The following is a 144,179-nucleotide window of genomic DNA, read 5'->3' on the forward strand; positions in this document are numbered from 1 at the left end:
TCACAAATGAAAATATTATGAGTTTGTGGCTGAGCAACTTCGGCTGGTAGACCTCCAAGCTGCCAGGAGGCAACTCGCCAGTCATTGCTGCCTAATGTGGCTGTTTTTATTGTTATCACCATTGGAAATTGTTATTGTTTGTTCTGTTCTCTCTCTCTTCCCTCACGCCAACCATACCAGACAGATGGCCGCCCACCTCAGTCTGTCTCTGTTATAAAGGTTTCTCATCTCCGCTGCATCTTGAACGGTTGTATTTCTTTTTGTTTTGTTGACCATCATCTATATGTACTGTGGAGATTGTTCAGTTATATATATATATATATATATATAGGTTTTAGAGTATATATACTCTAAAAACAAACTCAAATGAGAGGGTAGTCACAGGTTGTGTCCGTGAATCACTTGACTTTGAATCGATTTTGGAAAATTCCCCATCAGCATGTTTCCTTTTGTCAGCAGATTCACAGCATTCTGTATGTTGTACCTGCAGCTGGGGTAGCTAGATTGGCTTTTGAAGCCATTTTGCCATTTACCCAAGAGATTGTATAAGTCTTTAGTACAACAATTTTTTTTTTTTTTTAACGATAAGAATTGCATGTAACTTTTAAGCTGGGCTCTGTATCCTTTACATCCTGTCAGGGTTTAGCTGCCGTTTAAAATTCACCCGTTTCAGCTGGAGCGCCTTTCTCTGCATTTCAAGATAACAAAGACTTTGTCCTTACAGAGGTTTGATACCTTTGCGCTCACTTGTCAAGCTTCTCATAAATAAAGCGCCACACACACACACACACACACACACACACAGACCTTAAAGTTCTCTCCCCCAGCAAAAACACAGACATGATAAGGTCCGCACCTTTTCAAACACTCTGTGTATGAAATATTCCTATCCAAGGGTGCAGAGAGACTGAAATGTCAACAGCTTGGAGAAAATGCCTGTCTCTGTGTCCTGTCATTAAAGCCACCCCCACCCCATGCTGTTATTCCTTTTCATTTCTTCCACTGTAAACCGGCCCTTATCTGTGTTTCCCAAACACAATTCAAATGACCAAACCACTGAGGGAATTGGATGAATATAAATTGAGAATTCTCTTTCTCCTGGTCAGGGGTCAAAAGCAGAACACAAGCCTGCAGTTGGACCAGTTTCATTGTCCTGTTAAGGACACTTGAGCAGAAAAGGAACTTGAACTCCTCTCCTTTGAATGAGATCTCTTTGTAGAGAGAATCGCTGGGCTAATATCATGAAAAGCTGCTTGGCCTTTAATTGAAACCAAATAGACCAGAAATTTAAAAAAAGAAAGACCAAAAATAAAAAAAAAACATCCCACTCTTTACACAAGCGCACACAAATGAACTGCACAAATGCCGGGGTGGACGAATATTATACATAATTGCAAAATGTTTCATTTCCCATTGGGCAAATGGACAAATCTGTTTGATGGTGTATTGAGTAGAGATGCAGAATAATGGAATAGTGAAATGAAATGACAATTCCTGGATGTTTGAAGGAAAGAAAAAAAAAAAACAATGTCACTTTGTTGGGGAATTTATCTGCACTGAAAACTAAAGCAAAAATAAGTGAGAAACTGCTCATCAAGGCAACTTTGAGGCCCTGTTTACAAAGTTATCAAGTGAAAACAGAAGTCTTAGATTGCATTTTGAGTGTCCCGTGTATACGACAACAGTGCTTTTTGAAAATGTCTTCTGAGGTGGAACTTTTCAAAGACCATACGACTACGACTCCGTGGGTTTCCTTACAAAAATAAACAATGCCGCCAACTCATTGGAATTTTATTTCAACTTTGGACTTTAAAGACCTGTTGTCAGGCTTAGACAGACAAATTAGTGGCAGACATATTGTCCATGATATAATCTCCTCCTTATGTATGTATTTTGTTTTGGGTTTTTTTTTTTTAAGAGTATTTTGCTTTTTAAAATCATACATTCCTTGCCTTTCTTGATGGGAGCACCACCTCATCCTGGTGAAAAAATGGCACTGCCTCTCATGCTTGCACCATTTATGTTTGAATATTACATTCTTTTTAAGGTCACCCATGTCTGACGTATAGAGCTCTAATGCAAGGTGATACCCTGGCCCTTTAGGTTTGCGACTGGGCATTGGGTTCATAACCAGCACCCATAAAGACATGCTGATTACAAAAAAAAATGAAATTATCAATGTAATTACACCATATGGTGGGCTCAAAAAAATGAGAAATGTACTTAAATGGTTTCATTTTACTGCTTCAGCAGTCCAACATGTCATGAATGATCAGTTGCATTCACCCTCTCGGGACACAAAATCATCCATGCACGAATGGCGATGGCTGCCATACAAGGTCCTAGCACACCGTTGGGAGCAACTTGAGATTCATTGTCTTGCTCAAGGACACTTTGAAACATGGTGAAGGCAAGATGGGGGACCAAACCCATAATCTTGGTGGAGAACCAACTCCAGCAACTGAGCCACAGACACCCCAAACTAATACAGAACCAATGTTACAACAAGAACAAAGAGGAATTGGTAAACTGTCATGTAAAAGTAACATTACAGATTATCATGACTATAAAATTGACAGGAATGTGCCACATTGTAGTTCATAAAAATAAGTTCTACTTTTTTTTTCTTTTAACATCCAAATAATTCCGTATTTGTTGACATCACTTTCATTATGTTGTAAACTCAAAACTTTTCTGAAACGATATCCTCGACTTTTTTTGGCATTGAAAAAAAAGTGTTCTTTAAAAAAAGTTGACAAAGAGCTCCCTGCTTACATTTAGTTTCAGCATACGTGCATACTTCATTATATAATCACAGATAATGCTTCATGGCAATATTTACCTACTGCTGTGCGATGACTGTATGAGCGCATACCACAGTGTTAATGCTGAAATGACTCACTGACAATAACAGGAATTAAACCTGTGTCTTCCACAAAGACTACTGTAATGAGTAAAATCAGATGTGTAAAATTACAGATTACCAAAGACATCATGAACACCCAAAGATGAAGCAAATTACACTAATTATCTAATAAGAGTATGTTAAAGGCAGGGAGCTAGCAAGTCAACAGACAATACAGGCAATTAGGTTGTGGTCCATTTTTCAGTCCATGAAAAATGACGAATGGAGAATTTTGGGTTAATCACTACACTGAATAAATGTAGGTACACGCCAGCAATTTCAGTCCTGCTCATATAATTACTGTCGTTGAAGGATCACTGATCATTTTGGCGGAACAAAGGCTGATCATTCTCTCATTCTCTGCTCCAACCCCCTGCTTCATAGCTCTTCTTTCTTATGTTCAGTCCTCAGTTTCCAACCGATGCACTCTTGTATCTCCTGTCAAGCCCACTGAGGAAATGGACAGTGGGGAAATCAGGTGTGTGCTGCTTCGAGAACATTATGGCTTTGGTGTGTGTGTGTGTGTGTGTGTGTGTGTGTGTGTGTGTGTGTGTGTGTGTGTGTGTGTGTGTGTGTGTGTGTGTGTGTGTGTGTGTGTGTGTGTGTGTGTGTGTGTGTGTGTGTGTGTGTGTGTGTGTGTGTGTGTGTGTGTGTGTGTGCAGATGGGGAGGAGTGGGGAGGGTATAAAAGTTGAAATGAGGCCCATTTCTCAGCAGAGGCCGTAGGCTCTTTGTACAGGATGTAATTTAAGCTGCTTCACTCTCGTCGATCCTGTTTTCTGTCTTGCTTGTCTGCACAGTTCTGTCAGGACACTAGGACTGTGATCGGGACCTGATTACACTCCTCTGATTTGGATGTTTGACATTTTGCTGAAACTATCGCTCCACATCAAGTCTGTGCCAGCCTTGTGGTAGAAGGTCTCACACACAGGAGGCTGTATACACTCATCACATCTATTAACTGGAGTGTATAAAGGCAATCCAGTTCTGTTTGTTTGGGTCTGTGCAATTCACATCTTCAGTCAACACTGCAGGAATTAATAGATGATCAGTGTTGGGAGCACCCGCTTTAAATCAATCCGTTTGTCTATCCCATTTCCAGCAATACTACTCGCTGGTTGCATGTCATTGCATTACTCAAACTTAGCGCACTGGCTGACAGGTCTCTGGTGACCAAGAAGCAGACTGGATCTGTTTTAGCAATCATATAAACATCAGGATTTCCCATCAAGAAACACTTGGGAATGTTGTACAAAGTTGGCCATAATTTCCATCTACAAGACAGCACTGAGTAGAAAACATACTGAGATCATTGAAAAGAAGTCATATGAGTAGAAGAGTTGGATACACTCCAATGCAGCTTATTTTTAAAACCATCATCTGTAGGTAAAAGCTGGCGCTACATCGAAGCCAAAGAGTTCGTCCATCCCTGTTCAGATTATTTCTTACCAATATAGGTGCCCAACTCCTTTGAAATTAACGTTTCAGGTTTGCCGTAAATACGTACAGTTCAAGACGTCACCAAAAACATGTCTTATGTCGACATATCACCTGGAGCTACACTCAATCAACACACAAACAGTTACAAGGAGGAGATACAAACACACTGGACTCGCTTCAAAGAGTCACTACTAACTTCAGCTTCATGTTTTCATTGTGAGACAAATCAAACCCACCAAAACTTAGATTTTAAACCACACTGAGCTCCTAAATATGTATATCAGGCAACACAGGCTGTGATGCACAATTTGCATATGAACAATGGGCATAGTCAAGCAAACCTTCTCTATGATGAGCAGGTCACAGCCAAAGCAAAACAAATAGAGGGTCATTTTACACAAGAATCGTGCTTAAAGCCACTGCAAATGGAACCTTTTGAAAACACTCTGACTCAGTGTCCATGTATCCAGGAGAAAACGCAACTTTTCTGAATGTTTTATTCTGCTTCTTTTGTGGTAAATACTTCCACACGTGCAAGTAGATGGATGATGACAACAATGGTAGCCTCCAGAATGTCATGACTCTCAGTCCATATTGTCCTGGGACATGGTAGTTTTATTTTTGAGAGTGACCTGGAATAGAAATCCAACTTAGTCATCTGTCCATAGAAATGCCTGTGTAGTCATCATTGTTAATGTTTATAGCGTAAAAACAGCCAACAGCGCCAACACGTAGCCTGGTATGCCAATTAAATAATTTTCAGCATTTCTGCCATTTCCATGCAGATGTTGTTTATGACTTGTGCAGGAACATTATTTCCAAAGCATTGCATGGAATTTTGTCATTTAAATGGTGCCTCAGTAACAATGTTAGTAAAACAGTCGAATCATACTCCAACTACGAACGATAGAGGCCAATTCAACTTAATTCTTAAGCAATATAAACAAAAATGTTGTAAATTTCCAACTGATTGTATTATATTTAAATAACAGACAATTATTTTTTAAAGAAATTACTATAAATTAACAACAAAAGTGAAAATATAACCAAGTCTTGGAATGTCGTTTAAATACACCATCAAGCTAAGGGATTTATAAACTGCACAGTAAGTCAGGAGTTTAGGAGGTAAAAACCTTTGACATGCCTCCAAATCTCATTCACTTCACATGATGACTGAGAAACATACAGTTGCATTTAATGTCTATAGCACACAAAAGTCAGATAATACACTGAGTCACTTTACCATTCCAATAAAATACATGAGGAAGTGTCAGTGATGGAAAGTCCTTTCATATGACACAATCCTTTTTGTGACAGGACCAGTCACTTTAGATCAATTACAGGCTTTTCATCCAAATCTGAAGGACTGGCCTGGTTGGCTGGCCCTATTCCAGGCACAGTAGTAAAACAGGGGGAAAAGGGTGGAAAAAAGCTTAATTCTGTGTGTTTGTGTGTGTGTCTGCGAGTGCATCTGTGTGTGTGTTGTCCAGAGGCAGCAACAGCCATGTAGAGAAAGAGCAGAATCCAACAATAGGTAATTACCGTTATCAGAGCCTCGCCACGCCGAAGTCACATCTTTACTCCCTTGAGCCTGGTTAAAGCTGCACCCGGGTCTCATCACACACATACACACATACACACACTGGAGTAATCCATCACACCTGTAGTGATGTACTACAGCAGCAGTAAACCCCATGCTGCTCCAGTCCGTGGAGGAGGAGGAGGAGGACACACTAAGGAGAGATGCAGTGATGCAAGGCGGCTGAAAGCTGAGACAACTAGCAGCAGGCCTTTTGGCATCAACCGAGTCCCTGCTTAACAATCCCACATGCACTCACACACACGCATGCCCACACGGAGGGAAATGGCAGGTCTTAGGGAGTGCAAGCAACAAGCTCCTGGTCACAAGCCTCTGATCTCTTGGGCAGCCGCTGTCCCACATGATCACATCCAAAGTGAAAAGAAAGGACATCACAGCCTTCGGGCTACACAGCCACCGCGGCAGGTTGCAAGGCTGCACAGATTTATGACTCACTCAAAGTACTCCCAAAAGCTCCAAACAACCACTTTCTTCAGGAAAATATAAGCAAGTGTGAAGTCCCAAAAAGGAAAGACGAAAAAGGCAGAGTGAACGTTGAGTGAACTTCGATCTGCAGATAGAATGACAATACAGAGCTTTCAGCAAACTGATGAGCCACAACGTGTAATTTTAGCAGAAAACCTTATGATAAAAGGAGGGATAGAGATCGTAGCAAAAAAAAGACAATTTAAAGCCATTTTTGTAAAAACCATGCCCAGGGTTAACTTGTAATTATGTCGAGGTAATATCCAGGGTGCTGTTGACTAAGAGGGATGGGAGTATAAATTGTCTCAATAGTAAATTCTACTGCTGGTAGGGATAACATCCACTAGTGTGTCTTTCCTGCCTCATGGCCAGAGCTGCTTTACCAGTACAAACACCAAATAAATGTCTTTAAAACCTAAACAAAGCAGAGATTGTCCTCTACAACACACCCAATAATTTGTTTGGCATATGGCATTTCAAACACTTGTGCATTCACATACAGTATGTAACTCACATCCATATAGTACATGTACATATACATATACACACACATATATATTATGATAATATAAATAAATAAATAAATTATAGCTTAAGAAAATATAGTGAGACAAAACAGATAATCTATATTTAAATATACCGACACATGCATTGTATGTATGTGCAAAAACATGCACATACATACAAACTCAAGACACTCAAATAAGAAATCTTTAGTCCAGATGTTGAGTTTCAGGAGCCTTGGAACCTTCATGGCAAAGACGCAAATGTTTGACAAAAACTTTCAAACAGTGAGACATCAAAATGTGGAGAACTAAAGCGTCTATGGTCCTACACTGACAATGTATTTAATTTTATATTTCTTAAGCCACAATTGTATAAATAAGCTCTGCCCCTTTTCAAAATCCATCATATCAACATCATTAGCACTCAAGATCGCGAGGCCTCGACTGACTCCAAATAAAATGATCCAGTTAAGCCGGTATCTGTGTGTTTTCCCTGGGATGGACCGGTGTGACCAGCGTGTATCCTGCCCTCGCTCATAGTAAGCTGGGGTTTGCCGAAGCACCGTGCAACCTCGCACAGGACAAAGCGGTATAAGAGATTGATGGTAAAACGGACGTATGATCCAGTTATGATGGTTAGAGAAGATGGAGACGTCAAAAAAAACAACATCTGTGCACTGCTTTCACCAAAACTTGTATCATTTCAGACACCAATAATCATATAGTCTCAAGAATACACATCTCACTTTGGCTGAATAGAGGTTTTACTAAATTTCATTACATGTGTCTGTGTTCTTTTTCACAAGTTTTGATTCTCTTGCCTACAAAATGCTACGAAGCAGGAACAATAAAATGCACAAAAACAGTCAATATTGCATAAAAGGAAGACGCACAAAATCGAAACTCAATCAAAAAGAGAACAAAGTCAAATCACTGGAGGACAATAACCTGGGAAAAGTCGAATAATACAAAAGGAGCATGGAAAAGGCAGTCAGATTCTTTAGAGAAACAAAGAATTAAAATCAAACCCAACATGCAGAACTGAGGCTATGAGTATAATTGAGCCAAATAAGAACAGTGTTTGAGAAGGATGGGAGCAGCTATAAAACAATAGCAATGAGTTTGAGGTGGAAGCAGAGAGAGAAGCGGAGCTACAAAGAAGTTTCAGAAAAGATAAGAAGCAGGCAAGGTGACGGCCAGACACTGTCAGCCCAGCAGGTAATCAAGGCGGTCGGCTGTCAAGGAAAAGGCTGTGGTACTTCCATTACGGTCAGTTAACATGTATGTTCACACAATGAAATATTAGAGGACTGTGTCAGATAATCTTTTAAATCTCAGATTAGGAAAATTTCAAATAGTCACCAAAAGTTATTCTGAGAACTGTAAAAAACAGCTCCTCAAAACAAAATATTCCCTCCGTCTAATAAAAAAGACATTCTAATAACCTGTCAGGGGGAATTTTTGAGTGCTGAGCACTGACAAGTGACCCAGCTCGTTTCACGGATTTACTCAAGACTTTAAATAGAATTTTAGCCCTTCTGCTGATGTTTATTTCTGTTCATTCTCAATAAATAAGACGAGCTCAAGCTGAGCGCGAACCTCATTGTCTAAGCAATCATTATAATGAAGTAGAATAACAACACAGTTATTTCTCATTGTAATGCAGATGTCTCACCTTCCTCCTCCCTTGCATTCCCCTCCTCCTGTGTGCGTTCTCCAACCAATTCCAGGTAGATAAAATGTGCTCAGAGATGAACAAAACACGTCAAAGCAATCTCCAGTTTCAATTTGATTTTGATTTATTTATTTTATTTATCAACAAAGCTGAAACCTTAAACAGAACGATGCGAGGAGGATTTTCTCTCCTGTGACAGCCTGTGCAGTGATCAGTCACAAAATTTAAACATCCTCCATCTCTACCTCTGATAAGCATCCAAAATCCGGGAATATTGATTGCTCAGACTGGTGAGCTGTCACACTGAAACAGTTTATTTGCTCTCCTCAGTCCTGGGCTTCCACTATTCTGCTCAGTATTGGGTAAACTTGCCTCCATATCACTAATAATTGAATGCATCTAGGGCTGTGCATATAAAAACACATGGAAGCTGATCTACTAAAGCCAAATTTATACTCCATACACAAACAATATGTTAAGGCGATGTATTGCTGCAAATTATTTCCCCTCAGATGCTACGTGCACCTCCAACAGCAGCGACTGGAAAACAAACACTACCAACGAGTTTCACGCAATGAGTTTCTATCGCACAGAATACTATGAAGAATTTATGCCAAGGCATTATTATACAATATGCACTGAGATAGATTTACAACATCAGAAAAAACATTTCTGTTCTTTATGATTGTGTTTGTTCTAACAAGCTTGACATGGAGGTGCAAGTCAGCCCAGTATGTCTCAGAGATGCTGTTATAGTGACTAGAGTTCTTTCTTCAGCGTAACTTCTATTTATCGACTTTATTATAAGATATAATCTCTGTTGTACCACTTCTTGCAGTCTTCTGAATCCCACAGCTTTTGACTGTGTGACCAATCATAACATCCTCCACCAACTCATCCAACCCTACAAAATCATAGATTATTTCTGCTCATAGGGGGGGATCAGCACTCCACAGCAAACACAAGCAAATCAGCATAGAAACGGTACCGTTTCAAGCAGATCATTCTCTCGTAAAACCCGGAATACTCTCATTTGTGCATGAAGTCACTGATGATATTATTCTCAGTTGATCAATCAAACAAACATCCACCAACTGAAAGCACAGTATATTTGCAATTTAGCAAGTCTCATGAAGGATCTTCGTCAATCTGGATTTATATAAACTGTGTCCGTCTATATGTGCAGCTGAGATGCAGATAAGATCACAGTTTATGTTCAAGTCAAACAGAAAACCTGGAAATTTCAAAGGATGCAGATGAAGTTTCTTCCAAATGTTCTTTTACACAGACACAGTCTCTAAAAAAAAAAACAGTTAGGGATGATGTGTGGACCACTGCACACTGCTTACAGACACTTGGTTCAAGACATTAGTCATGATAGACTGCAAGCTCTTCTCACATCACACACTAGTGTAGACAGACCTTGAGCAAATTTAAGTCAGTTCACGAGGCAATTTCTGCTCTCAAGTTAAAGTCGCTGCCTCCTACTGCCTGTCTACACAAACAAATTATCTATTTGGCCATCTTCTGAAGATGGCAAACAATAAATGAAGCGACACCTGTTCCCACAGCCATTTCTTTCTGATTCTGTCAAGCAGCAAAAGGGAGAAGCAGTGACAGAGTTTATATCTCAGTTCATAGCTGAGTGACCTTCCGCACCAGAGCTCATCAAATACTCCCTTAATGAGCTATCGATCCCCAAATTGCCACTGTGGCTTCTGCTTTAAACGCAGAATTTTTTTCACATTTCCTGTCAACAAGGTCCCTCACTCCAAACAACAAACATCTATCAAAAGCGGGCCGGGATCAGACCACTGCGGCGGCCGGCCAATTGGTGAACACCTTCAGCGACAAATCAGGAATTGATTGAGAGGTTGGTGCTGACAAGCAGCTCCGCTAAGAAGAAAAAGAGGCCGAGTCACAAGCGTTTCGGCCGGCACTGCATCACAGAGTCGACCCACGACGGCCACACACTCCATGTGTTAAAAGTCAGCACCTCTGTGGCGAAAAGGGAAAAATGTTGACTCTCAGAGGAGGCAGAGTTATGAAGACCTCTCGGAGTATTTCTTCTCAGCAGGCGCCTCTCTTTCTCTGTTTTCATGCATCACAATGACTGGGTGATGAGAGCCTCAGCTCGCCAGTAAATGATGCCACACGGAGACTTACTCCACTGAGACGCAGCTGTTTCTTCTGGACTTTTTCATTCCGCAGGCCTATCTGCATAATTTCAGACTACAGCGCACCATTGAGCAGCCAAACTTATTACGGGAGCGCATTTTTTTCAAATAATGGGAAAAGGCTAAGGGCACTTTTTTTTTTTTTTTTCAACTGCAAAAGAAATTCAGCTGAAGTTTGGAGAGGCCATCTGTAAGCGAGCCCGGCTACTGTTGTGTAACAGGCAGGGTCAGGATGAGATTTCCTCCAGACAAAGAGTAAGTTGATCCACTAAACTACATGTTTAAAGCTGCCCTCTGCAGCTGTGGTGCGCATTTCTACTAAACATGCTGATTTGAGGCACACACTTTAAAGTCAATGTTTTTAACTAAAGGCTATATATGTTAAACTCAATATCTCGATCATCGATTTGCATCAACCGAGATTCTCAAGATTCCGTCCTTGTGCCCCTTTGACTTCATATCTACATGCTCCCTCTGGCTCAGCTCATGGAACATTACATCTCTTCTCACAATTATGCAGATGACATGCAGCCATAAATGAAATTAATGAGTGGACGTGTCAGAACCTGTCACAATCCGAAAATTGAGGTACTTGTTTTTGGCCTCAAAAAAGAAAAGTTAATAGTCAGCGCTCATCTTCACTCCATGACAACAAATCAGGCCAGAATTCTTGAAAACACCTCAGATTAATAACTTGTCAAATTGGACAAAAAAAATGCAAATCTTGTATTTACACCATATCTTCATTTGCTGCTTAATTTACAGCTACCTCCTCTACTTGTACTGAAATGGAATTACTTGTGGAGGGTATGTGCTTGTGATGAACTGCTTTATATTTCAGAATAGTTTTTTTTTTTTCATACTTCATTCTGCCTACAGAAGCCAGAGCCAAAATGGAAAACATGAAAGATGCTTTGTGGGTACAAGCAGCCAAAATGGCATATTCAGCAGTACGCTACAAGCCAGATGGATGAGGGCTGTGGTGCACTTCACCACCACCAGTTACAAAAAATTAGAACACCAAATCTAATTAAAAAAAAAAAAAAGGAGAGCTCCACATGGTGGGAAAATGAATTATCTACTCAGTGCTTTTTCAGTCTCAGAGACCATACACGGGTTTTATAGATACAAATATCCCCCATCAGTATCCATCAAAGTTGTCATTACCATATTTTTCCATTGGTGCACAGTAACTAAGTCAATAAGTGATTAACTCGTGAACTCTCTTAATGTTAAAATCTCTGGACACACTAGATTTATTCATTTCAATTGATCTTTAAGCAATTGTATTCTCTCGTATTGATCGAGCCCTATCTGTTCACCACTGTTTGCTTTTATTATGCTCATTTCATACAGATTTCAACAGACTGTGCATGTATTGTAAATGCAGTGGCACCATTTAAGAGCTAAAGTAGCTCCATGGACAAACACCAAACTCAAAGAACCCGAAAAGACAATGTAGAGTAGCTGAATGTAAAGGGCTTAAATCAAAACTCAAAATCCTATGTAATATTTTCACAGGAGCACTCAAGATGTGCGATAAAGTAGGAAAAACTTCAAGACAAATGTATTTCTCTCACCTCGTGAATATCAGCATCCACAATTGCTCAGCACTTTTCACTCCAATGGACTCCAGTGAACACTCCAACAAACAACAAAACTGACAGTTTCGGTTCAAGATGTGAAGAGATTGTGTGTTAGTTCAAGAAGGAAGACAAACTGAATAGATCTGGACTGGACCAGCCTACACGCATCATGTCATTTCAAATAAATTGTACACAGCAAGTGAAGTGTGTCCTTTAATGTGTCCTCTTGACGCCCACTCTATCTTTACTTTTAAAATAACTCTTTAGGTGACAAGATTTTAAGGAAAAACTATTAAAGCTAGGCATTTTCCAACTTCTTTTAAAACTGATTTAAGAAACCCATTTCAAAGAAAGTGTTGGCGTTTGTTTGTATTTTATTAGATTTTCTTCAATGCGTGTTTTCTCTCCACAGTATTGTCAGGAGGGAAGGCTTAGGCTGATGACACCCTGCTCTATGTGGCAGTGTTCTGTGAAAATGTAAGACCAATAAATATTTTAGTTGATTTTTAGAAACAGATAAATGCAGGACACAATTGTTTACAGCTCAAACAGGACAAGATTGGAGTACTGATTATTAATTCCAAGGTTAAGGCAGTGAAATTGCCCCCCCTCCCAAACTAAGCATAGGAGAACTGAACCCGAGCAAAGAGGCAAGTCATTTTTGAATAACCGTTTATTCTAAGATTGAGTGCAGCAATTTCTCTCTCTGAACACGCCTTTGTAACTAGAAGGTCTCCTTTCTCACCTACCAGACACAATTCATTAAATGCAGTTGATGTTTTACAGTATGTTGTACACATTTATACATGGGAACATTCAGTTTGTTTTTCAATTATTGATATACGTCTTATTCTCCTTTTAATTTTAGTCATTTTCTTATACCCGATTACATTTTACCGCCCTTTGTTGGCTTATTTAAAGTTGTCTCAATCAGCGGTGAACCAGTTTGATCTGTGTTTTATTGTCTGCCAGGTGTTAGGTACATAAAAATTGACTGACTGAAACTGTAAATGAAAGAAAAAAAAACAGCAATGATAGCATATTTCATGTCCTGCTGGTGTTGACTGGCACCTCTGGCCTGTAGCTCTGAGAGCATGCCAACACTAACCCGCCACGCATGGGATCAATACCCATCTGCTCTGGCAGTACCGAGTGCCAGCCTGCCAGGCACACATGGCAGGCAGAGGAGAGCATGTCGGGGCACCAGAGACGTCTCCGCCTGTGTGCACACAACACTCTGCAGTCCACCTCGGCGTCTAACATCACCGGAGATGAACTTTAATGGTCTGTTGCAAATGTAACGCAATTTAGAAAAGACAAGAAGAAAGCAGACAAATGGAGCGAATCCAGCATTGTTGAATTAGAAGGGGTGTAAAAGTTAAAGATCAGGGATGTAAAAGCATAACGCGGGTCGAGTCAAGAGTGCTTCACTTAACAGCTCGACTCTGCTTTCCTTTAGAATAGGGACACATGGCACCTCGTTCTCGACTCGAGATTTTCAGCCCAATTAGACACAGCTTCAGGTCAGTTACGCAGTCTTTTAAACGTCCTTTCGCTGGACTCCCGTGCACATCAGTCAAGTAGAACACGAGCCGTGCCCGCAGACGTGTGGAGCTCCGCTTGCATGTTAGGGAGTATGACTGGTGGGTAGAAGAGCAGACTCTGAACATGCCTGCTTAAATGATGATTCTCCAGTTATATTAGCAGAAGTACAATTACTCACCAGTAATGACTTGTGTCAGCAGTCGCTGTGGCTTGAGGGGGGGGCAATAGGAATGTTTAATTGATGTTTTCTGCGCACACTGGCAAGAACTTCATCGCTCCTTCGGCACACGGGTACGTGGAGAAAAGGGACTCCTGGCACTGTGTCAGCTAAATCTGACACAGTAAATGAATAGCGGTGGACATGATTTAACATGACAAAGAGCTTACTGTGAATTATTCTGCTGGCTGATTAGACAGCTGCCGCGGAAAGCGGGTTCCTTTTGAGGGGCCGCTGCGGTAATTAATTTGAACCTGTTGCATTCAAAGCTCTGTTTTGCCAATTTTGGCTTGTGGTCAGGTGAGTCCTGGGGAGAGACGCATGGTCCAGGTGACAGAAACCCAAGAAAACATGCAGGACAAAGAAAATGATTCAGGGAAAGTCAACGAAAGATTCGGAAGAAGATATAAAAGAAAAAGAAAATAGCTGGAAGTGAACAGGCGCAATAGTCCACGGCCTATGCTGGTGATTAACGGCTTTGTTGCGAGTACATCTCGTCGACATCTCAAAGGTTTTATTTTTTTGAATTCTCACTTTGAAGAGTGCCTACAAGTGAGACGTGCGATGACACTTCAGACACCTGGAATGAGTGTTACTTACAGGCACAGATTACATCACCTGACAGGCTGCCTAATTGGCTTCCAGTCACCCCGTAACAGGTTGAAAAAGACGAGCGTACACCAGCGCATCCGAGGTCACACCTGCATGTGGCAAAAACACAGCACCTGACAGTGTTATTGCTGATATATTTGTCACTCGCACTGTGCTCACACTTGCTGTCAGCAAACGGCTGAGTCTGTATCAAATGAAAGTGAAAATAAAGTGAGAGAAACTGAGCCAGCGTGAAAGAGTTTTCGGAACAATCGGGGGTCACAAAAGGAGGGTGCATGCAACAGCTGTGATTAACCTTCCACCAGTGGTTTGCTCTGTGTCTGCAAATAGGCCTTAAACAAATGGAGAGCACTTGAATTTCAAATGGCAAAGAGAATTGGGCCATCATGAAGTGCTTTGAAAATAAAACTGCCACATTCCGTAAAAAGAAAGTCATTATCGTTTCTCCTGGTGCAATCTGAGCCTCTGATATTTGGAAAACAACCTGATAGCATGAAGGTAATCCGTGAATCTCCAGGAGAGGCGTTCCTCCAAATGGAGTTCAATGTTTATGGGGTAGTCATTCCAACGGAATCCAGCACAATGTGAATGGTTACATGTTGCTTTGAAATCTTTTCAATTTTGTTTATTTCCATTATTTTCAATGGCACTGGGTGGTTTTCGACGTTCTGTAAAAATGAACAAGGTTCGTTGTGGACTGGTCACCACTGAAGCGATAATTTAACTATCTTAACAGCAATCAAACAATCGATCATACCCAAGGTTTTCTAGGTTCTCTTGATGCAATACTTTTACTAAAGAGTGCCTGCCTGTTCAAATCCTTATATTTACACCAAATCAGAAGAATCAGATACATCCAATTTGCAAACCTCATTTATGATTATTAACTTCATTTAAGTGTTTTTTCTTGCAGAAAGTCATGACTCCAACTTTAAGAATGGGAGAAGGAGAGAAACACATCGACCTAGGAGGCAATACAGTGCGTGGCTACCACATAGCAACTAGTAAATCGATGCATTTATGAACCGCTAGAGTACAATATCTATTTGATCAAACTCGACACTCACCTCAAACCCATGTAGGTTTCAGTTAACTAGAAAAAAAAAGGCAACTAGTGAGACAAAAGGGTCACAATTTGAGGTCTAAACCTTTTATCTGGCTAATTATTCCACTAAGGTACAGTGCCTAATGATAACTCACTGTTGATATGAGAAAATGAAGAATGCCTATGTCCAGATTCATATGCAGATCTGGCATCTGATATGGCATCCACAAGAAGTGGGGCACTTGTGAAGTCAATCTCACCTTGACCTTTGACTTTTGCCTGCCGCAGCTGAATCAGGTCAGTCTTGTGTGAGTGGAAGTAAATGTGTGTTCCGAATTAGAAAAATCCCCCCAAGATTACCCTCTATTTTCTTCATAATGCCTCCGGCCTTTGGCTGTTGCCGGCGCGCAGGCATACAAAACAGTCCTGCCAAAAAACAGAGCAATAAATTAAGAATTGAGAGCATAGCCCAAGAACATTGCAATGTACACAGAAGCAATTTTGTCTAAGTCAGTGCAGACACTGGGGAGGTCTGAGCAAATTAAGGAACAGCAAAGGAGCCACAACTCTACAGACAACAGCAGAAGGAGTTTAGTGCATATGATGCAAAGGAGCATCATCCAAACAGACAGTGGAAATAATCCTTGTGAATTTCCCTATATTTGACCTGTTGACACACTCCTCCGTCCTGTATCGTACAGATTCTGATAACACCATCTGGAATCATGATCTGATGGTAATGGTTGAAATGTATACAAGATTGTCATGACTAGTTAATACAAAAAATTATATTGAAAATGAAATGCAGATACTATTTAGGCAAATACATCGTTATCATGAAAGCAACATTTGCTTTATTGCAAAAAAGTGACTGAACCATGATGAAATATATGTTAAATTGTCGAACTTTAAACTCTTAATCGAACGTAGTTACATTAATGCACCAGGACACACATTGAAATGTCCTTCAGTGCATCCTAAGTGGAAAAGTTCAACTCACACATCCATCATGGGAACGACACCAATTCTGACAAACTTTGGTGAGCGGTGCCTGCGTGAGGGATGACGCTTGTGTCGGCATGGCAAGAAAATGTATAAATACCAGCTGTACCGGGTTCGTGATGGAACATCCAAATGTCACCACACATTCTGCATCGTTTGTGACAAGATGTTGTCATTCAAACACTCCAACTAACACTTGGGAAGAAACACTTCAGAGACGAGGCACTCAGAGACGAGGAAAAGCTTCGGGTGTGATGGCGGTTTGGCTCATGACCTGGCAGGCTTTATTCAGTCTCCAAGGTCGGAGCAAAGACCACTGATTGGTCTTTTGGTTGTAGCTCCAGTTGCATCATTTCACAGGCAACATTGCAGACGGATAACTATGTTGTGTAAAAAGTGCAAATGAGCAATGGCATGCATGCTCAAAAGGAGTGCATGACACTCGTCGAGCTGTGGAGAGTATAAAAAAAACTGTGATAGCGGCAGCTGACACTGTCCGTTCCTTCTCACTGCATCCACCTGGGAGAATGGTGCTCCATTTGTGCACACCAGACACAATCACTGAACATTTTTCTTTTATCATAACAATTTCGCCAATTTTTTTCCCCCCCCGCAACGATATAGGTCCCACGTCGACTTCAGAGTAGACACCGACTGATGAAGAGAACAGACTGTTGCACGCACGAGAGCAGTACGGAAAAAAAAAAAAAAAAAAAAAAAGACCGTACACAGATGAAAATGACAAAGACAGACAATACTGCTGTGCATCTGAGCTGACACAACCACCATTCAACAGCATTCCAGCAGAAGCTGAGAACAATAGCAGACCCGTTCACACACACACCAGCCAATTGCACAAACAGTGGGGATGAAGCACTGGTACACAGCAACAGGCAACCCCCAAGCCTGGATGGAGGAGGAGGGGGATCCAAAGAAATCTCCCCCCAACAACTCTCCCTCTCATACAGAGAGAAAGGCAGAGCGAGAGAAGGGAGAAGGGAGGGAAGGGGGGGGGGGGCTGCAGAGTGCTGGCATTTGGCACGAACAGACGCTCACAAAGCCCTCGGGACCCCAGAGATGAAGGAAAAGTGGGGGAGGGTGGAGGAGTAGGAGGGGTTGCAGCGATGCCATTTCCAAGCAGGCAGCCTGTGGAGCAAGCCGCTCGGGGAGAACAAGAACAAAACGAACAGAGAGAGAGAGGGCCTCCATCTCCTCCTTCTCACTCCCTCCCTCTCCTCACCCCATGTGGAGGTCAGCATGCTCAGCACGGAGGTCAGCCACCGCAGGCAGCAGCACTCTGCAGAAATCTTGCGAGCGTGTCGTCGGCAGCGATGCAGCCGCGGTCCAGATATGCAAAAGACCTGACAGGTGAACCAGCAGCATACTGTCCAAATGATCACAGCAAAGCCTCAACCACGCTGGAAGCATATTGATAAATGGATGTTCGCCTGCATGCATACAGCCGGATGAGATGTGAGGTACCCCAACTCTTAGAGGTACAGTTTCTAAAAAAATAAGCAATGATAATATTAAGCATTAGGTAGCAGTAGTGAGCCGTTGTAGCATCCAGTCTGTTCTCATTCCACCGGAAAGAGTTTTTCTACAAGTTAGTTTTTTTTTCCAGTTTCCTTCTGCTATGGCTTTATTCGCTCAATCGGTTATGGGCAGACTGTGACCAGCAACATAATCATGTGGTAAATGTAGTATTATGACACTGGATTAGTGGCCAACTTGTGATATATCCACAGGCTGATGCAGAAGCAGGGGGTTGACAACTATTGACCAAATATTCAAGACATAAAACAATATGCGACTCTGCATTTAATTCAGTCATGTCACAAAGTGATAAATTTAAGTTTTTCCATTAAAAGCGTAAGCAGCGAGAGAGAAAAAGACGGTGGAGCGTCAGGTTAAATCGTCAAAGCAGACAGCGAAAAAATATAAAAGGTTGGCAACCACTGTCTTGAGGTATTTCATGCCACACGACACACAGTGACTCGTTTATGTCCGGTTTTGAAACCATTAGCGTCACTCACACATGATTCCTCTTTTAAAAAATTAGATTGTAGTCTTACAATTGTTTCTGATGTGTTGCAGAAAAACCATCACAAATAATGTTGGTCCACTAAGCTACCAACAAGCTATTTAAGGGCATTTGGACAGAGAATTTCACATTTTATTTTAGGTCTAAATTACAAGTATTTACTGAGTTGGTGAGTCTAATTAGCTACAGATGATAAGACTGCCTTGTCAGCAGAGTTGTTTACCCCTTCTGAAATTAATGTGGACTTCTAACAATTCAAAATAACAGAAATTAGTCTGTTTGCTGGCAGTACAATCCCACTATATAATCCAGGATAGGCAGAGATGCAGCCATTGAGCCAATACCTCTGTGGTATTTCCCAGTAAAGCATGTCACAGCAATGCAGTTAGAAAATCACTACCTATAAATACAACTAAGGGGCTCGTGTGAACATTTCCCATTCTGCTGCACATATTTACGCCTCGGAGGCAAACATAAAACTCTTCTGAGATGCTGCATGTGCACCTGGCAGGTCTTGGCCAAGAAATAGCATTTGGTGCTTACAAATATATTTTTTCTGGAGATAAAACTAACAACTATGTCTGAAGGGAGGAAGAAGAAGGTGTTATTGCTGTTGTTTGGGCGTAAGCACCCTTCAAATGAATGCTGTCGAGGGGCAAAAGGTCTGGGTTCAGATGTGGTCTATTCAAAGCCCAGGCAGTACACAGTATTTCTACGGCTCCACAAAACTCAAAACCAAATCTTCCTTTGCTAGTCATTCAAAGAGCTGCTTGGAAGAAGCAGTATATGTAGCCATGCACATTACCAGGGCTGTCCACAGCCAGCCAGGTGGACGCTGAGCAAGTGACAGAGAGAGAAGCAGGTGACGGAGGAGGCGATGAGAAAGAGGTGGGAGGTGTTGGGGAACGAGGCGATGAGCAGGCGGATGAATGGCCAGCTGTGTGGTTGTGTGGCTCCTGCATGCCTGCTGAAAGGTGAGGAGGAAGGACTCCCCCCCCCCCCCCCCCATACACATACACACACAGAGTATGAGATGTATGTGCATGCGCACATGCATGTGTGTGCCAGTTGTTAAAAGCACAACTGGGACCGTGGTCCTGAATGCCTCCTACACTGTTTCCTTCATCCTGATGGATTCTGCAGATCCCTCCCAGTTTAGGGAAAGAAAAAAAAGAAGAAAAAAGAGACAGCTAATGGAGCTCCACCCTGTAGATCAGCCCTTCACTGACTGCTGGTAACCTTCAAGATGCTGCCTCCCCTTGTGCACACAGACACACACATTTTCACTAAATGCCCATGGGACACCTCAGACCGGTCCCAGTTGTTGCTTCCATCTGTCTGTCTGTACACACACTGCGTTGCCCTCACATCCAGCATGTATGACTTCCACACTACTGTGACAGTAGGACAAAAATTAAAAAAATAAAATAAAAAAGCACCGATGGCGTTTTTCTTCTCAGTGCTCCCAGGCTGATGAAGCAACACACTCATAAGGATGTATTTATTTCACTCCCAGAGCTTTCCAGCTGTGGCGGTGGACGTGCACCACTGTAAGCTGTAGTGTTATGGAGGTGATTACCATAAAGGCGCAGAGGAGGCCCTCTTTTTTTTTTTTTTTCTTTATCCAGCTCAATAATTATTATTCCAGAAGCAGCCACTTGAAGTTGCTGTATGAGATGCATAATCAATAACACAGGGATGCACCTGCCTCCGTGGAGAATGAGCGAGGTGGATGGAGCGAACATGCGCTCCGAGATGGGAAATCCTGCGTGGTCGGGGACGCAAGGAGAATGCGATGACAGCGTTATGCAGGGATGGGGGTCCGGGAGGGGGGCTGCAGGAAGGAAGAGAGAGAGAGAGAGAGACAGGGCAAGGGGGGAGATCGGATTCCCGAGTGTCCCGTTCAAGCTTTGCAGCCGCGCCGCTGCTCAACTGTTTGTCTCCCGGTTGCTGTCGCTCAAGTGAGCGCAGCAGCGGAGCCACACAGCTGCGGCGCTGCACGCACCAACACACACACACTAGTATCATAGCAGAACCTGCACAGGTCGCACGCTGCCTGGTCCCCCCCCCCAAAAAAAAAAAAAAAAAAAAAAAAAGAAGGAGCAAACACATCACCCATACACCGCCACTTCTGCACACTCCAGCTCCCCAGTGCGCAACCGTTTCCCCGCATTCACAACATCCCGCTTCTCCCGCTGCACAGACTCTAACTTTGCCGTTGTGTCTGCGCGGCACTCACCGGGCCATGCTGCTGGACATCCCGCAGGAAGGGGTAGAAAAAGTCCGTCCAAGTCAGTAAAGCATCCACACACCAGCGGAGCCGCTCCGTCCCTGCCCGCTTGCCCGGACTGACTGACTGACTGACTGAATGACTGTGTGCGCTCCGCTCCGCTCCGCTCTGCGCGCTCCCGCTTCCACTACTATAGCCGCTGCTGCAGCACGAGCTGTACGCTCGCGACGGGGCTGTTTCGTGCGCAAGGATGCACGAGCACAGCGCAGCCTACCGGACAATAAAAAGGAAAATAAAAGAGTGGATGAGGACAAATGAAATCAGGGAAAATAATTGAATGACTTCTGCGGAGGAATCCAGGGATGCTTTGTGTGCTCGTGCACGTTTCTGGTTTGGTGCTCATATTTCTGAAGCTGAAAAATTGCACTCAAGTGATCAGTTACACAGGGGCGTGTCGAGAGAATTTATGGATGAGGGTGGATACTTAAGTGATAAGAAATGAAAACTGCCAATCTCATTTTTCTTTAATTTCAAATAAGTTGAGTTAATTTTGTCATTTTTTTACTTCAGCCTATTGACATACATGTGGGTTCACTTCATGATCAAATTACTTTGAGTTTTATTTCCTTCCTATTTTACAATGGTTGTTGATCAGTTTATACAATGAGTGATCTCACTCTGACAGCCAATGGAAAGTCAGACAGCTTGGCCAATCAGATAAGAGAAACTGTGGATCCATGGAAGCTGTGTCCCTGCTGTCACAATCAGTTTTATGGTGTTCAATAACAAGTTAAAGTACTATGGTCAAAAATGGTCATGTAAACAAAGTACATCATCTTTTCACAATATTTAATCACATCAAACATGCATTTCATCAATATCCATAATATATTGAAATTCAAAATCAAATATATGTGTATTTGAAAAAAAGCAGTATTAAATTTGTTAGAAATTCTTATTGGCTTCAAAAATTCAGATCAAAATATTTGGATGTTAAATTCAAATTGTAGTCTGCAGTGATTTTTAAAGTAATGGAGAGAATGGCAAAGTGAATTCTACCTGAGTATTGAAATTAAACACATCTTTGTGTCAATATTTGTAACCTGTTACTTACATCCTGACAAGATGTGTTACACTTCAGACAGTGTGAGTGGAGAAGGGTAATATGGCCAGATCCTGGATTCTTCAGTATTGCTGACAAACCAATAAAATCTTTATTTCACTCAACAAGTTACAACATCGATAGCTGACCTCTCCACACACATCTCTTGCGAAGACCGAAGAAACCTCCTTATATCCACTGCATTAGCCAATCAGGAAGAGCTCAGTGATCGGCTCACAGGTGATTTCAATCTTCCTTCAAATGCAGCTGAGGAAGACTCAACTGTTAAGCAACATACCAGCAGCATCTATTCTTTTGTCAACCAAAATAAACCTGATTGCGTATCCTGTACATGCCTTTAAAAAAATACAAAAATAAAAAATGCTATGCAACAAAGTTGCAAAGCCCTCTTTAAGCAATCTTCAAATATTAACATCGATGTGACGGTAAGGGGATTGTGTACATTTCTCTCACCTCAACAACAACACTGATTTAAACCAAAATGATCTGCTAATGTCGACAATTGGCTGCATGCGAGTATCTTAATCATGTTAATTTTCTAAGTCATCGCTGCATTTGGTGGCGATGTGGCTGCAGAGCCTTCCTCTGGAACAGGAATCCAGCAGGTCTTTTGCTCTGTATCTTGGAGAATTCATCTACTTCTGCAGAGAGCCAGTGTTTCCTGTCTCTTCTTGTAGCCTCACGCCGCACTGTGTTGAGATCAGGACTCTGCGGGGTTCACGCTGTCTAAACTGCAACTCCCCTTGTTCTTCTCCAGAATCTCAAATATCTCTGAGAATCAACTTCTTTGCAGCCGTTGTGGAAGGACTGCAACGATAACGATAAAGACAAACAAAATACCAACAATAAATGTGCACAAGAGACGAGAGCAATTTAATTTGAGTATTTATGTAATGATGAAGGGTGGTTTTATTTAACATAAATGCACAGCTTTTCCACTGTGAACAGCAATGAGCGTCAAAGGTGCGATGAAATTGTTCCTTTCAAAATAAACAATGCAACCACTCTACAGAGATATTTGGTTTGCACCTCATTAAAACCAGACCAATTTATAGATTTTCTTTTATTTTAATTTGAAATAATAAGTACTGTTGCAATGCAATCAAGAGCCACAATCAGAACCAGATGTACCGAGATAAAAAATGCTCATCACATCAACCGGAGCCACATTTTTGGCGGCTAGATCAGTAACGGACATTTCATTCATTTCCAACAGCCACATCTTAGATGCGTGCACCTGTGCAGCTGCACCTGACGTTCAGACCAAGCAGCTGCTTTATAATTTTAATTGACTAAACCACCTTCATCCGTTCAGGCTTGAGGCGAGTTCAGCGGGCCGACAGCATTCTACGGAAAGCGACAGCCGACTTGCGGCCCGGCAGGAACGTGGAGTTTTATTTGAGCAGCTCTGCCATCAGACAGCAGCTGCAGCTCTGTGGACATTTAATTACAGCTCAGTATTATGAATAGCTGGAAGACGTGAAAAATACACCTCGGAGCATTTGCTTTGGCCAGCTTGAATTTACACTAATCTCTGCCAGCATTCAGACTAATGACTCCGTCCATCCGTCCACTCATCCAATGTCTATACCTTGTCTGTCGGACTGCTTTTAGACCAGCGGCCACATAAAGCTCCGTCAGGAAACGCTTACACAATGTTCCATGTGAAAACGTATAGTTGTATTTTAAGCATTTCCATTTCAGAAAAGTTTCCCCATTTCCTTGGAGACAGCATTTTCAAAAAGTTGCATTTTCTTATATTTTCATGGTGACCAGATCGGAGGGTTTTCAAAAATTTCCACCTTGGAAGCTGTTTTCAAAAAGTTGCTTTTCCAGTGGCTCTGAGCACCATTGTTACACCCCATAGTGAGTTTTACTTGAAAACTTTGTTGTGTAAACAGGATTTTAGTTTGGATCAGTGAAATGATAATGTAGTAACCCATGAATGTTAACTACTCCAAAGTACACAACAGCTGGACTTCAAAACTGTTGAATTGTAATTAGAGCTGCATGATAGTAGTTAAACACCCGACATGCAATAATGACATGTGATAAATCAGCAATTTAAGGAGATGATGATGTTTTCTTTTTTCTCATTTGCCACCAGTAAAGTGTCATGAGTGAAGCAGTTTGACTTTGCTTTTGTAATACAATCACAATTAGTTTGAACTATTTTTTGTGCTTTCGTGCTTCCGCCCTGGTGTGATGCTTTGAAGTCATGAAGTGAAATACAATTTGTTGTTCATCAAGTACTGTAAGGCCAATTATGTTAGTATGTATATAATCTCTCACAGCTCATTTTGTCATTTGATATATGTACTGTTATCTATTACCTGTTGCTATTTTGATGCTGATAAATTTACAACACTGTTTATTGTTATGAACAACTTAAAAAGGTTTTACTGTGACTAAAAGGGTGCAAACACCAGAGGAAGAAGGAATAACAAAAATTTTCATTGGAGAAATTGCAGGTAACATCGCCTTATTCATTTTTGCACTTTGCAAGGTGATTGAAACCTCTGATCTATACCCAATATATATAAAGATCAGACTTCTTGGGAAATCCTGGGACCCCATTTAAGGGTCACTAGTGATTTGCACAATTTTAAAAAAAGAAACAAAAATCTTCAGCAGACTTCTTCTTTTCTATATTTGTGAACGTGGATGTGTCTCCGAGTATTTGGCTTCACTGTACAATTTTGGCAAATAGGAGATGGCAGACTTTCTCAGAGGCAATTTGGGGGATTCCAAAGAACAAAAAGATTGGGAGTACACTTTGGAAAGTACGCACAAGTAGTGCAGAACACACGAGCTTGGCTTGTCTCTGTATTGAACCCACGGGCAAAAGATGAACATCCAAACACAGAAAGAGTCCACCTCACCAGCTTCAAGCACAGAGCCTTCGCTAAGAGAAAATGGTCTGAAACAATTCGTGTTTCAACATGTATTAGAATTATTCTCATGCAAGAGCTAATGGTAGCATTTTTTTATAATTTTTTTTTTTTTTTTTAAATTTTGCGACAGGTCAAGCTGCACCTAAGCAATTGAGCAAGAAGCCCTTTGTCCATTACACCTTAATGGTTATTGACGAAAACCAGATGCTTAATCTCATGTCTAAATAAATAAGAGATCCTCAATTATGCTCAATTACGACAACATATTGACCAGTAAATGTGCCAATCCTTGATTATAAACTCCATCTCAGAAGAGATAACGCTGTAAAATCCCCAAGAGGAGAGTCTACAGAGTTGCTATGTCAACAATCTAAACCTAATAACATGGTTGGAATCAGAAATTCACATTTTAAATCTAACTGCTGCAACATTTTCTGGCAAAAAAAGTTTGGTGTACTTAATGAAGCCTATGTTGCTGCTTATGCTGATCCGACTGTTAAAAATCCCGAGAAGGACTCCAATAATATGTGAAATTTACAATGATTAACATGAATCTGAGAAAAAAAACCTCCCATATTCTGCACTAAACCCATTAACATAACTTTCTGTTTACACTCACAAGGACAAATTGCATAGTCACATTATGTTTACAGGTTCAGCAGCTCCACATCTTTTGAGACATACTTGGTATTCTGAAATACTTAGCTCTTTGGATGTAAAGGTGTGGTTTTATTAAGAAAAGAAAAAAATACTGCCATCTCCCAGAGGGACTGATTATGCACTTTGTGAAGGGGCCAGAAATGGAGGCAGTGTTACTTATGCTCTGGTGAGAAACTCTTGGTCCTGACATTTATGCGGCTGCGACTATGGAAAGGATCACCGAGCCACACACGGTTGTACGCCCTATCATAGCAGAGCAATTTCCAGATGCTAACATTGGTTTTAAGAACTTAACAAAGGACTGAAAATGCCAAATGTGTGCCTGGATAGTAATAGAAGCAGACATTGGTGCAAAGGGCACTTCATGACCTCTCAGCACATATCTGATGCATGATTAAATCTAGAATAGAATATAAAATCCTTATTTTAACCTACAAAGATACAATAGATAGAATATAAAATCCTTCTTTTAACCTATAAACTATAAACTTATAGTGCTGTTAGTGCCATATTACCTCAGAAGAACACTTGGTTCTTCTGAGGTAATATGGCAGTAGCAGCTTAATAATTTGGCTTACTGGAGGTTCCTTGGTTTTCTAAAAGTAGAATAGGAGGCAGAGCTTTCAGCCATCAGGCATCTCTCAATGTGGAACCAGTTACTAGTTTCTTTTAAGGTGGCTGACACAGTTTTTACTTTTAAAGTTTTTTGGGTTTTTTTGTCTTTAAATAAAGCTTACATTTAAGGGCGAGTTCAGGCCACCCTCGACCATTCTCTAGTGAAGCCGCCATAGGTTAAGACTGTTGCAGGACCGACACTGAACTTCTTTCTGTTCTCACTCACCATGTTTCACTATTCCATGTCACCAGTCTATGTTCTCTCATTTGTCTAACTGTATGACTGCGATTATGTTGTATTTAGCACCACAGAAATCAAATTTTAAAATTGAAATTGATGCCACCAGACGTTCAAACTATTATGGGCTCCATGTTCCACAATGGGTCAAAACCTTGCATCACTACAGGGACTGATATAATCTTCTGTGCACTTTATTCAGTATACTTTACAACTTCTTAAATACCAATACAAACTCTCATGCTGGTAAAAAAAAAAAAAAAAAAAATCCATCTGTCTCTGCACTGTGCTGGCTACTGGGTCTTTTCTTAGCAGTGGGTACAATTCTGCAACTATGAGAGCTCTCTGGATTATAACATTCTCATATAGTTGCTGGTGTAACACTACAAGTGTAACCACCGAGGACAAGCTGGCAGCAGGGTCAAGCAGCAACAAAGAATCAGCTCTAATATTACATCCGTGTCTCTCTCCGGAGAGGAATTTTCAAAGACTGCAGAGAATGATAAAAATGTGCTCCAATGAGGTCACGGTTGTGCACTCGAAACACAAAAACAACACTACCCGTGATGATGATTAGAGTTGAATTTGCTCTCTCCCCTGGCACATTTTCACTTTAATAAGAATACCAGGGGCAAGCAGCATTGTACCGAATCCGACGGTCCTTTATGTCAATTGAATAACTAACTCTAAACAGTGAAGATACAAATTAAAAGCAAGTCTCATTTAATGTTGCTGATTGCATATGACAACATGAATATATTGAACTTGTTTTTTTCTTAGAAGCAGAACTGTCGCTGACTCATGGTCATGACTCAAACCTGCTGTTCCCAAAAGCCCCACAATCAGTTTTTCCTCCAAGTTATACTGCGTCCCCCGACACTTCAAAAGCATGAAGGCAAGTTTGATTTGAGATTATGTGTGGACCATAGGAATGAATGTGTTGATCTGTGTAGATTATAGCATTAATTGAATCTCTTGTGTCATTATCTTGTTGGTTTTAACAGTGAAGGCTGTCGATCAGTTTGACAGGTTTGATCCATGAGGGTAAATATTCTGCATGCAGATTCATCTTTTCATGGTTGAAAAAACAAACAAACAACATAAAATTCATGATAATTATGTCCATAATCAAGATTATATTGGATATATTTGACGACAAGTCATTAAGAAATGTAATTATAATAGTTAAAGCAGTGGTGTAGTGTTTCCTGGAGAAGTTAGATTGGAAGTAAGAATGGACAAAAAGGCACAATATTAAAATCTAGTGTATCACCAGATGACAATCTATCTGCTCCAATATCAACAGCAAACAAGCTGCAAACACATAAATATACTACAATGAAATTACAATTCTACATCACTAGATTGGTTACCCAATTATCTCTCGGTGCTACTTAATTGTCGGCATTTAAAAGCCCCCCCCCCCCCCCCCCCCCCCCCCCCCCACACACACACACACACACACACACACACACACACACATAATGAATGAGGCACGCATGCACAAATTACAATAGAGTTGCCTGGAGATGGTTTGGGTAGAAGCGAGTGTTTACAAAGTCTGAAACCAGAGACCACAGTATATATTTAACCTTTAAATGATCACCTGTACAAACTTAGCAATGCTATAGATACCATGCAAAATTGAAATTCTTAATAAAAAATGTGAGTTATTTTTCAAATTCATGAAAAGATCTGCAGTATTCTTTGGTCAGTAACAGCTTGTCCACTGAAATCTGATTTCACAGACTGCATATCAGCATGTGCACACAGAATAACTATATTTGGTGGGAAGCTTCAGCCAGGATGGCAGGATGGGTAGAGGACCATTAATACAGTGCAATTTGGCTGCTTGCCTCAAACAGATAGGAGATCTGTCTTGTAACCAAAGTTTGGGAAACTTATAAACTCTGCAGAGGAAGTTGTATTTCACATCTGAATTATTTGAACTTCTGTCGAAATAATCGAATTCTTCCTCTCACCATATCGAGGGATTTTCTGTGTGCTCATGCCCATGGAAGAACTACAAGCAACATACTGTACATGTCTTACACCACTGTTGTTATTTTGTGCTTCAACCTACATTGGGATCTTGCTTTCAGAAATTAACCGTGTGATTCAGCTCTGACAGGATGACAGTTCCACATTTTGTTGACAGAAAATACCAATCTGAATCGACAGGAAGCAGCCACATTGACAAAGCCAGACGTGGAGGTGGGCGGCCATATGTCTCCACGGGTTCTGTGTCGAGAAAGAAACAGCACAGAGAAATAACAAAGGATGGGAGTTATTTTCCCTTACGATGACAATTCCCAACCACTTTTCCACCAACATTGTTGTAACAATGTTTTTGTATAGAAACACAAATCAGAGCAAACAGTGACAGCATTGAGGCAGAACACAACAAGCACATGAAATATGTATTAGTATATGTAATATAGGTGTTTTGGTGGATGTTTGATCCGCAAAGCAGCTGGGTATGGAGAGAATTAGCCGCTGAGTATTTGCTTGTTGCTTATACAGTATAAGCAAAGCCCTTCCAGCATTCACTCTGTCATACCGACGTTTTGGTGACTTTGCTGATTGATTTTAAGACATGATGTTAATGAGTTTACAGCATGGTATGCAGCATTATGAATTGAACTATGCGCTGAATCATGGTGCAACCAAAGCTTCATTTTATACCTCTTTTGCTTTGTATATCCTGTAAGAGTATGGGAATGGTCGAAAGGGGCTGTACTGTATATTTCTGGATTTAGAGAAAGCAGATGACAATGTGTTAAGAAAACAAGTGTGGTATGAAATGAGGAAGTCATATGTGACTGAGAAGTATGGAAGAGAGCTATATGGCATGTATAAAGAAAGTCTGACGGCAGTAAAGAGTGCGTTTGGTGTGAGAGAAATGGTCCAAGCAGAGGTCTGATTACAACCAATGACCCTTTCTTGGAGTTTTCTATTGCTCAGCAGTGAGAGACAGCAGGATTCAGGAGTTCCATGGAGAATAGTGTTTCCAGATGAATGTGCAACCTGGAGTGAAGAGAGGAAGTGATTTGAGGAGAACATAACAAGATAGAATCTTGCATTGGGGATTAGAAGTATGAAGGTGGGCAGGACTGAAAAAGAATACGTGTGAGTAGGAAGGAAGATGGTCAAAAGGTGGGGCTGCATGGGGTGGTGGCAATCCCGAATGGAAATACCGGTAGGCTAAAGAGCATAAAAAAACAACTATATAATAAGAAATATCAAGGCGACTTCAAGGTTTAATCTTGAAGCTGAATCTTGGCTGACGCTGACAATGTGATGACAGTATTTTGCATTTATCGGAGTGACCAAACAGAAATGGATGAGATGAAATACATGACCTTTGTAAGACCAATATCTTATGGCACACAAACTACACAAAGAAAAATGGATCTATGGATAGTGACATGTGACAGCCATCGGAGAAGTGTGTCATCATAGATACAAGAACAAAGGCTATTATTACATTTATATATTCTCAGATAGGCGCTCTGTCAGGCAGGAAACTTACAACATAGGAAATCCATGGTTTTCCTCCTTTTGTGGTGTGATTTTGTGGATTTTTTCTAAAAATGTTAGTTCCCCTTATTTCCTCACTTGATTCAAATGTCACTCTATTGTAAGTGTACACCACGTCAATCAACATCAGTCTTTCTAAATATTTTACTTGGGGATTTTGTCAAAATTCAGTAGATCTATACTAAAAAATAACATGGACCTTCTGAGTCATGTACATTTGGAGTAGTTTTCAGGAAAACCTGTCAAGTAGGGGTTGAAATACAGTATTTACTGGAGATCAAATTGTTGGATAGGCCGAGAAGCTGACGGGCTGGAAGACAATGCAAACTCTCCCCAGGGCATCGCTGCCTCCTCAGACAGAGCCTCATCAATCAAAGCTCACAATACATTGTGATGGAGCAGTTCTTTAATTTCGGTAAAACACTGAGCCCCTCATCTTCCTTTTATTCTCATCTTCATGCACTTTAACAAACAAAAGGCGCAGCACGCAGTGGGCATAATTTCGTTCATACGCCCATTATCCCTGCCAACGTTTTCCTGTAAGGATTTATGTAGAGCTCAGTCAGTGATCTTGATCTTTAAATAGAGCTGCTGGATAACAGGGTAAAATGAAATGACCTTTGAATGATATTTTTGTCTCCACTGTCATTATTTTCAGCAAATGGTGCAGAAAGCCCCGCCATTTCCTTGTCATGTTTGACATAGCTGGTTGTATGCTTGCAGAAGCTCCAGCAACCGAAGAAAGCGCTCCGGAAAAATGACAAGCTCCCCTCACCCGCCCTCTGTCTGTTTCTGTCCATCGCATATCCTACTGTCTGCTTCTGCCACTAAACTTTGTCACCATCGCTGACCTTAAAAAAAAATTATAAAAAAAAAAATCCCATTATCTGACACTCTAAATTAGGAAGTGGCTATCAAATGCATTAATAGACGGTAACTATGTGTCATTAATATTGTCAGTAACAATTACATTCAGGTCAAGTGCGCTGATGTCACAGACTGGAAGTCTTGCTGGGTCATTACTATCTCTAAGATTCCAATTATCCTTTTGTCATTACTTCCCCTCATGTTTCTGACAAAAATTCACAATAACAGGAACGTTTTATCAATAGAGGCTAAAGAGAAACAAAAGAAAAAGACACAGCTATAGTCTTTTAAATACACTGTCATCTTCAGATGTCAAATGCATGACTAATCATACTCTGATATTCTACTTTAGCTCATTTGATCTGAAAACCAATGATCAAACTAATCGCCAATGTTAAAACTAACAAATACAAGAACAATAGTTTACATCTGGCTGACTTGGTTGAGCCTTATTTTTTTATATTTTTATTTTCTCAACACACTGATGGAGCTGGACGGAGGTGTTGGTGTTGCGAGCGGTGGGTGAACAGGAACATCTGTTTATGGGTGAAGAGAAGGCCTCGGTCTTTAACATGTAGAACCCTTTGTGTGGCTTTATCTTTTACTGGATGAGAAGCGCTCACTCAGGCCTTGTTTACTTGTCATTATTTTTAATCGATTGATTGAGTGAGTGAGTGAGTGAGTGAGTGACGGAGTGAGTGAGTGAGTGAGTGAGTGAGTGAGTGAGTGAGTGAGTGAGTGAGTGAGTGAGTGAGTAATTGATTGATTGATTGATTGATTGATTGATTGATTGATTGATTGATGTTGGACCCCAACATGATATGCTCCAACCTTTTTTTTCTGTGTACAATTTTTCATGATTTTGTATAATTCACACACAAGTCAAGAATCATTGTTGTATGTGTGAAATTGTGGAAAATAAGCAAATACATAAACAAACAACAAAATAGAAAAAAAAATTGCATTAACAAATCTATAAAAATACATTTGGCTTTCCTCTGAAATGATTTAAAATACTCCACCTAAACAATGACATTCTTTGCCTCGTTTAAGGATGGGTCCCACTTCCAAGAGGTAGAAGCTGTGAATCGAGGAACTTTGGACCTTCTGACAGGGTAATGTGACATAACTCCACATGTCGGTGACACAAGAGATGTTATTACTTGATCATCACATTTTTATTGGATATCGTTTTCTCGATTTGACTCGATACCTATCAATTAATAACATTTTCAGATTTTTCAACATTCTGTAGCAGCCAAAGCCTTCGTCTATATTTTCCTTTTTTCTTCTGTTGCAACTGACGTTGCATGTTTTAGACTTTTTAAGAAATTGTAGGATTATTATAACGATTGTTGCAGACAATTACTGCAGGTTATATAACTTTTTGCTTGATTTTCTGTTAACTTTTTTCCTGTAATGGTCTAAATTGCCTATTGTAGATGTTTATTTTCTCTTTTTTTCTTTTTTCAGATTTATTTAAAATTTTAGGCTTGTAATGGTGATTTGAAACCTGCTCAAGCGTAATCATTAGACTTACATGATGTGTTTGTTGTCCAATGAAACCGACATGCTGTATAGATCAGTTGAGTGCAAATCACACGACTGATCCTTGTTTGTCTGAATGTGAAATTATAAAGATGTGTTAAACTACACACAGATGAATCACAATAGTGACTGTGCAAAAAATACCAGTTTGTCTGAATGGGCTGCGAAGCAAGAAAAATCTATTCTCAACACTCAAAATCACTTCTTGCACGAACTTGTTTCGTTGATGTTCTTTCTGCCAGGCGGCTCCAGTGGATTCAACCTAATCCCCATTAAACTGTCTTGCAGTTTAGCATCATAAGTAGGGCTTATTGGGACATTCAGACATAAATGGTCTTCTTCAGACTACAAGGACACAGCTGGAGTTAATGGTGGCATATACAGGTGTGAAGTTTAAACGTGCATCCATGCATACTGTTTTTTATTCCAAATTAGAGTCTCAAGGCACTGAGTCAGATTTTGATAGTGAAGATTTTGTATGACCTGGAAAGGTCTTCAGTCTATATTAGAAAGACAGTGAGTCAACGATGCACATGAACCCAACTACGCACGTACTGGAAAGAAAACCAGAAGCATTTTCTTCCATGAAGTCATTATTCCAATATGACATGTCGATGTTAACCTTTTTTTTTTTTTGCATTGAAAAGGTGTCAGGATGCGAAATAACTACTTCTTTCCTAGGTCTTCTCTGGGTGTCCACATTACGCCCGTCCTCTTTTGCAATGTCCATCAGTAAATTGTCATCGCTGGCTCGTCAGTGGTCCTTTAATAGAGCGCATATAATAGTGACTAACCACTAAGTCATAAGATATTGATGTTTCTTCAATTTTGCTGCTTTTATAAATTTTGTGTGAAGAGCTGGCTGTCAACTCTATCTCAAAATGTCCCTTGCCAACAACCAAATGTGTTGTTCAGTTTACCTCGAGGCAATGGAGAAAAAAAGAAAAAAAACCTCATTTTCCAAATTGCAATTTCTTTTACCCCGCCCCCCCAAAAAAAATGTTATCGCTATTTGGTGACACATTTGCCATTGCAGAATATAAACGATCACACCTGCATGTTTGGCTACCCTTTCACCATCACTTTTATTTGAAAATCCATGTTCAGGTCCAAATAAATGATCTCCTGAAGCCTCTGGCATGAAATGGATGCAGCAAATAGTTGACCAGCTGGTGCACATAGCTATTGATTTTCAAACTGTTTGAAGCATCTCCTTTATGTGTTGCCACAGGTTTTCTACCAATTTGGATTGTTGTGTTGCACAAAAATTGGAGCAGTTTTTTGCAGTGAACTTTAAGTTCATGAACCAATAACTTTGAGGCTGATTCAACTTTGTCATCTGTAAGTTAGGAGAGATTGTTCACTTGATGTCAGATGGATGGATGGATGGATGGATGGATGGATGGATGGATGGATGGATGGATGGATGGATGGATGGATGAATTGAATTGTTGTTCAACACTCAAAATAAATAAGAAGACAAACATGAGGCTATGATATATTATTAGAAATATTACATGATACACTGTTCTGTGACAATATAAAGCGATCTTAAAAGTATAAAACTATACAGAGTACACTATAAGAATAGTGTTTTTAGACATGTTTACGAGACATAAAAACACAAAAAAGAGCATATTTATTGTGTGAATGTTGACAGTATACAATGAAGTCACACAGAGGTAAGCTGTGTATGAAGTGGATAAAATACAGCCACTTAACAGCAATATACATGGTGTTGTTTTTTTAATTATCATTTGCGGTGTCTTTTCTGAAATACCACTATCAGGAAAAAATGCCAAATAGGCACATATCTCAATATCTCAGTCTAACACGGCTCCAATAACTGGGCCAAGTGTATTCTGCTTCAGGGGGCATTTACCATTTTATTTTAATTACAACAAGGCTTTCCTTACAGCTACACCCACAGGACCTTTGCATATTTAGACTCTAATAACAAGACTATTGACAGTATGTCTTGTTGTGTGGAGTGTCTTTTATTTTATTACCCAATAAAACTACATTTATTTCAACAGCCATAACATTAGGTCCCCCTGCCTTATGTTGCATAGATTGCCATTTTGGTACTGAAACTGTCGACAGAGAGCTGTTCTGTTCACACCATTGTTCTCAACTTGGAGCCACTGACAATTTAATTTTTTGAAAACAGCTCCCAAGGTGGAATATTTGAGAAATGGTCCGAATCAGTCTCTGTGTAGACGGCGGACATTTTCTGAATTGTTACTACTGTGTTCATGTGCACCTCAGCCTTAGTAAAGGGTTCTTCTGCACACGAGCGACAAGATGGACAATAACAATGGCGGTCTCCATAAGGAAAATAATGTGAAATCAAAGGTATTGAGTAGTAGGTTTAAAAAAATTAAACAAATTGGTGTCTTCATTTGCACAAGTAGATTGCTCCCAGAGAGAGCTTCTTTTCCCTGAAACTTAATGTGATCATATATTGATTAATTTCAGACCACAAGCATTGCTGTTCCAGAGACTTCGATGAGGACTGGCCTCAATTCAGTTGAACATTGTTATTTGTATACTATTACCATTGAGAAAGTGTGGAAATTAATTTTCTCTTGAACATGCTGTATATTGTATATATATATATATTTTTTTTAAAGCTCTTGGTCACAAATACAGCTATACAGATACTGTAAATAAACTGTATTGTGTATTGGCAAACTGTTGCATTAGCAAGTATTTTTTTGTCATTTGGCTCAACCATGAAATCCAGTGAAATACCACTAAAAGAAACACAGTGATGCAATTCCACAAAGCAATATTTTTTCCAATGGTGACATAGATTTCACCATCTCTCCTCCACAAAGTCAGAGATCCACATTTCTACATCATACTCACCAAGAGCGTGTGAGATTGGTGGTCTGTCATGCTATTTTCAAGTGACTACTGGGTATAATAACTCCAAGAACGTGTTACCCCATTATTTTCTTTATTGTAAGATTTGGATTAAGGGAGGGCACAGTTTTAATTACACATTCTCATTGGCGTTGGAATAAATAGGATGTGTGAGGTGTGCATTAGTGTGTGCATGTAGGTTGATACTTAAAAGGCAACGCAATTATCATGGCTGACCTCTATGCTCATCAGAGCCCTGCATTGCCTCGTGCACATGAGCTATGCTGGTTGCCAAATTGTATTCCAAAGAGGCTTCGTTATCGTCCAGGTTTAATATAGATAAACAGCGCTTTCATAACTCCCAGTGCCTGCCCAGTCTCCAACCACACTGCACAATAAGCTGAATATTATTGCTCACTGTCTGAGATTATGGGAATTTTCCTCAAGGGAAAGAATTTACAACTTATAAATCTATTAGCAAACAACACAACAACAAGAAATCCATCCATCCAACTTCTAGATCTTCATGGAGCCTGTTGTCGCTCACTAAAAAAGATTCTTACATCCTTTCCCTTATTAGGCCTTTTGTTAAAAGTTCAGTTTAAAAAATATTAAAGTGTTGTGTGTTTTTTTTTCTTTTCTTCTCATCTTTACTTTGATCATAATGGTGTGTGTGCATGTGTGTGTAATCATCAATGTGTTTCTTCTTCTCAGTGAGGTTTTGAGAGACTCCAGGGAATATAAAGCTATCGAAGCAATGGCTCTGTCATTTTAGAGGCTCAGGGTACATCTCTTATCTGTATATAGCTGGCTCATAACCCATGTCCACTGTGCTTGTTACACACATGAGATGTGCTGAAGTTGTGTTTGTTTGAGACACAGAGAGAGACATGCACTTAAAGTTACTCTACCAGAATCCACACGGGAAAAATGTATAATATTTGACTCGGTGTTACTTGGTGATGCTCTAATACGCTGTCAAGACCTTTCATCATTACATTCATACAAACACGCATTTCCAGCATTTAAATTCCACAGATCATCGCCAGGTTTGTTGACATCTTGCAGTCAAATGGAAAACACCCAAAGATTCCTGAGGCATTGTATCACAAGACAAGTTTGTACACTGGATCTTGCGAGACTGCAATTCGCACCGGAAAAACAATCAAAGATCAGTTTCACAACATTTAAATCTATTCTCGTGGCTTGAATGCTCTTTCTTTGAGAATGTCTGGCTTTTATCGGTCAAATGTTGATATTTTTGCTTGAGGTGCCGCAACGCCATCTTTGATGTCCCAGAGTATCAAAGATGAGGTTCCAAAGATAACACCACTGTCTATTGTCTGTTCAGAACTGATACCTTTAATAGGAAGTTCTGGACCATTGAGCACACCTGAATATAAGCCACGCCCATCAAATTTAAAACGGAAAAGAAGAAAAGTCGGAGTTGGGTGAAGCACCTGAATGCATCACCCATGTGTCGGCTGCATGATGCTCCTGTTACCCAGAGTCATTGTGTAGGCAGGAGAGTTCAAAGCATGTGACAAAAGTAGTGGTTCATAGTCTGGAAATGATTGTGTATTTCAAAATTTTTTCTCTGGTAGAGTAACTTCAAGATAAAGCCAGAGAATTGCACATTTACATACATGGCAGTGGTAGATTCAATGTGAACTCCAGTCAAACAGACAGGTACAGTATGCATGATTCTTCCCAATTGTCCTGTACAGTGACCTCAGATTGAAAGAAAGAATAAAAGCATACTTCCTGGATCCTCATTGGATAATTAGTGTATTTATTCCATCTTACCTCGAGGTAACTACACATACTGAGGATGCAACGATGTTGCTGTGGTTGAAGGCTTTCCTCAGGGACTTACAAAGCTATCCTGTGGGATTTGAACCTGCGAAGCTCCGCCTGCGAATCTACTTCTCCGACCTTCAGGCAACAAATTGCTACAGCACACTGTTGACTCGAGCCATGGAACTGGTTGGTTTGGGAATGATTTAACAGGAAAGATTAATAAAACCACACCGCATGGCAACAGGGCAGCGATGAAGTGCTGTGGTGTAGTGGTTAGCAATCTGACCTCGAAGTGAGAAAAAAAATCCCGGTAGGATACTAAGCTTGGGGATCTTTTTATGCTGACTTTTCAAAATGTTTATGGTCGGTTGCATTCCTTTCAGCTTTCTTCCCCGAGTCAACAGACATTCCTGTGTTTTATTTTTCGAGAATATGTTTCAGTATTACGGCTGGATTGTCGCTGTGTGTTTCCTACAGAAAACGACATCCCTCAATCTTGCTGCAGTCCAACTAAGGCTCCATTAACACACCAATGTTTTCAAGTGAAAACGGAAAACTTTTGTGGTATTTTGAGTACCCATTCACATGACAATGGTGCTCGGAGCCCCTGAAACTATGGCTGAACTGCCTTGCCTTGCTCTAACAGATTCTGCAGCTGGAGTCTCATCGCCAAAACCTCTTTTCATAGGATGTTGAGTAAATTTATAACCTCACAAGTCTTCAGATTTATCTCCCTCCCATTCATGCTTGAGAGTAATGAGATGTTGACCAACAAACATTCATATTGTGAGAATCCTGAAAATGTAGACGTTTTCTGTGACCACTTTTCACCAGTCTTCGTCATAGCAGCAGAGCATTCAGATATGCATGCTTCATACAATGCATGTTGTCATGTTGAAATCAAAGCCTCAGGCTCTTAACTCAGTACTTTGGCAGCAATCTTCTTGGACAAGTATACACATGCTTTTCTAAACTCAATATGGCTAGCCGAGCCCATCAAACTTCTCAGATTGGAGGGGATCTGTCTCTATAAGCCATCTCTTGAAGCAATATATCTGCACTATTTTCTGAGGGGTACTTTGGTATGTTGATAACCCACAATTGAGTTTCAATTTATTCAGCAAGCAAACAACAACATAAATATAACAAAAAAGAGCCAGGGCTTTGTCTGGCAATCTGGTCCTCAGGGTACTATTGGATTTATATCTATGAGCTTGAGTTACTGTGACTTCCATTGGGATGTTGATCTCAATAGGGATAAAAGGATCCACCAGCTTTATGCATATTCATTGGGTTCGTAGGCACATTTAAGGGACGCATTTTAAACTAACTTCCATTTCTTGGCAAGTTTTTACTGCTTCAGCAGTAACATTCATGCGCATATTCACACAGCAATGCCACGCATGGTGTTGGCAAACCACCTGCCCAAAGGCTTGCGGACCGGTGAAAACTGGGTTTGAATTGCCAACCGTGAGATTGAAAGTCAGTCCACTCTCACACCTCTACCAATTCTCGGACATTTACAAAGAGCTTGGAGAGGCTGCTGCAACCAAAGACAATTTTGTGCAATTTCCACTTCCAATTTCCAGTTTTATTTCCAAGATCGACACATGAAAGTTGAAACGAATTGGAAAGCAGAGTTTGTCCAAAAAGGCTGGGGAAAAAAAAATGAACTATGGTCACATTTTAAAATAAGATTGTTCAAATTATTCAAATTTTAATAACCTCTGAAACTCATAAATGGTCTCACTTTGTAAGATGTTATGCTTTATCCAAATAAAGTGAGTTATCTTTTATTATCTTATAATATTGTAGTCTGTTTTGGTCAATCACACTTGCACATTTCCCAATAAATACACCTCTGCTCCTCAGAGACAAAGAACTGTGAATGCAATTTAGTTCATATACAGAGTGCTGGAGATTTACTATTCAGTGACCTGCTGGGGTCAGTCTGCCTCAGGTGTTTTCTACATTTGCTATAGTGAAATCAATAATTTAATGGTCTTAGCCGTGTGAAACAATTCAATTCTGTAGAGCAATTACAGACTTTTCACTGGAGAATTAAAGTAATGAAGGAAAATTCTCTATATGCATTGTAAAAAGGGTTCTCCACCAGAAACGCTTATACTGCATGTAGTAGCCCTTTATTCATTTCTTCACGTTATTAGGAGCCAAAAAAGTCACCCCAGATTTTACTTTTCAATCTCCACAAATGATTACTGATTCATACAGAGCCCAGTTATTGTGGTCAGGCTCATTTTAAAAAGGAATATCATGCTGTAATTTGTATATGAGTCAAATCAGTGTTATTGTTCATTGTAATTATTGACAAATCTGCCAAACAGAGACAAACACCAGAATGTAAGGTTGCTTTGTGAGAGAAAAGACATGCCCCAACTTAACATACAGTAATTGCTCACAAGCCACTTTAAGTGCAATAGTCACTTTCTCTGTTCAACAAACTCATGGGGCTATCTATTATGAAAATAGTACAATTTTGTCATTCATCATCCAATAAAATGTGTGGTTGAATCATGATGGCCTTGATGAATGAGTGTGATTGACAGGAATCACTGTGGTTGTGGATGATGACAGTCAGTTGTTGCATCCCAACATCAATTCTGTCCATTTTTCTGCCCTTTCTTCTAAAGTGGTCCCTCATTTGAATGGTCCTACATTAGTGTTGAAGCAAGATCAAGCAATTTAACTTTCAAATATGTGTTTGTTAAAGAGCAGGTGTATTTAAGTAACAAACATTCTGGATTGCATCTATTCATCAACGTGTCTTTCCAGCACATTACAATCACATCCATTATGATGTAGAGTATATATAAAATCTTGTTTTTGAGTGGAAGATGTTTTATTGTTTCGATGAATAGAGTCAAATGCTTTATTATAAACGGTTCTATTTCAAAGTTCAATCAGGATATTGTCTTTAAATCATTATATCATATGGAATATGATTATATTATATGATGGAAGCAAATCCATCCATCAAGAGATGGACAACAATATGTTGACACTGGATGTTTTTGTTTTTTTTTAAACCCACATAATTTACTAAGTATTGTCATAGTTAATTGGACTTACAAGGAGCTCAATATGAAACCATCAATATTCTTTTCATGCAATTACACCAAAGAAAAAAAAGCTATGTTTCTGGTGGCGGAATTGCCTAAAAACACATCATGTAAATACTGGAGAAATTACACTATGTTGTATTGCAGGCTGGCATTTTAACAGCAAAACTGTAAGTTTATAGTTTATAGTTTATTGGGCAATTGCTCAATACTGCAGGTAATCTTGTAAGGTATTGCACTTTGCAAAGTCAAGCTATGGCTATATTTGTGTACTCCATCCATTATGTTGCACCTCGTCATGTATTGTTAAACTCATTCCAACCCACTGTTAGAGTCAGTCAAGTTTCAGACTTGCAGTTTTATTGCCTCTTTTTTTTTTCCTCCACACATCAATTTTCTGACATTGCAACAAAAGTGGCAGCTATTACAGCTACACCAAGAAGAAAACTTTATTACACCAACAAAAAGGGAATTAAAGTTTGTGAAGTGAAGTGTACTCTGCAAAAAATAAAAGTTGATGGTGTCAATCAGAACTCGTTCTCAGGAGGTAAATTTGGGTGCTGTTTTTCCCCCCCACAAATTAATATGAATTTATATAGTTTGTAGGTGCTTTCTGAGCTATAGACATTCCATATACAATATCATTACTGTGCCATTCAAAGGCTACCTGATTTTGAATACAGAAACATTACATTATTAAACAACTTCAGGGACAACTTTTACATATCAGATCTTCTTATATTCAACATACTTAGATGAATTAAAAAATGTGCCTTATTTACAGTCTGAAACACTACTAAACAGTTATCAATGAATAACTCAACATTTTCAAGGTCTTGGTCTTGATGGGTTTTGGCCCATTCAAGTCTTGGGCTCGTCTTGGTCTTGGGATGCTCTGGTTTTGATCCTGACTCAAACTTGGGTTATGTTGTCTTGACTACATAACCAACACTAACCAACCATCTGACAAATACTGACCTCCCTGTGCTGTAGAGTTGCTGTCTTTATCTCTCTTCCACAGTGCTTGAAATACCTTAACAGCCACTAAGTTAACATTTGCTTATATTTTGAAAGGGTATCTACTTGTGTCTGTACATTGCTAATTTAATAAATTAATTACCAATTAGAAAATTGGTAGTTTAATGAAAACAAAAAATCTGTGATGACTGACTATTATTGACAGATATAATAAAACATATGCATAACCATTTGAATTCTAACAATTCATCAGAAATGCAGCTTAAAACACTATCCTGACATCCGTGTTTTGAGAGTTTATCATGTCATCAGCAAGTTTTATCGCCATCAAAGTGTTCTGATGCTTCCTGGATGTGTCGCTCAGAAAACAATCAATGAAAGGAGGGTGTAAAGATTAAAAAGCTCACGCGCTGCGAAGGAAGAGCTTCAGGCGAAGCTTGAAAATCATGGAGTGCTACTTTATGTCTGTACTCTACACAAAACACAAAAACTCGCAGGACTCAATGGGTCGAGTCAGACAGCACTACTGGGGCAATGGTGAGCGGATGGAATTCCTTTGTGCTGTGACTATTAATCTGCATGTCTCTCAAATATATTCAAACCGCGGACTGTTTAATTGTCGTGACCCAGAAACAGACACCAACGCGCCCTGACTTTATTAGGAGCGCTTTAAGAGATCCGAATGAAGGATAAGGGTGGAACGTGGGTCACGACACCAAGCAGCCAAAGGCCTCACCTCCACATGAGGTATCCTGACAAGACAAGCAGCCCTGCAGTGTCGACCAACGCAGCTCTACTCAGGCTCTGGTCGGCAGTGGGGGGGGGGGGTCTGTTCTCCAGCAAAAATGAAAATTAATAATCGGACTGGAAAGGACAAATAGTTTTAAAGCTGCCAGAAATGAGTGCAGATATAAAATCTTTATTTAAAAAAAAAAAAAAAAAACACCTGCAAACTGGCAACAGCTATGGAGCTCATCATTTTACTGAATAATCTGAAAAAACAGATTTAATTAATTTGCATTTATTTATGAAGAGATTCTAAATTCCGTCTTTCAAAAACCAGGGTTGCCATCATTTCTGAGCAGCTCTGCATGCATCGGCAAGGACCCAGTCGGTTATGCTGTTGATCCAGACAAATGAAATGGGACAGGACTCTGAGGCAGAAGATCTAGATGTGAATCTACCAGCTGAGAATGTGCAGCTTTTATACGCAGTCTCAGCAGTGATCCCGCCGCTGGTTGGTGCGAGCAGGCACAGTCTGAAGCCGAGAGGATTTAAGGTGGATTCAGGTAGCAGCGAGCCTCTTCAGACGGTTACACCTTCCCTACAACCTTCTGCAGTCATCTCTCCGCAGATGTTTGTGTGCTACTCTTCTCCTCATGCACACACTCCCTCCCCGCCCAGCGGCCTCCCACCTCCCCCACCTCTCCCCGTGTACCCTTCCTCCTCTGTCTGTCACTTCATCACCCGGTTCGCATTCCCCTCAGAGTCTCTGCTCTGTTTGAGTTGGAGAGACATGAAAGCACACGTGTCACCACGCAGCTCTCTGTCATGACAAACCTCCACATCTTTAGGGAGGAAACAGACCTCAGAGTCGACGCAGCTGAAGGCGCGATACTCCCCCTACGCCTGTGCACGCACACATATCAGCAGCTGCAGAAGGAGCAACGCTGACTCCTGAGAGGGCCTGAGTCAGGGTGGGGTGGGGGGGGGGGTCCACAAACCCTCACACACCGGATCACCTAGGCCTCTTCAGACTCCACGCCTGCCGAGGTGTTTCTGGTTCTGGGTCATTGACTCAGTGTATTAACGATATCTGATGTCTGATTTGGCGTAAAGTCAACATCCTGTGCTTATTTCAAAGCCATGCATGAGTGTTTTCGGCCCTGGGGTGCTTGTAGCTTTAAATGCATTAGCAAGGCTGTGATGTTATTACTACAGTTGGGGTAATTGTCATGTTTAATCTTTGACTGCTGGGTTTTGCCGCTGTAAGTGTGACACTCTTAAGCAAAATATGTATGCGATCAGTCAAACAGTTTGATTTGTCTGCTGTGGGGAAATCTGTTCAAACATTTGTTAATAGGTTCAGCTGCACCGGCTCTCACGCTGGCCCCACACGCTGTTCAGGATTCACTCACTTTATAATTCAGCCAGTGTGGACAGGAGGAGCGTTGAGGGAACAAGCCCTGTGCTGGTGAATTATGAGAAACAGTGCACAGGAGCATTTCCCTACGCAGTACTTCTGTACACTACAAAGGGTATAGGACACAACGAAAATATGATAGATTATTTCGGATTACATTGAAGCTGGAATTTGCAGGTGAAAGTTCAATATATCGTACTCACATTCAGGCTCATTCGCATGTACCATGAACTTGAGCACAGCAAAGTAAAATGCATTCATTTTGTTAAAACTACACACAAACTCATCGGGTCTCTTGATATTGACATCCAGGATGTACTTTCGTAGGTGGGATGGGGGAATATAAGCTTCTAATTATATTTTTTTTATTCAGGTGATGTGGCCTAGGTAGAGAAAATTAGGATTATTGAGTGACGATACTATAATGATAAGTCTGAAGCAAAAAAAAAACTTTGCACTGAGTCGAAGTAACTGGCTTTGTTCTCACTGTGGCCATTTGCCTCCATGCAACTTTATGCAATAAAGTTCAACATGAGGATTTATAAAGTAAAAAAAACCAGAAAAACGAGAAAAAAAAAGTACAAGTCTAATATGAATTGCTGCTGCATGGAAATTGATGGATGGGGATATTACAGTTGTTTTAAAATCACTGGAGTCGCTCCCATTGGGAGCAGAAATGAGCAAATGTCATTCTGGTTTCAGGCTCTGCTGCTTGTCTGAGGTATTTTAAATGACACATCTTTGGTATATCCCAATATCTCAAGTTGCACATTTGTCTCAAGGGGGGTTAAAATCTCTGCAGCATAAGGCATTATCCATATGATGCTCACTCTGCGTGAAACCCCCAGATGAGCCACCTTCAAGCTGGTTGGTTGTGTGCTTTCAAAGCCCACAGCTGGACTCCTGCTAAATACAGAATGTAGCTTAAACTAAAGACTTTCATGACATTGCGCAGCTTGCACTAATGCATGCTGGGTTGATGGAAATGAAAATGTGAATTATTCCAATTAAGAGAAGGAAGGTGGAGATGTTTCAGTCCCTAGTATTGCACAACTACTGATTCCATGGGGAATTGTTGAAACAGGCCGTTCCAAGCTTTATCCACAGGACATGTCATCAGTTGATCGCCCACAAAACAGTGACTGAAATGCAATTTAGCACAATTTGTGCGGGATCTTAGCGAATGAGGCCCATAATTTTAAGTACATCTGTACTTGCATGAATTCTACTGAAGTTTGTAAATCAAGCCACATTGGCAGACACCCTGTTCCCTGTTTTGTAATAACACTTTATAACACAAGATTGAGAACTGAACCATTTAAGCATCTGCTTTATTTTTGGATCTGAAAAGAAAGAGAGAAGGTAGATAGCGTCATACACATACAAATTAATGCACAATCCCCTTAATGGGCTAAAAAAAGTTCAATCAATTGTTAGATTGATTCTACTTATTGTTGTAGGATAAAAACAGTTTTTTCCCCCAGAATAACTACTGCAAATGGATATAACCATCAACAATATAATTGCTATGGTCTGTCAAAAACAGAAAAATTTTATCCGAACACAATATTCTGAAATTCTAGGGTAAATCAAAAGAAGAAAACAGTCCATCGTAAAGAAAGGATTTAGAAGGGAAAAAAACTCCAAGCACAGATGAAACCAAGGATGAATTGACAGGTGAAATGGAGTTGAATGGGAACAAAGGGAACTAAACAGGACCTGACAAGTAAACAAATAGGGGCATAGCTACAAAGAAGAGGAAAGGAAGTACAGGTTGTGGTTAGGGTGGAGTAGACAGTCATTGAAAGAAAAGAAAACATTCAGACAAGGACATAAAGGCAGCAGGACAAAAAGGCTCTTAAAAAGAAATAAAACCCAAAGCAAGGCACAGATTATGATCGTAACAATATAGAAGCTCTTATAGCGTCGGCTCCCAGCGAGAAACAGCATTAGACTTTTCAAATGTGGAGCATATGAGATTTTAGCTTTGTTCTCTTCTGCCAGAGGCAGGAGTTGGTTTGTAAAGGCATTTAGTTTGAGATTAATCAGAAAAAAAAAGTTTCCTCTACATTATTATGTTGACAACTGCAAAAGGCTCATATATATGGAATTGAGATCAAACAGCATGAGCAATAATGCGGAGGCATCCTTGAGCTATATGTACAGTCAGTTAATATTGTTCTACCACTGTCGATAAACTGGCCGACTAAAATTGCTGATACTTTTATAGTAGCTTGTTATCTTGCTTTCCCAGCACATTAGGTTTGAATGAAAGACTTCTGATGCTTTTTTGGGTGTTTGCACATTCCGCTACCCGCCAGCAATCTGCTAAGCGAAGGTGTAAGATGTAATTTTAATGTCCACGAATAAAAGCGACATTGAAACTCGAATAGTTACGATCTGGTTATTTTTGATTTCACACACTATATTGAGTAAGTTCAATATATTGCCCAGCTCAACACTGCACCTGATAAAAGATAACCGTTAGTGTTAGACCCCGCTCCGTTATTAGACATCATCTAACCATCACTGAATCATCAGTATTTATTGAAGGGGTCTCCTACTTCCTGTACAGTGACAGTCCACCTATGAGCACTTCACTGTGTACGAGACCGGAGAAGACACTCCCCTGATCCACACAATCAATTTTTTCTTTCCTGTAATCAGAAACTTGTCATGTTCCAGCTTCTATTCTTGGGCGAGATGTCCAATTTTTGCACCATGAAAAGACAACAAGAACAGAGCAAATCTGTCTGGTGACAGACAAAACACACACACACACACACACACACACACACACACACACACACACACACACACACACACACACACACACACACACACACACACACACACACACACTTCTGGTATTGTTTTGTTGCGAGGATAGGGATGTACTTATCTCTGCAGGCTATCATCCTATTGACAGCAATTCTCCTCTCACAATGTTATCAACGTAATCTCCTCCTGCGACCTTTCAAAGGATCTCCATGTGTTGCACTAAAGTGAGGCAGTTGGTGTAAAGTCCAATGGGTGCAATCTTTATATTCCCGACCTTGCTTGCCAAAAAAAAAAAAAGCACAAAGATTTTCAGATTTGAATCTGAGGATGTGCCGACCTCACCGCCACTGGACCACAGCCTTCCTGTTTAGAAAAGGACGAGGCAGGTGATTCGTGCTCATAGTAACACATAGTAACCCAGAGACCGCAGAACCTTTGAGTGCTCCAGTGAGAATTGAGCCACAAACCAATGTATAAATGAATAGAGGTGACAGATAGCATTACTATCAGATGAAATGTTGTGGCGCCAGGCGAAGTGCAACCCGCTTTAAACAATCATCAATAATTCAGCCATAGCGCACTCATGTGAAAAAGTACAAAAATTGACACGTAGGATTTTCATTTTCATCCATCTTTTATACATCGTGCATCCAGGTGAGGATTACAGGGGACCAGAGCTTTTAGTCAAATGATGATCATAAAGTCAATGATCATTACAATGGAAATGGCAGGAAGCAATACTGATGTTCACATGAAGAAAGAAGAAACAGTCACAGGCAACAAATATGCAGGAAGTGGTATTCTATGTGATCACTATGTTCGCTCTTTGTTTTTACTATGCTTCTAATATCAACACTGCCTTGTCTTTGGGTTGGGGGGGTGGGGGGGTCCATTCAATCACAGGAAGAACATGGAAGTTTAATTGAGAAACATCATGTTGGAAAGCAGGATGGAACCAAGAAATTTCTTGCCATGAAGCCACACCATGTATCATCCTCTCAACAAAACAATATAATTTAATACAGGCCTGAAGAAACAAATGAAAATAATGGATATATATTCAGTTCTCAGCCACCTGGAGGTCCTGTGATTAAAGTTTAGGATTCCTGGAAACTGATCTGCCTCTGTTGAACTTGCAGGTTGCTGCCAGTTGCTGGATAAATGAGCAGATGTTTGAAATCAACACCACTTGCAGGAAGCTTTCTCCACAGTAACATCCTTCATTTCAAGTCATTTAGAGATCTTTTTAAATCTGTTGCCAGGCTCAATAATCCATAACAACAACAACAAAAAAATCCCATCAGTTTTCTGTAATTCATTTAGCGATGCTACATTTATTGATGGTAGCAATTTTACAGAAATTCAACAGTTTATTTTCTTTCAACTCTTTGAAGTGTCCGCTTTTGAAGTGAGACTTAGATCATTGTAACCAAATGCGGAGACAGGTCAGACAAAGGTTATTTAGATTAATTGAACAATTTTATCTGGTTATGAAAATTCAGGTGAATAAAAGCTGGAGACAATTTCTGTGTCTGCATACCCCAAACAAGTGAACGTAAACAAAAGTAGGTCAAGGAACTGTGGTTGCTGTTTATAAACAGAATTCTGGGGTCACTTCAATTCAGTTTTGGGGGTTTATGATCAAAATACTTTTCCACAAATAACTTTCACCATGAGTAATGTGGAACTGGCTCAATGCTTCTTTGTATGATAAAATGCTTCACATACCAGGTCATAATCAGATGGCGATATCAGAGCAGCTACTTGATCGATGCATTAATCAATCTGTAAGCATGCATGCAGTTTGCAGCAGAAGTAAAGTGTTAAACAGCCTCACTTTGTTGTATACCAATGAGGGGTCAGCAACTATGAGGCTCAGTAGGCGGCACTCACTTCTGTATCCGGATCTACAATGTCATCACTGATAATACCGCCAACATTTTAACTTGCTCAAATGTGGCGTTTAACTCATTTACTGGTAACTGACTCATTTATGATTATGCTATCTGAATGAGATAAACATAGGTGCAGTGTGGTAAGGCCAACCAATTTGATTTGAACCCATGAGCTAAAATACACCAAAATAAAGAAAGGGCAGCAGGTTAGGCAACCATTCAGTGATTGTAATCAGCACTAGGTGTTAGGTGCATTTAAAGTGTGTGTGATGACACATAAGGCAGCATCAGATAAGTGTTTATCTTTCAAGTTGGAAACTAGTGCACACGTCACACCTGCTTGATCCAAATACAAGTCCCCGTACTTCATAGAAAGGTAATAAATATCTAATGAATGGTCAGTGGAGCCATTATTTTTTATGTGGCAAGTACAGAAGAACTATTTTCTTCTGAGACTTTTTGCAGGCTTAGCTTTAGTAGAGACATAATTGCAAACCCAACGTGTATTGAAAAGCATCATGCAAAGGAGACCTAATGGTATGTCACACATATTTCACAGTTCAAAGAGACACATACGTCAAAGAATGGTTTTATTGCTAGTCCATTGAAATATAAGTCCTTTTGAAATATACTCTGCTGAAAAAACAAACACCATCAAAACATTCACCTATAATTTTGCGAACGCCTCTGACAGTTACTTACAGAGAGGCTGAAAAGCCACATACTGTATGTCTCGAGAGATGTAAGTTGGAGACCTCTGGGCTGGACTAAACTGCAGAGTACATATTAAACACACTTAAGTGAACTTAAGTGCCTCCGTCTACATGCTGTTTGTTGAGACGATGGCCACTAATCAGCAAAGTATTTACAGAAACATTAGGTCTGCAGAGGAACTGTAATCTCCTGCAATTTAACTGCAATGATTATGAAGCAATTTGTGGACTTTTCTTGTGAGAGGAGCAATCTCCTCAGAGATCACAAAGTGGCAGCTTCCTTGGTATGAAGGCACTCTTACGCGCTCTTTCTGTAAGCATCATTCTGAAAGGATTAAAATTCAAGGGGAGATTGGTGATAAACTCCTCACTAATCGGGCTCACTCAGTTTGGCCATGTTACAAGGTGACACAGACTATTCAAAACAAGGCTACAAGGTCAAGACTGGATATTCTACCTCGACTAAAATATAATCTCAATCGAGAGGAATCGGAGCCCTAACTGGCACATCTGAACATGGTTTCCCTGTAAGATCTAATCACTGCCTGGTATAAAGTGCTGATCAGAGTGTTGAATGATGATAAAATTAAACACTACTTCTTTTTTCCGGGCAATGATGGAGACAAAGTAAACATTAAGCGAAACAATTTAAACAATGGTCATTTACGAAACATCTATTTTTAGGGAAGACTGGTAAAAACCACGGGTTTCTCAATATAACTGGCTTTTTGTGATTGTTGTACATATATACATACATACAGACCAATAAACCGAAACCGATAACGGTAAACCGGGAAAAAGGTAATTTACGCTTTAGAGCAAATGACATCCACATTATTAGTAATTTCACCTTCTGTACCTGAATAAAATTGTTGGATCATTACATTTGTGTGTATAAACAAAAAAGCTACTGTTTATATTGATCCAATTAACATTAAATCAAGACTGTGTGCAATAAGCTTCTTACAATTTTTACATTAAAAAACACATGTTTCTTGATTTGGCACATGCACTTGAATATTACTTTGTATCTGTCAAAGTCACTTACAGAACCACAAATGTGATCCAGCAAAGATGGGTGTTCCAACTCTGTCACATCAGCAGTGATGCTCTGGAAAGTCACTGCAGGATTATTCAGCAGTTCCTCTATTATTCTGATGCCAATTCTTTTTTTCTTTTTTTTTAATCTTGCCAGTCTTTGCACAGCATCAAGTATTGTTTAAAAGCTGGAGAAATAACTGATTGGCCATGGTCATCCAATGGGAAATGTGGAGAGTCTGTGGCTCAGTTTTTAGAGCCGGCTGTCTTTCAGTTTCCAAGGTTGCCAATCCGATTCCATTTCTTGCCCAGTGCCATGTGTCGAATGGTCCTTTGTTTGTAGCCTTGATTTTGCACAAGTGGTAATCCGTCCTTCATAACAAAAACCCCATTAATCATTTACAAATGTACAATCAAGTGTGATTGGAGTTGACTCATTTGGATGTAGTGGTTTAGTTAATTGGGAGTTAAAGCATCCACAAAAATAGCCCACGACAAACGTTCTTGAGCTAATCGGTCAATCTTTGATCTTGCTATTGAGGATCGTCGAATTGGTCTTATGGCTGAAATTTTGGGATTTCCATATTGAACCTAATAGTTTACGTCACAGAAAATAACAAGAAACAATCCATCCTCGAAGAGTAGGAATAGCCTGAACAAGAGACAAAGTGTGTTTCAAAAATCACAAGGGTCCAGCAAAGTGAGTCAAACCCCCTCTGGAAGAACCCCTCAGTGCAAAAGGCAAAAAGTATCATTAACTATCACAACCATACCCCGTCTAATGACTTCCCTTTAATGTCGTTAGCGAGACGTTATAGAGTCATTCCATCAGATAATAGGCTGCTTAACAAGAAATAGTCTGTTCTGAGAGAGAATCTCCCTTCTTATTAACTTCTCCCTTTTTTATTTACCATTATTTATTCATTGGCCTGCACTTAAGACAAGAATCTACATGTATCATGTCTGTACATGTGCGTACTGTCTGGGTGTAGGAGTGGGTGGACTGTAACAAAAACGGAATTGCTCGTTGAGAAAAAAAGCTTTTTTCCCCAAATGGTACCGCACAAGGTCATTGAAATGGCACTGCCCCCTGCAGCTGCTGTAATTTCACTATTGTTCATTAGGAGGAAAGTAGGTAATTAGATGATGGTATAAAGTTGCAGACAGAGGGCTTCGGGTTGATGGCTGAGGTTTGGATGGCTTTCGGCTTTCTTGTTTTGTTTTTTTTTTCCTTACCAGCAGTCAGCAAAAACCTCCACCTAAACCAAGACCACAGTCATTCCCTTTCACCATGATGACAAAGCCTCCCAAACCTTTTTTTAATCCAAACTGTGGCATTTCACCAAGCTTAACCACATCATGGTTGGGGTTGAATCTGATTCAATTTCAACCGTAGAGATGCCACGTCAGGAAACACAGATTTTCAGCACATTTTGAAAGCAGGCATTAAGCTGACTTGTTCCTCAGAATAGGAAACATTACTTATAATTCACAATTACATGTTATGTAGATTGGATTGAATCTACTTCAAGCACTCACTTGACCTTCTCTTCACTTCCTTCTGTGGCCTCATCATTATTCTCTTCTTCAACAGCTGAAGAGGCGTTAAATTGTGACAGTCAGTGTCAAGAAAGGAAGCAGTTCAAACAACTATAAGACATGGGTACTTGAAACCGTTGAGAACTGAAGTAGCATTCGTGTGCTTTTCCTCTTGTTGCACAATTCTGAGATTTGTGAAAAGTAAACCAGTCCATGATGAAATGAGACTGATTAAACACATGCTTCAAGGCAAATTGCCACAGCCATTCCACAACATTGTGTTGGAAAAGTCAGAAAGGTACTTGTACATTCCACAATGGAGCTCATGGAACCACAGAGCTAAGCCCACAACTTTGTGATGAGGCAAATTCCAGTGTCCCGGATTCATTGAGTTTGTCAACATAATACTAAACAGGAGTTGTCTATTTTAGCACGAAGACGTTTCTGCTTGGTGAACAGGATGTGTGATGTCATTCACCTTTAAGAACTTGATGAGATCCTTGTATATTCACCGAGGCTGACTCACCTCATTAAAGCACTGCCGATGTGACAAAGACGTATGTTTCTCAGTGAGACACTTTCCATATCGCTGTCAGGAGGTGAGTGTACATGTATCAAACCCACCCACAGAATTTGATGTTTTTACATACCTGTATTCAACACAATAAGACATGTTTTCCAGCAGAGGTGTGAGTGTGAGACAATGTTTTGCTGGGTATGAAAACGATGTGCGTGAACTACCTCAGCAGGTACTGGTATGAGACTCTGTGTTCTTTTCACTAATTAGCCAATTAGCATTTTTGTTACTTGGATGTTCTTTCCTGTTGCCTCAACTTCTTTTGCTTGGAGAAGTTCGCAATATACTGTCTAATTAAAAAGGCTTTTTTTTTTCAAGGGGTCATATTATGCAAACTTCCCTTTCTAATGGTTTTCCAAAAGTAATGTGTCCCCATACCTTGAATGATGCCCCAGAAGTGAAGATAATTTGTCATCTCTCTCTCTCTGGCTTGTTTAAAATTTTAAATAGTGTGTTGCTCCAAAGAGCCAATCAGAAATCAAACTCTATATAGTGTCATCAGGGTTTAGCCAATCCCAATCAAGGTAGGCCATCCGTTTGACTCCTCCCACAATTAGGCAGCTCTGCTCTAGTACATGGCACCATCCATCCATCCATCCATCCATCCATTTTCTGCCGCTCATCCGGGGCCGGGTCGCGGAGGCAGCAGTCCGAGCAGAGTTGCCCTGACTTCCCTCACCCCAGACACTTCCTCCAGCTCTTCCGGTGGCAGAAGGCGTTCCCAGGCCAGCCGAGAGACATAGTCCCTCCAGCGTGTCCTAGGTCTGCCCCCAGGCCTCCTACCGGAGGGACATGCCCGGAACACCTCCGTGGGGAGGCGTCCGGGGGGCATCCGAAACAGGTGCCCGAGCCACCTCAGCTGGCTCCTCTCGATGTGGAGGAGCAGCGGCTCTACTCGAGCTCCTCCCTGGTGACTGAGCTCCTCACCCTATCTCTAAGGGTACGCCCAGCCACCCTACGAAGGAAGCTCATTTCAGCCGCTTGTATCCGGGATCTCGTTCTTTCGGTCATGACCCATAGTTCATGACCATAGGTGAGGGTAGGAACGAAGATCGACCGGTAAATCGAGAGCTTCGCTTTTTGGCTCAGCTCCTTCTTCACCACGACGGACCGATACAATGTCTGCTTAATTGCAGACGCCGCACCGATCCGCCTGTCGATCTCGCGCTCCAACTTCCCCCCACTCGGGAACAAGACCCCAAGATACTTGAACTCCTCCACCTGTGACAAGGGCACTCCACCGACCGGAAGGGGGAAAGCCACCTTTTTCCGGTACATGGCACCATGAGAGGAAAAACTTCCCCACACTTGTGGGGGCAGAGCCAGTGCAGCTCACACAGACACAGCAGACTCTGAATGCAGCTCCTACGATCCAATATTCAAATGGCTGAATATCAAATATAAAAGTCTTCTTTTTCATTGTGATGATTTAACATCAGGAAAACTAAATATCTTGACATACGTGCACTACATCACTCTTACATGTAAGTAAGGCAATGTGATAATGTGATTACGTGGGTGAAAACATGTCAAAAACAAAAACAAATTACCTTTGTTCAGCCCATGGGTTGTGCCACCTGATAAGGTGTATATCCTGGAAGTGTTTCTCTTCATGCATTTGCTTGCCAATTGACCAGAAAATGTCACAATTTCCATGATTGGATAATTGGAATGACTGTAATTACACTGATGTTTGACTTGCGGCACATATGAGTGTACATATGGTACAAATGAAGACGTATAAGCCAAGACATTACATTCCAAAATGTGCCAGTGGCATGATGCATGGTTCAAGCTACACCCAAACTATTGGAATGTTGAAATTTGGCACTAAGAAAAATTTCAGGATAACTTAAGTTGGGCTGATCACGCTGAAAAACAGATTTGTGTCAACCGGTGTCCACATCTGCTTTCCTCCACTGCCAGCTGGAGCTCCAGTCCATGCGGTCAGGTATTACTGCCCATAGTAACAAGGCATTCAACATGAACACTTCCGAACCTGGTACCATCACAGACACGAATGACCTGATTTGTGTGTGTGTGTGTTTAGCTGATTAAAGCAGGCGTGAAGGAGGAATCACACAGTTGTTTTCCAGTTGGCCCCAAAGGCTTCTGGGTAACAGCCCAGAGCTCAAACAGCTGTTTACTCACTTTCTACACAATCTCCCACTTTTTCTTGCCAAGGAGGCGGAGCTCTGTGATTGTTTGGGTTAATCTTGAAATATAAATTCTGCACTTGTTCATTCTTTGTCACAATAAACACGATTAGAAATAAACTGAACATTTTATTTTATATATACACAATCCCAGCTTGATATTGCTTTTCTTCTAATTGATCATCTTTTCTGCTCTGTTCCGCTGCAATGCCGCAGTATGCCTCAAACCGTGTTGTTTTACTGTCAGTTTTCTCCACTTATACAACACAGCTGGCATTGTCTAGAAACCTAATACCAAACAGTTATGTGATGAGCATATTCATAAGCTTAGGAACTGCATTTCAGTCAGTCAAATGTCAGCGGAGAGCAGTTAGGCGCCATAGCCACTTCCGATTTTCATTTATATTCTACACAAATTCTGCAAAGGCTTGCAGTTTTGATTAATCATAGCACTTTCAATGCATGACTTCTGCTCTGGTGGCATGGGAAATCAAACCACACAAACTCGAACTGGGCCAAATAAAGTACAAAGGAGATAAGTTGCATTTTTAATCACAGAACGGGATCATCAAACATAATTTCACCTCAATATTTTAATGAGACGCAACACACACACACACACACACACACACACACACACACACACACACACACACACACACACACACACACACACACACACACACACACACACACACACACACACACACACACACACACACACACACACACACACACACACACACACACAGAGAGACAAACCCTCTTTCACAGTTGCTTAAACAAATTAGCCGACCGCTGTTTTCATGAATCAGCCCCATTTTATTTCAACAAACAGAATCCTTGTCAGGAGACGGCATGTTTTGATTCACCGACTCTCATTTATCAGCCTTGCGGAAACTGAGCGAGCAGAATCTAAGAAGCCCTGCTCATCAGATTTATGAGATTGTTACAAAACACCTAAATGAACGCTGAACTGATTGCACATTGATAAATCCAAACGCAGACGTGGGAAACAAAATGTGCTGCACCAGTCACATATTTACATAACATTTGCATAAGGCACACCCTAATTTATGCAGCTTTTGCTTTGCCGCTTCTTATCTCCCATTCAGCTCAGCGTTACCAAGCAAGGCCTGCCCCACAAAGCAACCACACTCTTAGAAAGTGATCCTGATTGACTGATTTAGCTAAACTGGTTACCACTTGGCAGTTATTTACTGCTGCATTTGATGGATATATGCTTATAATATGTCTTGCTGATTGTGATGATGTGGCTGATGTTAGTTTTGTGGCAGAGCTGGAGTCATACATAAGCCACGGGCCAAGCTTGGCATAAAAATAGCACACATGGTCAGTTTGGACAGGGCAGTCCTTTCTAAAGTTCTAAAAAGCCAAGTTGTGCCTATGTCAGCACAGGAAGTTGCCAGATTTGGCTTCTAAGTGCATTTACACACACACACACACACACACACACACACACACACACACACACACACACACACACACACACACACACACACACACACACACACACACACACACACACACACACACACACACACACACACACACACACACACACACACACACACACACACAGACACACACACACACACACAAATCATTTGCTGACGAACTGCAACTAAATCTAATGTCAGAGATGCAGCACGGAATTACAAGGCAGGCAATAAACCCGCTTATTAGGCTTTAGATAGATCCAACATGCAACTTCCCGTTTTCATGGCTGCGGTCTTTATGAGATCAAAATGTCAGGGGTGACTTGTGAACTTGCTGGCTTATCTGCCGATTTTATGTTGAGGAGGTCTATGAAACATGTAGAAAATGTCTTTAGCATTCAGAGCACATCACTCAAAAGACATGGAGGCCGCTTCGCCATTTCTATCGAGGAGCAACCTGAGGAGAGCAGTAGGACCTACTATGCTCTCTACTGTAAGGCAATTAAAAATATGGCATGCAGTATGGCAACCGTGATGAAATCATCAATAAAATATACTAATGGCACCAGCAAAACAAATATTTGTAACTCAACCAAACCCAATGATCTAGTGATTTAGACCTTCAGATTCTTCTTCCATGTTATGGGCCATACAAGATGGAGTCGTCTGAATAGCACTAGTAGAATACAAAGCCCCTCTTTAAGAATGCGGGCAGCTTGGGAGTGCAGGTCTGTTGAGGGTCCTGAGGGTATTACATAGCCGTGACGGCATGTAAACCGTCTGGAGATAAAGGCAGTTTACGCTGATGAATGAACTGGGGAAAGTATCTGCCTGGGTGGGCTTCTGGTATTTAAGAGAGTGATAGAAGCTCTTGTGGGAACAGTCCGAGAGTGTTCCTGTGGATCTTTTTATCTGCTGTCAGCAAACATTTCAACATGCAAGTGGTACTTAGCTCTACAAATAGCATCAGAAAAAAGCAGAGGCAGATGTCTCTGCGGGGGGGGGGGGGGATTTGTTGTCTTTAGGTAATATAAATGAAAAGTCCACCCTGACAAAGACTGTAATTGACCTTGTGAGAGGAATATGAATTCCCAACACTTCCTCTCTCACCAGCGCTTTAAATAAAAAAAACAAAAAAAAACAAACCAGATGAGGCCAGTGGGCACCTAATGACTCCTGTTTGCACCACATTGGCCAGAGATTCAGAGAGTCACGATATGATGAAAGCCACTTAAAGCATCAGCAATTGAAGAGCGTTCGAAGGGTCATTTTTGTAGCTAAACCAGGTCACAATTCTGTCATTTCAGTCCTTCACCCAGTCAGGTCTTTGCACATGGAGCATGCACATGCAGCTGTTTCTATAGTTTCGGATACGTGTAGTTTGTCCCCATGAGCCCTTGACATAACTTCTCAAGGGTAATCTTTCAGTGAGCCTCTGTTGCCCTCTTGAGACCCTTAGAGTACTTTCTTTGTTTGCTCCATTGTACAATTTTGACCTTCAGCTTCTCTGTTCAATCACTTGCTCACACAGGTGGGTTCTCTTTAAAATTACATTCAAATTGTTTAACTGGCTTGTGTGCATGGTATCGTGTACATTGAGAGGTAGGGAGACTTCATTGCTGCAGTTTTTGGGACAACCCTGCAGTTTGTTTTTTTTCCCATTTTTTTTTTCTGTTTTACAACAGACTTGATAATCCTTTTCCCAGTTTGATTGATTACATTTAGCTGCATGTGCCGTTGCATCATTTATTGTTGGAGTTACAACTGGTGCTGGAGATTTTTGTTTCACTGTCTGGGCCTTGCTATTGTTTATGTTCCATTTGAGAAGCCTTGATTTCTGTTTCAGGATGTTTTTCTTGGTCTGGAATATTTCTGTTTATTAATAATAAACTTTTAAGCTCTTTTTCATTGCATAACTTTCAGCTGCTTAAAATGAAATACTTGGATTTATTTGGTTGTGCTTGTTGTTTCATCAAGCATTGAATGTATTTTTTTGACCCGACGGTATTACCAAGTCAGTCCAGGTTTAGTTTAAATGCAAGACGAGATAAAAATTCACTAAAATGACATACAATGAGCATTTATATATGTATACCCAATTTTATAATTAACATTAAATGTCTGTTCATGATGTTCCACCTTGGGGGGATATTTAAATCACATTTTCAGTGGCTTTGAGCACAGTTGTCATGTAAACAGATGAAATTCCGTTTTCACTTGAAAACATGCACATGCACGCATGCATGCACACACACACATGCACACCCACACACACACACACACACACCGTTTTCAACACGTTATGTAAATGGTCATCTGCCAGCTTTGCAACAGCTTTTTCAAATTGTTGTTTTCAATGTTAGATAAGTACCAATCAGTGAGTAATGTCGCTAAACTGACAACCCACACACTGTGATAGATAGCTTTTCAAACTTAAAAGATTTGGATCCTTCAGGTACATTGTGGTAAGTATCCAACAAAGCCGGTAAGCTAGAAATTGTATATTGACTTACCAAGGTGTGCTGATTAACAAGTGAAGTGAAGAGAACTATAAATCACACGTGTTCCAAATATTTTCTGTATTTCCTCCTGAATAGAACCACATCATTTCATTTCGCTGGTTATTTCTCACAGTCTCCCTGGGCAAATACATTTTTTCTAAAAATCATGTTAAAATTAATATTTGAACACATTCTCTTAAAAACATATGGCCACAGAAGCTGGATGTGATTTATAGCACTGAATCTCCTTTATGAACATTATTTCACGACTTCAGAGGAACCTATAGCCGGTAGCACATCACAGCAGATCAAAATATTGGATGAACCAAGCAGCAGGGAACTCATTTATTCATCATACCAGAAGTATAGCCTCTGTGATCTGCTGCAATAAGCCTTCACTTAGACAGTTCAGTCTGTAGATTTATAGGTGTTGGCCAAGAAATCAGTTGCATATGATTGGTGGACCATATATACCTCCTGTTTCTCCGATTACACGCATGCAAATCTTTCTAATTACTTCAGTGCCAGCAGTCTAAATTTGAATTTGTGATTATAATGTGAAGATCTTTAATTAATATTCAGCAATAAATTCTTTTTTGTTCCATCTCCAGGGCACATCAAAAGAGAGAGGAGGGATGGGGGAGAGAGGAGATAGAATTGGGTGAGGAAGAAAAGAGCTTAAAAGGCTCTCTATGCAAAAATATGGACACATAAATCACATATACACTGGATAATTAGTGCAGTGAGGCAGGGCGATTGTAGGAATGGACGGGGGGAGGCGATAAGCTGGCGGACGACTGTGACTCTTTAAAGGAGGCGTGAAGCTGTGTTGGAAAGACGTCATCTGCGGGACTTTTTTTTTTTTTTTATCTGCTAATGAAGTCCTTCTGAGACGTTGTGGTGACTGAGCTGGAGAGGACATGCAAGAAGGAGAAGGACAGAGATGTGAAGAGAAATGGCTGGCAAAGACACAGAGAGCGAGGGGAGAGTCAAATGACTCTGTGGCCTCTCGGTACTGGAGCAAAAGACGGGCTGCTCAAGTCATGGATAAGGAAGAAGGGACGTTACAGATGACAGAACACTAACCCTGGCACCAATATGAGAGGTCGGGAACCCTTGTGAAGCTGAGATCAGCTGATTTATTTCCCAACATTACCACTCAGCAATCTTTCCATTGGGCAACTCTCCAAAATGAATATGGGTAAAGGTCAGAGTTGTTTCCTAGATTGGATTCTAACTCAAAAATGTTTTGTGCGCAACTTATAATGTTTGCATCACTGAATGTTTCGTTCAGTCATAAAGCAAGACAAAGTAAGAAACAGCACTGAAGCTGAAAAAGCCAATGCATTTAATGGTGTCCAATATAGGGACTGACACATTTCAGACAAATTAATTTTATGCCATCTCTGATTTCTTCTCTTGTTTGAATTGCATGTACATGGAACTGCAACGTTAGTCTGGACAAGGTGAAGAGGATTGCATATTTTGAAAGGAGAAACAAAAGTGTCATATTTAACTGCTTCCTGTTCAAAGCAAGGGATATCTTACTGACAGGCAACATTCAGTGAGAGAGAGAAAAGTTACAACTTAATGGTAAAATTACAGTTAAATACTCATAATGTCTGCAACATCCTGAAAAGCTCCTGTATCACCATCTGCGGTATAGAATTTTGGAATAAGTTATATAGAGAGATTAAACAACTATCAAACTTAATACAGCTAATACAATATAGAGAGTTGATTCTGCTGAGGTATAGGGTTTTGCTATGATGCTTTGCTTGTGGTGTAGTGGATGTATGAATTGTCATTGTGGCCATTTCAGCATAGGGATCTAACAACATTGAAGTAAATGAAAAAAAAAGAAAACTGTGTGACTTGTATTAAAGTAACGACAACGATGTGAAGGGGTAGGATTAAAAAGTTATACATCTCCCTACCACCTTTTTCAAACATGTAAAGCACGTATGGTAAAATTGGAATGTGCGTTCAGTGAACTGTGGTTTACTTATTTAGATGTTCTTTTTACATTTTTTTTGTTTCTTGTTTCTTATACATATTAAGTCTGTGAAATACATCTTAGTACATCTTAGGCGAGTTGACTATTCGGCTGAATTGAAACTCAAGATGTTCACATCAAAAACACATTGCCGCATAATACACTCACAGAAATAAAGTTGTGTCATCCTGAAGGTAAATGCTTGACTTTAGTGTTTGACAGGGCTCTGCACTGTGCCACATATATATATATATATATATATATAAGATTTTAATTGTTTTTATAACACTTAATTGATCATTTTAATGACTTGTATACACACAATTTAATGACTCAACAAAAAAAAACGCTCTGTAACTTGTAACACCATGTCTTTACCCTTTACTTTATATTTATATTATATATTTATGCAATTTATATGTTGGCTTTTCTCACTGATGTGATAATATATTCAGTAAAACTGATTAAAGTTATGCCTGCTCAGAGGTGACTAGTGATGTATAAAAGCATAAATATAAATCAATCGTATTTCCATGTTTTATGGTTGTTTCATGTTGAGTCTAATTAGAAACATAAGGGCTTTCTTCTTTTAAGGATATGTGTTGCTTTTTAATCATTCATTTATGTTGCCTGTTAAAAGCGCATAAATTTGTTCATAATAAAGAATCTTTATAGCGTCTTGGAATCTTCTTATAAGTACATCTGTGTAATGAGTTTTCCATCTCACAAAGATCACCCGGTATGTTCATGTAAAATGGAAAAACAGAGATATTCTTGAGATGGTTGTGTAATATTGAACATCATTATTATGCATAACCTGTAAAGAATAAATGAATATGCATGTGTTGTTGAGTGCATTGCCTCCTTTTATTCATGCATTTTTGTTTTTATTGAGGAGATAAAAAAAAATGCACTGAACAAGTAGGAGTGTTTGTGGAAAAAAAAGAATCCAGGAAAAAGCAAATAAATAAAGAATCTCACTGTGATTAATCTCTTTGTCCGCTGCACAGTCTCGTCCCCTGACTCCAACCTACCACCAGGATTTACTTCTCATTATGTTTTATATGAGGGGGCGGCTTTCCGCTCAACAGCAAGATATCCCCCAACCCTAAACATGCGCGCGCACACGCACGCACGCATGCACGCACGCGCACGCACGCACACACACACACACACACACACACACACACACACACACACACACACACACACACACACACACACACACACACACACACACACACACACACACACACACACACACACACACACACACACACACACACACACACACACAGGAGCTGTAAGAAACAGCAAAAGGGTAACACACATCAAATGGCAAAGCATCCCCCCCCCCCCCCCCCCCCCCCCCCCTTTTCCTTTCCCACACTGTCTCTGCAGCCAGCGGAGATGAGCCAACAAAAACCAGCAGCATGACACACACACACACACGCACGCACACACACACTTACTTCTTGGCAGGAGTCCCTACCTGAACACTGTCAGACAGGTGCCAGCAGCCTGGTGAAGAGCTCTCTATTCTCCGTCTCACACACATTCATGCACCTCCCCTCCCCAACCACCACCACCATTATTTGTGTGTTTGCACATGAACATAGATCAGTATGTCCCTGTCCAACTGTGAACAAAAGACTGAATTTTATGTGTCTGTGTTTGTCTGTGTTTATGTGTCTGGTTGTGTGAGTTTCACGGTGGCTGAGCATGCACAAAGCTCTGCGACATGGAATGGGGAAAAAAAAAAAGGGAATGTACGAACCAAACCATCAAAATGAGTCTCCGACTTCACATACGATGTGTGAAAAAAAACCAGTAAACATGATTTAGAATATAATACAATAATGTGATTTGCCACACAGAAGGAGTGAAACTGACCATACACAGATATGTAAACTGTGTCATACATACTCTGTGCTGTTTTCTTGACATATGAATGAAGCATATACCTAAGGTATCTCAATAACCAAGCTGCATAGACCAGGCATAATTGGCACTGTCTTTGCAGTAGAACTTAACTGATGTGAAGGGTGGAGGAACTCCTGCTGATGTTTTTAGCACTTCACACAATTCTTTTTTATCTTCATGATGAGTTCGCCCCTGCTGAATCTCAGCAAAACAAAAAAAACCTTAAAGCTACAAATACCATGGAATATTCAGTTAAATTTCAGTTTTAATAAGCACCATATTTCTGATGAGGCAATTTGCACCTCTGAATAAGAAAAAACACCAAATTAAAGCCAATAATATAGCAGTAATGTGTGTGTGTGTGTGTCTTTTTTTAAGTCAGAGAGAAAAAAAAGTCCAGTTGATGCAAATAAATGGTATATTGTCAAAAATGCATATAGACACCTTTTCAGTTCATGTAAAAAAAAAACACCTTGTGAATTATAAGTTAACCCATTCGCATAAACTCCTTCCATTATTTTGTACAATCTGGTACACACACCCGATAATTCAAACACACAGTCCACATTCTTCTGCGACTTGGTTATAGCAAATAGTTAACCAACTTCGTCGTCTGTCTAAATGAATGTCCGCGTACTCGCCATTGTTAATGTTCAGAGCATATTGTTCTCTTGGCGCACCTGCGTCTGGTTTCAGTTCCAAAACAACCAGCAGTGCCAAACTATATAGTTTTCTGCTGTTTTTGTGTAAATAGCCATCGTTTTCAAAATGTTGGTGTGTGCGTTACTGAAATGAAAATGCAAAAACAATGCATTTTCACATGAAATGTCATGTAAACAAGGCCTAAATCCATTACAGCTACACAAAAAAATAATGGTTGGCACTGACCTTAACCAGTCTAAACTAGTTATTGATTGAATAGATGGTGTGTTTGCCTCCCAAAATGAAACTGAAAGCTGAATCCACAAGAAAACCACCAAAAAAACCCAAGAGCCGTGAATAAACGAGCAATATAAATGTTCTACTGGGACAATATGGTATGAGGGGTGGTAGAAGGTAACATTTATATTCTCTTATATATTTTACAGGAGGCCAATGAAAATAAACCAACATTGGAAAGATCCTTCTCTTCCTCCACTGCCTGGGAGATGGAATCGGAGTGTTTTCAAAAGGTTCCACCTTGGGAGTCATTTTCATTGACCCCTTGCAGCGTTGTTGTATAAACGAACCTCCAAAACACAACAAAGGTTTTCTGTTCGCATTGAAAATGTTGCTGTATAAATGGGGTCCGAAGTCTCCAGGACCGAGATTTTAGTCAAGATAAAGTGTTGTGGGTGAGCTTGTGTAGCAATTCATATAACCAATTTTTTTTTTCACCATCTTTCACCACCACTCACTGAATGCTGAGGGTAAGAACAGGTGGACGGAGGGCACAAACTGTAAAGCGCTTAGTCCACTGAGGTAGAAAAGGCAAATATGAATGCAGAATAATCTTAACCCTTCCCCTACACTGTGTGAGAGCACTTCTGCTAACTCCATACAAACACCTTCTCACATGCTCCTCACATACCACGTCTCTGCCTCGAGCCAACTAACAGTGCTGCAACATATTGACTGAGCCACACAAACACACACACACACACACACACACACACACACACACACACACACACACACACACACACACACACACACACACACACACACACACACACACACACACACACACACACACACACTACGCCTACTAATGAGATAAGAATTGTCATTTCGAGGTTTTCCTTGGCCGTGTGGACTCATGAGGATAGCATGCAGCTGCAGACCATTTTCCATTCCTTGTATGCACCTAAGTGCATCTCTCTCTCTTCCTCATTCATACACACGCTCACAAACACACACACACACACACACACACACACACACACACACACACACACACACACACACACACACATACACACACACACACACACACACACACACACACCCTCCTTGGGTATCATCCTCTTCCTCTGTGAATTGTATTCTGTTTGCTTGCCTCGCTTCTTTGTGCTTTCCGCTCCCTCCCTCTCTCCTCAGGCTTGCAGCAGCGTGGTGTGCCGGCTGTATGGAGGTGTCAGCAATACTAATGCTCCACTACCCACCACTCCTCCTTTTTTTTTCTTCCCCTCAGCACTACCGAGGAGATGACCCTGCATTAATGCTGCAGAGCGGCTTACACACTAATGCTCAGTGCGACTTCATTTTGCACTGATCAATCCTCCAAATATAATTGTTTGTTCTCACAAAAACAAAACAAGATTAATGTTGAAAATTCACTTCAACATTGTTTCAGATTCAGTTCCAACGAATTTGTTTCCGCAGTTCAGCATTGCTTGAACTTCGTTTGGTTTTTTTTGTATCGTTTTCAACTTTAGTCCTCTTCCCTGTTCCAACAGATTTTTACTTATACACTTTGTGGTTCACAAAAACCCCATATCATTTTTCATACATCATTTTGTGTATTTTAAATGCACTTTTATATATCCCAGTCTCAACTTACGCTCCATTTCATTCGAATTTGATTGTTTACTCATAAGGGTCGGCATAGCTCGGTTGGTAGGGCGATCGTCTCCCAGTCGGAAGGTTGCAGGTTTGAGTCCTATCTATGCCTACCTGCATGGCTAAGTGTCCTTTGGCAAGACACTGAACCCCAAACTGCCTGGGTGAATGCAATTTACCACCATTCAGTATGCAGCGTAAAGTATAGTTAGTATTACAACTTTATAACAAGAAGGTCCTGGGTTTGAATCCAAGTTGGGACTTTCTCCGTACTTGTGTTATAGTACTACCTAATCTGGACCCGAGCCAATAACAAGACAAAACAACCTGGAGCATCCCGAGACTACCCAAGTATTGTAGTACTTGAGAGGAGCCACGGTACAGGTCTTGAGTACAACGCTACCCTGTATTCTGGTTTCCTCCTACAGTCTGAATTGACCATGACTGTGACTGTAAGTGACTTTCTCTCCACCACACTATGGCCCTGAGTTGGATGAAGCAATACAGACCATGAATGGATATATATATTCTTATTTTGTACCTTAAAATTGTATTCACGTGTATTTGCTTGTTCTATTCAAAGGCTTCTAGTATATGTTGGTCTCCAAATGACTTATTATTGTCTTTGTCAATTACGTGTAAAACACTTTTGAGTAGCGGTTCATTGTCTGAAAGGCACTACGTAAATACAGTTGACGTCTTTGCCCTTCATACAAAAAAACCCACTGTTAGTCTTCCATTATTATTGATGAAGTGTTCCTTGGTTCTGTATTTCTGCCTGTTCTTTTTTTCCTCTCTGATTGCTCCATTGAGTGACTCTACTGCACCCGACCCTTCATGAAATACAATGCCATTTCACTGACCGGACACATTTAACCAGAGTAACTTTTGCCAAAATGAAGCGCTTTGCTATTTGCTGCTAATGTCACGCATGATAAAGTTCTCCTTCATGTTTTTCATGCTTGAGTCTTGGTATTATTAATAACTTTATAAAAATGAAAATGTCTTCCATTCAGCATTCTTTTGAGAATATTTAAAATCATGTTTTTACATTGATTTCTGTAATTTTAGCTAAAACTGTGTAAAATAATTATTCTATGTCCTGTACTTTTAACAAGCTAAAGTGTCCAAACCCATTATCTAGTAATCATATTCTCTTCATTCAATAGGCCACCAGTGTGCCATCCACCAAAGTTCAACTCAGACACTTCTTCCAATACAGGGAATGATTGGGGAGGGAAAAAAATGCTGATGGGTACTTAACAACAGCAATGGTTTTTGCTGAAAAGGCACATTTTCAAATGAATGGAAAGATATGCCCATTCTATATCCACAACAGTGGGTAGTAGTGCCATCTCACCCTGCTGTCTCCATTGTTCACTAAAAGGTCCTTTTGAGAGGTTTTATAATGGGAATTTAACAACTCATTACGAAAACTTCAAGGAACCTGCATGTGTAGTTTCAGTTTTTCCAAACCAGAATGTTGGCCATCGGTGACTATTCAAAATGTAAATAAAAAATAAATAGCAATTTATTCAAAAGATTACTGAAATTATACTTTATAGAAAATGGATGAATGGATGGATGGAAAGATGGATTTGATGACGAAATACCTGAAAAATGCTCAATCACGTTTTGAATGCATACCTGGTGGCATTTACGTATTAATACACTCATTGTTTTTAAAGGTTTATATACATTTCTTTTGTTATTCTTTATGATGATGCAGTGAATTGTCTGTATTATCATCTTCAGGGGAATCCTTTGAATTGGATGACTGGCTTCAAACAAACCACAGTAATTCTAAAATGTATGAACGAAATACAATGGAACAACTCAGATCTCCGACTAATTAATTATATTTTGATGATATTTCACATCAGAAACATCAAATTAATTACACCATCATAAACCACCAGAACCTTTCTGGTTAAATGCAATGCCTTTAATATAAGAACTCTGGCTCTATTTCAGTGGTGATGAGGAATGAGGAACTAATCACATGCTGGATTGAACAAGTCTGAAGAGTTTTAAGGGAAATATTAATATATACTGTATGTTTGATGTTTGTTCCTTTGTTATTGAAGGAGTGGAGAGTCGGCTTTCACAGTTGCTCAGACTGCGGAAGTTACACAAATCCAGAGACCTTGACTTTGCCTTTTGCACAGAAGAGAACTCAGCAGAGTAGATGAGATTGGAGGTGCAAGGGATTCAAGCGGAAAGTCGCCCTCTCAGGCTGCCCGCATTGCCCATCCTGTTGATGGATGTTACGTTTGCTGAACAAGTAAGTGGAAAATTGTGACCACTGAGGACAGCCTTGCATGCCGTGAGTGTCTCCTGTTTTCATAGCTTCCTGCTGAACCTGCAGGAGCTTCTTTTCCCCCCTCAAGTCATCTGGACAACGAGCTCCCTCAGGACTCTTGAGACCTCACCACAGAGTGAGCAGACTACATATGTACAGATGCACTGCACAGATGCACTGCACTTAATAAAGTTTTGGTTTAGACTGTGAGGAGCATAGGCTGAGAGACTGCTGGACAAGCTTTTTTTGTTTTCAATACATTTTTTGGGGCACATTTTTTGTTGCATTTTGTTCTTTTGTCGACCTTTGACTAACTAAGCAATAGTCTTTCTCTTGCATGGACACTGTGCACCACAGAAGTGATGGAAAAACTGAATCGGTAGCTTGACTTCCCCTGCACTGAAAAATACTGCGTGATTCAATTATATTTTATGGCTTAAAAACCAAATGTGTTATCACGGAGCACATTGTGTCCCAATTGCGGCAGCTGAGTGGTAGAAGAACACAAAAATGAGACATTAAACCTCTATTTTCTGTTCTCTTATATTTGTTTTCCATCATTTTGTTGTGAGACTTTCACAATCGCTCTGCCACAGTAGAATCTGGCAAGCGACAGCAGCGTCGTATCACTGGGTTTAACAGACCAAACACTTTCTGAAACTAATTACAATGAGGATATTCAGATCTGTTTTGCTCACACAGCATTTTGCATTGATCGCAGGTCCAAGTTTGATGACAAGCACTGGAGTGATCTCTTTCTCGATTTTAGTTTTCTTCCAAAAATATACAATGAATATACAAAACCCAATGACAGAATCAAGCAAAGTGTAATTGTATGTTCTCCTTCTCAATCGGCGCCCGTCTTTTTGCCAAGACGATGGATCCATCGCAGAGTGGGATTAGCAACATGCTGTTTCTGTAAAAGGAAACTAATTGGAGCACTAATTAAAATCACTCCTCACAGCAGTGGATCTATCATTAACGCCCTTTATTTCATTAGACTGGTTTCTATTCAAGCCTTTCCACACATTTCAAGGGGGTTGGTGTAAATATAGACGATTGCAACGTTAACTGAGATGAGACAACAAAGGCAGGAAACAGTTGGTGTAAAAGTGCAAATATGTGCCTTAGTTGGACAATTCATAATATTCGTAAAGTCACTGGAAGCTCTTCTGTGGAAGGTTTTCATTGGCAGTCATTGGAGTTTGACCTGACACAATGATAGTCCCTTTGATTGACAGTGTTGCCCCCTTTCGGTTGGAAAGCTAATTACAAAAATTCAGAACCCAAAATGTCGCCCAGTGCTGTAAATAAAAATAACATTCAGAATACGTTGCAAATATTCAGAGGACTTTGAATCTATGTTTTGTTGAAAACACTGTGAATATATTTACAGCTAGCAGTATCTATTCACCATTGGCAGATTGCCCACACAAGTCGATATGAGCATCCCAGCGGAAAAGTCATGACTCTGACTGCAGCCCTGACATGGACCAGAGACCTTGCTGCTTGATCCGAGCTCACAGTTCAAGGGAATCTGGTATATGTGCACTGGACATAGAATTATCGTCTGAAAAAAAAAAGGTGTGTGTGTGTGTGTGTGTGTGTGTGTGTGTGTGTGTGTGTGTGTGTGTGTGTGTGTGTGTGTGTGTGTGTGTGTGTGTGTGTGTGTGTGTGTGTGTGTGTGTGTGTGTCACAGACACAGCAGATTCTGAATGCAGCTCCTATGATCCAATATTCAAATGTTTGGGGCAATAAACTTTGAATACAATGTTTTTGGACCATCAAAACCCATGCGAAAGTATTGAAAAGCCGTCTATTATGATCCCTTGAAGTTAGTATAGGTTTAAATTGTATGTCAAACAGGATAATGCCGGATGGTGAGAGTCGGCTGCGCATGCTTTCCCCAGAGTGTCCATTTGGTGAAATACAAGAAACTGGCTGTCGATGAGCTCTTTGATCAGCTCTGCGTAAACCTGTGTGATCTGACATTCATGTATATTTACATTTCCAACAATAGATCTTTAAGGTCATAGCGTTGTGCTCTTCACATTGTTACTCACACAAGCGGCTTTCTAAACATAATATTCTAAGATAACCAGAACTGAAATGAGATCATCACAAATAACAGGATACTGTCAAAAGGAAACTGTCAAATGTGCCCAGTTTGAAAGAGCTAGGAAGGAAAAAAACAAGAGAAAGTGGGATTTATATTCTGCGACATGCCAGGGGTCAAGGCTAAGGAGGAGAATGGGTCCTTTGGGAGGACTTCTGGAGAGAGGTGGGTCGAGTGTGGGGGTTTGGGAGAGGGGGGGGGGGGGGGGGGGGGAGTGGAGGGGTGGAGAGCGAGAGTGATAATTCTCGTGAGGCTTTTAGGGCAGAAGCTAAGTGCACTCATGTTGTCGGCAGGAGAAGAAGCTGCAAGAGACCCGAGAAGTGATTTTACTCAGTGGCAGAACTGCTTGAAGGCAGACAGACGCAGTTATTAACCCATTAGCAGCTGAGGGCACTCCAGGTCTCACTTTCCTGTTTTACTATCTGCAGTCCAGTTGAAAATAAGAAAAACTACTTCTCATGGTAATTCCAACTTTTGCTTTTGATTAAAAAACTATGAAAAGAATCCAGCACGTTCATCACGTTTCTTTAGACAACACAAGATTTGCCTTCAACCCCACACTCACTGTTTCAAAGACACCTTAATAATGTCAAAGGATCTTTGCTGTGGCATTAATGCAGTTCAAGTTCAAACTCAATCTGTCTCTGTTTATGTGTCAAAGTGTCCTTGGGCAAGACATTGAAGCCCCGTTTACTCCACGTCTCAAGTGAAAATGCATTGTTTTTGTTTTTAGATCTCAGAAAAGCAACTTTTTGAAAATTATTTCTAACACTGTAAACAACGTAGTGAGCATGTAGGGCCACTAGTTGGTGCTGTTGCTGTCTTTTGTTATGAAACAATCCCCACGTGCACAGCGTGGGGATGGTTTCACCCGTCTGCCACAGTGCCATTTTCAAAAAGTTGTGTTTACATTAGCTCTGGGCACCATTGTTGCGTTTTGCATGGCCGTTTACGCAACAAAAGTTTTTCATTTGCACTCAATTTACACAGCAGTAAAATGTGCTTTATGGCTAACATCTCAGGACTTACATGAAGCAAAAGGAAGGATAATTTAAAAGAAATACAAGAGGACCCTTCAAAAACGTGAGTTAAATCTGCATTATTCAAAACGGTCCTTTATGTTGATGGATATTTCAAGTCAGCTGACTCTATCAAAAGCTTGTACAAATTTACCACAAAACATTGTAGTTGGATGTGTTGGTAGATACAGTCATCAATCATAATGGAGCATTAGTGAATAAATGAGCATAAACACAAAATTGCAAACAAAAGTTGTGGCAATGCAGCTGGGAAATAGCCTCCGTTTCACCGCCTCAAAAGTGGATACAATAAACATTGCAAATGTTTTCTTACAGAGAAAACCACGTTGTACGTTGACCAATCACCATAAACTCATCCCAGGCACAATCTGGAACACATGTCTGATATTCCGTTTTTATGAAGGAAAATTCATGAAATGGAGAGTGCGCTCTGTCAGTAGATCAACTGGTAAAACACATCAAGCCCAATGCACTGCAACAGTTAGATTGATTTTCTTTTCCAATGTTTTATTTACAATTTTCGGAAGTGTTGCTACCATAAAAACAGCAAAGAGCATATGTTGTATAAAATACGATATGAATAATTCAGTTTCACAATTTATAACATTCCTGCAGCATATGTGTCTTTTAAGGTTTACATCGGCTGGCAATAAATATTGTCACAGAGCGTACACGTTCCACCCACTGTTCTTCACTCGCACTAACACAGTACTGTATCTTCAATATGTGAGGAGAGAATTGTTCCACAAAAGCAATCAGTGTACACAATAATAATTTCTCCATCTGCAGTTTCAAACATGCACCAGGCTTTTTTGTTGTTCAGCTTCACCCTCTGTTTGCTTTTTGCCTTTGCTTTCATTTCATATAAACACAGAGCAATAAATGAAGGGATAAAGCGCATTCCCACTTTAAGAACCATATAAAAATACCAATAAAACAAAGGCCTGGAGTCAAATTTAATGACTGTCCACTTGTGAGAGCACCGTGGATCTCATAACACCTCCTTTGAGGGCGTAAATAACACGCTTATAAGAGCCCACCCCCCCAATGTTTGATGTGGGTTCTGCTGTCCTGTATTGCCGCTGAATGATAATATGCTTAAACACAGTGGGTGCCCCAGACTTGGGTTCAATGAGGCATGCAGAGCACAGGTTGTCTCAGAGAAAGGAGAAGCGTTACCCAGCAGGCTCTCCTCCGTTTAATCTAGTCTTTCCCAGCCCTGACACTCAGCCTCAGGGAGCCCTGCCGAGAAAATGGCCAGGCAAGTGCCCGAGGCAGCGCGTCCTGCTATCGATCAAATGAAAATTCCGCCCTCATTGCTTCAAGGCCATCTTTGTAACCTTACATTGCAGTATCTCTCCGGGGTTGTTTCTTTTGTTCCAGCTTAATCTGTGATGAGTTGCTATAAGCACCAACTTTTCAGGCCTCTGTGTTCTTTTCGTGCTCCCTAATGTCCTCCAGAGCTATTTTGGTTGTCTGCACCACTATCTCTGATCATTGGCTTTAAGGAATAGACCAACACGCTGGGAGAAGTGCTATTCATGACAAATTATAGCAGAATGGAAGAGGAGAATATGAGGGATTTTCCATTGTATCATTAATTTTTAAGTGAATCCGCAAATGAGTTGTTCTCGGTTCAATTAAAAGAATTTGTCAAAAAAGTGAAGATTCACAAATCATAAATTTTCTGAAGAACGGTCTTTCTTCTGACTATTTTTAAATACAAACCTGTCTCGAATTATGTCTAATAAATAAGGGCAAATGAGTGATTTAGTGTTCAGAACTCCTTCAGTACTTTCTTTTGCTGTTGCTTATGGGCAAAGTTCACGTTCAAGTTGTCTCCGTGTTTCCCCAGTGTTGATCAGCCAGCCTCATCAGACCGTACCATGATCTTTGCAATTGTCTCTCAAGGTGGAACTTTTTGAAAATGATTATACAATAGCTCCTCTGCACATACGCAAGTAGATGGCCAGTTACAACAATGGTGGCCTCAAGAGTGCCATAGCTCGCAGTCCATATTATCTTGGAACTTGGTAGTTTCATACATATAGAATCACCTATAAGAGCAATCCAATTTCCACATCTGCCCATACTAAAGTGTGTTTACTCGCCATTGTTAATGTTTCTAATCTGTTGATCTCTTTTGCATGCACATGTGGATTAATTACAAAAACAAACAAAACACTTGTGGCCCAACATGAAAACTACACTGTTTTCAGAAAGTTGCAGTGTAAATGTGAAACTCTTCTGAAATGAGAATGCAAAAACAATGTTTTTTTTTATACTTGAAACATTGTAATGTAAACAATGTAAAAAACTTGATGTTAGTTAACTGGTGCTGGCTTGTGCAGGATTAACAGGTACTCACATTTTCTAACAACGCTACTCAATGAGTTCGTCGTTCGTCGTTTTTTCAGAACTTTACATCTATAGTATGTTTTCATTCATTTGCGTTATATTTGCTGACTCAATCTTGCTTCAGTTCAAAAAAGCAAGAGAAAGTATACAATGATATATTATGTAAGGAAAATTAATTATTATACCAATGCAGTGACGGGAAAACAGAGGGAGTCTCGTAAACTAGAGACAGTGAGAGCAAATGTTTGAGGGTATTTAACACTCAATCCACAAACACAAAGAGGAGAGACAGTCAGACGTTAAACGATCGCAACTACACGGTGAGTTCATGCAGATCCCTTCAGCGTACTCGCTCCGGCATGGATTTCTGAAGGTCTAAGCCAGACACGGGGGTGGTGAAGTGACAGACGCTCAGGTTTTAGTAGCCCCCTGGGCAGCAATGACTGAGCTCCACCTCCAAGCTTCATATAACAACAAAGTAGCCATTTTACAGCCGCATCCTGTCTCCTTTATTTGCTGTCCAGGGAAATAAACAGGATTCCAGCAAAGCAGACAGCTCTCAGTGACACTGTTATATGGACTAAAGCTGATGCATGCCAGCTCAGTTTCATTGCAGCTAATCATTTTGTCAGTCACAGGCGTAGCGACAAGTAGTAGCCATGGTCAGCTTGAGATGGGCTGCTGCGAGCTTCACCTGCAAACCTTGCTCTTGCGTTCAGACAACCACATTACACACATAAAGATTCAATTCAATTCAGTTTTTTTGTGTTGCCAAATACAACACATCAGCAATTTTATGGAGAAAAAACACACTTGTCCACTTGAGTGAATAGGTGATGGAGGAAAGGAAAAACTCCCTTTAACAGAAAAAAAAGAAAAACCTTTGCAGAACTGGGATCAGGGTTGGAGATTGTTATGGTGTTTTAAAGTGTCTATTAGCATTTATTCAATCACTATTTCAGAATTCATAGTAGGATGGTGCCTCCTAAAATTAACTTCAACCTTGAGGTTGTCATAACACAATGTTAAATGACCTGTTTACACAACAGCATTACAAGTGAACCATTCTAAGTGAAAATGCATAATTTTTGCTTTTTCTTTTCAGAATGTTTCCGTTTAACAACGTTTTACATGTTTGTTACACAATGTTTTTCATGTGCAAAAAAAACCTATTTATCACAGTCGTGTCGAGCATGCACAGTAGCAGCATTTAACAAAAGTTGCAAGCAGTCGAAGCATTTTCAAAAAGTTATGTTTTGCCCTGTTTCCACTGAGACAGAGACTGAGGTTTTTTTGTTGTATTTGTTTAAAGTTTCGCATGGGAGCCATTTACAAAAAGTTGGCTCTAAGCACCGTTGTCGTGCAAACGCACACCCATTGTGGGTGAAAGTTTTCCGTTTTCACCGCGTGTGGTTTGATTACACGAACAAATGAGAGCAACCACTAGTCACCTTACATGGAAATTACATAATTTTCTACATTTCTGCCATTTCTATGGAAATGAACATCAATTTTAAAATTTGCTGTGTTAATGCAAAAAAGTATCACTTTTCACTTGAAACGTCAGGTAAACCGGTGCTCAAAAACAAGCATTTTAGGTAAAGGGGTACAGAAGAAGGAATGGGATGGTTAATCAGTCCATCCGTTGTAAAGACAGAAATTGGATTTAATTTGTATTTGTATTTATCTAATCCACCAATGTCATGATGAACCAGTTCATCGGTTCACCTCAACCTAACCCTCAGTACTTCAACAACTACAGTATTTATTGTGAAAGGATTGTAGTATTTAGTGTGTGGTCTCGACACCCTGATGAGCACAATAAACCCTTCATCATTCAGACAAAACAGATAAATATACACACTATTATACGTTTTTTAAAGTTTTGTTTGCACTATGAGTGTAAATTACGAGTGCTCCATGTGCCTGCTATGTTTATGGGTTTCTTGGTATCCTGCTTTTTATAACATTTAATGTTGTTGTTTTTTTATTTCTTAATAACCCCTGACTTTTGTAAAACAGCATCTTGCTTCCCTGTAAGCTCTGACTTCAATATGGCTGTACATGATTCTGATTATCTGATGTATCTGCCGCACTCCAAGGATTTTGTTGAATATCATTTCTACAAGGCATCAAGGCACATTTATTCATCAAAAGGAAATTGAAACAAATACTGAATATGAAACCGTGTCATACTGAAGACCATTCTGGGCTGTGAAGGTGAGAATTAGCCCTTCATGTCTGGACAGTGGAACGACACGTCTTGTAAATTCAGTTTGTTTGCAAATCAAATTGTGGGTACAGACTTTAATGAGATTCTGCTTCTTTAGCTCATTATGGTAGCTTAAACAACAACCGATTAATACCAGAAGAATCTTCACATTGAAGGTCATGCAGATTTGACTAAAAATGTGTTTTTGCTTCTTAGATTTAATATGAATATTCACATCAAAGCCTTAAAAATGAGAAAAACAACAGCAGTAACTGTTGGCGCTGGCAGCCTGAAGCAAGTCTGATGTGTGAGGCACAGCTGGTGAAAATGTAGAGAAAGAAAAGGTATACAACTGATCTACCACGAGTGTGACTGTGACCTGAAGATGATAAAAAAATGACTATTGGGCAGAGAGTATATTTTCCACTGGACAGTTTTAATAAAGAATTGCTGATTGCTATCAGTCAAAAAGATTGCCTTTTTTTTTTTTTTTTAATGATATTCAACATTTGCTTGATGTGTTTCAATCTGTTTACTTCTGGCAAATAGCCACTGTACAAATGGTATAATAGCTATTTGGTTGTATGTTTCAGGATTGTAATTGCTCACTTGAGCTTTTAATAAGAGGTTAATGTCCATTCACCATCAAACTGCTGAAACCTGGTAGGCTGTTTCATTATCAGCTGCTCCAATAATAAACCTCAACACAAAAGGCAAAATCCTCGAGCTTCTACACCAATAAATCAATCTCACTTTAATTTACCTCTATTAAATCCACTCCTTGCAAGCGCAGATTGCTTAAAAGCGGAAAGTATGCCTGCAGCACTCTGACACTGGCCTCAGCATCGTTTTCTCAGTAAAGGTTCTGCTTTCATGTGTGTTTTCTCACTTTTATTACATTTCTTTTTCCTTATTACATTTCAGCATGTCCTCAGCATGTTTGTTGCAACTGAACTCGACACCTACAACTCATATGAGCTGGATTCTTAACTGTGGGCCGCAAGTGCATTTGGCAGCGATCGTGTTTACTTTTTCTAATTCATGATCAAATAATATGAGCAACAATAATAGCAAATAGTTCAAAAGGTTTGTACGTCATCTCTTAATTATTCATGGGCCAAAGTGCCATCTCTCATTCCCTTCAAAGCCCTTAGATCTCCACTGGGGGTCTCGCAGCTCCAGCGTGTTTGTGCATACTTTTCCTATGAAATGTCTTGAACTAAATAACATCTCCTAATGGGGAGGATTGTGATCAATAGCTTACTCTTCTTGTCGATTCATGGTGGACCACAGGCAATTATTTACCTCCCAGAATGTTTGCCACCGAGGCTATGAAACATTTCACAGGAAATCTACAATGACAAATAATGATTATTTGATTATTTATCACATATTGGACCTGAAGTTTCAGCCAAAAAACATTTATTTTGCTGTATTCAATCAAGTGCATGAAAGGTTTCTTCAATTGATTATGATCTGTTACTTTAAAGCAGGTTCACCAAAGGCCAACAAAAACAACATGCTTTATTTTGCAAAATGAATGTGATGATTGTAGTCAAATGTTTTTTTTTTCATACCCACATTTTGTTGTTTGTTTCAGCAGATTTGACTGATGAAGGCGATTAATGTGTTTTATGCTAAATTCTTTAAATATTACAAATATAGAGATAAATAGATGCCACTCATTTACACATTTGCATACCACAGCTGCAAATTCATTGTTCAGTGTCTCGCTCAAGGAAACTTCAACATATGGTGGTCAAACTCACAACTGGAATATGGAACGACTATATGTACTAACTAAATTGGTGTTTCAGGTGTATTTACATATGGTTTCGTGGAAATTGCAGTTGCTGCAGAGAGGCTGAGGATCCAGGGACCCTGACGCAGAGGAACAAAGTCTAGCACTTGTTTCTGTGCTGTCCTATTCTAGTCTGTACTTGAAAACCAAAGCCAATAACTTCATTGTGCTTGTGAGGCTCGAGAAGCAGACAAGAAAAATTGGGAACGTTACTTTTGGTTTTAATGACGAGGCGCTTCATCTCCTTGGACCTCAGAGTGGAGTTTCAAAATTGATCTGGCAGTGATTAACTTTAAAAGAATAAACTGTATTTTGTCCATATTGTTCTTTCAACCAGGAGCTTTAGGTTAGTTTACTCTTGGTTTCCTCAATATAGCAATATATATTCCATGTGGGCTCAACTCAGTCAAAGCCCATGAAGCCACTGGGTGCTTTGATAAATAGACTGATTTATTGTGAGTTATATATTCCATAGTGAAGTTTATGTCACAAATTATGTGGTTGGATTACAGAGATGTGAGAGAGGGAAGGTTGTTGATGGTGAGCTCGTCACTGGGGTAGTCAATACATTGATGTTGACGTCCTGGGATTCACAATAACAAAGGAACACTACACATGTGTCATGAACAAATTAATTAATTGATTCCAGTTTATTCAAGTGAGTGAGGGCGGTGGGGTAAATCAATCATTATTCATGAATGCTATAAAACAGTGACGTGACAAATCAAAAGTGTAAAGACCGAGTTTAGACAACGATATTCGTTTACACGAAAAACACTGAAAATTATGTAAACAACATGCCAGGCCAGAAGACGTTCACTGCGGCTTTGGTGCGCATGCAAAGTGGCAGCGTTTCACAAAAGTGTATTTTGTCATGTTTCCACGGAGAGTGTTTTCCAAAAGTTGCCTTTTTTAATGGCTCTGAGCTGGAATGGAAGCATTGTGGTTTCACTTGAAAACATTGTGTGGGTGAAGCAATGGCAGAAATACAGGTACAAGCCTCACGTGTGATTTCCACATGGCTATACAGTTAGATCAATACTTGTTAGGTTTTACTGTGGCTTCTTTCCCACAGAGGCACGGTGCTTTGTCAATATTCACTGCCCTGTAAATTAAATAAATAAATAAATAAATAACTGGGAAAGGTAGAGCACATCCAAAGGAAATCTAATACACCTCAGGGCTTGACTGTTCGGGTTGGACTGAAACCTCAAGAGGAGATGTGGAGGAGAGAGAGAGAGCGAGAGAGAGAGAGCGAGAGAGAGAGAGAGAGAGAGAGGTGTCTAAAAGCAGTGGCAGACAAAAGAGAGGCGGCCCCCTGATGTCTGATGCTTCTGAGGAACAGGATATGGACAGGGTGGGGAGATGAGGGGGCTGGGTTTGTGCTAAACTCGCCTCAAGGGTATGTCTGCAGGGCTGAGGCCTCAACCTCTCCCTAGCTCTCGTTAATAATATGAGCAAAACTCATAAAGAGCTCTTTGGGGAGACCCATGAATGGCGATTTTATGAAAGGGGCGTCCATCTTATCTCCCTAATAGGATTCCCTGCTCCTCATTAGAAACCATGCCGGAGCATTCTCCCTGCCTTCATTTATGTTGTCTGTCTCTGTCTGGTCTTTCCTGTGGCCTAACCAGTGTCTGCTTTATGCCCGTCGATACATATGAATGTGGCAAGAACATTTGAATTAATGTAGCAGTCCCCTCTGCGGCTCGCTGCCTGACCCTTTCAAAACGAAGTCCACCATTGGTATTCATGTGCAACGGCCCCCATTCCTCTTTCCCGTGTGCGCCCGGGCCTGGTTTTATTCAAACCACCTCTGCTTTCCCTTCACCTGCCTCACTTTTCACTTAGCAGGTAAATGAAGATTGTATGCAGTCAACTGGAACCATGTTTATATTTCCTATAAGTCACAAGCGGAGTCCAGTCTTTTCCACCACCTCCTCTTCAGCCTATTTCCCCCGAGGTGACAGCTCAGTCCCATTTATTACAGCCTCGTGGGTGAATCAAGCAGACAGGGGCTTCATCTTCACGGACACCAATTCTCGCCGAGGAAACCAAAATCATAAATTAATAAATATGATGATGAATAAATAAATAGAGGGAAAGAGAAAGTGGTTGCTTTAACAGATGTACAGTATATGTGTGTATCAGTATGGTGCGATGTTCTACTTCCCTGTATTTTCTGTGTGTTGCAAGGAAACAAAACAACAATATCTGCTGACTGATGCATCATCACAATTCTTATCTCTCATGTGAAGAAAATATGAATTTGATTATGTGCATACATTTATTAAACATAAATTAATATGGCCATTGCAAAAAGTGAGAAATGTCTAAGCTGTGCCTTGAGATCAAAAACAAATATTCTGCTTAAAAATCATGGAAAACCATCTTCTTGCTCGTTCGCAGCCACACTACAGCAAAGATCACAGGTTTTCCACACTGCAGTGAACGGGCAGAGATGGCCAACTTCATTCTAACCATAGCGAATTGGTTAGCTGTGCAAGTGCCCTCAGATCAATCGACAAATGACTTCCTGTGGCAAGTGTGTGGGCTCATACCATGGTCACTTCAGGTCAGATCAAGAGGTTTAGCAACATCTCACCCCCATGTAAAAACACCGCATTGACATAAAAAAAAAAAAAAAAAACGAGCCAGATTACTTTTCATGTTGTCCATTTCAGTCACAAGGTTGCTTCTTGGTCATATGTGCTAATATAATATTGTGCTTGTGCAATTAGACTTCTGGTCTCACTGATTTTCTTTTATGTCTCATGTCAGGTCCATCCATCATCTACAAAAATGCTTCAAGGAGCCAATTCAGGCAAACTGTTGTCAAAGGCAGAGTTCATCCTGAAAAGGTTGCTCGTCGATTACAGATCAAACACTGAAAAAGACTCACATTCGTATCTATACGCCAATCTAGATTGACCAATTAATTTCAGGCACTGTTTACACGACAACATTTCAAGTGAAAATGCATTATTTTCAGAAAATCCATATTGCCAATGTACACGCTTAAAGCGATGTGGTTAGCATGCCAGACTGCAAATTGGTGCTGGTGGTTGTTTATGCTAACGCACAGTTCACAGAGAACAATAGGCCAAAAACATGAACAATGGTGAGTACACAGGCATTCGCACTGACAGATGATGACAGAGGATTGTTAAACTGAAAAAGGAAAATAGTTGGACCAACTTAACTAATTGCTTCAGTTGATAACACCTGAATGAATCAAGTTCTCCAAACTTAAGTTAATGAATTCAATTAAGTTCAAACTTAAGTTAATGAAAGTCTCAACTACAAAACTACCAAGTTCCTGGAGACTATGGACAGGGAGTCATGACACAGGAAAAAAAAACTTTACTACGACAGTGGTGTGTATGCGCAGTAACGGCATTTCAGAAGAGCCTTTTCTCTCCCAGTTCGCAGTTTTATTCTAAAATCAAAGGGATGGTTTACGAAATTGACCTTAATATTTGCTATACATGCGAGCATGTATATAATGTGTCTCATTGTGTTAGCTCTATGATGGACTGGTGGCCTCTTGGCATGGTACCCTACCGTTTATCCAGTGTTCAGACTGACTCCAAGTCACGCAAACGTTAAAAAAAGCACTTTGTATATAACCTAAATATTACATTTTTAATATTCCATATATGTAGATGTGTGAAGGGTGAATTGAAGTCAAAGTATACAGTACTTTCTTTGTATCAAAATATTGGAATGAAATATTCTATTTTAAATATCAGTGTTATTGCTCCCTTGAAAGAAAGAATAAAATGTGCCTTTTACCATTCATAATCACCCATACGTACTTATCACACAATCACTTTTTCGATCTCCACAGAACATCAACTTCGTACAGCATTTGGCTGATGTTAATCTGAGTGCATATTATTCAATGGCTGAGTTTCTCATTAGAGCTCATATTGCAGCCCCTTCCTCTTTAGTGATGGCACTCCATTTAGATTAGTTTTTATCATAATCATATATGATCAGAGATTGGTTCTGCTTCATCTGCCCCACTCAGGAGCAAAGAGGCTGCATGTCAAGCTTGTTCAGATTTGATCCAAAGCGTCACATGATAAGACAATGCCGCAAGCTGCAATTCTGGAATGAAGTGTAGCGTCTGAGAAACATGATGAGGACTGTGTGATCAAAAGAAAGAAAAAGCTGTATATTTGATTGGGCCTAAAATACCGTGGTTCATTTGCAATTCTGAGTAGGAAGAAGCATGAGTCAACTGAAAATGGGTCGTTTTGTATTGTTATCATTTCAGTACTGACTAGACATTTTCACAGGCAGAGGGAAGCTGCAAACCCAATAACGGTGAGATTGCAGTTTTAAAATAATTTCCATTTTTATCAGTGTCTGTCTTTCATTTCAACCTTGATATTAAATCTGAAGGATATCTCGTCGTCTGTAACGGACAAATACGGACATAATGGCCTGTGACTGTGACGTATAAACAGGAATACAAAAAAACCCAACATATTCAACAGGTTTTCAATAAGCCACGAGTATATTTGCACAAACAATAACACACAATGCTATAAATAGATATCAGGATTCACAGACGAGCGCCCGTGTCTGAATCTGTTTAACTGCCTTTGAGTCACCAGCCTGGTGGTTTTGAGTCTTTTCACATCATTTGGATTAGCCAGGATTAGATATGAAAAATCCAATTTTGTTTAGCAAAGAAACAGCAGGGTGCGGCAGAGTCCCTCCATCCTACATGACAGCCTTGAATTCACTTGTTCTCAGGGCAGCAGGTGTACATTTGAGAGATGCATTGTACCGTTCCCTCTGTTAGGCTTTTTTTCACCTCATTAACGCTCATTGATCTTGTACCTAAACATTCATCGTCTCTGCTCACCACCACCTACGTACCAGCGAGAAGAGAACCTCGGTGACCAATTTGCATCTTTTGTCGGGCATATATGGAAGTGCACGCAACCGCCACTGCGTTTCCACTCTTACTTTACATGTGAATGAGACACCTGAAATAGAAAGTGTGATGTAACACACTGGAAAAGGCAGGGTGGTTGGATGGAGACGGGGGTAAATGTTCTGCTTCAACATGTTTGGTTCCAGCAGTTTAAAAAAAAAAAAATATGTAGACACCTGAAAGGCAGTGCTGTCATGAAGCACACGTTTCTGCAAATTTTGTCAGGAACTAACTACTTAATAACCAAGAACATGAAAATACTGAAGTATGAGTTGGCCAGTTACTTTTTTGTTGTATGTGAAAACAGTTGTGGAGATGCTGAGCTTTTGTTAATCTCTGTGCTGACAGTTAGCATTACTAATGCCAGAAGCCATTGTCCCTAGTGAACATCAGCTTCAATATGATGAACTAACCAATGCCCCATTTACACAGGTGTAACTGAAAAAAGATGACTTTCATTGCATTTTGGGGGTCAGTAAACTGAGCCAGATTTATCACTGTCCAGCAGTTGTTCTGCTGGTTCAGTTCTAATGGCACATCCTCTTCAACTGTTGTGAGGCCTGAGCTAATGGTTGAGGCAGTAGAGCTTGTCGAGGTCCGACGCATCATCATACCATTATAGACCTCATCCACTAGCCACAATAACCACTTTGTTGGCACACAAGGATGATGCGTCTCAAGTCTGGATGTGCTTTGGTGTCTTGTTAGAGTTGACGAAGTTGACGAATCCTGCATGGCACCAAACATCAAGTTGACCTATTGTATATAACAGGCGTCCACGGTGAAACATTTGAGCGTAAATACACAGGAAACTGCTTTTTCTGGCTGGCATGTAGCTAGGTTCTGAATTGGTTAACCTTTTTCTAGTAATGTAACCTTTTTTAATAAGACACTCACATAACTTAAAAATGCAGGTGTCACCTGATGACTGCTTGGTGGCTCCAATAGCTACGCACCCATATAGATTAGCTGATTGATTCTTTGGCATGCAAAAAGATTCCTTTTATCCCAGTAACGATCTGAAACATAATTGGATGGAAGCCCCAATTTGACAATTAAGACTTTAGATGATTATACATTAAAATACACTCACCTGCCACATCATTGGGCTTCCCTTTTGAAATATTCATAATCAGCCAATCAGCAAATCATGTTGCAATGATCAGATAAGCTGCTGAAGTTCAACCCGAGCATAAGAAAGGGGAAAAAATATGATTTAACTGACTTTGAAGGTGGCTTGGTTGTTGGTGCCAGAAGCTGGTCCGAGTACTTCAGAAACTGCTGATGTATTGGGATTTCCAAACACAACTGTATCTCGGGTTTACAGAAAATGGTCTGGAAAAAAAAGAGAAAATATTCAGTGAGCAGCAGTTCTCTGGGCCAAAATGCCTTATTGATGCCAGAGGTCAGAGGAGAATGGACAGACTGAATGGAAATGATTGATAGGCAATCGTAACTCAAATAGCCACTCTTTATAACCAAGGCATGTAGAAGACCATCTCTGAGCACACAACTTTTGGAATCTTGAAACTGATGTACGACAGCGGGGAAAACCCACTCATGACAGATACATGCAGTTAAACCCCCAAAGTGTGCACTACTTGTGGTACATCGAGCCAGACTGAGCTCAACTGAAAAACAATGAGAAGATTTGAAATGTATGCACGTTATGAATTCATTCCGCAAAGCTTTTCTGACCATCTTGAATGTGCCGTTACTTGTTGGCCGCTTTTGCTTCAGTCTGTAGTCCAGCACATCTTATCGCACCGACGGTGGCTGAGCAGTGATACAGTGCAAGTAATCTCCACAGCACTCCATCAGGGTATGGTTATACAAGTTATCACCGGTCTGAGACTTGTCCCCTCATATTTATTGGACTACTTTCATTTTCCCAGTGTGGTGATTATTTTGCTCCAGGACACATTCACAGTTTCCATCCAAACGCTGATGCTGGCAAGCATCTGTTGCTTGAAAACTGGGAACCATTGATGTGATCTGACCTGCTGGTAGTTCGTGATTTTTTCTACTTTACTTGGTTTTCCTTTCCAGGACACTTCGCCTCCGGCATTTGATCATCATTGTGACGAGAGGCTTTGGTTTGTCTCTCAATCTAAATGTTGCAGGTTTGATTAATCATCTGATTGAAACATACATTGAAAAATACCAAAAGTAAACAAACCTAATATTGCTAGTCTATCGATTTTGGTTTACTTGCCTCTTATTTGGACTGCAAACATAAAACTCAATAGCCACACACCATCAGTGATTGTGAAGACACGACGGCCATGGCATCAACTCAAGGACAACTGTACCTTGTCTATAGTGAAATCAACATGTTAACCAATTATTCCGGTCTCATCAAGAGTCGTAAGACTACTGTTAAAATAGAAGAAATACTGAGCCTCCTCCATATCCGGAAGAACAATTGACGCCGGTTAATGACCCAACAAAATTGGAACGAGGTTGAATGTTCAACTTGCAATCTTCTTTTCTCACATTTTCTCACAAGACAGGAGTGTAACAGCTACTAGTCTTAAACACCGACTTGCTGTAACATTATTGACAGTGCTAATCTGCTGGCAATCTAAGAGCTACACCTAATTGCTGTGCTCAATGATACGCTCCAGGATCTCCTAGCTCCTGATTTTCAAAGAGAAAACATTCTCACTTCGCAGTTCAGAGATGAATGGCTCAAATCAGCGGCAGGATTAGCTCAAATTGCTCTTTTCCTCTAACTGAGGCAGTGTGATGCAAGAAGCAAAGCCAGTGTGCAACAACTTTTACCAACTTACATGTAAAATTATACAACTATTCACCAAACAAATAGCCAGGTCGACATTATAAATGAGAATTGGTTCTCAATTGATATACTGGTTAAAAAAAAGTAAAGGTGCAATACACTATACACAAAGACATTCAAATGGTATAGGTTTTTGCATGGTTTTATTTAAAAAAAAAAAAAAAAAAAAAAAAAAAAAAAAAATGACTTAACCAAACTGAGATTAGAAGCCAAAAAATTATTTAGGTTAGTTGAAGGCAGACATTTTTTTTTTCAGCACTTACTCTCTTTAATAATAATAATAATAATAATAATATAAAACATACCTGAAGAAAATGACTCCCTATAGTATTCTCACTGAGCTGATGCTTCAAATATTAAACTTGCTGAAACCTTTTTGCCATCATCATCATTTGATTGTATTTTCATTCATTACCCACAAACAACAGAAGCCCTTGGCGTTAGAGACATGGTAAGTCAATGAGCTTTGCAGAGCAGCAAGTGGGATGAATGTCAATGACTGATCACACAGCAGACATTAAAGTTTGAGTGAGAAGTGGTAAAACTTTTTAAAGGGTGGGCAATTTGACTTTTCTTGAGCAAAACTCCATGTAATTCAAGTGAGACTTAATTGGAACCAGAAAATTGGAACTAGTTTTGGTGGAAGTGTCTGAGTTCATTCATTATCAGCCATGCAGGTTGTTGTCCTGTTGCCATCCAAAATCCAACTTTAAAATGAGGCTGTCAATGTCTATGACCTAAAAGTGAGACCAGCTTATGCATATAGCTTCACCTTGCTGTGTCCTCTCCCTGTTCCTCCTTCACTCAGAAGCGGCTCATACATCCCTATGCTAGCAGCTCATCAGCTGCAGTAGCACCATGATGATGTTTTTTTTGTTTTTTTCTGCCTTCATTCCTTCCCACTGCTCTCTGTGGGCTAGTGAGGGATGTGAGTAATAACAGAGAGGCATGTTTCTTCACAAGCCACTAAACCTGGCGCAATATATAATCTCCCAGAGATGTCTGACCACCATGATGAGTCGTAATAACAGACCATTAAATCAAACACAAGTTTTAATGAAGTCCTGCATGATTATCGAGTTCCCAGTTCCTTCTGAGGGGCAGTAATGGAAATATGGCTGGAGTCAGAGTTGCTCAGAGTGTGTGAAAGTGAAATTCATTTTCAGTTTTATTTGTAATCCTTACATAGTTCACCCACATGTCCATCATCCTTTCAACAGTCCCATATGAAAACAGACCTGGGACTACTTTCCCAGATAATGACTGGACTTTTGGTTTGGCCTGAAACCAAACAATTTTCTTTCCTTATAAGTGATGATCATTTTTGAAATGATCCAGACCTTTCTTCTTTTTTTTTTCATATGAAGTCGGAGTGGCTAGGGGTAGAGGAACTTAATCCCACTTAAGAATTACTTCACAACTTATAATATACCAAGTGTTTTTTGAAGCTCCAATAGGTTGTTCATGGAAAATTTTCAGAAGTGGAGTGAAACCGCCTCTATAAAAAATACTTGCGATAATAATGTGATGTTTGGTGAATCCAAATTAACCATTTCAGCAACAGTTTAGAGTTCAGTCCTCATAATCAATCTCTTTGAATCAGCAGTCCTTCAATCTCATTTCATGCAAACGGTCTGTGAGAGAGCAGCCTGTCAGAACTGCTCCCTGGGTCCTGTATCATAATCACAGCTGCCCACTCCTCCTTGAGGTTGGGTTTAACAAAGTTTGACCGACAGTCATTGTATATGTGACATATACAGCAGTTTTTTTTCTTCCACCTCTGCGTCTTTCTGGGCCTCCTGTAGGCTTTAATCAGCAGTTGAATGGCTTCGAAGTCATGCATTGTGACCCGCGTCAGGTGATAAAAAAGAGAATTACTTTAATGCAAAACTATTCATTACTTTATTGAATTGAAAATTAAATAGCAGAAAGAATATTAACTTCATATTTCTTTTATATTTTGAAATATCTGTTGTTAAAGATAATCCATTTGTTGTTGAATGCATGTTGCAGCTTGTCTCGGTGGTAGGGGCTTGGCGTTTATTTAATGGACGTTTGTGCACGCACTTTCTCAGAATTCTCTTTGCAGACCACTGCAATTTCATAGATTATCAGGTCCTCAGAGGTGATGATTATGTTCAAGTGTTCAATGTTCTTCTGGAAGAGCAGCTGCCTTTCCAATTGAACTTGTAGGTACATCCTGCAGCTTAATTTCCCTGTTGATACTCCCTATTTGACAATGCCTAAGTGAATAGTAGTGATAGTACGGTACTGTTAGTGGAATATTCACTGTCTTCACACTGAGTTTGTATGAGCCTGCAACATGCTCCTCCCAAAAAGGCAAAGTATAATGGGTTTGTATGTTTTTTCAAGGTTGTCCAACATTGATGATATAGTTGAGTTTTGCGTTTAAATATCACAAAACCCTATTATCAAGAAATGTGTCCAGAGGTTTTTAACATCTGCACTTTGTTGGAGTTCAATTCCGGGTGAGCTCCTAACTGTTGTGGCATTTTTTTCAGATGGAACCAAAGGTCAGGAGTCAGAGTTTTGACATACTCGGGAAGGTTTATTTAGAGTTTGCAGAGAATACAAACATAAGTCAGCTGACTGAGAGAAAGGCGGAAGGTCTGGCAGAACTCTACCCAAGTCCACTATAATTAATATTTCTTCAGCTTATATAGAGTCAACAGTCCAAAGAATAGCATCTGTTGTTTCCTCATGAGACCTGGAATCTGGGGATGTCTACTAACCTGAGCTTATGACGCTTCATAGACTCATCTAATGTCGGGGCAGTTTGACTCTTCTGACATTGGTGACAGTTTGAAATCCAAATATTCCAAATCACTTATTGTAAAATTTCCACTAACATTAGGCACATCATGCAAAATGTGAATAAAACCACCAAGATGATTTGGTTCGCATTGGAGAAAATACAGTATAAACTCACTCTGAAAGTGAAACCAAGCAGGTTTTCCAAAAGTTAGGGTCGTGGCTTGGTTTCTGTGCTGCATCAGCTCTTTCTTTTTTTTTTTAAGAAACATTCATAGCCCTCTGTGCCACTGAGACAGAGGGCTATGAAGTAAAATGATCCGTTACCGATTCACTTGGAAAATATCATAATCAAAGAGTAGCACATTAAATTTATATGACTGTTTTTCAATATTGCTTTGTTTAAATCTACTTCAAATACCATCGAAAATCCAAAATTGTCTCAAGCCATATGGAAAGAAAGCATCTGCAGCTGTGTGAATAATTCATCCCTGGCAGTGAAGATAGCCAAAGCTGTTAGTTAAAATGATCATTTTGACTGAAGCTAAAAGCATCCACCATCCACTGTCATACTCACTGGCTTACACGGGAGCTCAAACATTTAAAACATGCTTCTCAGCATTAGGATGACTGATGTTTTATTCATCGTGCCTCATGTACAATTCTCTTAATTCCAACAAAACATTTACAAGCTCGTGAAATCTTGTTCTGGAATAATAAGACATCAATTGATTTGGTTCAGTCGGTTCTCGGTATATTAGTTGGACAGCGAGAAAACACTCCAGCAGACACTTCGAAGGAAAGCACTGAGTGGGTACTCCAGAGTTCATAGAGGGAGGTGAGCATATGGAGCGCTCAGCCTCTCATGTGTGAGTGAGTTGTGCACATAGGCTTTGTCAGCACCGATTAATAGCAGAAAGGTAATTAAAGTCCCCTCCTCCTACCAGTGCAGATCAGCTGAGGAGAAGCACAATGGGGCGCGGATCAGGGGCCTCATTTATAAAACATTGCGTTGGATTCCCACAAGAAATGTACGTGAGCCCAAAAGCTTGAAAACGACGTGCGGCCAAAAAATTGGATCAACACAACATATACAACAATACACACATCTTCATGCACTTCCCTTTTATAGATTCCAGTCCACCTGGAAGGTTGACAGTTCAAATCCCTCCTCAACACACCCACTTTTTACCATAAATGGTCAATGCAAAGTGCCTCTCCAATAATCTTGCATGTCAATCAGACTTTTGGTCGCCAGCATTTGACACTAATTCCTGACAGAAAAGATGAAGAAAAGGAATTTCACGGAGAGAGAAACAGTCATGGAGGAGGTGGGGGTCAGGTAAATGATATTAGTTGGTGGTCAAGGTAGTGGAATCACGAATAAAAGAAAATACTATTGACGAACATCATGACTTCACCGCTGTAATTAGTGTGTGAGCCACAGAGAGATCAGTGTCTGCAGAGATGGAGAAGAATCTGATCTAAAGGTGCTCAACTGATCTGAACGTTTCATCAAACACATACACACATAACCTAATGTGCCTTACCCTTGTATGCATGGGTGATGTACGCCTCTCGTTGCTACCCTGCGCACCAACATCAACAAATAGTACAGTCTTTTTTCACTATTTCTCAAGTTCACTCTCTCTCTTTGTCCTCACAACAATAGTACTCTTTATCATGAATATTTATTTTCATTTAATTTATTTTCACAATTTTTATAATTGTAAGTGTGTTTCCTACTCTGATGAATACTGTTATGCCACTGGTTGGATCAACCGAGGAAGTTTATTTAACACCGAGCCATGATATTTACATCCTGCACCATTTCCTAATTGAAGACATTTACACACCCACATCTCAAGTGAAAATACATTGTTTTTGCATTTCATTTTCAGAAAAGTTTTGCATTTTCACAGCAAAGTTTGGAAAACTATGTAGGTAGCATGTTGGACCATGCTTAACTGATCACTCACCTGAGTTAGTGAATACCAATGTAACTTGTACAATGAACCAGTATAAAGTTATCAATGCAAGGTCTAGCTGCTGTTCCACAGTGCTATATCAACGTGGCTCTTCATAATGTAATTCATCTCTGTTCTTTTCACCATGAGGAGAAAATTTCACAACTGAGCATGCTGGTTGGGGTAAATGGGTCAAAAATGAGAAGAATCCACACTATTAAATATGATGCACATGCGACACATCCATTGACCCTCAGTGTATGAGTCATTAAAGAAGTTCCCTAATCTTCTGCGTGAATTCAAAATTTAAACGGAAAGAGACGGAATTAAGTCCAGTGCCAAAAATGTAGACATGAAAACTGGCCAACAAGAACGGAGGAGAGAAATGAGAAACAGCAGCAGGCAGGGAGTTTATTCAACTCATGAAGGCTAATCGATACTTCTGTTCTCTGTGCAGGACACACACACACACACACACACACACACACACACACACACACACACACACACACACACACACACACACACACACACACACACACACACACACACACACACACACACACACACACACACACACACACACACACACACACACACACACATACACACAAGCTTCGTTGGCTTTTGGCATGGAGCCTATTTATAATTGCTTACTTTTTCATGTCAACTTACACTGACTTACATACTCCCATTCAACTTGTCACATTCAAAATGCTCTACACGCTCCATCAAAGCATAGCCAAGCATACACCTTTATATAAATTAGACTCTGCAGTCTATTTTTATTGGTTTTACTGTATTTATTCTTCAGTTGACCTTCGTTTTCAATCTGTCTGCTCTACCTGCACCAGTACCACCAGCCAGATTGTGGTCGGCCCACAGTCTCACCCTGTTATTTCATCTCTATCAAACATTTATGGTAGATATAGTTCAGTTGTCATTGTGTCACTGCCGTCACCCAGTTGTTCCTACTGTATAATAGGACATGTTGTGAGTGGCATCCTGATAGCTCCATCTTGAAGCTGTAGGGCATACACCTTGTGTTTCTATATTATCACGGCATGCAAGTGTGTGGGTTCATTCTGAAAACATTCTACCATTTCCAAATAAACAGGACTTGTTTTCAAAACATTGCCATGTTTTCTGAAGGCAAAACCTAAAAATCATCTATTTTGAGAGTATTGACATTTTTTGTTTAATTTCTCTGTATTCTGTTTAAAGTTTATGCTGTTTTCAAAAGAAAAACCTTCATATGTTTGTATCTGTAAAGGAATTCATTAATTTGAAGATCTTTTTAAAGCAGAAACTGCGTTGACAAACCCTTACCCACATTTGAAATTACATACTGTCTCAGTTTGAACAACAAAGGGTATTTCCTGAATGTTTGCCCTACAGGCTATTTAATCTACTTATTCTATACTTTTCCCATATGGTTGCTTATCTTGGTTTCTCTATTTCAGTCATCAAATTGAATTCTGTTATCTTTATGTGATGAAAATATCTATGTGTAGTAGATGGACTGAAATTGGGTTCACAGCTGAAGTGTTGTAAACCTGAGCTCTACCAGCAGTACATTTTAGAGACCTGGTTATTGTTTTAAGCCTTTTCATCATTATGCTAAGAGGATAAGTCTCACCTGAGGAGCTACTGTAATTGGAATGGGTACCTGGGAATCCACTGCTTTTAATCCCACCCGAATCTGCAGAGCTGGTTTAGTTTTATCAGACTTTTAATTAAAAAATTTCACACTGGGTTACTTTGTCGAATTAAACACCAGTTCTTCGGACATTTGTGCATATTTGGAGCATTTTGTCAGCTGAAAGATAAAAAAAAAATTGTGATAAATGCTTTCTTTGTAAAATAACTTCAACAATAATGTCAACAGATTAAAAAAAAAAAAGAAATAAAGAATTGGTGATCAATATGACCTAACTGGGTGTGTCTGCTGTCAGTGGATGGCTCATCCATCCTGGGTGGAGGGGAAGGGGTTATCTGTTACACATGTACTGTACCGCCATCAGACAATCATACCTACACTGAACACGTTCGGCCTCTGTCTGTTTCTGGAGTTGTAATAACAGCTCTGTGTCACTGTAGAGATGACTGATCTTCTTTTCGGTCTGATACATCTGATAAAGAAGAACCACTCACTTTAAGATGAAAGATAACTTTGTATTTTCAAATATTCTAGTTCTTCATTCTACTCATACTATGTTGCACGACTCAAGTTAAAGCTGCTTCATGTCCTTTTTGAAACCAAGCAGTCCCCGTTTGCTCCGAGCATTAAAGTATTAAAATAAAGGAAGGCCATTGTTGGGATGTGAGTATTAAATGAATGAAAAACAAATGTAGAGATGTAATTATTTTTCGTAGAATGAGCGGCTAATTGGCACAAAGCGTAGGTTGGTTTCATCTCACTGCGTTCTTTGACCTTCTCATTTATCTACTTTGCAGTAAGATTAACATCAATAATTATAGCTGTGACCATCGCTTTAGGAAATAAGATGATAAATTAACATAATTTCCAAGAGTTGTTATTGAACATTCACAAACATTCTGAGTCGATTACGTTGGTCAGTCGCAGATTTGTTGCAAAGCAACGGAATGATTTGTCCTTGGGGATGTAGTTCTGAATAACACTAAGAAATATTAAATGAACACATCATTTCGGTCAGCATCCAGTAGAACTATTACTGAACAGAACCACTGTGACACAAGCCAAACAATATTCTAGAAATATCAAACTAAGACACAAAGCATTTCCCCAAGTAAAGAAATTATTAACGTGAAGAAATTGGTGCTTTGGCACCATGTCCTTAAAGTAAAAAGACATCGGTTCACCTCATCAGAGCCTTTCTGTGTAAAGTTTGCATGTTCTCATTGTGGGTTTTCTTCAGGTATTTCAGCATCCAGGCACCCCAGATCACCAATATGTAAGGCTTTTTGTGTATCTTTATCTCTCTTCTAGTCCTGTGATGAAATTGCACCATTCCAGGGTGTGCCCTGCCATTCACCTAATGTTGGCTGGGATAGGCAAAACCTGAAGTTGAATAAAGCTAATATATAATATGGATGCATTTTCTAAAAGGTTTGGTGCAGACAAGGGGTGTTCCTGATCATTTCCTCCATTTACAAAACAAAAATTTTAATTGAGACTGTTAGACCGGGTTACTAACCCTAACCGGGTTATTTATTTTTTTTAATGGCAATGCTCAGAAAATGTACATTAAACCACAATTTGTAGTCGAGTATTTTAAACCATACACCCTAAATTCATTACCCATATTGGGAGAGCTTTTAAGTCACAATCCCCAACTATTATGTGGAATTGTGTTGAAGCATGTGGTACTATGCATTGCGCAGTACCCTGGAAGATAGTATCCAATATAGTATGGTGCAATATGTGTGCACACATTTGTCCTATTCAAGAGCAGAAGCCTTCAGCCAGATAGGTCTGAGTGTCTGAATGGTCTCCAATGCTGATACTTGAGACACAACTGAGAAATAACGAGATCTAAAATAATGTCACCATCAAACTATTAAAAAAACAAATAAACAGCCCCTCACTAGGGATTTGGGGATCTCTGACCTAAAATGCCAAGAGTTTTAGGATCTGCTGCAAGGTGGACTCAGGATCCCAGACATCATTGGGGGTGGAAGAAGTACTCATTTTGATTGTAGCAAAAATAAAAAAATCTAAACAACAAAAATCCCAGTCTTGGAGATAATAACTATACACAAGAAAACCTGTACAACACAGACAAACTAACAACCAGCAATCAGAACACACCCAGCATAAACCACCGCCACCAGGTGAAGACAATCACACACTCAGGCACAGGTGAAACACATCAGGCCAGAGAACAGCAATTAGGCATTAGTAAAGGAAGTCAAGGAGCTTGAAACCAGAGACAAAGGGAGTATTTTGTCTTTCCACAGTGGAATTGTTGGGTTTCCTCTGTAAAAGTGCCTTGAGAGGACTGTGTTGTATTTGGCACTACATCAATAAAAATGAAGAGAATTGTGTTAAACTGAATGTGAAGCATTTGTTTTGCAAAGGTAAGGTCTGTTTTAAACTGTATTTATTATTGGTTTGTTGGCGAAGCCACCTGACCGGAGAGGTAACAAAGAGCACCAAACATTGCAGAAGACAAAAAAAAGTCTTCAATAAGAGTTGCTCAACTCTAGAAACATGTAATCAAGTTATATTGTGGCAGGGAATCAGGTTTCCTGAGGAAAAATAGTCCCCAGGGCAAGAAGGTGCCCCAAATCCATCAGAAAGTCAAATAGTCATGGTCTTCCAAGGTTAATAAGCCACATTTTGGATGGGTGATTCAGCCAGGAGGAGTTTTACCTTTGACCCCAATATGGATGTCAAGTTTAAGTCAGTCTTGCACTCCACCTTTGCAGACAGTCAAAGCTGAGGTTGTTGGGTCAAAAGGTCAATATACACACATCTGGTACTCATCTGGCGGGTATGTACAATAGGGTGCATTTTCCTCCGTTAACATGGAGATGGAGTCAAAGCATTTTCTAAAAGTTCCACCATAGCAAGCCGTTTTCAAAAAGTTGCATCTTCCGTGACTCTAGGCACGACTGTCGTCTAAAGGGACAAAGTTTTGATTTCACTTCAAAACGCTGTTACGTAAACAGGATTTCAGAATGTTTGTAGGTCCAGCAAGTTGTTCCCCATAAGATAGACCAGACCCCAAAGGTTTAGTTTGAAAGTTTTGAAACCCAGAAAGAAAAGTGAATTAAGGACACGTATTTTTCTCCACACATTTCCTAACTGGCACAGCCTCTGGTGTGCATGTTTCAATGAATGTCTGTGTCGAAGAGAAAGAGGGGGGCTGAGAGAGTCTGTTTGTTTGTGCGTACACTGTCGTTAATCTTTGCTTTGTCCTTGAGAAACTGAAGGCGAGCCCAGTCCTTCTGGTCTCCATTACCACCTGCCAAGACGCACCGCCCACATCTCATTTACCAGGGTTCACAGCGCACACACACACACACACACACACACACACACACACACACACACACACACACACACACACACACACACACACACACACACACACACACACACACACACACACACACACACACACACACACACACACACACACACACACACACACGCACACACTACACACTAATACAGATAGACAAACATGCCCAGTGCCCTGTAACCCTCGTCTCTCTTCAATTTCTCTGCTTTGATATCTCCGCCCCCCTATTGGCAGCTTCCTAATCTTCAACCTCCACCTCATCAATCTAAAGCCAACACTGCACTGCCTCAGTGGCATCACACACACACACACACACACACACACACACACACACACACACACACACACACACACACACACACACACACACACACACACACACACACTTTGATTTACGTAAATGCATTTTTTTTTTGGGGGGGGGAGACTGACACCTCCTTTTCACAACTTCACAAAACAAGATCGATGTGTACATCACAGAGGTGACTATAAAGGTGAGTGTCTGACCAGTGGTGCATATCAGAATTCATACTGTGAACATGTGGGTCAAAAGAGGTAACAACACCTATGCTGCAACTCTCATGGGTTCACTCTAATGGGCTGAAAGTTGATTTATGTCGTGTCTCGTCTGTAGCGCTCATAGAAAAAAAGGCTTTGACAAATTATATTATTCACAGGACTTTTTGTTTATACCGACAATATGAAAAATACTGAGGTAGGATTTAATCTGTCCCATACACAGTGCAGCATCACCACAGCAGTCTTTTGATTCTAAGGAGATTTACTCTCAAACCAACCGCTGTATTCCAGCACAGTCAACCCCCTCAGCACAGTAAGTGGGCCCGTTCTTCAGATTCACAGGAATTAGCACTCATTGAGTTGTTGATCCACTTTAGTTGCAGTTATGGCTCACGCTGGAATGGCTGAGTCGGCTTTACCGATCCAGTTATGCAGCCTCTATCCGCCGCCCCCCTAGCCAGAGCTCCACTGACCTTTAGCACAGGACGAACCCATTTTAAATATGGCCAAAAGGAGAAAAAAAATGTGCAGTTTTTGATAAGATCTCGTTAAAAAAGACTTCTAGTTTGGCTCACAGGATTTTTGTGTTAACAGAGTTTGGTGCATATGAACAAGCCAGATTTTCACACCTTCATCCAGCTGACCACAGGACAGTTTTCCATTTAGTCTAAATACACTTTAGTCCAGAGCAGAAGGCAGTTTTTGATAGTTGTTTCTGTTCGACGTACAGCCTTAACTTGAATTTGTAGCTCACACTGTGACCCGTGTTTACAGGCAATGATTTCTGGAAGTGTTCCTGAGCCCATGCAGTAGTTTCCAGAACATCAATCAATCCAGTGACTCCCAAGGGACCAAAAGCCACAAGCATCAATTATTTACCGTTGACCTCGTCCCTTGAACATAAAGATTTCTCCAGATTTTCTGAAACATCTGTTCATTCATCTTGCATGCTGCTTGATTCAACAGAGGGTTGCAGGGCATCAGCTGCTCCCAGCTGACCACAGGTGAAGGCAACAGACACCTCTACCACAGAGTAAACACACAAAGACTGTCATACATATTTACATTCACCGGCAATTATCTCTCTATTTAGCTCAGTTTGAGGGAAGGAAAAAAAAAAAGTGGAAAACTGGTCATGTGTATATTCACTGTCAGGACACCTTGGTAACCATGACACCACCATGCGGACTGATAAAGAAATGATGAATCATAGATAGTATGGCCTTAGAAATCTTCACTATTTTACATCGAGGAACATTTCCCCGAAATTGTTGCTTGACTCTTTAACTGCGAATAATAAACATAATTATTGAAAAACAAAACATTAATTTTTTTTCTCTATTTGGCCCACTTACTTTTTAAAACCTATGCTGTGCCTTTAGAAAAAAAAAAAAAAATGTTGATGTGTTTATGCCATCAAATTGAAAATGTGCTCATATTATGTAAAAAGTAAAACGTCAGAAATTCAGCATCCAACATTGTCTTGTCATCGTTCATCGCTTCAGTGTTCCTTCCTGAAGCGTCATTTACAGAACGTTTCAACTGAAAACACGTCGTTTTAATATTTTTCTGTCAGAAAGGTTTTATGTTTGTTTACACAAAAACGACACAAACGCTGAAAAACGATGTAGATAAGTTGCCAGAACACAAAATGATCTTTTTCTTCCCTGTCATTCTTAAAAAAATCTCCGTCCACACGCCACTAGGAACACAGCTCAAAACAACGTAGAACATATGTTAAAAAAAACAAAACACAAATCGGGGGGGGGGGGGGGGGGCTCCTAAAATGTGTGTTTGATCGGCCGTGTGAATGATCGTGTGAATGATCGGCCGAAAACGATGCAGTTACATGAATCGGCACAGTCGTGTGGACAGACTCTTCGTCGTCCCTCTTCCTTTTGTATAAACATCTCATCTGTGCCAGTTCATCTTGTCAGCGGTTTACTGTCTTGTTGTCCTGGGATGATATCGTTGATCTTGCCTAATTCTGACATGGTATGAATACACAATTATAGTAATTATAAGTTATGAGACATGCTAATTCCATCTCTAGTTACATATTACATCAACTCCAAAAAGATGGTTCTTGCCATTCGTATTCATTGTTATGTTGCATTTCTATTGAAAAATTCTATTTTATTCAACAAATTCCCTCTTTCCAGTGATTCTTTAGTCTTTCCCTCATTTGCTCTGATCTCCAAGCCAGCCTGAAAAAGAATTATCTTGGATCTCTGTCACAATATTGTCCCTTTTTTTGCCGCAGGAAAAAAACCTTACTCATTCAATTTCTGTCTACATCTTCTCATTCAACGTCGCTGAATCAATTTCTATATTTCCCTTTCATTTAGCACACCCTCTTCCCAACCCATCCATCACATCAACGCCCTACTGCCCCCCTCCTTCAGCCATAAACCATTCGCTTGACATTCATGGCGACACCAGCGCAAAAATGGAGATGCAACCCCATTTTCTATCCCCCACCCCCCCTGGACACACACACATATGTGCGTGTATCACGCATGCACACATTTTGTTCATGCAACAAGGCATTCTACCAGCTCCTCATCCAAGCCATGTTTTTTGAAACATGCTTCCCACAATTTAGCAGGTAACTTTGCATTCATTGCATGCACAGTAGTGATTGCATGCATACGCGCGAGCACACCGAGAGAGAGAGAGAGAGAGAGAGAGAGAGAGAGAGAGAGAGAGAGAGAGACACACACACACACACACACACACACACACACACACACGTAGGTAATGAATAGAATCAGGGAGCAACTATCAGTCACATTGTCCTTGCAGCGTCCTTCATATTCAGTTTATGAGTGTGTGTGTGTGTGTGTGTGTGTGTGTGTGTGTGTGTGTGTGTGTGTGTGTGTGTGTGTGTGTGTGTGTGTGTGCATGCGCGTGTGCAAGAGAGTTAGTATGTGCGTGTGTATTAGGGGGATTGGCACTGCACCAACCTGGCTCATTATACACACACTGACTGACGAATCAGCACACACACGATTTGGGTGTCACACAAAGCAATGTCAAAACTGCACCAAGGATAACTGTCACTGTTTCCCCTGTGTGATGATCATGAAAACCAAAGGTCAACACATACAGTCCAATGCAGTGTCTCATCCATGTTGCCAGTGCTGAGGAGGAAGGTGAGAGGTCATTATCTCCCTCTGTCATCGGTACTTTCATATATGTTTGGCGCGTGTGTGTGTGTGTGTGTGTGTGTGTGTGCCTCTGGTGGGAGAAAATGAGCCGAGTGCTGCTTTGAGCATGTAAACACGTCTGCTCCAGTCAGACAGCTGGAGGCAGCGATGCACTCTCAGCTCCGTTCTTCCTGCAGGAGCAGAGCCAGCGCTGGGCCGGCTTTTATGCAATTCTCCTACGGCACAAGTCTCATTTTCTTGCATCTGTGGCTGTTGGGTAATTTGCTGGCACCCAATGGGTTACATCAAGAAAGCCACTGCAGAATGAGGGCAGTTTTTTAGGACTTAGCTTGAAGCGACTCTGCACACCTTGCATTGACAAGATGTGTTTTTAGCCATATTTCTTGATTTTATTTATTTATTTATTTTTGCTGATCTGCGTTGGATTTTAAAATGCAAGACCATCAATCTGATAGCTTTATAGCTTTTCTTAATTAAATTGATTTTTTGAAGATGTGAAAAGGTGCTACGTGAACAGGGTAGGTTATAGACAAGTGTGAACCGGTGAGTTTCTCTCAAATTATGGATTTATTCCACATAATTACCCTCATGAAATAAGCATCTTTGAAAACAATACCAGTTGAGCTCAATTCAACCAGAGCAATGTGTAAAACCTCTCTTGAATAAGTAGACAAGGTCATAAATTGTAATTTAACAACATAGTACATGGCTATAAAACCTGACAGTAACTCAAGCGTCTTTTAGCCAATCAGATAAAATTACATCCAGTAAATTGAAGACTGTAACAAGACATCAGTTCCCCATTAATTAAAGTGCCTTGGTGGTGCAAAGAAATTAAGGCCAGTCTACACAACCCCATCATCTACAAAGGTCTGGGCAACAAATCAGAAATAACGTTTATACGCATGTATAGGTTCCTTCCTTGCTTCCATCCATCCATCATACTGCTTTACCCAATTTATAAAGTGTCCCAAGGTCTTGAAGTGACTCTCAGCTGACATTAGAGGACAAACACAGAAAGAGAGACACTCACATTCACACCCACAATTTTTTTTTTACGTCTCCATTCAACCTGAAATGTATGATTTTTAGACTGTGGAAGGACACTATATTATCCACACAAAATCCGTGTATGGAAATAAGAACGCTCCACAGAGAAAGGCCTCCAATCCTGGACTTGATATCAGAGATAATTATTACTATGAGGCATGAGTGCTACAAATACATACAGTAGGTATATTTAGTGCATCGGATAATTACATTGCATTATAATTTGTTATGATCAATGACAATACATTTTCTGACCTTTCAATACAAAACTATTCCAAATCACATAACCCTTGTAGAATTGCTCATTAATCCACACGTAGCTATATTCTGGGTTGCTTTGTGCTCACGATTTTGCCTCTCTCAAATATCACTAGACACATTTAGCTTGCAATTGTAATGAAATAAAAGCTGGTATTGACATATGACTGGCAATGCAAATTACCGGATGGCAAGTGCCTTAAAGCCCAAAAGAAGAAGAAGATCGGAGTCAACTGAGACTCACACAGCCAAACATGTAGATGGGGCCTTAGGGAACTGCTTGGGATATGCCCAAACTTTCAGGGTTTGGCCAGTCTGGATGAAGAGAGATGTATGGGTAAATATTGAATTTATAAAAAACAAAGGCCCTCTTCTTGTTTCCTAACAAAATAATGATCCCGAGATGGATTTTTCTACTTACTGAGGTGAGCAGTATTCTCATGCGCCCACTTCTAACTCTTGATTATATTTCATGAAACTAATCACTTGAGACTTCACATTTTATTTGGATTTCTTCTGACGCTCCAGCTGTCAATTGGAATTCATTACCGGCTCAATTATCAAGGCCTGAGCCGATAAGGAGGTATGAATTTGTCTCGGATCTGGGATGGAATCGAAACAGGTTAATAGACCCGAGAGCCATCCGTGCATACACTGTGAAGTATCGATGAGATAAGTCTCCACTGCGGCTACATCAGCCTGAAATTCAGCATAATTCTGCAGATGTTTGACCTGCTGCTCAGGGTCAGACTGTGGTAGGGACACAGGGAAACACTGATGGCATCTGAAATACCAAACATGAACAATGAAAGAACCATTGCCACATCTTAAGCACTTAGGCCATCTTGTACTGTTTAAGTGCTTGACAATTAAATGTGAAATCGATTGATTCAAACTCACAATTAAAACCTTTTTCATATTTTTGTATTTTGTTTATATATATATATATATATATATATATATATATATATATATATATATATATATATGGAGCCATCCCGATTCAGCTGGGAAAGGCTCCAGTGTGTCTGTATAAATTTACCCAACCACAGACCATAATAGACCAAAACAAATAAACAAACAAATATTGACCCACCGCAAAAGGAATCTGCCATAACACCCTTTTGTCAATGTAACTTTATGGTTGTGCATCTCTTCTCTTTTAAATATCAACCTTCTCAGGACAAAACAACTGGATACAAGTTATTAAAAGTCCAAAATCCTTCAGCCAATTCATACTTAATAAAGGTCAATGTGGCTACTCTTGGCCTTTCTGGTTGTATGAAGACACTTTTTTCCACCCTCCATCTTCATCAATTCAATAATTAGAATAGGTTTAGACCAGATTCTGTACTTTGCTGTTCTGTAGTAATCTCTGTGATATTTCGATGATCATAATTCATTGCCGTAACTGCACTAATCGCAGCTCATAGTCAATTATGAGAATACGGCATCGAGTGCAACTGCATAACTAAAGAAGTATTCCAGAGTGATAAATGCAGACCGAATCACTGAAAGTGAAACTTCAAGTGAAATAAAATACCCGCCCTTGCTCTTTTCATCCATCCATAGCTTCTTTTCACTTTCTCCTCAGTTCCTTCTTGTTTTTTTGTTTTGTTTTGTTTTGTTTCCTGTGCTGTGTTCCTCTTTTTGCTCACTTTGACGGCCTCAGTCTGAGTGGAGCTGCAGAGGTCCGCAGCTTAACAGTTCTGGAGGCAAAAATAGCCTCAAACTTCAGAGGAGGCAAAAAAAAAAGAAAGAAAAAGAGGAAAGGCAGACAAAAAAAATGAAGGGTTTTCATTTCTCCCTCCCACACTCATTTGCCTTCTCCTCTGCATTTTATGAGTGAAATATCATTCAAGCATGACTGTGAAATGACTTTATCTTATATAATTTTGCGCAACTAAGAACCTGGGCTGGTTTGAAAAACACAGCTGATGAAGAAAACATGAAAACGGCATGGGGAGCTGTCAATTCTCCCACGCAAGTGAAAACACAGCCACAGGACAGCAGTGTCTGAAGGCAAATTGACACATTACCAACAACGAGTGATTTATTCATGAGCCGAGTTTCGCTTCGCCACTGATTGACTGATTAAGTGGCGAGAAAACCATCTATCAGCCCTCTTCTCCAGGATTCATTTCTGTTTTTTTTCCCCCTCAGTCCAGCCGCTAGTGGCGTTTCTGCGTTTAAAGCCTTCACTCTGCCACTCTTCTTTCTCCTTTGCCATTTGTTCACATTGCTACCCACATTCCCCTTTCTTCTCCTCTCTATTATACTCTCACTCCAGCTCATAGTCCTTATAAAACATTGATGACAGGGAGTGCGAGCAGTTGGCTTTGTTATGTGCCATCTGTAGAAGCAGTCACAAGTTTTCACAGCAAAATCAAGAATTTCTGAGAGGATGGCACACAATTATTTATGAAATTAATGCCAGCCTTTTCCTCTGAATGTTCAACCCAAAGCATGTGGAAAAGGTGGGATATGAGAGGATTCTCCTAAATGTGAATCAGAATCCACAAGAAGCAGAACAAGGAAGCTGACAGCTGGCAAAAAAAGGAATGCGTCACGAACAATTCACCAAACAAGAGGCTAACCAAGAGAGGGTTCCCTGCCATATAAGTCGAATCAGGTCAGATTGCGAGAGATGTCAATCTGTTGTGATTATGATCGTCATATTTTGAACAATCAAAATTGGTCAAACGTGATAAAGAGAAGGAGACTTAGCAAACAATGCAACTGGGAGCTCAATATATTCTTAATTATTCAGCCTAATCAAACATGGCAACAGTCGAGACTGTCATAGCAGACACCATCTCGTGTGCGTGGTATATGATCGTACATAGTCTTTTGTTTATGGTGTGTGATTTGGTATTTCGACCAAAGTTTTATTTAATTCTGGTCAAATCCAAAGTGAAATTTGGTGTATGCTATTCATTTTCACATCATCGAACTGACGCCATGTCTACATGACGTTTTCAAGTGCAAACGGAAACTTTTCTTGCATTTTTGGGGTTTGCACAAATTACAGTGGTTTTCAGTCACTGAAAACAGAACTTTTTGAAAGCGCTCCATCTCCACGGAAAATGCAACTTTTTATGAAGCACTGCTACTGCATATTTACCATAATAGATCGGCAACAACACTTGAATGTTGTCATGTAAACCTAATGGTGAATGGCTAAACAACCCTTTTCAACATGTCCCAGTGCACCAAACATTCACCAATAACCACATCAGCACATCCCTGCCACTTACGCCAACTTATGTTTTTATTCATGTTCACGAGGAACTTGCAGGAGCATTGCAGTTACCAACTGATCTGACAAAAAACAAAAAAGAAAAGAAAAATTGAGTCTGTATCAGAGGAGCTACTCCTTCACATGTGATGTGTGTGCAGTCAGGTTGCAGCTCAGCAATCGAACCATATACTGTGAGTAAGTTAATCATACACTTTGGCTTTCCATCGCAGACAATTTACTCACTCGGTGTGAACTGAGAGGTACAACATTTTTAAAGTGGTACAGTGTCTGCTTGGCTTGCCACAAGAATGAAAGGCCCGAACACAGAAAACAGCACAGACCCGATGCGAGAAGGAAAATAAAAGGCTTCAACTAACAATCAACTAGCAAACCAGGATAAACAACTTAAATTACACTTTGGAACTTAACAAACCACAAGGTGGACACATTCCAGATGATGAAAACTACAATCAACACACAATAAGGAAACAAAGGGTCACATACTCGAGGAAAAGCTGAGACTGACAGAGCGAGAGGGGGGAAACCACTAAAAACACATAAAACCAAAGCAAATGCAAATCTAAACACTCGTGTGGTGACAGCTGGGGATTTTGTCTGTTTGTTTTAGCCTAAAATAGTGTCTAATTGCAACGTCTTGAGCATTGAGAAACGAGTCTTACGTTGGTCGAACTTGAGGATTGCAGCTTCTCCTTTACGGGTCATAGGTTTCCCTTGCAAGATCAAACAAGTGACTTGAAAGAAAAATTCTACCAATTTACAGCACTAATCAAAGAGACACCCCTCAGCCTGTGAACGGACTTCAGTGAAGGTCTTCTGTAGATCGTCTCAGGAACTCCCTTGATGTTGGCAAATGCTATTCTGTTTGTTGTTGTTGGAGAGTTTAAGGACATGTGTGAAGCCCGACAATGTGACTCCCAATAGTGACACAAAAACATCTTGTTTGTGGTTGCGGCTGATATTGTAGCTACAAGAGTATGCAACAAGGAGGCAAAATCATGTTCCCTCGATATTAGATTGTTGTTGCTCTTCTTTAAATTAGTTGTGTGACTTAATGTGTTTTAAAGTGTCTCGACAGGCCCATAACCATATTCAAGGGCAACAACACTGTTTAACGCCCTGCTAACACAGCGTTTCAAGTAAAAACGCATAATCTTTGCATTTTCATTTCAGAAAAGTTTGGCACTCACAGAAATTTTTTGGAAACACCTGGCTCAATGTGTGTGACAGGACATCACCTTGAAAATGAAAAACTAAGTAGTTAGCATGCCAGGCCATGAGTTGGTGCCGTTTCTTGTAATAAAACTACAAAAACATGCACACAACTTCATCGTCAAATGTCTGTCATTTGCATGGTCAGACAATATTCTCCTTACAGGTGACTCCCAACTATAAAACTACCAAGTCCAGGAGAATATTGACCGAACCCTGACCCTATGTTTCATGTCATTCTGGAAGGAAATGTTCTCGTTATTGTCCATCGACTCGTGCATTTCAGAAAAGTTGCACATTCCCCTATTTCCACAGAGACGGAGCCTTTTCAGAGTCGGATGGTTTTTTGAAAAGTTCCACCTATGGAGCCGTGTTGAAAAGTTGCATTTTCAGTAGCTTTCAGCACCTTTGTAAAGGGACACTCTAAGCACTTAGACAGTTTGCCATTTTCAATTGAAAACATCATTGTGTGAACCGGGGCCTGGTTTTAAACTCCACTAAAAGACATCTTATCTGAAGTACTTTGCATACATGTGCACTCAGCATGTACGTAGTAGCCTTTCTGTCTACCTTAATCAAGACAGATTGGCCTGGAGTTTGTCATGTTTAAGGCATGTGGAATACTTTGAACTGCTCACTGTGACAAGCCCAATGAAGATAAAGAAGGTGAACATGTGGCACAGACGGGATGCCTTCGGCAATATGACAAAACGCACATTTGTCCACATTAAGATAAAGTGGCAATTCACATCATCTGGCCCCAAATATAATCTTGGAACCGCCAATGAAACCTGAGATGTTCAAGTTGTATTTGCTGTCGATGTCTGCAAAAATAAAAAAAAATCCTTCATTGCTTTCACATGAAGTACTTTTTTCCGTTTTTCCATTTGTTAGATCACAATTCTCAAATACCAGTCAATAAAACCCCAGAAATAGATACACGTTGATCTTTTGACTCCCAGATTCAGTTCTTAAGAAATGAAACTAAAAATCAAAAATCCTGCTCATTGGCTGTTTAATGTGCTTTAAATTTACTTTGCCAGATAATGTCCTTATTGATGCATTTCTTTAAGTAGATATACAATGAGAAGGCATTTGTACAATATTTGGTTGGTTTAATGTGCCCAGGAACTACATTTCCGAAGTTTCCCTCATATGTGAGGTTTGTTTGTTTATTTGGGTGTGTAAAATCTTTCAAATACAAATAAGACTGAGAGTCGAGCAATACTTTGAAGTTTTAACAAGGTCGCCTTCTTGGCTGTTTGCTACTATGAAACAAATCTCACACCGAATGATGGGGAATATAAAAGCATCTCGTCTATCGTCAACATCTGAATAAACATAGAAGGCTAATAAGAGTGGTTTTTTCAACATTTTTAAACCCACAACTGTTGACAAAGCCTAATGTGGAACAGTAAAGACACAGTAACCCTGTGAAACAAGTCAGCATGTTGAATGAAGGATCTCTGGCAGTAAATGGGCTCAAATGGAGTTAGCAGTTGACGTAAGTAAACAAGAAAGAGATTGGTGCTTGACAAACAAGCAATAAAACCTTAAATCACTCCCTAAACTCAGAGGGAGCCAGTTAAGAGCAGTGATGTGGTTGCTTCTTTCTTGGTAAGTTAGCAGCACAGTAGTGGTATTCGGAGAAAAGTTGTAAACGCTGCATCAATTGTTTACTCTATTTTAATTTGTTTCTCATTTTAAAATCTAAAATAGGATCAGCCTTCCTTAAGAACATTAAGCCGGGGTAAACTGCATGAAACACCAGTTCAATCAAAAATAACCAACGTTGTGCCTTGAAGGCGACGGAGTTCATTATAGTTATCATTCAGGTGTAAAACAAATGTATGACATCAAGTGTTTAACGTAGGACAGGTTATACTGCAAAGAAAACTTGTGGATTCAATAGAATATACTATCAGCTATCAGCTATCAGCTGCATACCAGTGGAAGATGATGTCAGACTTTTTCAGGCTTCGATCGGACATCTATAGAGTAAAAAGAGAGGTCCCAAAATAACTACCAATAGAAGTAACTACTATTACTCCTTTCTTATAAGAGTGGCCATATGAGAGTAATGCATTACTGGCATCACCGGGTACGCCACAGGAGATACAAGCACACGAGAAGTTGTGATGTAAAACTGAAACAGATGAACAAATAAGAAATGGACTGACGATGGTATATCCGATTCCATTTTCAATTCTGCTTAACGATTCAGTTCTGTATCGATTCTCATCTGAAAAGAAAAAAAAAAAAAATTTGCAGTTACCTGCAGTGTTAAAAGAAGAGGATGTGCTAACATTGCTCATGTAGAAGAACTATTTACTGGGGTGCGCATGCGCAGGAGTAGCATTTCAGAAAAGTTGCATTTTGATTGGCTCCGAACCCCTCTGTCATTTAAACGATTTGATAGGTTGAAAAAGTCAGTACGGTTTACACAGACAAACACATTGAAGAGGCATATTGAGAGGAATATAGTAGACTCATTCTGTTACTTAGTGTTGCAATTAGTGCATAATAGAAAAAAAAAGTACCTTTGTTGTATTCTGTTCCCTTAAAATCCAGAGAAATAACTCCACCTTTGTGTTCTGACGAGGTTTTAGTTGAGTGAGACACCGCGCACACACACAGACACATTAAACAATGTAGGCAGCAGTTGGTATAATTTGCGCTGCTTACTCTTTCTCCTGAACACTGTCAGCTTCCTGCAAACTGATTAGCCCATGAAGCATTTAGTGAATCGATAAAGCTGATGCTGATAATGATGGGATAAGTAGGCATTCAGGGCCTGGATTTCACATCATGTTAGGCTTTTAAAAGGCTTTTCCCTCTTTAAGACTGCTACTGTAATGCCTTGGTAATGGCCCGTCTAGTATGTCTGCTTCAGGAGAAGAGGTTCAAATGAACATCTCTCACTTCCTACAGGTTCAGTTTGATCCAATGAAAGGCGAGACCTGCAGTTCACACACAGAAAACCAACTGTGAAAAGATGCTTAATTTGATTCTTTGTGCGTGTGTGGAGAGAGGCATCCATTATCCATGAGCACATGAAGTGTGGAGGGAGATCAGTGAGGTTGTCAGTAAAAAAATATCCCATATTCTAGATGTCAGAAAGTCTAATGTTTTTACCTTTTTGCTGCAAGAAACGAAATGGAAAATCTATTCATGTGCAAAATTGATGTGAAAACAGGTATGTGACAACAGGGCAGCATGCCTTCCACAGCTGTAAACACCACACAGCTCTGCTTTGCACCGTGTTACAGTTTTTAAGATTTGAGTGTCACAGGAGAAGAATTACTGTGCAGAAAATAATCAGCATGTGTACAGTAAAGCCATCTGCGTGTAATTCCTACAAAAATCAATCAAGAAGTCCACTTTCAACCTCAAGAATGACCATTTACTAACATAGCTATTAAATTGATTTAAGTGACTTAATTGTGATTTTCTTACTTGGTTTACAGTAGCTCAATAAATGTAACTGAAGTGTTCCTCTGTATATTAAGATTTTTGAGAAATAGTTGTAGGCTATTAAACAACTCCTACTTATATACATTCCGGTTTTCATATTTTACTGTAATCTGTCACATAGGGATATGACAAGCAATTATGCAATAATGGCAAATTATGTAACTTTGGCCTTTTTCAATGTAATAAAGGCCATATCATAATGACATGCCAATAGTATATAATAAGTACCGTAGTATTGCTAATAGTAAGATATTTGACCATTTTTATAGTAACATTTTGCCAATCACGTAATCAGTTATTACAGTACTTGAAGTAATGTGAAGAAAATCCTTTGTAAATACAACTTCAGCCGACAAAACATAAATTTAAACATAATTAGAGATGCATTTTTTTGGAACGATAACCTTTTTTGGTTCAGTTTTGTGCAGTTTGTTTATGATCTGTTCATTCATTGATGATATAGGCAATGCAATACTCTCAATCATGGTTGTAGTGTTGCCATGTGTTACATGAATTCAGACTTTGTTCGAAATTGGCCCAATTATCAAGTTATTGGCAGTTATATCATTGTCTCCTTGTCACATGAGATGACAAGGAGACATTCCAATCTGCCTACGGAGGAGATGTAGCATGCTTTTAACAATGTCTGCCGAGCACTGCCATGACTAAACCACTCCCCCCCATGCTGACCTAACCTGATGTCTAATAGCTGGTATATTGATTTGCCGCGAAGTGTTGCCGCTCTCACATCTATTCACAACAGGAAACACGTTAGAGGCACTTAGCGCAACTGTGTGTGAGTGATGGACTGCAGGGCAGAGTGCTCCTTTCCCCATCACGTGGAGGCCGACACCTGCTGCATCTGGCTGGAGGAGCATTTGACTTCCGTTTATAATGTCAGCAATCAAATTCAAGTCAAAGGAAACTGGACCCAACATGGAGGATTGTAACGGACACGTTTTGTCACAGTGACTGGAGGGAAATTTTAACTTGATTCCCTCGACCTGTCAGTCTATTTGCTGACAAAGACTGAAAGACATACGTAGAAATATACACATTCTGTGAGTGTTTCATTGGAAGACATCAAATGGGCCTTTCTAATATGGAATATTAGCGTTTCAATACCATATTTAGATTTAACATTTCCCTGTAACAGACACGAGAGTCACTAGTGTTTTCAAAACATTGCAGAGTAAATGTGAAACCTTTCTGACACAAAATCACATACATGATGCGGTTTCACTTGAAACCGCACGAGTTGAAATTAAAGTACAATTGTGCAATGAATAAGAATGCTCTCTCTTTTTTTTCAAAGAAAACAAGTCCCATTTATCATTATAATGACAACAGGCGTCTCGCATTAACAGTGTTCTATAATTGTCATTGTCATTGGTGATAGCCTTCTATGACTAGATTGGTTTCTACAATATGAATCAGTCTCACAGATTCAAGTCACACTGTGTGAGCTTGCTATGATAAAGTCTTGTTTGCAATCCGAGTCAACTCTACTGTATCTCATTTGACCCATGTCAGGTTATAGAATCAGTCCCCTGTGAATCATAAAGGGTCCCACCTCCCCTACCTCTGCAATAGTTTTTGGACTTTAAAGTTCCAGGCTCCAATATATAAGCATAGAAAGAGCCGTGCCACAGAGGGTAAATATATTCATTATAGTTTAACCCTTTCTCATTCTGTCCTTGTCAAGCTTGATGTGCTGGCATTGTATTCGTGGCTGTGTGTCACCAGCAAGATTCCCTTGGCAGCATCATTTTCTTTCAAATGTAAATTATTTGACACTTCTTACCTTGAAAAAAAAAATTAGGGAATAGATTAACCCTAAAGATGAATGTGTAGTTGTTCATTGAGAGATTAGGTGGACGTCTGTATTTCTCACAATGCCTGGGTTCTTGCACTGCTCCTTTTCACAGTAATCAGAAATCTCCTCACATACATGACAGAAAAACAACAGGTCTGAATGCAGGGTGACATTGTGAGTGATTTATTCAGGATCCTAGGCTACTGTTAACCAGCATGGAATACCTCCATGCTTTGTATCACTTTTTTACCAAGGAGACAATGAAACAGCTCTGTATATCAATTTGCAAATTGCAAATGCAAACCAAAACAACTGTGGTGACAACTGGCCACAACAGGATTCATATAAAGATACTTTAGCTCTCTTTTCAGAAACAACCTCAACAGATAACCAATCTCATGCTGTTTAGTGTAACATGATGGTTCTTATCGATCAAAGCAAAATCATTGTCGTCAACTCCTTAACTTCATTTGGTTATAAAAGATTCATTAGTTCAAGCCTTTTCACAGAAAACGGAACACACTGGAGATGGGGTGGTCCTAGATTCATGTGCAATAAGAGCTTTTATAACAGAGAATTTCTGAATAATGATGATCATTTCCTTCACACAAATATCTTTGATAAAGAAAAATTAACTGAAAGGTTTTCTGGGACAAACAGCACAAAATCCTGCAGCAAATAACCACGGGGGAAGGAAAAGTGATTAATTTATGTAATTATTTATTAATACCATGATTTCTGATCCATTAGTTTGGATTAAATAGTGGATCCATTGTGTTTAATGGTTCAGCACATGACATCAACTTCACATAACCTTCAATATTTAAGGCAGTTATAGTTGTAGTTTAGGTTTATAAATTTTTTTTTGCATTAAGATTTAAGTAAGTATATAAGGGCACTTACTCCGCTGTGAGCAGAAAACTACAGGGAATAAGCACATATGATAAAAATGGCACATTGGTATTTCATGTACACAAGTGTCACAATCTGATTTATTGCCATTGTTCTCTACTGTTTGTTTGGTTCTGTTGAGCGATGGATACTGCAATGGACTTCTCATCAGGCATTGAGGGAGTGATTTTAGTCTTCAGGGTACAAGTCCCTTCAGATGTACACTTTACAATTCATGTCACAAAGTAATAGGCTCTCCTTTTGTGAATAATATGTTCTCAAGTCAGGAACAAATGTCGAGCGAAAGTAAATACAGATCCAGAGAGCTTTTGATACTCTTTCACCATTTAACAGGCTAAATGTTGTCATGATGACAGATATACTACAGTATGAGCAACAAATTGTGCATTTCTAAATTTCTCAGAGCGATGATGGCACTTGGTAAAATTATTATATTGATATCATTAGATTGGACACGACAATCTTTTGAAAACGATGCCCGTTTACGCAGAAATGGCAGAAACGCAGAAAATGAATCGTGTTGGGCTAAACCATTTGTTGTTGTAATAAAACTCCTCACACATGCACAATACGCTATAAACATTAACAAAGACAAGTACACGGACATAAATATGGACAGACTATGAAGTTGGATTACTATTACGGTGACTGAAGTATACAGTAAAACTATCAAACCGCAGGAGAATATGAACTGTCGGTCATGCCACTCTGGAAACAAATAATAATAAGATAAAAAATTGCTATTGGCCATCTACTTGCGTATGTGCACGAGAACTTTCTGTGCTTTGCAAGTCACTGCAAGTTATCAGCTGATATTGTTTCCATGAGTTCATCATAGCTGATGACATTTTTTTCTACTATTTCATATTATACATTTGAAGATTTATAGTATTACTCAAAAGTGGTTATACTCAGAAATACGTGCAGTTATGATTTATTAAAATAACTTGTGTGTGATAGTGCATGATAGGTGTATCAGTCACTGTGCTTATTGTGTCTCAGGTAACTCATCAAACAAGTTTTATTTAAGCTTTGTAAGAATGCCCTTGCTGTTAACACAGTCGTGAGTGCAAGCAGTGCCAGAGAATATAAAGACCTACTTAAGAACTAACGTGCCTGATGAAAGGTTAAGCAATTGTGAAGGTTTAAGTACAGAATCATGCAGGTCCAAGCCTTTAGTTTTGAACATTTTCTTTTACACATTTACTGTAATGCTCAGTTGGAGGAAAATTAAGTTGTATTGGGCCATATGACAAGAATCGATAGAATTTACATACAGAAGGGAATACCATGTATAATGAATATACGTTTTGATGGTGGCATTGAGGTTGTGAAGCTGTAAAACTTCAGATAACAAACAGTTCACATATTAAGGCCCCGTTTTAGATTTTCAAATGAAAACTGAAAACTTTTGTTGCGATTTGGTTGTCTGTTTCCACGAAAACTGTGCTTGTAGACAGTGAAACACAGCATCTTGTTCCCTGCACGCAGGGGGGAGTGTGTGCTTCCATTACAAAAACAAACAACAGCGCCCACTTGTGGCGCGGCATACGAACGACATTCCTTTCAATGTTTCAGCCATGTCCAGGTAAACCATTGTGGTTTTTCAATACATTGCAGTGCAAACTTGACACTTGTCTGAAATGAAAAAGAAATAAAATTGCATTTTCACTTGAAATGTTGGTTAAACGGGGCCTCAGATAATAGAAAATAACTTTGATGTTAGACAATAGAAATGAGTAGTTTCATATTATCATGAAATTTAATAACTGATGAAATCCTATGGCGGGGGTTGGCAACCCACGGCGCCTTGAGTCTCGCTCCCACTGTGCAGTACATGCTGGAGTGGGGCAGGCCGGGACGGTGAGGAAAAGTGCACCGAGACCTAACTATGATGTGCGGGTCCCACCACAAAGTGTGGCTAAAATGTAGGAATTGAAATTGGAGCCATTCCTGACTATTCGACTGGAACCACGATGGACGTCATCCTGATTAACAGGCGTCCGAGTGAGAGGGAGACCATCATCCAGCCTGGTGTGGATGAACCCATCGTGATCACCTTTCGCCATCTTCTATAGAATAAAGCCTCTTGAATTACTGCAACCCTAACCCTGGTGCACTCTGGGAATCCTGACAGCTCTCCACAGATTAAGTAGGCAATCAAAGCTTTTGAATTGCAGCGTTTGGAATATCTGCTAAAAGATCACCACATAAGCTTTTTCTCGGACGGCTGTCTCGCTTGTTTGTAGCTTTTGATGACTTCTACAGAAACAGCACTTTGTTGATATTGACACCAAGGAAATGTCAAGTTAAATCAAGCAGATTCTGAATTATACCACTTTACTTGTATCTTGTTATTGTGAGCATGTCATGTGCCAATATGTGTTTGAATGTTTGAATCTGCACACTTGTTCACTACTTGACAGGTGACTTAATGATTCTGTAGCTGATGTTATTTGAATATCATTCTTATCCTGCTTTTTCAGAGTGATGTATTAGGTTGTTTATTCAGAAAATTATCTGATATATAGTTTTAATGTTCCAAGTCAACCATTTAAATAGCCTCACATTAATAGATACTGCTTGGAGTAGCTTACCTCCTATTTTTCTTTTTTAAAGCCGAGTACTTATGCTGGGCAGCGGCCAACCTTCAAGTCATTCATCCAAGAGTGACAAAGTGGCCACTTCATTGTGCTGCTCAGGAAACATGTTGGTGCTTTCAGTTTAACAAAAGAAAGCAATCAGTGGCCACTTTGTTCAACTTTCTGTCTAAACTGCCCCACCGTGTTTCTAGTGTAGTACTGCACTAACTCTCAGAGCACACAGAACACATGTCTGCAAGTATTAAATATGTATTGTTCAAGTTTTATTTGTTTTATTTGGAGAACTGGTAGTGATCTGCCTAACTACACCTCTTGAACGGAGGACAGCATAAGGTGTAAAAGTTTGCAAAAGGTACACAGCATCCAATTAAAATGTGAAAGGAAGCTTCTGGACATGAGTGTCCTTGCCCAAGCATACTGGAATTGTGTTGCCAATGCCAGTTAGGATTGAGTGGAGTAAAACACACTACCTATGGATTCTGGAGCAGTGTCAAATGTGTCAATGGACTGAGGAATCATACTTTTCTCACTGAGAGTCTGATAGATGACTTCACTTTTGAGGAAAGTTCTCCAGCCGAATTCCATCATACCAACTGTAAAGTTTTATGGAGGAGGAATAATGATATAACTAGCAGGTAAGATCATATTTCTACCAGATTGGTTTCACTTTATTGAGTACCTGTAACCACCAGGCTCAATCATATCTTCAATAGCTCTTTTGTCCCATATTAACCCAGCAGAACATTTCGTTCTCACAGTGCTGGCTTATTGCAGATTGCTAGACTATCTAAAAGAAGGATCGGAGGCCTTCCCTATTGCACCGAGCTTCTCTGCTTTTCTCACTCCTCACACATTCATATATCACCATCGCATGTCAATTTCTATCCTCTCTCTACACCTTCCTGTCATACCTGCAACTGTCATACCTGGAACTTGACATTCTTGATCTGTACCTCCTCTTTCCATCAAGTCTGCAGCCAGTGGATTAGCTCGGCATGTCATAAACGTGTTTTTTGTTTTGTTTTGCTTTTATTGGTTACTATGGTTCTCCTATCCTCTAACCCCGACCAGAACAAAAAAGCTGTTACAGCTGAAACTGAGGTTTTTCTGTCTCTCTCACCTTTGCTTCCTGATGAGCGTCGGTTGGGTTTTTTTCCCAAGTAAAGTAATGGTAGATCACTGTCATAATATATACATAAAAATGTGATTAAATTCCACCTCGAAATGAACAGTTGCATTACTTGAGTGGACCTTGGCTATTTAGTTCCACTTGTGCTAAATCTTGATACCTCAGAAGAATTGAAACTTTTCAATTTGTAAGAACAATTGGCCTGTCAGGCTTTTGGACCCCCTTTTGTCAGCATGACTGAACAAGTCAAAGTCTATAAACGTCGGATGAGACTCAGTTTGAGGAGGTTCGCTAGTCTGCACCGAGCATTAACCTCAGCTCTATGAAGAACCTTTGCAGTAACCTGAAATTGTGAGCCAGGTCATCTCTCCCACATAGTCTGACCCTTAAATGCTCTTCTGGATGAATGGGTGAACATTTCACACACATTTTACCATCTCTTATATGAGTGTAAGCTGCAATAGCACCAGGGATAGAGGGACAAATTCTAAGTTTGAAAATGAGAAGTGGTGGAAGCTCCTTAAGCTGTATTGTACAGGGGTCTCAATAAATTTGTCAATATAATGAACAGGAATTCAACACTTGTGTTTGGGAAGTTTCCAATCAATGTGAACATGTCCATTTCGAAGCTCATCTTAAAGCGTTAAAGTTCTTGTAATTTAATCTATTTTGAATGTCCACATTTAAAAGAGATGAGGAGATTTGATGAGATTCTCGATTTGCTCTGGTGTTAGGGCCCCGGTCCAAATTGTCCTCTCTCTTTTAATGTAAGAGAAATCTCTTTCAGCCCTATCACAGCTCACAATCCCAGGAGACGTTTCTAAAAGCTGCTTCTCATTCTATACGTGTCACTGCATTATCATTTTCTATATCTGAGGCATTAGCTTCCTGACCACTGGGAAACAGGCAATACCTCTTTTAGCCTGAGGGAAAGAATACAGAAATAATAAATCAATCACTGAGAATTCTGCCACAGCAAACACTTGTACAATTCTTGTATTATTTGTTTCTGTCAAAGTTTGCAGCTGTTCCTTCCCAACCATTCTCCGACTGCTTAATTTTGGGAGTTGATGAAGTTCCCAAATTCTTGAAGAGAAAAAACACAGTACAGTCTTTTCCTCCCAAGATAACATCTGTTGCTGTGTTAGATGTTGATGCTCATTATCCACAGTACCAGAAAACATTACAGAAGGTCCTCATTCCATTACCAGAGTATGACGCTTCAGTTTGGAGTGTTAAAGCAATGCCTTCCGACTCATCTGAATGTCGGCCATTTCTCCAGTATCCATGCTGACGTTCCAGTTTCATATATCTGTTAAATGCTCACATATTAAATCACAGCTCCAGTTTTCTATCACAATGAAATTTAATCATAATAAGAATTATGTTTTATATACAGTAACTTTCCCTGAGCTCTGGTTTGGAGCTTCTTTCAGGCCAGTTTTGGCTCAAGGGTCTTATGTATGACACCAGTGATCATAAACATCATCTGACTTTTCTGTGGCTTCATAGATGAATGCATCTACATACATTGGACAGATGTATACAATGGTTACCCGTTCACATATCAACAATCAAAGAATCAATGTAGGCAAAGGTTTGTATTATATTCAGTAAATCAATAAAGATGACACATTAGTCTCAAAACTGACATGTTTGGAGTACTAAAGTCTTATTATCCAAAACAAGCCTGGGATTTTTTGAATTCTAAAAATGGCTCAAGAATACCTATTTTTTCTCAACTTTTTTTGGACAATAAACTTTCTACAGTATATTGTCAAACAGTGAGAGTAACTTCAAGAAAAAAAAACAAAAAAACAACAATCTATCAATGTGTGTGTCGCTTGATCTCCCCATCTTATTTTACACAGCAGAGCACTTTTCGTTCCTTTCCTGCCTGGTGGGATGATTCAAGATCCGTGAGTCAGAAGCAGGGGTTAGCACAGCATGGAAAAAAAAATCAATCAACTTGATAAGAGAACTAGCTTGTGTGGCAGCTATAGGGGCCAGACGGCGCCTGCCGGAGCGCCGTGGTAAATGTACAGCGCTCCCCTCAGAATGGTAAACAGAGACGGAGAGAAAGATGAACGGGTCATGATGGATGCCTCTCTGCAGCGTCCTTGGAAAGGGTCGTCACCCTCTGCCAAAGGCGAGCCTCTCTATCAAGGCTGCGACAGAGGGCCTGGGAGGCTGAGGAGACTCTCACTTCAGAGCAATAAACGCAAACCGAGGCTGACATGGAACAATAGGCCAAGACACAAAGGCACAAACATGCTGCGCAGGTTATTAAGTCAAGCAAGTCTGATGGATGACTAGATTTCACCATGGTGTGTCCCTGATGGGCGAGAAAGAGCGCTTTGGGAGGGAAAAGTGCAGAAACTTGTGTATGTGTGTTGTGACTGAAATGTGTGGCTGACGCCTCAAAATGAGCAAACCAAAATCAATAGCTCACAATGGCTTGGAGGGATGACTTCATTTCCTCCGCTATTTAATCAGGACATATCTTATCAGGTATTATCATATGGTGGCTATTATGGCTGTTACATGGCTAGCGTATTACTTTGAAATGGCTGCAAATTTCCATAATGGGCCCTCATTTATCATTGATGAAGGTGACTGTAAAGCCTGCACACATTCTGTGAGCATTAAACAAGCCTCTCCCAGTAACACTGCCTGCATCTGCTGCGGCCCAAGATAAATAGCTGAGAAAATGCAGGAGGGTGTTTTAGTGTCTGTGCATCTATTTCTGAGGGGAGCAGGGGGAAGGAAGAATAATGGCATAATTTAGGAACAAAAAAAATGAACTCCATATTCATAATGAAGGTTAGATGCCCTGATATTGAGCTAAATTTGACTTCTGTTAGTTTTAGATGGGTGGGTTTAATGCAATTGTGAAACTGCCCTCAAGAGTATTATATTATGGCAGGATTTTTTTTCTTCTTCTGAGATTTCCTAACTCCATGTGTTGCTTTAAGGAAATGAGAGAGAAAACCCCCAGTATACCATGACAGCAACTCAGTTAATCTTTAGATTACGCTGGCAAGTGTGTCTACACCAACACATTCATAACCCACTACTTCTTTTGCTCCATGTATCTTCATAATAACATTTAAATAAAATGCAGTAAAACTAAATTATTTATCAAGAAAATAATGTGATGTAATCTGCTTGGAATAATGCATTATAACATAACAAAATAGCATGTGGTTCGTATAGTACACCATGATGGGACTTTTAAAATAAAACTGTATATAGCGTTTTTTACAGAAATAAAATCTACTTTTTGGGTCGTGGGAATTTTGGCACTCTAGAGTTGTGCTCCACCGGAGGGTAGCGAGTGGAGTAAGTTCAGTCATTTGGATACACCAAACTTTCTCACTATATAAGTTTTATATATAGCTATATAACATCTTTATTTGGTTGTTTGAGAAGTATTTTACGAAAGCACATTGAAGCAGGAATGGTCTTCAACAGGTGTTGTATTACTTACTGTGTTCACAAGAGGTTAGAGATATTCAGGCTGCTTTGTGTTAAAAGAATAATAATAATAATAATGGAGGAAGGAAAACTACCCTAAAACAAAATTAACTCAGTCCTTAACAAGTCGCAGTAACTAAGGGAAAGTACACGACTCCTGGGAAACTTTAGCAACCCTCCTTATGTAGAAAGGACCACCGTGCACCCAAAAGGAGTATTTATTACAACCTTTTTATACTTGTATCCCCTTGTACATAATCCAACAATACATATAACCATTGCTTTGCTCTACGGTATAACTCCAAAAACAAACACAACAATTGCTAAATATTACCTTACACTATCCCCAAAGACACTTAGAACTTTAAAAGCCACTTAGACATATAACCTACTAATGAGCTGGAATGGTCATGGAAAGGAGCACAACATTTGGGATTGAAACAAAAAAAAATTTATACAGTGTCTGGATCCATGATGCAATAGATGACCAGATAATAGAAAATATGTTTGACAGTAATCTAACAATTCCTTGACATGGAAGACTATCAAATGGAAAGCTGTGCTCCTGTACCATCGCTCAAACTACAGCCTGACACACATGCAACAGAAGATATTCAACATTACATGCCCAGGATTGTGGTTGATTGAATTGCAGTGTGAAGTGCTGTTACTCAGCCATTTGAAAACTGAGGTCATGGCAATCACATCTGTATGTAGGTTGTTGTATAGTGTATAGAACAACCTACAATCTAATCAAGCAAAGCATGTGTTTGATGTGATGATTGGTATAGATCAGTGGTCAGCAACTTTCAACATTCAAAGACCCGTTTCTGCCTGAACAGAGCACACCGGGAGCTGCAAAACGAGTTTCACATAAAAATAAAGATAACACTGCATATATCGATTTTTACCTCTGTGCTACGTAATAATACCAAGGAAGGGCAGATCAAAAATAAAAGACTAAACAAAACTGCCTTGAAAATCAACTCTACTGATTAAAATAGATGTATAAAACCACGTATTTCAATTTGCACTGGGGATTAATAAGCTTCTGATTCAGACATTGTGTTGGACAATAATTCCAATCTTTTAATTGAAGGCAATCTCATTTTGACGTGTAGAATTCAATAATACGTTCAAAAGTTGTGTAAAATAGCATTTACCAACAAGTGAAAGCTGAAAATTAACACGGTCAGTAACTACATCAGAGATTTACAGATATAAAAAAGAAAATTCTACTAAATATAAAAATATATTTAGTAGACTAGTCTTTTCCAACATGCAGAATTCACTGGAAAAAAAGCTCTCTTGAATATTTTCTTACAAAAATGCACAAGTGAGTCAGAACACAAGCTTTGAAGAGTTAACAACATGACAGTTTACCAGGACTCAACATAAACTGATCTTACTTTCAGCTGTGATGAAAGTGCTGTTGAGTTAATGTCCATAAAAACTATACTTAGACTAAACTACGTGATGAAATAATTCAGAGAAGAATGTTTTGTCTCGAGTTATTTTTCCACACTGTGTTCTTTTGTAAGCAAAATGTTTAATTTACACGTCTTTCAAATGGTTCCTTGTTACCATGTTTTTGCAACCTGTAGATGACATTGCTGGATGTGATGCACGTGTTAATGTGCTTTTATATAAACTTGTAAATACGCCAGTGAGTGTTCTGTTGTGCATTACCTCGGTGGGTAAGAAGCTTTGCTGTACACCTTATGTATCCGCTCTTGCCTGAGGGCAGCAGACTTGCAGCTACGCTGAAATGAAATGCATAATTCCTCATTCGTTTCTACATGTTTACAGTGACGGGGCATGGTGTGCGCCTCTTCATCAATGTCAGTGAACAGACGCTGTCACATTCAGTCAGGAGGCACCAAGAATATTTGACACACTTGTCTTTTTTCTCAGCACATTGTGAGCCGTTCCAAATTCTGCATCGCTTGTCTGCTGCTGTTTGACGCTGCATCAGTTTGTTTTAGACACTGTCTCATCACCAAGTGAAAAAAAACCTGTTTTGTGACTCTCATAAAAGTACCTTTCACAGATGAACAAAATGTTTGCCACTGTGCAATGGTGAAAGAAAGCGTTGGAAATAACAAATGTTAAAGTTACACTATTGCACAACATGCACACTATCAACTCCAATACCAATTACTGACATTTGAGGTAATTTATTACTTGTGAATTCAATTAAAGAGATTGAGGATTTTTGTCTCCCAGCCAGTTACTAGACTTTGGTCGTCATCACTCAGGAGCAGCTGTTACTATTTCACTAAACTCCAGAGTGGCCCTCATTGTTACTGAACAAACTCGTTTTAGTTTCTAGACTCCAACTAGTTTCAATTCAAAATACAACCATAGTTTTACATTTACACTTGAAAACGTGGACTGCCGCATGAAAGCTGTTCAATTGCAGGTAATGTCAACTTAACATCCTGTATCCACTCGTGTTTGTTATGCTGATTTCATGCAAAATTAAAATTCCTTCCGGTCACAGCAGGTGTCATTTAAAAAAAATTAAAAGAAACAGAGACTAACTGGAATGGAGTGGACACAGGGATGTAGAGAACGCCTGAGGTACAAAGAGAGGAAGAGATCACAGAAATGCCAAAACCACACAGCAGCACAGAAGAACTGGCACAAAGACGCACAACAAAAGCCGAGTATAACAAATCCACCAGGTGAAGATAATCAACCACTTAGGCGGGGGGGGGGTTGTCAAAACACATTCAATTTACCAGACTACATATTAATTTCAGCGTCACAGTCGGACACATTAAAGTTTTTAGTATGAATTTCCTGGACATTCCATGTCACGTGCACAAAATAACCTCTGAAATATGTTAACACGCAAGCCAATAATTGACACCAAACATGCTTGACCATCATAATTAGAGGGGAATAAAAAGGTCCAGACTAGAAAAGATCCAGTCCTCAGCAACATCATATCCAACACAGTGCTGAATATTAATAATACAGTTTATGGACATTACCTTCAGACAGAAGCATCACAGACCTCGATCAGCTTCATGTTGCTGCTCCTCAGAGTCTCCCCAGCTTATTTCACTTATTAGGAAATCCGAAATTTACGAGGTTTCCCGGTTTGAAATTGAGCGGCTGTATGATTTAAAGTGACGTTTAAGACGAGCACCCCACACTTCAACGGTGAGGACAAGAATCGCATGCAGGCCGGCAACTTTGTTAAAGTGAAAGAGTGAAGATTCACCTTGATGCACAAATAGAAATGAACAAAAAATAGACTAATTTAACACATGATCATGAGGCACACTTCTTCCCATTTCTCAACTGCACAGCTTATATCTGGCTTGAAATGTTTTCAGAAATGTATTTCGCTGAACTGTTTCACTCATGAAGGAGACAGTTTGTGTTCGAGCGGGGATGTTGGTCCGGATTTAACCTCAGGTTATAAAGGCAGGAGCTGACAGCTCTGAGAGAAGAGTTCAGGTGCATCATGTAAATTCCATCCGTGCACGTTTTTTCTTTGTTTGTGTAAACAAACATCCTTTTTCAAAATGTTACTATGTAAATACAAAACTTTTCTGAAATAAAAGTGCAAAAACTATGAGTTTTCACTTGAAACTGTTGTATAAATGGAGCCTCAGTTGCCAGTGGAAAACTTGTTAATATGCATAAATCTGGAATAAGGCACATGAACCGGTACTGATCCAGTAGAAACGCAGTGTTACGTCAATCAAAGACGAACTCCACTTTTCCTCCTTCGTTCTAATTTCGCCTGCGCTCATGTACGTTGATGCTCTCCAGCAGTTAAAGTGCATCTCTGACTGGTACTTCACATGTACTCCCTGTGGCAGTGAAAGAGTTTTGTCTGCGGCATATTACTGCAGTGAGAACAGCAGGCTCATCAACACGAACCTGTATGTTCTGATTTCAACCAATTACTTGTCTGCTGGCAGATGGTTGTTTGACACATTGTCTATAGGAGTCCTCCTCGAAGTTGCTAATGAGGGTTCAGGGAACAGCTCCTCACAAGGTTGCCAGTAATATTCCATTTATTGTAACAGTAAATGCCTTCTCTCATTTGAAATGGCTCTCTGTTGCACTCTTTGGTAAACACTACCTGAATAGAGAGTCACGGTGTCCCCGTCAATGCTTGGCAGTGCTGGATCTTCCTGTGACTTGCAGTAGTTGACAGATTCAAACTTTTTCATAACACTCACTGAAACCCTCACTTTGAGCCTCTGTATAGACGCCAGTCAAATTTCCTCTTCCTGACACTGGAATAATGTTGACCTAAAATGTTTTTAACAATTATGGTGTAAACAAAATGTATGTGAAGCAATACATTTCATTTCTCTTATCAAATGCTTTTACAATCAAGGCACTGACATCAAATACAAAAAAGGACTTTTACTTTGTAAGAGTTTTCCAAAAGGGTAGCCTGAGGAGCAAATTGCACATTTACTCAGGGGAAGAAAAAAAAAACTTCTAATGCAAAAAAAATTCCGCCAAAGTTTTGAAAGACAAGTTCGTAAAGTGTGTAGAGCTCAAAAGAATTAATAAATACAGTCCAAGAAGACACAATAAACTCTACTGGCAAAACATTTCAAACAAGAACAAAGACATTGAAGCATGGAACAGACTCAAAAAGTGTTGACAAACCAACAATAACTGTGTGAAAGCAGACGATTTTGCAAGGTGCAGGTGGCGCATATCATGCAGACAATAACAAGGTACAATGAGAACGTGTTTGGAAACAAATGTAAAAACATTCAGCAGGTATGAAAAAGTGATTGTTTGCTGCCTTCGTGTATCATCTATTAAAAAGCTGGAAAGGCCATAAAAAAATGAAGCAACTTCAAGAAAATCAAGCAAGTCTACTTTCCTCCATAATCTTTAGATTCATCATATAAATATACAGGGTTGAAGTCCATCCAAAATGTCATTGGCTATCCAGAGCTCCTAATGAACAATATGTCAAAGTACATGTGGGATTAAGAAAAGCTGATTTTGTATAAATACAAACAAATGAGCAAATAAAAATTGCAATCTGAAGAAAAAGAAAGCGTATTGCTGCATGTGGCTGCATGTTCAGGAGTCCATGCAGCCAGTTAATAGAGAGGGGGGGGGGGGGTTATCTTAAACTGTATGTGAATGTCAATACCACTGGCTTAAATCTGCTAATTTCACACTCAAACAAACATTTGATACGCTACAACCGGAGAAAAACCTCGACTCTTCCACCCACCACCAGAGTTGAGGTTTTGATTTCCCGTGAAGTTGAAGAAATCCAACTGACAGATATGCTGCTGTGAGACTGCCAGCTCAGTGGGGAAGGAGACTTGCATCATGTTTAGAGTGACAATCATGTGGAAATATGATTGTATAATTTTCACTGCGGCACATCCAGAGGAAGAGGTGTGAGTATTCTTAAAAAAAACAGTCGTTGTTTTTGTCTGTTTTGGTGTGATTGTGTATCGGTGATCACTTCCTGGTTCAATTGATTTGCACTTGTTGGTAATTTCCTTGATCAAAGACACATCGTGACGTCCTGCTGGTCACTACCACCGAACTACTCTAAAAAAAGATATTTTGGTGAATTAAAGGGGTGCAACTCCAGTCGATTTAACGATTACAGCCATCCATGGTTTTTGTAAAACTCTCTTCTCTGCAGATATTTATCTGCATTTTTGATATTATCAACCATAAAATGATTGACTCATGTTTTTGTTGCTCTTGTTGAAATGTGCTTCTTTACTGCTGCACTTTTTGCCGTGGTATCCTGCTGGCATGCAGTTTCGAATAACTTGTACATTGTAAATGTACAGTACTTTGTATATTGCGAAATATCTTGTTTTCATTGTGTGGCGTTAATGGGCGAGCAGTTTGCACATGATTGTGTTCTCTCTTTATAGAAACCGTTAACTGTGTCATAAACTTTTTTTTCAGGAATTTATCTTCTACATCGTAGCATTTCTCCAGGCCCCACACAGTCATTTTGCCGGTATTAATTTTCCCCCCAAAAAGTGATTCAGACGCATATTCAGCCACGAGGCTAACAATTGCAGACACATTTCCATAATGAAGTGTATGCCTGAAGGAGGCTAAAATAATTCCTATCACTATTGTGTTATACTTGGTGTTGAAACACTATTAATGACCATCACCACACCCCACTCCAAATCACTGCACACAATAATATTTGCATGGCGATGTTGCTCTTAATAGTCAGTTGTTTTCACATTTAGACGAAGCTGTTCTCAGACATTTGGCAGCAGAATTTAAAGCGGGTGGGTGAGGGGGGATCATCTTCCTACACGACACACCAGCTACCCACATGTCTGTCAGAAATGGAAAGCATACAGAAAATAGACACACACGCTCCCAGCCTCACTGGGGAGTCACTGACTTACATTTGGAGCAGGTTCTTGGAATAAACCTGAAAAATGCTCACCATGAGCTGATGTGGAAATGTAGGAATGCAAAAATCTGGTACAGTATTGTCATGATTATGTCATAAAGAAATTCCAGCTGTCACATTGCAGTATCAGCTCAGCATCCGATTGCTACAATGGAAATAGTAATTGCAGTTATCTCACTTGCTTTCTTTTCTTTATTGCCCCAGAGATTCATCATTTTTCAAACTGTTGCTGTGTAATCATGAAACTTTTCTGAAATGAAAATGCAAACACACTGCGTTTTCATTTGAAACGTCTTCGTGCGCACAGAGTCTCAGTGACATCAGATTAAGCTTTTATTCACAGAAATTGTGATGCATTGACAAACTTAAATAATCATCTTCTTTTTTCAATAACTGTTTACACACCTTGCTGCTGTCGTCATGGTTTTACTTTATTTCAGTTGTTTTATTGCCACTTCTTTTCTTTGTGATTAGTTTATGCTAACCTGCAACTAAGTTACTGTTTCATTTGAATTCATTACTTAACAAGTAATGCCCCTTTTGTGTCACTTGTTTAGCTCCAGGTACAGATTTGTTCATGTTCAGAGCCAAAATATGACAACAAAGCCCGCAGTGGTTACTGCAAAACCTTGAAATACTATGACAAAAACAAAGTGATTGTTGTTATATTTTGGAAAGCATTTCCCACTTCTGTCCATGAAAAATCGTCAGAGCTGCCGCTGATGGACAAGCAGTTCCAATTATGTTGCAGGTCAAAACACTAAATTAAAATTCCTTTTAAATAAATGCTTTCCACTTTGTGGCCTCATATCATCAGTTTACATTTATTACATTTATATTTAATCATTTCCTGTAATGGTCGGGCAGTGATGTTTTTCCACTCAGTAAAACACATATAATGTTGAAGCTCAAGGTGAACTTGACCTTGAAGTTCATGACAAATTGCCATCCTCAGGTCAAAGCCAGCAACACATATATCTACAGTTACTTAGCAGACCAATAGCAGGTGGACTAGCAGTTTTTTAAATGTTCTGACTTCATCTTCATGCAAACGCTGTGGAAATGCATTTTCTTCTGAAATGCTGCGACTGTGAACCACAGCCATAGAAAACAGTTCTTCTTCACAATAAATCGACATTGATAACAATGGCGGCCTCCAATGGACATCGTTTTCAAAATGTTGCCGTCTAAACATGTAACATTAATGAAATAAAGACGATGTTTTGTGAATGGGGCCTGAACCCACAACCTGGTGGTCGGATGTGAACGTTAAAAACAGAGGATTGTCACTGCCATTTAGGAATACTTGAGCTTTTTATTACAAGGTTCTCAAATTGTTTCAGTCTTGGACAAGTCAGGTTGTTGAGTGGGTAATGTGTGATTCTTACTCCAGTCTGTTTTTGTTTTTGACTACAAGTGGCCTGTTCCATCAGACAAAGGAATAAGTGAGAAGAGACTCAATAAAACCAAACATTCTTATAAAAGTTTAATCGATGTTTAAATTCCTCCCTTTCCTTAAAAAAAACCAACATGCCCTGGTTGGCTCTTTTTTTTTTTTTTTTACAAAGTGTATCGACATTTTACTCAAAAAAGAATTTGTCATTGATGTGATGCCAAGGTATTTATAACTTTGTGTGCATTTTTTTTAAGATTACACAAGAGAGAGCGGAAGGCTTCTTCCTGAACTCTATACGCATTTGTTTTGTTTTTGTCACATTTATACCAAGGAAGGACTCGGTGCACGACTGAGACTGTGATCAACGTCTTCTTCATTAAATGGCCCACAGTGACTGGTAAAAATACAGCGGTTTTTAAAATGACTATGACAAGTATGGGTGTATGAAATAGATAATAGAGCAGAGAGGACACAGCCTTGAGGGGAACCGGTAGATGAGCAAAGGATATTTGATAAAGTGCTGTTCACTCTCACTCCCTGCAACTTGTTCATTAAAACATTTACCGGCCAATAATCAGCATTATCTGGGAGGATGCAGTTAAAAGTGGAGACCAATAACAGTCAGCCATAGGAAAGACGTCGTGCATGCCAGATGCTCTGAAAGCAAATTCAAGAGGATCTAATTTCTCTTGGACTCGCAACAAAAGCTCTTCTTTAATAGTTTTTCTCAAATGACTTCATGACCTACATGGGAGGTGAGTGCTACAGGTATGAAGTCATCGACATTGATGCTTTGTTTTTTGCCACAGACACAATGGCCGGGTCATTCCAAAGATGTGGGACAATGTGGAGGTAAAGAGACATATTGAAAATATGACAACAAATATCTGCCAGTTGTTCAGCACAGTTTTCCACTTTCTCTTCCAGACTCACTCTCCATCCATTTGGATATCGTTCCTTCATCCACGTCAAACGTTGGTTCCCAGTTGAGCTGTGTGTCCTTGGGATTGGTTAGAAATATCTGCTGTCGAGGTGGTGGGGCAGTGGTTCAGGACCACTGTAGTGTTTTATATTGGTAGAAATCCACAATCTGAATGCTGGTGCCAACCAAGCAGTGCAAAACTAGTCATCTTCATATTATGCTTCACTTTCAATGAAACTTGGAATGATTTAATTGAAACCTGAATGCAGCTACATTAACAGCATGGAGAGATGGCTGACACTTCATTTACACAGCAACAATCCAAGTGAAAACGCATTGTTAGGGCGTTTCTGTTTAAGAAAAGTGTTGTGTTTACACAGTAACACTTTGAAAATAGTACATACATTCTCAAAACAGAAAACAGCAGAAGCGCTGAAAACGATATAGTCAGATTGCCAGGCCAGAAGTTGGTGCCGTTACTTGTTCTTTTTATGAAACCACAAACATGCAATGAGAACAATAGGTTCCAAGCACTAACAATGGGGCAAGACGGGTGATGATGAGATGACGAGGTTGGACTGCTATTATGGTGACTCATCTATAAACCTGCCAAGGCACTGGAGAATAAGGATGTCACACTCTGGAGGCCACCATTTATTATATCTTACTGATACAGCACTTGACATAATTGTTAATAAATTATGCCTAATTTTAGTATTATCTGAAAGTTGTTGTTTTTTAATACCTGTTGACAAGGCTTATTTAATCTTATTTACCAATAAAGAAATCATTCATCTTGAAAACACACAGTAGTGACCCAACAGAGGATTCAAAAATTCAGCAAGCATGTTAACACAATAAACTGAGGTGTCCTAACAGGTTCTTGACACTGAAAATTACAATGAACTCAAATAGATGGATGTGAGAATTACTTGCATTTGATGTGAGACACAATAAAAGGCATGGTTGGGTGTTGTTATAGAAGCAACCAAACCAAAACCAGTGGCTGTTAAAGCTCTTGGACAAAGTCTGTGATCTCAAAAAGCAAACTAAATGGATGAACAGCTTGTGGAACTCCCTGTTGCTTACATTCCCAAAGGCAAGAATCACAGGGCCCTCTTAAAAGCCACAAATGTTCTAAAATCTAAAATCTGAATGAAATATGAGACTCAGATGAGTTTCCTTGAATAATTAATTCCAGAAATATGAAAATGGGCTCAATCTGAATCCAAATGTACAACAGATTAACTTGTATGTCTTTTAACAACATCAATGTTCTGTATATTTCATCATGGCCTGTCTTTTGATGTGGATTTTAAGCAACATATCCAAGAAATGGTACGCAAACTGCGCCGTGTTCAATGCTGATTAGAAACACTTATCATGGATCTGCACATTCACAGAATCCACCTCAGACACCCAGAAAGGATTGGTCAAAAGATCTGAATGATCCATGCTTCTTCCATGTGACTATACCCTTCAATGAATATGATTACTGGCCCTCATTTAATCATGCATTGAAGTCTGTGTTAAAGTCAGAGCCTATCAATGGAAAACCAACTTCAAGAAAAAAGTAGGTGAATAAAGGTCAGATAAAAGAAGAAAATCACATGATTTAATTGTCCTCTCTTACCAGTTTCAGCAATTTAAAAAAAAATTATATATATAGAAATACATATCTCTGTATATCTGTATAGTAGTGCCACAATTTATTTCCAGCCTCTGATTGTACCAGAAAATTGTGCAAACAATCCTAGTGAGCGGGTGGATTCTTGTTCGCAAACAAACAGATCTCAGCACAGTCAGATCAATCATTTATCGGTGTTGGAAGAACGAAAAACCATAGCTTTCAACTGGCTTCATTTCTCCCTCAGGGGTTTCCGCCCCATCATGAGAGTCATCTTTGATAGGATAGGCTTCTCCCTGGAGTACCACCAACCCCAGCTTCAAAACACCGAGTGGAGATCAGTGACATGCCTCTTCATCTATGGCTTTCAGAAGTTACCTTTCTCAAAATCTCACTCGTCTCTCCTTCAGTGTACAATTGATCTGACTGATCTTGTGCCCCAATTTGTATCTGATGTTCTGCTCAGTGGTCCTGCCCTTGTGCTAGAAAAGAAGGGCATAAAAAAAGACCTTTCTTCTCCGTCAGACTGAGGACGTTCATCTCATTGTCACTGCATTTTCTTATTGGTCTTGACTGGATATGAAAGCCTCCTTTGTTCATTGTACTTTTTGTCAATTCATCTGCATTTTTCAAGATGTTGTCAGTTTTCTACAATAAACACTTGTGAATATTATCCTTGTGATTGACATTATCAAGGCATTAATGGCTTATTATGACTTATACGACTTATTAGTGGCCTCATTCTTTTTTGATAAGAGTAAATGTCCCTAGCAACTTCAGACATGTTTTTTTTCTGTGGTTTAAAGGAAGTGTATTTAAAAATGTATTAAAAAAATATGACACACATGTTACCAGTGGCCCAAAGAAAAATTGATTTTGGTGGCTAAAGTACAAAGTCACTGTGACATACTCACTGCGACTTTGTACTCACAGTCATTCAAAAACCTATTTGGTTGACAAATGTGAAAGTTTGAGGTCTTATTACCCGTGGTGGAATACAACGGCATTCTACAAGCCTTGTCAGGAAGATTGTTCAAATATGCTGCACATATTTAGCAGAATTACCAAAGGAGGCTTAGTCCAAGAGGTATGAATACTGAATGCATCTTTATGGACTTTCTTCAAGGTTGGACAATATGCCCTCTCCTATTTGAAAATGTCACAATCAGGTTGTCAAATGTCAAATTTGAAGGTAATTTTTACCTTAAAAATCCCTATCACGTTATAATGGGCAATTCTAGTGGCCTTCTGAAAAAGACCAAGTTCAGTTTGATTACTTGTGTTTTTATTATATCATGGTGCCTGGAGTGAAAATCCTACTTGTTGACTATTAAAAAATTGAATGACCAAGGCAGTGTTCACTGGCTTATAGAATAGAATAGAATAGAATAGAATAGAATAGAATAGAAAGACACTTCCTCATATTAGCACATCTTAAGACTGCTTTCACTACATACTGTGTTATCTTTGTGCTTCAATATCAACTGCAACTAAGCAGGTTGGCAAAGTTCTATGTTTCTTTGTCAGAAAGAAATAGGGGAAAAAAGTCCAACCAGGACACATTTTAATCATTTGAGTTTCAACAGTGTTTCAGTATAATGATAACTGACTGAACAAATAACCAATTTTGGTCAAAACTCAATAATAGAAGTAGAAATTGCGTGGTAGCTTTGACAGCTCTTCACGATGAAACCTGAATCTTCTCATTTTGTCTCTTCCTTAAGTTAGAAAGGCAGAACTCCCTTGCTACCCTCCTTCCACCTCCACCTGTCTCCGCACAAGCCGTCTCTATTTTTATCCCGGCCTTCATGTCTACCGTCTTTTTATGTTCACTCTTCCTGTCTCTTCTGTTCATTTCTGCCTAGTGATCATAACTCTTCCAACACATTCTGCCTCCCCCTCAAAACTCCCACTCTCTTCCCCTCTCCCCACCTTCTCTTGTATCCTGGAGCATACAGTGCCCTTGAGAGTCTATGATCTCATCTGGAAGACAAAGTCAGTCGGCTGGAAAGGACGGAAGACAGAAACACAGAGGAGGAGGAGAAAGGAAGGAGGTGGAGGAAACCAAATCCCATTGTAGTGTGAAATAGGGGGGCGACCCGCCCTCTCTCACACACACACACACACACACACACACACACACACACACACACACACACACACACACACACACACACACACACACACACACACACACACACACACACACACACACACACACACACACACACACACACACACACACACACACAAACACACACACACACACATAGACCAGCTCCACCCCTCAGCCCTCTAATTTATTGCCCGGCATCTGATCTGTGTGGTGGAGGGAGAGTCAGTGAGATTTACAGCCAACAGGCCCTCCGGTACATTAGTGTGCTGCGGCGATCTGGAGCAGACGGCGGTCCTGCCAGCTTCTCCCCATGTCAGTGTGTGCCAGGGTGCATATTAGCCTTCTTGCATGCATGACAAAGAAAAACAGAACTGGAAGGGAGGCGAAGACAGATAGAGATTATCTAATTCAAGTGAGCATGCTTTTGGAATTGTCATACAAGCATGTTAATGTAGGCAGCGGGGATGCTGAGCTGTGTCACCGAATATACAAAGGTGGCAGTCAAGTCGTTTGACAGTGTGATTTCAGCAAACAGGAAGCTTGACGGTATTTAATATATAAAGCATCAATGCTTGTGTCGAGCTTGGCAGTGAAAAAGCCATAGCGTGTCAGTAAAATAATGAGTTTGTGAAAAGGTAGCAGTACGATGTTAGTGCAGGACAACTCTGAATTCTTTACAATAGTAGCTTGAAGCTAGTGTTGATTAGAACTGTACACATAGTGTAGACATTTAATCCCTTTATCAGATTTAATATTAAAAGCATTGCCGGCACAAATAAAGACTGATGATGGATTCAGAGCGTACAGAGGGATTAATACTTTGGAACTTGGACCATGTGATAAAGTATACTCACTTTGTTCCCCTGAGCTGTTTTAGAATTTCTTTCCCCCTCTCATAAAATCAGAAAGTTGTGAAAACACCCTCAGTTGCTTTCTGTACATACTACCAAATTAACCTTCAGGACATCTAATGTAGGCTCGTCTGTAAATTTAATAAGGTCAAGATCATGTAACAATGTTTTCAAACACATCAGCCAAAAGGGAAAAGACTTGTGACAAGTGGCAACCAAGAAACCAGGGTGTAAACTTCCTAACCTCCGGGGATCTTGCGTGAAGACTTCAAGAAAAGCAACCACCAGTGCACCACAGTGTCATAGCACTGAGGTCACTCCCCAATGAAATCCTTAAAGTCTCAGTGTTCTACTGCATCTACAGTAAGCATTGGGCAGTGTGTAGAGTCCAATCCCGTCACCCCTGGAAGTTCTGTGTTGAGGTTGAATATGCTGCAAAGTGGTTCACCACAATGACACTGGGGGGGGGATCAGTCACTAAATTCCTTTAAAGTCATGGGTAGTGTTTATTTTCCATTTATTTTTGCAGTCATAACAAGCAATTTGGCTGTAAGATGAGCAGTGACAGTGAATTTTAGCTCCACGGTCAAGCTTTATTGGCAAGCTACAAGCTAGCTAGCCTGCACGGCAGCATCCATATTGTCAGAAGTGTGTAAAGCATTGTGGACGGCACTACAACCAGAATCCTGCCGCTGATGGTGTGTGGCGCCATTCGTTCATTTAACACCCTCTCCATTAAAATGCACATTTACTACACCATCATCTGGATCACAACAGATTCTGAGTCCATGTGAAAGAAATTCTCTATATTGAATTGGTTTCAGTCGAGATGTAAAGCCTTAAGCGTGTAGCAATCGAGGTACTGCCTATTTCCCTCCTATTATGACTGAAACATCATAGAGTTGGACTATTTTTCCTTTTTGCTTATTTATATTCGTAGTAACAATCTGATCCACCTTGGGCAGGCTCATAAAATTGTCACCAGGTACAACATACAAAAGAACATTGAGCTCAAAGAGCTGAGCACATGAGACATTCAGGATGAATCTGATGAAAAAAGGCAGAAATACTTTATAAAACTTTTTCTCACTTGAAGATTTATGGCTGCATTTTTGTATGGATTTTGTTGTTAGCTGTCTTTTTGGGTGGCGTGTTGATTAACCCTCTCACGTCACGGCAAGATTATCACCTGTTTGACTTAGGCTTGGGAGGCTTACTGTTTGAGTCTTTTGTGCGTTCTCCTCCTGCATGTACAATATTTCTTCAGGCACTCCAGTTCCCCTCCACCGTCCAAAATGGATTTATTTGCAATTCTAATTAGTCCACAATAGCGCTGCATCAGGTGAACGTGTTATAATGCTGTTGAGTATTGTAATAAAAATTTGCTTTACAATAAATGCAAGCACTTAAGTTGATGATACAATTTTGTCTCACCCTATTTTACACCTCATACCTTCTGTGTCTTTAGCCGTCATAACGCTCACTCTGCTCACGCCACACTTTATGCATTTAGTCAGTGCATGAAAATATGATTTATTGCTTTCTGTTCAGGCGGTGATGATATATATTTTGAGCATGTTGCTTTCATGAAAAATGTCGTCCACTTGTACAGTGCCTTTCCGCTGATTAACAGACCTTTACATTGTTAGTCACATTCACCCATTTAAACACAAGCAGAAGTGGCTGCCAAGCAAGATGTGCAGTCCATCTGTTGGGAGCTATTCAGTGCCTTGCTTAAGGAAACATTGGAATATTGTAGATTGAACCTGGAAACTTCCGATAGAGAGACAACCTGCTTTACCAACAATAAACTTGAAATAGATTGTACAGCCCTGGTAAATAGAAAAAATAAAAATAAAAGCTTGAATTATACCATAGGTTTGCTGTATTTAAAGAAATTGTTCTTACTGGAAAACAGTTGAAGGGTAACTTTGGGTAATTGTGTTGCAGGTCCCAAAACATCTTTAAATGTAAGTCTTTTCCTCTTAAATCGACCAAGACTTTGCAGCGATTTAATGGGTCATTGTTCACCAAGATTGCTATTGAAACAATTTGCTAAATAATTTCTCATGCTGAGCTATGAGTTTCACCTTCCACCCTTCATATTCCCTTTTTAGCTGGAAGTAAAGAACGACCCTATATAAAATATCCTTAATATAAGAAAAGGTGGCCACACAGAGGTACCTTTCATCGTTGATCACATCAAAGGAAAGCAGTTGTAACAGTAAGCGTGCAAATGTGCTAATTGACTCCGGGCTCTGAGATGAACTGTGGGTCTCTTACATCCTGTAGGAAGACATGGGATTCATTTAGCTACACGACTCCAACTACTTGCAATCTCGAGAGTCATTAAAATGTGGATATGGTGGATATATTATAGAGGGGTCTCTAGTTTTAATTAATTAATGCATGAAACGCTGATTTCAGGCCAATCCAGGTCTGGGCAAATGGCTGTAGAATGGCAGGCGGCCTGATGAAAAGAGACACTCAGAGCAGCACAGGCATACATCCAGATTTTTGGTTTCAGTCAGTGGTGTTCAGATTTATTTCCCTGCACAGCTGTTTGAGTTTCAAATTATGCATTCAGTTCAAATTTTGTATTATATTGTGGTTGATAGCATAGCTAGAGGGGAGATGAGGGGCTTGTCTGGTGCCTCCGTAATTTTATTATTGTTGTTTTACTGCCAATGGTGACAAAATCTATTGTCACTCAAAGTGATTTAGTGATTTGTATAGACTATTAGGATCCATTGCTAATTTCCTTCTAAAATAATGTTTTGCACGAATTACAACATGATGACACACCTTGTGCAAAACTTTCATCACAACTTGGGCTTGATATTTAACATTTCCGTATGCTATTACAGAAATTCGAGAAATGTTATTTCTTCAATAATGTATTCAAGTCATTTTAGATAGAAAGTGGCAGAATAAAAAATTGGTTTTGGGTTGAGACTTGACCTGGTTTAAAGTCCAAGTTGTGGCATATGTCCGGCATACATGCCAGCCAAATCACATGAAGGAGGAAATAAGTCTGGAATGTAAGTCTGTAGTGGAGAAGACTATTGATTTTCAACAGTAAAAGAGAAAGAAATCCAAAAATTGGACAGCTCCCATAATGAAAACATAAAATCAAGGAAAATTTGGGACTATAAACTTTGAATTAAACATTTCTGGACCAACAAGACCATGTGAAAGTGCTGAAAACCTGTAAAATAGGCCCAAATGTGGCCCAACATACTACCTACATTGTTTTCAGCATGTTTGCGGTTTTCAACACGTTGCAGTGTAAATGCTAAACTTTTCTTTCATGAATAAGCAAAAACAATGCGTTTTCATTTGAAACGTGAAAACGGGGACTCAGTATTCAGTGTATAAGGGGTCTTTATGTTCCTGCAAAGTGTGTATTCTGAGAGTATACACAGTGTTCACACAGCCTGATATCTGTCGTTCTGCAGCTGACCGTTTGGGTGATTGATTGATTATGGCTTCCTCCATCAACATCGACATTCAGCTTGGCTTTCTGCCACCACATAACAGAGACAGAGAGAGAGGTGGCGTGTTTCTGTGGGAAACTGTGACACATTGTTGACAGCACAGATTTATTTGTGGGGAAAGCAGTGAAAAGAGAGGAAGGTAAAAAAAAAAAACAGCCCAGAATATTCAGGGAGTATGGATTTTCACTGTGCTGGGGGCTAAATGGGAAACTTATCTGAGCTCCACTATAAAGCAAGGAGAACAGACAGAGTAGAACTTAATGCACGGAGACTGTGGAGCTCGATTTCTGTTACTGAAAAACTTCTAGAGAGACGAACTGAGCAAATTATGATTATAATATGAACTCTGTTTGCAGTGCATTTAAAACAATAGTGTCAATAATGTAATGTGAAAGGCTACCATTTCATTAAAATACTACACAGTCATGGTAAAAGCAAAAAAATAAATAAATGCCTAACTGCATGAATATATTGCTATAGTGTTCATATGGAATATTTGTAAATAATTGTTCAAGAAAAATAAATACAAAAAAAAATCAAATTTGAACATGATGGTACAATATATACTACTACTGCAACCATAATAACAGTCATCATTATTATCATCATCATCATCATCATCATCATCATCATTGCAGTTCTAGCAAAAAGTGACACAGAAAAAGCATAAATATCTAAAGTAGATAACATTAAAGGCAAAGAGGTACAAAACCTAAATCTATCATCATCTTGGGAGTAGAAACAGTAAAAAGCAGCACAGGAAAAACAAGCATACATATGAGAAGTAAATAAGTTCGAGGGATGGAATTTCTTTTAAAAAAAAATCAATAGTTAGAAGGACACAGAACATGGATTACCAGTGATCACATAAGCTGTTCATATTATAGAAATTGATAAATATAATCTTCTTCACTCTTTGCTACAGAGATTTACTGATTAAATCAGGTATCACTCGTTATTTTCCCCCATGCATGTCATAAAGGACAACAGTTATGAGAATCTACGGTGATATATACATTGTTGTGGCTTTAATGCTGGCAAAGTAGAGTCGAAGGCGGCTCTTGTGAGAGTATTTATACATGCATACTTGGTGGCGAGTACCACAGGGTATCCCACAATGCACCATGGCAGAATTCCATGACGTTATTGTGAATATAGGTTGTGTCCCAATTCTACCCCTTAGCCCTTAATCTTACCCCTACCCCTTTGAAATGTGTGTTCACAAGAGTCTGAGGGGTGTCCACTATTGCGTGGAGGGGTGAGGGGAAGGGCTATTCACCCCTCGAAACGAAGCGTTTACAGATGCACACTTTAAACAGAGGGGTATGAGGACATGGCGCCGAAGGACTCGCATTTCACATAAATATGCTTCTAAAGTTACATAAACCTGTTGTGTTTTATACGAATAAGAATGGCAGTTGCGCTGCCGTCAGCCGTATGTAGCTTCCGTGTGTATTTGTTTTGTAGATGCCGTGTTTATAACATTTTATTATTACACTGTATAGTTCCAAAGTCTTCTAATATGGGTGTTTTGAAAACAGGGACCCCCGAGCAAACAAGGAAGCTCATGACGGCATGACGATGCTCCTGCTGGAAAATCAACAAACATCCGTGGTTTAGCTCTGCTGATATAACGGCGCCATATTATGACGTCAAAACTGTGAGACGGAGCGAGAGGGGCGGGGGTGAGCAGAGGGAGAGGGGTGTCCCAAATCTAAGGGCTGAAACTGCCTTTGCCCTCGTTTTGGAGGCGGAGGGCTAAGGGGTAGGTGGAGGGCTTAGGGGTAAAAATAGAATTGGGATTGGCCCCAAATCAAGTCCAAGTTTAGACGTCTTTATTTGTGGAGCTTGCAGGTCGTCTGTGTACTTGTTTTGTAAAGTTTCCTTCCAGAGTTATAAATTATGTATTTCAGGTTAATTGGTGTGTGTAGGTGTGGATTTGAGTGACTGGTGATTTGTCAGCTGCAGCCCCACTGTGAACTTTATGGAATATAGTGCTATGGCAGAATTTAGTTACTTTATATTGTCATTTCTGGCGTGGCGATGACATGTTACACTGAGGAAAAAGTTGTTCCACTTGGATGCATCTTTGCTGAATCCAAAAATGATTTCAAGGCGTCAGAGTCAGGTTGAAAGTAGCTTGCATGTGCCTTCACACTGGTACCAATGGAGCTGCCAGCCAAGTCTGTTTACATTTTTTTTTTTAAAACATCAATAAGAGCCATGTCTATATTTCAGCAAATTGAAGGGAATAAATGGATTTGAAATGATTTTACAAAACAACTAAACAAACAAACAAAACTCATGTGAACACAAGAGCAGCATGTCATTGTCACATCATTACAACATCAAGTGGTCTTCCCACAGTGAATTTCCCTCACAACCAGGAGCAGAAAGCATGAAATACAGATTCAATGCCAAACTACCGGATTAGCAACTCCAAAGTCGCATATCTCCCACAGCATGTGTGTCACCGCACTTATTAACTCAAACACCTTAAATAAAATCAAAGCAACTAGCTGTGTGCATGTAGCCGTCACACATCCATCGTGCTTAAAGCCCGAGGATGGACGGGAGGAGGCATTTGGTGCAATGGCATCTCAGATCAAAATTCCTCATTATGCAATCAATTTCAAAAAAGCACTGGTGCATTTGAGCACGCAGTCTGCTCTGTTCAATAGCGAGTAGGCAAGATCCTGGCGGTGTGGGGGTGGGGGTGTCCGAGTTCTACTGGCTGTGGCAGATAGAATCTGACACAAAGCCAAACAGAAAGACACGAACAAAAGTGTCCTGCAGTCTAAACAGCACTGTCTGGTCCAGTCCAAAACCCTTTTGTTCAGAAAGTGAAAAATACAATTAATTCATACATTCACACATTTTTAGAAGTCCAGTGGCAGAAATAAATAAAGAACTCTCTGCTGGTGAACCTAATAAAGTTAGCTTGTTAAGCTACTTACCCAGAATGACTGTTTAGCTACAGACACAAAGAAATTGCAAGCGCCATCCGACGTACAACAGTAGAAGAGCTCAAATTTACATAGAGCTCCTTTAGATTACACACCACTTTCGTAGGTGTTCAACTACTCATTCACTCATATACCAATGAGTGGTATCAATGTGTACCAACATCTCTGTTGAATGTCTCCAGAACCTCGATGGACCTGCCACCAAGAACTGAAGCAGTTCTGAAGGCAAAATGAGGTCCAACATAGTCCTCGCAAGGTGTACTAGATGAGGTGGTCAGTGAGTATATACTTTCAAATTTTACCTGCAAAACTTAAACGTCAACAAATAAACATGATGATACGATACACTGCGGTGTGTTAAAGTTACAGCTAACAGAAGTTTCTTCTCTGTGTATGCTGCACAGACACATCTGACACATTATGCTCAGCCTGCCAGAAGAGAATAGCTCTCTCTTCAAGAGGTGAAATAAGATACTTTAATCAGCTCTAGAGCTTCCCTTTTGTGGCTGAGTGTGTGGAAGCACATCTAAACTGTGCTGCCGAAGAAGCCTAAACTCTGACATTACGCAACACCTGTGTGGCAGATCGACCTGTTTGTCCTGGCAGTTTGATAAAGAGGTGGTATTGCAGTGGAGTGGATTGAACACAGCTGCGGTCTGCAGGCACAGACAAATTGGAGTGAGAGTGTGGTTGGTGCTCCTTTACCACACTGTGCATGGTGCCTTCTGTTCACGTCGTGGTGCCTCCCTGCAGGAGGCTGCAGAGATGTCCTGAAGCCTGTGACAGACGCTAAAAGTATGCATGAGCGTAATTATGACTGAGCACGAGTGGGGAAGGAGCACGCCAGGCCTACTGTACTGCCCCCCGTCTGCAGACGACAGCCTACTGTCAGGCTGACGAGCCTCTTCAGAAGACTTTTTAGAGTAACCTCAATCATAACGAGGCCGCACGCTGCGTGATGGACTGCATTGAAGATCTCAGCAGGGAGACCCGTCCCTCTTCCATCAACTCAAACCATGCATTTATGTTCAATCTCTGCTATAATCAGGTTGTAGTCAAAAGGAGGTGAAGCTTATTACTGCTAAATCTGGGTAGATGTCCACCCTGGACAGGTCAGCAGTCCACCAAAACCCAAAGGAACACGAACGACAGGCACAGTTGCACTACTCTAGTTAACATGATGGTCACGGGCACGGGCACAATATGCAAACTCTACCAGGAAAATCATGTCGGGTATCTTCCCGCTAACCTTAAATACATTAATAAACACATAATAATGGGAATAAAGAGAGCAGACGAAGACATTTCAAATGTCAAAATGAGACAAGAAAAGGTTATAAGAGAATGCGAGTACAAATAAAAATGGCTGAAGCTGTTTTTTAAAATAGATGGTGCCTAGTTAATACAAATTGGTATAAAATTCCAGATTTTTGATGCAATAAAACTGCGCTTGAGCTACAAATGCTCTTGCCGTATGATGAACTACCTATTGTGGGATGTCCATCAGGTTTGAGCCAGGTACCTTTTTGCCTGTGATGCCATACTGTCCTTAGAAAATAAAGAAGCACAGCTATGCTTCGTTGGTCTCACATACAACTAATGTGCAGCGAAATGTGGTCTCTTCACTTAACCCATCCACGGGGAGGAGTTGGGGTTCAAGGGCCTTGCTCAAGGACCCACAGTGGTAGCCTATCAGCCGTAGGATTGAAACCTGCAAACCTCTGATTACGAGCTTGCGTCTGTCCCCTCAAGGCCACCTCTGCCTCGTCGTAATTTATGTAATTTATGCACACACTGAACACACGAGCAGGACACACGTGAAGATTAGTTCATGACGTTTATTTGACATGAAAATATGTTGGAACGCCATAATGTTTAAACAAGCCTACCTGACTGGACGTATTATCATCATTTCGTGATACATGATGATGAATGTTTTAAGGAAAACCCATAAACTGTGCAAAGAATGTTAAACAGCTGTAACGCTGCAACATCAGTGTCATGGAGGGAGTTGGGGGTGACTAAGAGCTCACTAAGCATAGTTAAGCCGCTTAAGCATAGAGGGCAAAAAAACATAGGAGAGAATTAACGTTTGAGGAGTTATAATGTCTATTTGCTGCTCATTTTTTCTTCATATGACTTTTAAAATCAGCAAATTAGATGACCCCCCCTGAAGTTGATGTGACGATCAATTATCTAAATCATTCACGACTTGTTCACTGATGTAATCGCACTGTGTCACCCATCATTTTAGCAACTCCTCTCTAAAGCTGGACAGTATTTTATTGAGTCCAGCTTCTGATGGAACAACTGCTTTGTGATGGTGGGGTGGTGGTGGTGGTGGTGGTGGTGGTGGGGGGAGGGGGGACAGAGGCCCGTGTTAATGCCGGACCGAACTGAAACAACAGTTCTGTTCAAACAGATTTGGACATGATAAATGGATTTACTGAGGAGAGTCAGTCTGCACATGGATCATGTGTGTTAAACAGGTAAACATGGCCTTTTCTGCCAAGCCCACCACCGTTCCAATGTTCAGAGGGTAGAACATTTTTCATGTGACACCAGGGGTTGGTGCCACATGTGGAATTTCGTCCGGTCAAATCATGTACCAGCTGTTCTAAGCATCAAAAATAGACCAAATATAGACGGTATGTATATATATTGTAGTATTTTCTGTGAGGCAAATTTCCCATATTATCAGAAAAAAACTAAGGGTTTATACCTGGAACTCCCCATCTGAAACTGTTGATGATTCCTAACACTGACCATATGAGTGGAGGAATTATTTTAATGCCTCCTCAGATATCTGTATTTAGGCAAATGTTTCTAAAGCTGGATTCTGGATGTGAGTCTCTTGTTTACCATCATTTGCATGATTGATTCCTAAATTGAACTCAATTCTTTGTAATAAATCCTTTTTAAACTTAATATTTGGACTCTGACTTGTTGATGAGTCGTTCCCTCTTAATGGATCAATCCATCACAGGCGCTGCCTCAACGTTTTGTCCAACCTTAGACGTTAAAAACAAAACAAAACCTGATTTGAGATCTGAAGCAGTGAGACAACACAGACGAGAATAAAGAGATCAGTCATCAATGTGAGTTACCTTATAGTTAGCAGAGTAGCATTAGCATTAAATCAATGTGAAAACAAACCTCATGAAGAAATTCTGCAGCCTGAGGAGCGATAGGCCTTTGCCAATATAGTATCTGGCAGGGAGGATTTCTGAATTTTCAAAAGATTAACCAGATGGACGACAGAGTTAAGTCATTTGTTGTTATTTTGTCTTCATAAGCAAAAACAAATAAATAAATAAATAAATACAAATTCAAGCTGCAAATGAAAGACTGCATTCGGCAACAGGAGGCATCACTAACAATGACATAATGTTGCAAATTTATTTTTTATGATTTATCTTGCAGATGTCGATTTTTCACTTAAACAAAATGAAACATTTTAAGTTGCTTTCATTTAAAGCTGATTCTTTTCATTGTTATTTCAAGGGTCCAGCTTATTGAAAAGCTAACTTTTGTTTGTGGCTTCTGAACTGAAATGTGTTTCACACTCCTGTAAAAGTGAAAGTACAACCAAATACACACCTGGAAAGGATAATCAAACTGTGTAACCTGCACAAACATTATTTACAACTCATGCAGGCTGTAATACGAAATACCTTAAAATAAGAGAACTTACATGACAACGTTTCAAGTGAAAACATTTCAGTTTTGTATTTTCTTCCACCATAAACGTAGAGAAGAATACGCTACATCCACAGAGATGGACTCATAGCACTTTTGAAAAGTTAGGAGTCAATTTTCAGCTTTTCTGTGGCTTCCATTGTGGCGTTGGCCCTTCTGAGTCACTGTATGTTGGGTTAGAGTGGTCTGGGGATTAAAATAATGTGACTTGCGACTGGAGGTTTGTGACTTCAAATCCCACTACTGGCAGATATGAATAGGATGGGTTCAATGCAGATTACCAATAATCAATAAAATCTTCTTTCTTTTGCCTAGTTTGGGGATTTAATATTATGCATAATCCCCAAAGGAAAATGCAGTTTCAGTAATCTATACCCTTTTTTTATATATATAATTTAAGCATCAACAATTTCCTGTAGTTATGATAGTATTTTAATTAAAAAAATGGTGAATGTATAACGATATAAAGATAGCATTTGTTAAATACAGTCAAGGGTTCATGTTGAACTTCTTATCACAAGTATCCATTACTTTCTTCACAGGTTAGACCAACTGTGCTTAATCATTTGCAGCTAATTAAATGATGATAGGTTCGTACAGTCATCTGCATGTTTCCACACTGCCTTTCACTGGAGCAAATCCAAGGACACAAACAAAGCAATGCATTAAAAATCCCGTCCAATGAGTCGCTTTTAATTCCAGCCACTGGCCCCAGCCCAGCAGGCATTTAGAGTAGTTTCCGAGTAGAGAATATTTTATCTTCCCTTCTCCCTTCCCCGCTGCAGGCCACAAAGTCAAGGGTTCATGGAAAATGAGACTGATTGCATAAGAATAAATAAATAAATGTTGCTACATTTGTCTCTGAAGAAAAAGTATCTTGGATGGAAATGTTGTTTTCAGCATATAATTGGAAGGGACCACCACATTAATTCATATTGAGGTCGTAGAACACATTAGTGTTTATGAAAATGTATGTCATGATGCAAATATGTCAATAAAAAGTTATTGAAATATTCATGGACAAAACAAACACAGTTCCCTTTATACTAGAGAATGCTGTTTTCTTACTTTTCCATCATGGAGGCTGTTTTTTTCTTCAACACACCTGCTATCGCTTATATGTTCACCTCACTTCTCTCCTCATCTTGATCTAAATGGCTCCTTTACAGGTCCAATCATCAATGAGCGTCATCAGAGCTATTATTATATGAAGAGCATGAAGTAATGATAATCACTACCTTTGGTCTCATTAGGTGGTCGGGGCTGTTCAATATTGGTCATTGCCATGCTGTCCATCTGCGTTCAACTGTAACTATAAAATGACATTTAATCAAGGAAATATAGATTATAAAATGTTTCTGTTGAAAGATGCATAAAGGTGAACATAAGCTACAAGTATTGTTGAGTACAAGGACCTACAAATCATCAGGAAGCCATATTTTCAATTCAAACTAGGGTATATTTTTGATTTAATCATCTTTATCATTTATTTTTGGTGCTATAGTTGTAAACAAAATATAATAATTCAACAAAGGGCAAATAATTGATTTACAATTTAAATAAGAAAAGCATTTGCAAATGTGGTCAAACAGTGTAGCGATGTAGAATCAAAGATGCATGGTGAACAATACTGGGACACTGAGGTAGGACTTGAACTTCTACTTAAAAAGAAGGAAGTGGGCGGAGCTACCACATAGATCAAATCCCACTTTTTACTACCTGACGTGGACAAAAATACAACTTCAATGAAAACATCCCAAGCAAGGGTTTTATTATGTCGAAAGATGAGCATTTGTTTACCGAGCTTCACCTATATTGGGCCCATTGAACCAGCCACCAAATTTAATGGTCATCGTGTTTTTCAGATTATGGGACATTCTTGTTAACACCAGCTTATTAAATGTGTTTTTATGATGATTTCTTCTCAAAAATGTCATGCACCCCACAAGGGAGTCTTGCATACAATTTGAAAGTTGTTGCTCTAAACTTTTTAGACATATGGAAATATAAATATTGTGACGTGTATGACAGAAACGTTGCACACCTGCTTGCTATATTGTGTTTCTTTCATCTGTCATTCTTGGTCACCAGCAGCCACATGTTCTCTGTGGTTAGCCGTTTTGTTGAGTATCTTTTTACAATATCATGTGGGGCAGTTAAACATAAACAATGTTGGGTCTTAAGTAATGGAGTAGTGATTGTATCCACAACATCACATCCCTGACAAGCACAGAAAAATACTTTTTTTTAAATTTAATTTACAAATTTATAGAACAGTTTTTAACAAATGCTATGATGGAACAAATGGTGCTGTATTGAAACAGCTCTTATATTAATAGTTATGAGCTTTAATTCCTCATGTATTGCATAGATTCACTGACTGGACTGAATAGTGAACTGAGATCAGCTCCAGAACAGGATAAGAGGGATTGAAGATGGACAGATGGCTTTATTTAGTCCATCAACTTGACTTGACTTGACAGCAGCAAGTCAGTAGACTCAGAACTGAGGTTAATGGAAACCTTGTACCCATGATTCCCGACTCAGTGCGAAGATTTAAGTCATTAACCCTGGTGATCCTGGAACCACTAACTCTGTGTAAGATTATCTCTTATCTTCTTGTCAATTGCGATTCGAGGTGCAGCCATCAAGTCATGGTACAAACCTTTGTACCTCAAAATCAATAACTACAGTCAAGATGCTACCCTTTCGTTGCAGTATTTTTCTAAAAGGTTAAAATGTGTTTGGGTTTTGTTACAGCACCGTCAAAACAGAGGTGCATTGAATTCTACCCCCACCCACCCACCACCACCACAATTCAATCTCCTAAGTTTTTCCTGGCCTTTTATCTCAACACGCCACCCCGCTTGTGACCTCATCCACCTTGACACCTCTTTATTTTCAAATGTCTACATTTTCTCTCCCTTGTTACAGCTTCTTTTGTCGCCAGACGCAAGATGAAGCTCGTATCAGTATTGATTATTCGCACGTGCACTGTGCTGGCAGATGGAGTGGGTGTGTGAATCATGGACACTGGAAGACGATACCACACCGGAGGTGCAGAGGACTCAGCGCTGCCCTGTGTGACTGACCAAAGAGCTACTATTTTCTGGAATCCCTGCACTCAGTGTTGAATCCAGAAAAATCTTTAAATGCCCAGTTTTTACTGTGTTTACTGTGCGGATGGATGTGTGGATGGATGGATGGATGGCTGGATGGATGGATGGATGGAAGGATGATGTTAGTAGATATTGGTAATAACAGTAATTACAATGTAATACCTTAGACTGAAATGGAAGGAAGAAGGAGTCACTTTTTAAAAGGAAATTCAGGTATTTTGTATCACATTTTTGGAAAATAGATTTAAAGAGATGCAAACACACACAAACTATACTGAGACGTTTTGCACTAAAACCAAAAGAGCTATTACACTTTCATTCTTAAGTTATTCCAGTAATTCTTCTGGTCCAGTTCAATTGAGATTAAATAATGTTATTTGTAGCAGATAAGCTAAAATGAATTTGACACACCTGGACTAAAATAAATTGCTTTAAAGATTCACAAAGGACCGTAAATGAAATCTATCCTTGACATTTCAAAGTTACCCTGATGCTAACATTGTGGTAATTTAAATCAGAAGACAACCATACTATGGTCTGGTATGTTTTAGTAAACGAGGTATTAATAATTTTTAAATTTTTAAATTTTCAATTTTTTTTTAATGTAGAGCATTAATTGGCTCTCATTTTGATACAAGAGCTTTTACTGGAATTCTGCTCCTTGTGGTATTATGCTGAAACATCTGAACACATAAGCAGGTCCGTAATTGATGCTGCATTAAAAAAAAAACAGACCGACTAACACATCCACCTCAGTCTGAAAACAGAGAAATTGTGGTTTTGCGCCGCATAATATTCTGTGTGAAAGTCATTGTGACAAAATCAACAGTTCGAAAGACATATGCCAA

This window comes from Blennius ocellaris (genome assembly GCF_963422515.1).
Source record: "Blennius ocellaris genome assembly, chromosome: 2".
Taxonomy (NCBI): domain Eukaryota; kingdom Metazoa; phylum Chordata; class Actinopteri; order Blenniiformes; family Blenniidae; genus Blennius; species Blennius ocellaris.